Source organism: Malus sylvestris, chromosome 8 (genome assembly GCF_916048215.2).
Source record: "Malus sylvestris chromosome 8, drMalSylv7.2, whole genome shotgun sequence".
NCBI lineage: Eukaryota > Viridiplantae > Streptophyta > Magnoliopsida > Rosales > Rosaceae > Malus > Malus sylvestris.
This window is the reverse complement of record NC_062267.1, coordinates 27383173-27523474: the sequence shown is the minus strand read 5'-3', so window position 1 is coordinate 27523474 and position 140302 is coordinate 27383173. Positions and strand designations below refer to the sequence as shown.

At 37.6% G+C, this 140302-nt stretch overlaps 13 protein-coding genes, 2 long non-coding RNA genes and 1 pseudogene across 26 annotated transcripts in view; 6 read left to right on the top strand and 10 right to left on the bottom strand.

Moving 5' to 3' along the window:
- LOC126631018 (phosphatidylserine decarboxylase proenzyme 3-like) overlaps positions 1–11829 on the bottom strand; it is a 13872-nt gene extending 2043 nt beyond the window's left edge. The window contains exons 1-19 of one of the 2 annotated variants that reach the window (XM_050301176.1): positions 11547–11829; positions 11051–11130; positions 10410–10434; positions 9441–9500; positions 8862–8930; positions 8630–8722; positions 8481–8531; positions 6662–6745; positions 6144–6235; positions 5083–5238; positions 4887–4971; positions 4093–4204; positions 3449–3549; positions 3129–3176; positions 2285–2431; positions 1192–1287; positions 1020–1094; positions 818–910; positions 393–493 (exon numbers count right to left, since the gene is read on the bottom strand). In XM_050301176.1, coding sequence (XP_050157133.1) covers positions 431–493; positions 818–910; positions 1020–1094; positions 1192–1287; positions 2285–2431; positions 3129–3176; positions 3449–3549; positions 4093–4204; positions 4887–4971; positions 5083–5238; positions 6144–6235; positions 6662–6745; positions 8481–8531; positions 8630–8722; positions 8862–8930; positions 9441–9500; positions 10410–10434; positions 11051–11130; positions 11547–11738 — 1722 coding nt within the window. In that variant the 5' untranslated portion in view covers positions 11739–11829 and the 3' untranslated portion in view covers positions 393–430. Of the gene's footprint in view, positions 1–392; positions 494–817; positions 911–1019; positions 1095–1191; positions 1288–2284; positions 2432–3128; positions 3177–3448; positions 3550–4092; positions 4205–4886; positions 4972–5082; positions 5239–6143; positions 6236–6661; positions 6746–8480; positions 8532–8629; positions 8723–8861; positions 8931–9440; positions 9501–10409; positions 10435–11050; positions 11131–11546 lie in introns of those variants that run through there. The other variant, XM_050301175.1, reaches the window with a different exon arrangement.
- Positions 11830–22758: 10929 nt separating this feature from the next.
- On the bottom strand, positions 22759–24756 carry LOC126632831 (peroxidase 43). Its single transcript, XM_050303327.1, has 4 exons — positions 24510–24756; positions 24197–24379; positions 23911–24073; positions 22759–23339 (listed from the first exon to the last, which is right to left on the bottom strand). Exons 1-4 carry the CDS (start codon positions 24714–24716, stop codon positions 22921–22923), a joined length of 972 nt encoding a protein of 323 aa, XP_050159284.1. The 5' UTR covers positions 24717–24756; the 3' UTR covers positions 22759–22920.
- A 4024-nt stretch (positions 24757–28780) lies between these two features.
- Positions 28781–50262, top strand: LOC126632090 (probable manganese-transporting ATPase PDR2). Of its 3 annotated transcripts, none has more exons than XM_050302318.1 (22): positions 28781–29048; positions 29221–29481; positions 29989–30081; positions 30267–30466; positions 31190–31262; positions 31355–31527; positions 31611–31782; positions 32965–33069; positions 33197–33307; positions 33398–33484; positions 33570–33752; positions 41410–41460; positions 41548–41673; positions 42628–42707; positions 43599–43707; positions 44539–44667; positions 46145–46210; positions 46298–46369; positions 47286–47437; positions 47668–47779; positions 47861–47977; positions 48792–50262. In XM_050302318.1, the coding sequence occupies exons 2-22, from the start codon at positions 29233–29235 to the stop codon at positions 49899–49901; spliced, it is 3570 nt and encodes a 1189-aa protein (XP_050158275.1). In that variant the 5' UTR covers positions 28781–29048; positions 29221–29232; the 3' UTR covers positions 49902–50262. The 3 variants fall into 3 exon arrangements, with proteins under 3 accessions (XP_050158275.1, XP_050158273.1, XP_050158274.1); XM_050302316.1 differs by having other exon boundaries at positions 29218–29481; XM_050302317.1 differs by having other exon boundaries at positions 29218–29481; positions 44539–44672; positions 46150–46210.
- A 653-nt stretch (positions 50263–50915) lies between these two features.
- On the bottom strand, positions 50916–53575 carry LOC126632092 (putative clathrin assembly protein At1g03050). The gene is made up of 2 exons (XM_050302319.1): positions 52694–53575; positions 50916–52227 (listed from the first exon to the last, which is right to left on the bottom strand). Exons 1-2 carry the CDS (start codon positions 53358–53360, stop codon positions 51089–51091), a joined length of 1806 nt encoding a protein of 601 aa, XP_050158276.1. The 5' UTR covers positions 53361–53575; the 3' UTR covers positions 50916–51088.
- Positions 53576–58260: 4685 nt separating this feature from the next.
- On the bottom strand, positions 58261–59704 carry LOC126632692 (NAC domain-containing protein 104-like). 3 transcript variants are annotated; one of them, XM_050303141.1, is made up of 3 exons: positions 59390–59704; positions 58781–59124; positions 58261–58677 (listed from the first exon to the last, which is right to left on the bottom strand). In XM_050303141.1, the coding sequence occupies exons 1-3, from the start codon at positions 59550–59552 to the stop codon at positions 58531–58533; spliced, it is 654 nt and encodes a 217-aa protein (XP_050159098.1). In that variant the 5' UTR covers positions 59553–59704; the 3' UTR covers positions 58261–58530. The 3 variants fall into 3 exon arrangements, with proteins under 3 accessions (XP_050159098.1, XP_050159100.1, XP_050159099.1); XM_050303143.1 differs by having other exon boundaries at positions 58804–59124; positions 59390–59702; XM_050303142.1 differs by having other exon boundaries at positions 58808–59124; positions 59390–59698.
- Positions 59705–64494: 4790 nt separating this feature from the next.
- LOC126631926 (dynamin-like protein ARC5) lies at positions 64495–71506 on the bottom strand. The gene is given in 17 exon segments (XM_050302133.1): positions 64495–64731; positions 64733–64804; positions 64921–65085; positions 65294–65638; positions 66220–66277; positions 67455–67555; positions 67665–67727; positions 67925–67985; positions 68129–68286; positions 68641–68723; positions 68892–68940; positions 69387–69450; positions 69663–69755; positions 69848–69981; positions 70271–70492; positions 70579–70701; positions 70820–71506. Coding segments are annotated over 17 exon segments (2379 nt in total). The 5' UTR covers positions 71348–71506; the 3' UTR covers positions 64495–64671.
- A 2325-nt stretch (positions 71507–73831) lies between these two features.
- On the bottom strand, positions 73832–79906 carry LOC126631940 (uncharacterized). 2 transcript variants are annotated; one of them, XR_007626506.1, is made up of 4 exons: positions 79573–79906; positions 76883–76931; positions 74930–75079; positions 73832–74623 (listed from the first exon to the last, which is right to left on the bottom strand). XR_007626506.1 is itself a non-coding variant. In XM_050302153.1 (4 exons), exons 3-4 carry the CDS (start codon positions 75075–75077, stop codon positions 74087–74089), a joined length of 894 nt encoding a protein of 297 aa, XP_050158110.1. In that variant the 5' UTR covers positions 75078–75079; positions 76883–76931; positions 79573–79906; the 3' UTR covers positions 73859–74086. The 2 variants fall into 2 exon arrangements, 1 of the variants encoding a protein (XP_050158110.1); XM_050302153.1 differs by having other exon boundaries at positions 73859–74623; positions 74721–75079.
- Positions 75128–76659, bottom strand: LOC126631937 (protein ANTAGONIST OF LIKE HETEROCHROMATIN PROTEIN 1-like). The gene is made up of 3 exons (XM_050302150.1): positions 76150–76659; positions 75830–76055; positions 75128–75735 (listed from the first exon to the last, which is right to left on the bottom strand). Exons 1-3 carry the CDS (start codon positions 76657–76659, stop codon positions 75278–75280), a joined length of 1194 nt encoding a protein of 397 aa, XP_050158107.1. The 3' UTR covers positions 75128–75277.
- Positions 79907–81476: 1570 nt separating the features above from the next.
- Positions 81477–84492, bottom strand: LOC126631941 (uncharacterized). Its single transcript, XM_050302154.1, has 4 exons — positions 84233–84492; positions 83586–84074; positions 82184–82243; positions 81477–82090 (listed from the first exon to the last, which is right to left on the bottom strand). Exons 2-4 carry the CDS (start codon positions 84060–84062, stop codon positions 81743–81745), a joined length of 885 nt encoding a protein of 294 aa, XP_050158111.1. The 5' UTR covers positions 84063–84074; positions 84233–84492; the 3' UTR covers positions 81477–81742.
- A 524-nt stretch (positions 84493–85016) lies between these two features.
- LOC126631947 (uncharacterized) lies at positions 85017–87022 on the top strand. The gene is made up of 2 exons (XR_007626510.1): positions 85017–85710; positions 86433–87022. It is a non-coding gene; the product is annotated as an uncharacterized LOC126631947 (long non-coding RNA).
- Positions 87023–96638: 9616 nt separating this feature from the next.
- On the top strand, positions 96639–103814 carry LOC126631932 (uncharacterized protein At5g08430-like). Of its 4 annotated transcripts, none has more exons than XM_050302142.1 (10): positions 96639–96900; positions 97122–97308; positions 98539–98618; positions 99501–99688; positions 100924–101740; positions 102019–102125; positions 102484–102543; positions 102802–102852; positions 103040–103110; positions 103510–103814. In XM_050302142.1, exons 2-10 carry the CDS (start codon positions 97154–97156, stop codon positions 103652–103654), a joined length of 1674 nt encoding a protein of 557 aa, XP_050158099.1. In that variant the 5' UTR covers positions 96639–96900; positions 97122–97153; the 3' UTR covers positions 103655–103814. The 4 variants fall into 4 exon arrangements, with proteins under 4 accessions (XP_050158099.1, XP_050158098.1, XP_050158100.1 ...); XM_050302141.1 differs by having other exon boundaries at positions 96639–96906; XM_050302143.1 differs by lacking the exon at positions 97122–97308 and having other exon boundaries at positions 96640–96906.
- Positions 103815–111799: 7985 nt separating this feature from the next.
- Positions 111800–112700, top strand: LOC126631948 (uncharacterized). The gene is made up of 3 exons (XR_007626511.1): positions 111800–111977; positions 112062–112159; positions 112335–112700. It is a non-coding gene; the product is annotated as an uncharacterized LOC126631948 (long non-coding RNA).
- An 850-nt stretch (positions 112701–113550) lies between these two features.
- Positions 113551–116040, top strand: LOC126631928 (uncharacterized). Its single transcript, XM_050302135.1, has 3 exons — positions 113551–114484; positions 114571–115046; positions 115127–116040. Exons 1-3 carry the CDS (start codon positions 113560–113562, stop codon positions 115778–115780), a joined length of 2055 nt encoding a protein of 684 aa, XP_050158092.1. The 5' UTR covers positions 113551–113559; the 3' UTR covers positions 115781–116040.
- Positions 116041–124167: 8127 nt separating this feature from the next.
- LOC126631499 (uncharacterized protein At5g08430-like) lies at positions 124168–125155 on the top strand (annotated as a pseudogene).
- A 710-nt stretch (positions 125156–125865) lies between these two features.
- On the bottom strand, positions 125866–130063 carry LOC126631929 (uncharacterized). 3 transcript variants are annotated; one of them, XM_050302136.1, is made up of 3 exons: positions 129921–130063; positions 128694–128920; positions 125866–128190 (listed from the first exon to the last, which is right to left on the bottom strand). In XM_050302136.1, the coding sequence occupies exon 3, from the start codon at positions 127928–127930 to the stop codon at positions 126008–126010; it is 1923 nt and encodes a 640-aa protein (XP_050158093.1). In that variant the 5' UTR covers positions 127931–128190; positions 128694–128920; positions 129921–130063; the 3' UTR covers positions 125866–126007. The 3 variants fall into 3 exon arrangements, with proteins under 3 accessions (XP_050158093.1, XP_050158094.1, XP_050158095.1); XM_050302137.1 differs by having other exon boundaries at positions 128810–128920; XM_050302138.1 differs by lacking the exon at positions 128694–128920.
- A 3920-nt stretch (positions 130064–133983) lies between these two features.
- LOC126631927 (beta-xylosidase/alpha-L-arabinofuranosidase 1-like) lies at positions 133984–139099 on the bottom strand. Its single transcript, XM_050302134.1, has 6 exons — positions 138497–139099; positions 136252–136539; positions 135969–136138; positions 135411–135859; positions 134889–135299; positions 133984–134759 (listed from the first exon to the last, which is right to left on the bottom strand). The coding sequence occupies exons 1-6, from the start codon at positions 138926–138928 to the stop codon at positions 134188–134190; spliced, it is 2322 nt and encodes a 773-aa protein (XP_050158091.1). The 5' UTR covers positions 138929–139099; the 3' UTR covers positions 133984–134187.
- Between the last annotated feature and the right edge of the window lie 1203 nt (positions 139100–140302).

The window sequence follows — 140302 nt, the reverse complement described above, 5'->3', positions numbered from 1 at the left end:
TTTAGAAAATGCTAAACCAATTCATAATCCATCAATTAAAAATGTAAAAATCTTAAAAATGGAATCCCAAGGATACAATATGGCATTGAATCTTAACTATCATTGTGCAAGCAATTTTTGGAATTAAATGCTATCTTTGATAATACTTATTTAAGCTTAACCTACTTTAAGTAATATTTGTAAGCTAACAATTTGATGGACTCACATCTTCATTAAGGCCAACTCTTTTGTGGATCCACATTTTAATTAAGCTATATATAGTCCAACCCAAGCCACGTTTTATGGGCGAATTTTTGCCGAGTAAATTGAAAATTGTCTCCTGGATCTGTAGTCCAAAAATTGCTCTCTCCAGCTGGTTCACATGAAAGCGGTTGCTTTTGTATCGTCCCTTGTTTTACTTTTCTTTTTTTCTTTTTTTTTTTTCTGTAAACTACTTTCTAAACATGGCGTGCACCAACCACACACCCACATGATGAATCCGGCATAACGCACCCTGCACATTTAAACAGCTCAAAAATCTTCCTAGATACAATACATTCCATCATGTGGAAAAATTGGAATTTTCAGATTTCCACCAAGACTGGCAACAGGATGCAATGGTCCACCTTCCATCTATGTTTGTGTCATCACTGCCGAAAAACATTGACTGATATTTCAAAGTTTCGGTCGAAGTTTTTCATCCTAAGGCACCAATATAACTCATTTTTATAAGCAGAATAGACTGAGCATGTATCACTACTTAATGTCCAAGAGAACACTTTATGTGAACAGAAATGAAATTGACAGTTTGGAAATATAAATGATTGTAGAAACAAACCTTTCCAAATTCTGCAGTTGATATAATTGATACTACTCGCTTATTCTCGGTGAATACATTACAATACTTGCTATTGACAGCTATGGGGTTAACCTGAAAAAGGAGAAAGGAAAAACTTTAAGGGAAAATAAAAAAGGAAATCTGTAGAAAAGACAAATCAAGGATTTCCAACATGTCATATCTATCATCTACAATCACATACTGTATATAAGCATCCAGGTATATTTACAATCTTCTGAATAGTTCCAGAAACAGGAAAATGGAAGCGATGATAATCCTGAAACCATAAGAGACGATTAATATCAAATATAAATCAGATAATGCAAAGTTCAACTTCATAGTACAAGATAATCAAAGCACAGTATAACAAATACCTGCGGTGCCAAACGAAATATTACCAACGATCCATCAATAAAACCACTGGAACATTGATCCTTCCCCAAAAGCCCATGAATTGAAAACTTTCGACCCTAAAAATATTTAAAGAAAAAAAACCAAGAAAATAGAATCAGAAATACATAAAGAACAAAATTAAGAAGCATAATAAGTAAATTACAGCTCCAAATATAAAAGAAATATTACCCAACAGACCTATTAATTTTAACACATTTGCTATGCTCCTTGTAGTTCTATTATTTGTTAGCAATAAAGTTGACTCATCCCCAAATAAAACAAAATAATATCTACAAATCTTGACAAACAATTCGACTTCCATTAGCATTTCCTTCCTAAAGGATTCCAATCTTCTGGAATACTCTAAGGGGAATATAATTATCGTTTTCACATAACGTAAAGGCATGCAATCGTAATTCGAAAGACCTAGCCTCTCAAACTTTCTTGCTTTCTGAAGAGATGTCAATACAGAGGCTACACCAGAATCGTTGTAACCTTCAAGATTAGTTAATGTAAGTTATTTTCAGAAGTTAGATCAGAATTCTAACCTATGTAAGATTTGTGCTCCCACAAATTGATGTTTTCATTAAGTGATGTGTTCAATACTTGGGTACTCAACCACTCAATGACCAGACTGGACAAAACACATGAATCAATTTGAACAACTTGAGGTGGTTTCACTGCATGATACAGTAACATCTTGGGTACTCAAACACTCAATACTTGGGTACTCTAACAGTATGAATACATGAATAATCATTATTTTAACCAATTGAAGGCGAAGTGGCAGAACAAAGATATATGATTAGAATCTATATCTTTATTGCATAATTTGCATTGGTATATTAATATTTCTAGACAAGCTCCTTATAATCTTAGGTCTCTGAGAAGGTAGTGAATAAGGGTTGAGTTGAATAAGGGTTCACATTTATCATTTAAATTCCATCTTTCGTGCTTTCAAATTAAATAATTATGTAATTCAATTCCCGGAACTAAGAAGAGACAAGCACCAAAAAATCTTGAGAAAATAATGAAGTCATCAACAAGAATTCAAGTAAAAATGATAAAAATAACCTTAATCCAAAATCTCAGGCTTTCATCAACAGATTTAAATGCCATAAGACGGCTATCCGCAGCACATACGGCAACGTCATCTCTATCCATACAGGCAATTGGTCTTGCTCCAGGCTTTAACTCTCTCACAAAAAATTCATTAAATGTCTACATGCAAAAATTCAGAAATTAGAGATGTTTATCATCTTGACAATGTAAAGGAATACGTCAAATGTCAAACGTTCCAGCAAAAGTAAGAATATTTCACAAGCAAAAAGAAACTAAACTAGATCCAACAGCCAATCTGTTAAAGAGAAAAGAAAATACATAAAAATTACAAAATACAAAAACTTCAGCTTTTGAGTCCAGGATTTATAAAAACAATAGAGGACACCCAACAGACCAGCATTCACCTGCATGCCAACTGGAAAAAACTAGCGGGGGTGAAGAAAGGCCATTCATGGGGAACTGGGAACACTAAAGTAGACTCAAAAAAGGGTACGTTATTTTTTTCACTGACTCGGCACATATAAAGGTAGGAAAGCACATGCATGTGGGGAACTGAATATGCAGAAATAAAACATAAGGTAATTTATAAAGTATGAAATAGTAATGAAAAAGAGGTTGCAAATCAACTAATATGTAAGAGTTATTCATATAGGCATCCTGTTGCCTTGTGTTAGGGCTGCTAACGCATCTTTATGCAACTTCAGCTTAGCGGAAAAACATGAACACCCCCTTGATACATTTGGTCAAACATATTAAACCAAAGTGAAGAATGCATCAATTAGCCAAACAAGAATGAACTGTTTTAATACATAGGTAAACATGATGAATTTCATCCGATTCCAAAGCCCCAGCCTACCTTAAAATGTTCCAGAGGGTGCTTAACATCAGCCAAATTGATTTGATCCTACAAAATAGTTAAACTTCATCAAATGGATGTCGCTTCAGCTTAGCATGAACGTACAATAACATTATTCGAACTTGAGCATTACTGATAAAAAACAGTTCAAAAGGAAAGAACATCTGATCAAATAGAGAGCTTAATTTTGGGTTTCCAGTGATGAGAATGTTGTAGCTACTGCATCGCACACACAACCCAGTCTTTTCCATGTATTGCCGCATATTCAAAAAAGTTCATAACAGATTAATAAGAATGTTATTCTAACAAAAGTGTCATGCCTTAAAAAATTCGACAAATTTTGGTATATCTTTAGCAGATTCAACTGAGTTCATTTTCCTCCCTTGCTTTTCAGAGATGCTCTGCAGGAGCTCCTTTGCCCCTGCATTAAATTGGTGAACCATATTAATAAAAATAAGGTTAATAAAAACTAAAAAGAGACCAAAGAATTCAGAGAAACTAAAACCTGCTGCTAGCTAGCAAAAGAACTCTAAAAGTTAGGAACTATTATTATTATTATTATTTGGATAGGCAATTGACGGTCAGTTCAAAGCCACAAGTCTCCTGTGAAAGTAGATTTAGCGTGGGTAGATATAATGATAGTGTTCGTAGCTACAAGTTACAACCAACCTGTCCCCACGGCCATGGGTAAAGACCATGAGCAAACTGAAACTATAGTTGTTAATATCAGATTATTGAACTTAAATCAAAAGCAATTAAAAACAAATTGCACTTATTAGAGGATAAGGAAGCTGACATTGTTGATAGAAAAGATGGAAGGTAAATAAGGTCAATGGTCCTAAGGAATTTATTGAGTAATACAAGATGTCAATTGAGATAAGAGGAAGGTGCTCGTGAGTCACAACACATCCTCTGCATCTTCATTAGATACAACACGTATTTACATTTTCAAATTAATACAGACCTGTATCCAAAAGGCCAAGCCCTAGTTTTGACTGGTAAATAGCTCTCATAGACAAAACAATCTTTTCATCTATCAGTTCTTCCACAAGTCTCTTTGTCCTCCGATCAAATACCTGAAGCAATAAACTGTTAATGGAAAAATAAAGTAAAAAAGAATTACATTTTGGAACATAGCAGATTGAATCACATCTACAATGCTTCAATGGCACACTAGAGGAGAAAAATGAACAAATTTACCAGGTTAACAACCACTATGATGCATACCAGTTAAGCTCTCTGGTAATATGATCAATTTTTTATTATATCATGCAACTGGTTTTGGGTTGGATGCTCTAATTATTTGAACTTGCCAACACGGAAAGTGATCCATATAATTAAAAAACAATAGCAAACACATCATTAACATTCAACACCTCAACACTAGAGGTTCCATTCTTGTGGTACTGTTAAGATCTTATGAAAACATTTCATAATCGAACAAACAAGACTTGAGTTCATTCAACTCATGCAAAATATAAGGTTTGAACATGTCCGTCTCTCGTCACTTGTGCATCATTTTAAACTTTCAATTTGTCGTTTCGGCTAAAACATAGTCTACAAAACATACAACATCAAGGGAAGGGCAGGGCAAGGCAGATATACAATGCAAGGGAGAAAGTCTGAACGGTGTCGCAACTAAAAACCTCAAGCATGAATACCATTATGGAAAGGGATTCATATTTAAAACGAAAAAAACAATAAATATCTATCTAACCTTTAGCAGATCTAAAAGTAAGCTAAACCAAGAAAGTATACCACAATATGAGCAGCACTCGATCCAGAGTTTAAACCAATGTCATAAGATGAAACATGGGCCCATTCACTGAGTTTAAACATCCACCTACAGATACGTATGACCTTAGTATACCAAGTATAGCACAGACTGATATATCCACTCAACTGAAATGAATCACCAACAATAAGAAGCCTGTTAATATGACAAGATTATTACCCATAAGAAGCCTGTTTATCGGTCAAAAATCCTCCAGTCATGACCTGTTTTCCAGTCCCCTCATCGAAACAAAGGGTCAAATGGATCATGTAGTTCAGCTTATCAGAGACTTCAAGAGTCTCACCACAAACAGGACAGCAATTCATTAGTGGTTCCCTGAAAAGCAAAATAGTTTTATTCATCTTCTCAAGAATGAGAACTAAAGGGAAATTCTACATTCAAACAAGTTGCATTTAAATTAAACTGAAAATCATGGTATAAAATAAATAAAATGAAAACTTAGGTCTGGCATAAAAAAGGGTAATAGTAAGAAAGAACCTAAATTGTAAGAATTATAAAACTGTTTCCAAAGTACATAATCGATGGGCCAAACTAATTTAGGAGCAGTTAGCCATAATTTTTCTCACAAGCCCAACAAGAATGTGCTGACCAATGGTCTCAAGTCGTATTCGTGTTAAACATAATAGCAATTGAAGTTGGCAACAAAACAAGTAAGGCCCATTTTCTTTGAATGGACAATAGTTTCCTAAGCTGGAAATTCTTTCATTCTTTTAATTAGTCTAAGTTTGTTTCAATAGAAATTACCCTTATGAGCTAACCTTTTCCACGACATGAGCATAGCCTCTAGTTTTGTCAAATAATTCTTCTTCCTAGATCTAATGTTGAGTTGAAGCCATTCCAAACAGAAGTACGCATAATTTTTTTTAAATGTAAGGAAAACTAAGAAGTATTTTTCTAAAACCTATCAAACAACAATTCAATAAACTTTTCTAAGGGAATTTTCTCCAAAACTTAAAAACAGTATAAAACCTACAGATTTTTTATTCTCGTCTGATAAACATACAACAACTATAAGTATGACATATAACCCCAAATGGACATATGTTGACAGCCATGGAAGCTGAAAAATAATAAAATTCACATTTTCAACACTGCATAGGCTTAGAGATATTTTTTTGTCTTGTTTTGAGGTGTGATGATATGCAAAGAGATCAAAATAGTAACATATACAGTAGCAATTCATGGTTCAAAACTCTTCTAACTTCTACTTGTATCATTACTTTTCTTGTTGAATGGCAAGAAGGGCAGCCAATTCATCCATGCTAACAACACCATCCCCGTTCTTGTCAGCAGCTTTAAAAATCTCCTCTTTCTAGTAAGGAAGGAAGACATTTCTGAGACAATTGAACCAAAGGAAAAGAAAAGGACAGACAGGCCTAAAAATGTATCACAAAAGTAACAAAGACATCTGAAATTGGAGGCCAAATGTAGAGTTGTGGATGTTAGTTTCATGTACTGAGAACCAATTTTTAAGCACACACCAAAAGGCACTTAGACTTAGGAGCTAGGCTCAGATGAGCCATGACCCGTGAACAAATTAAAAATGTGTATTGAGTGTGTTACAGTGAGCTTGAAATGAACTCAATTGGATTAAAAATGGTTATATACGTGTTCGTTTAGCTGAATGCAAATTACAGCATCCATGCAAACTCCATAAGGTCCACGAGTAGAGATCTCAAACAAATTTTGAAAATAGCAATATAGATACAAAGATATAAATAAATACGTAAGTCCAAACCTTGTTCGCTGCCACTTGATTCCCGAAAGCATTAATTAAGTCAGAAAATTCAGAGAAAGAAAGATTTCCATCTTCGTTATAGTCCTGTGAACAGTACAATATCTCAGAATCTTCAGCTTTACGCCATAAGAATACAAGGCATCAATATGACATATGACAAGATCATATTTCAATTACTACGGGCGATAAAAGCTTAAAAATGGAAAGAGAAAAAACATGGATTCATTATAAAAAGAAACAACAGAAATTAGACTGCCCAACAACAGAAACACAGACTAAACATCCTAACATTTCATGAATGAAATCCAAACTACAGCAGCCCTTATATCATATATACCCACATAAATTGGTTCGTTTGATGACGTTTCTGTTTTATTGCCTTTTATGTTTTTATATTCCAATTAAAGAGTTGAGAAGGATTATCAAAATTGGGGAAAAAATCAGAGAAAATAGATGTTGAGAATATAAAGTTTTGCATCTGAAATTCCAAGCGTTGCTTGATAATATATAAGATCCTGGGTCACTCCACCCATTACAAGTTTTAGGGTGGATAGCAGGCACTTATACGAGTGTGAGGCCTAGTTCGACAAATGTACTCCGTATGGACTGAATCACACATTTGGCTCAGTTTGGCCATGCCTCTGTCTCACTTGATGGTCTAAATTTATAGAAATATATTACAGATAATGGTAAAGTATACAACAAAAACTAAAACCCATCTAAAATCTCTCTACCTCACCTCTCTCATCTTTAGTATTTATCTCCTCTACCTCTCTGAGTCATTAATTGAAAAAACAAATAATACATATTATCAAACAGGCCCAATATATTATCCTCTTGAACTTCCAAAAGAAAGATGAACGTCATTCATGTGGCCATATGCATGGGTTGTAAACAATAGATGTTTGAAAAGAATTGGAAAAACATGATATTCTTTGGCCAAAACTGAGAATAATATGAGGATCCTAAAGGACTTTCCATGAGAAACTATTGAAGCCAAAATTGAACGTTGCGAGAAATTTGGCCTTTTAAATGATGGATCAGCTTGATATGCAAACATTATGATCCTCAATTAATATAGTGAAAACAGACATGCAAGAAAATAGACTCAAGAAACCAAATATTTCCATTCAGGCTAGGAAATAATATCAAACAATGTAACAAACTTGAAATGCATGATCCTTCAAACAAAAAGAGAACCAAAAACAGCAACACATAAGCTAATTCTACTGACTCTCACCCAACATTCAACAAGAAAGGCCAGTCTCTAAAATCATTAGAAATAAAGCCCCACAAAAATGATAATCCTGTCCCATTAGAAGTCCACTGCTTCTCCATTAGTAACCCCGAATTAAATATCTGTTATTCCTTTCTATTTTTTCTTTTACATGTTATTCCTTTCCTTTCAATAACAAAAGCACTACTTTCTCATGAGCAATAAACCAAGCTTGTCATTGCACCTTTGAGCTTCTTTTAACTTTTTGAACTATGGGTCGTTAATGAGGTGGTTGAAGTAATATTTACACAAAATTACCACTGAATCAAGTTTATCTTCCATGTAACCTTAGAGTGCACTTTTCCAATCAAGGAAAGACTTTAATGTCACTAAAGTTTCTGCATAATTAGAACTTCAGCCCAAGGTGATGCAGTGCAGTAGAAACTATATCTTAACTACATGCAATGTTATAGTGGACAAGAAGTAGAATATAGCAGAACTGTTAAGATCAACATAGATGTGTCAATGTGAAGATCAAATGATGTTAATAAAATATTTAAGAACATTTTCTAATATATGAGTACATATGCAATTGGAACATACCACTATAGATAAGATACGCCTTGCAAAACTCTTTTCTGTTTCAATAGGGTCCTGTCAAATTTTCCAGCAAAGTGTTATTACTCCTAAATAGACTGACTAATCAAAGAAACTAGATTTATACAAAGAAACTAGATTTATACATGGCACACCTCAACAGAGCATGAAACACAAATTTTTCCGACAATCTTGTCTGATGTTGATGGATTTAACAAGTCCAATGTCTCAGAATTGGAATCTGAATCCTGCAACAACAACAACATTTTATGCTCAGCGGAGGGAGGGAGAGAGAGAGAGGTAGTCTGGTACAGACAAGAGAAAGAGAGAGACAGAGAGAGAGAGAGAGAGAGAGAGAGAGTTATTGCAACATAGAAGGTAGCTCACCCTGGTTAGAAATTCAAGTAGATCAATCTCACAATATCCTACCAGATTGTTTCTGGACATTTTATTCGTCTGCATTGCATAATAACTTGAATAAGTGAAAAATATACACAAATTGTAATAGAGCAAGAAAAAACACCATGGCATTCTGCAGGAAATAATCATGGCATGCCATAAGTAAACACAGACATGTACACAAGGCAAATTCTCAAAATGGTATTAGCAGCGGAAATGCTCCTCCTTTGTGACCGAAAGGTCACGGCTTCATCGTGGAAACAGCCTCTTTGCAAAGCAAGGGTAAGGCTGTGTTCCCCTACTTGTAAAGTAGTCCTACTTGAGAGTTCTTAGCTAGTTTTGCTAGTTGGTGGATTTCTTATCCACTTGTTGTAATTCCTTCTGTTGTTTTAATAAAATTCTATCGTTTCTTCTTAAAAAAAAGTGAAAAAGCATTCCAAATTCTATGACACAGTGCAGTCCCAGACACCACAGCCATATCTGTCCTTGCCATATGATACCATACTTACCAAGGAAGAAATTGTGTGTTCCAGGACACTACGGTAAATAAATAAACTTACTGCATACCTCGAAAATGGAGATCCTTGCAACATGAGGCCCATTTTTTTCCAAAAGAAGTTTCTTTTCCTGAAAATCAAAGGAGTTGCAGAGGGTCATTTTCAGCTCAAGAGCTCATACCAAGAAACAAAGACTACTTAATAATAACAAGGGTGTCAGGCCTATCATAAAAAATATCATTCAAAAATCAATCTGAACATCTTGTACATCACAAATTAAACAATAGAAAATATATGGAGATCTGAGAACCAAGGAGACAAAATGCAGGGAGAATCTAAAACCGTATGTAGTTTTTTTTTTTTAAATCGGAAACAGGACATATATATGATTTTCCCTATTAAGAATAATTGGAAACTGTACAAAAATAGAAAGGAGAACCAGCAAAAGAAGACAAAAATAAAAATACGAAATAATTCTCAAGCATGCAGGCAAAACATACCATGGGTGCCAAAAGAACTGTTGTTCCAAGTTTAGAATTAACAGGAAGAAAGGGAGCGCAATAGACACCATGTTTCAATTCAACTGTTGCTATAGTAATTAACAGCAATGACATTTGTTCCTAAACCATGAATGAGGCTCTATAAAATCCTACAAAAGATATATAAACTGTCCTGGAGGGAGCAATGTTAGTGTAAAAAACAACTATATAAGACAAAGGCTGCTGTGTGTAGCTGTATTTGTAGCAAGACTTTTAGTTTAAATCTCGTAAGTGTAAAGATGTCCCAATAGCTTTACTAGAGTAAAGATAAACAGCCTTCAGTGAACACCAATCAAACACACAATCATCTGATATCCATAAGCACTCCATTGAAAAGGAAAGTTAGACAAAACCGGTATAACAACCATCACCTAAGCAATGAGCATGCCTTTTTTGCACAGATACTAAGTCAATACATTAAGAATTTAAGATTAAGAAAACAGATCAAAGCACGCGTGTTTTTCCGTAATAAGATACTGTATTGGGTTTCAGGTACTTACAGAGTTCCAGACGGGCTTGTCTGTTCTGCAACACCAACACCAGTAAAACAAATTAATACACGAAGTTCAGAATTAAGCCGAAATGTTATTGAAGAACAATATAACATTATATCATAGGAAAGAATTTGTGTAGCATATAGAGAATTGAATGCTCTGCAACCAGAAGCTGTCTTGTACTTGTTTGTTTCCTTCCTTTTTTAAATGACTTTCCATGTTGGTGTTTTTATCTATGTACTGCGACGATGCATGTACACAATGGTATCCCCTCGTATATGTCCTGTTGTATCCCTGTGTCGTATCGTATTCCCTAGTGGTCATACAGCAATTTTTTTTCCTGTTAATTTGACGCATCCCCGTATCGTGTCGTATCCTTGTATCCGTGTCCGTGACCATACATCTGCTACTGCTGTTTTTATACCTATGTACTGCTGTTTTGGTTGTTTTATGAAAATAAAATATATGCGGGCACTAAACTCGTGTTCAAATTTCCCTCTCCGTAGTTTAGATTAATCTAGTTCAATACTCCTACCGCTAATTAAAAAACAAAAATTATATATATATATATATATAAAGTAATTTGAAATACACAAGTACATAAAATAAAAGAAAAAAAACAGAGAAGTTGGAGATGGGATTATTACTGAGGGGAGATGTTGGTACGGAAGGTTTGCTCCCCAAAAGCGAGACAGGCAAGCCACTTGTCCTTGAACTTCATTTCAGCCTGCGCAAGAAACACAGATAATTAAGCAGCCCAGATCAATGTTAATCCAATTTTAATCAATGTTAATAGAAGAAAAAGAAGAGAAGGAGGAGGAAACATCAAATATTTCCATGGAAATATCCAAAAAAAAAAATCAGAGAAAAATATGGAAATGGATTGAAGTCTAAACTTCACGGAAACTTTTAAGTTTAAGCTAAAATCGAACAAGTATCGTCAATATTTCTGTCACATCTGTTAATTCGTTCAAACTAATGTTTGACAATGGCTAAAGTTTCATTTTAATTTTCCTTCATTTTCATGAAAAGCAACCGATATCAATATCCGTCGATATTTTTACAAATTTGCATATCCATATTTCAACAAATACCGATATTTTATACACTGCATATATATTATAGATATACATATGCATATACCTGAACGAGGGTTAGCAGAGCAATTCCAGCGAAATCGCCGGCATCATCAAGGCGTTTGTGATGAGACACCGACTTTGCACGACTGTGAAGGTGAAGTCGCTGCTTCAGCCGAGACCGACGCGATCCCCTCGCAGACTTCTCCGACCCGGCAAGGCTGCTCTCACTCTCTTCTTTCGAGCTTCCATGCCCCATTCTCTCTCTCCCCCTCTTTCTCTCTCTAAATTTTGGGTTGCTGGTATAATAAGTGACCGACGTAAAGAAGGTCAAATTGCGATAATGGGATGCGACCCGCGAGCAAAACTTTCTTTTGTAATTGGAATATCTTCTGCTTAGGAATACAGTTTTTGCTCATTATCATTTAATGTAGTACTTACTATTTTATTTATCATTTTTAAATGAGTTTGAATTTTGATATTACATGAATTTCGAAATTTAAACTTATCTAACAATAATAAATAAGATGTTAAGCATTAATTACATTAAATGATGGTGAGTAAAAATACTTACATCTAACAGTAATAAATAAAATGTTAAGCATTAATTATAATGGTGGACAAAAATATTTCCGGTCTTTTCTTTTGCACTTTTCCCAGTGGGCCCCATCTCCACTCAAGGTTATAAGCCACTTGCCCACTTTGAATCAGTGCTAAATCCAGCCACTTTGCCTGCGAGCAAAAGTTTCTTTTGTAATTGGAATATCCTTATGCTTAGGCTTTTCCACTTTTGTAAATGGGCCCAATCGATTCTCCACTCAATGTTATAAGCCACTTGCCCACATTGAATCAATGCTAAATTTAGCCACGAGTAAACTGCATATTGAAAGCCTTCAGGCCTTTCGGTCTCTCGCTTAGAGATTTTTTGGTGTGTTTAAAATACAGGCACATAAGACATGTATCATTATACAAACGGATAAACACTTTAAAAAAATCTTTACTCTACTTGTATAACAACGTATGGCATCCACCACGTATTCCAAGCACATTGAAAAATGTCCTCCTCTTTCAGGCTCCAACATATGCATTAGCAGGGGCACGGGCCAGGCCGGGCCCAATTTTGGAGAAACTGGACCTTATCCGTTTTAAACAGTAAAGAAGCGGGATGGGCCGGATAGAAGGATTTTGAGTTTTTGAACCAGACCTAACCTCAGTCCGTTTGAAACGAGCCGATTCAGGACAGGTCCACGGGTCCAACTCTTTTTTTTCTGTAATTTATAAACTACATTACGCGACAGCAGTGCAGCAACACATACATGTTTTAGAAAATTACAAGACCTGTTTCACACGCTTCTACACATAAGAGCTGTTTTTTAAAATTGAGGGTGCACTGCACATCAATTCTTATATATTCTTATACACACACACATATTCTTCTGTGTGCTATATATATATATATATATATATATATATATATATATATATATATATATATATATATACGCATACATGAAACATCTTATATAAAGCTTTGAATGTAAACTCATCTCTGAAAAACATCATATAGAAATTCAATTTACAAACTCATCGATTACATAAATCTAAAAATAAAATAGTATTAAAAAAATCCATGTACATATCAAATTTCCCATTAAGTTTAATGCGATCAAGCTTTATTAAATGGAGAAAATCAACTAACTATTAAAACTGAGCAACACAAAATATATAAGAAAGCAAAGATAATTAATTAAAATAAAATAAAAAAATTGAAGAAAGAACATTCACGCAAACAGAATTCTACCAGATTCCTCCTCAAGGAGCACCGCTCCAATTTGGTCTCAACAGCCAACTCAATAGGAGAAGCACTATTAGGCAATACTTAACCTAGAAATTTAAAAGAATAAATTGTAAACCCCAAATTGAGAACCCAGGACAAAATCTACAAATCCTAAAAAAAAACCCTAAATCCCTAAACCAAAAATTCACATAAATAAAAAACCCTAATTCATAATTTCCTAAATGTTAGTAGGAAGATGGTTGCTAGCAGTGTTCTCGATGGCGGTGATTTGTTGTTGGTGGTCACAACGACAGTGATGTCGTTGAGGAGGAAAAATGGGTGGTGTCGTCGTGGTTTTAGGACCTAGGTTCTCTGGGATGTCGTCCAAGATGAGAGATACATGGTGCCATCGTGATGGTCGAGACGGCGGTGAGAAGAGCGAGTATGGAGTCACAAAGGTTGATGTCGTCAATGAGGATATGACAAGAGTGGATGGTCTAGAGACTCTGGATTCTGAGATAGAGAAAGCAGCAGACGAGTCCATCCATTATATTTAGAACGGGCTGGTCCGAGGCCCCATTATTCTAAATAATAGGACTCGGCCTGCCCCTAAAATACACACGCCCCACCCCACCCTGCTTATCCTCTTAAAAAATTGGACCCGCCCTATACCCGCTCCGAACCTTGTCTACCCGCCCTGACCCACGGCTCCTTTATGACACGCCTGACCCCGATATCCTCCAAACACCAGAGTAGGCACGTGTTGGCGACACCCGAAGGTGACGAAGTCATACTAACATGCATGAGAACTATGAAGAAAGAACGAACATAAATAAAACTCGTAAATTTAACTATAATGAATATGTAATTGTGGAACGTGTTCAGAGTATACAACTAATTCAGAACGTTGTAAAAGGAATATTATAAAACTGTACGAACAAAGGAATGGGTTCTATGACGAGAAAGCTCGAAGATACTAATGCAGGAATGCCTTGACGTCAGGATTGTACGCCTTAATTCTAAGTCATGAGGGGGCGTAAAACAAAACATGAGTGGACCAAGTTTATATATATGTAATACTAAAACAATTAATCTTCAACGTACTAACCCCCAATTTTAGAAAACTCATATAGCATAATAAGTAATAGGTTTTCCGAAAACCCTAGCATGCCATAACACCTTCATAAAACATATATCGTATATAGTGTGCTTAGTAGTAGTATCACAATCGCCCGTAGGCACTACATATCTCAATTGAAGCCATATATAAATATCTTCCGCCCGTAGGCACTACATCTCCCGACCGAAGTCACATATAAATATCTTACGCCCGTAGGCACTACATCTCCTGGCCGAAGCCATATATAAATATCATTTGCTCGTAGGCACATAGTATGAATAATCACTAAGTAAGCAAAAAAATCATGAACATAATATTTCCAAAATATATCTCATTATAGCTCAAACATCATATCATAAATCATATTCATAAATATCTTAGTAAACATAAATTCGATAAAGCATGATAATTCATAAAACGTAAATCCGATTTACTCATAAACGTAGTCATAAAATCATGATTTTCATGTATGCATTTCTAGTAATTAAATCATGCATTTTGGAAAGGGTCCACTCATAGATATTCCGTCGCTGAATAGCCGTTCGAACTAGGTAGGACGGAAATGCCACTAACAAATGCACCTAAGCACATAAAGGGACTAATTAATAAAACTCTACTAAAACAATTGAATTTGGGAAAACGAAGCGCGGATTTGGAATCAGGACGTCGAAATTAGTTTAGGAGGGGTCCCGGCCGAAACCCGAAAAGTCAACCCAAAAGTCAACGTTGACCGGAAAGTCAACGGCTAACTCATCTGAGCTGAGCTGCGGGAGCTCACCGGAAATTGGGGTTTTTGGATGGAAGTTTGGGTAATTTTCAAAGCTTCGTAACTTCTTCGTTTCTTAACCAAATTCAATCCATACTATATCAAAACAAAGTTAGGAAAGTATAGAACAGGATTATACCTATTTGGAAGCCCAATGGTTACCAGAGATGGTCGGAAAAATGTCTTGAAAGGTGACTAGTCTACTGGAAAACTAGGGAACTAGCGGAAACTAGGTAAACTTTAAACATTCATAACTTCTTCAATACTTAATTGTTGGAGTAGTTATGTTTTTATTTAAATATTCATATATATATATATATATATTTATGCTTTGTTTTATTAAAAATATTAAGTATATAATTGCTAATTGCTATTAACGTTATCAATTAATAAGGAGTAATTAGCACCACATAAATTTGTTTTGAGATTCCTTCTCTGTATAGAGAAGAAGAACAAGTCTTTATCCATAATCCTTCCATAATCATTTCGTGTTGATTCTTTTTCTATTTTGATCTGTTTTGTTTTGTTTTTTCCTTTTGATTTCTTACGGTTTTCAAGTCCCAAATAACTCAACCCTTAACGTCTCTTTCTTTGTAATATATATATTAGTCCCGAGAGTCAGAAAAAAAACGAACTACAAGTTTTACATATATTGAGTTAATAGTAACTTATCAAAAGGGTGTGAGTTCGAAGGTTCTTCCGTTGTGCAAGGAAGAACCTTATCAGAAGAAGAAGGTTCTGGGCTATTTTATCTTGGGGATGACGTGGTATTTGTGAACTGCTTGCACACATTGGACAGAGCCGCGAAACGTCTTAAAGAGAGCGACTTAGTATGCGACCCATCCTAAGAATCATTCATCACTCAAGGCTTCTACATTTGTTCGGGTAACTTTGTTCCTTTCTATTTTAGTTTACAACAATTTTAAGACGTATTCAATCTGACATGGATTTTGAAAACAACACTACACCAGACCTTAACAAGCCTTCCAAGTTTGAGGGTCTCCACTTTAAGCGTTGGAGACAGAAGATGTTATTTTTTCTCACCACAAAAAAAATTGGCTTCCTTTTGCACCACTGACAAACCAACTATCCCTGAAGAGCCCACTATTGCACAAACCAAAGCTTCACAAACTTGGATTGGAAATGATTTTCTTGCTAAGAATTATATTCTTAATGGATTGTCTAATGACCTTTATGACTACTACTCTGATTATGGCATTACTAAAGATTTATGGGATGCACTTCAGAAAAAAAATATGAGACTGAGGAAGTTGGGGCTAAGAAATTTAATGTTAGTCGTTATTTGAAATATCAGATGGTTAATGATAAATCTGTTGAAGCACAATCTCATGAATTACAGAAAATTGCTCATGAAATTATTTCTAAAGGCATGGTTTTAGATTATCAATTTTAGGTTGCCATCATCATTGATAAGTTGCCACCAACCTGGAAAAATTTCAAGAACTCACTGTGCCACAAAACAAAGGAGTTTTCTCCAGAAAGCTTGATCACTTGACTTCGTATTGAGGAAGAGGCCATGAAACAAGAATTGAAGATGGAAATTCTAGTCGTGTCAAACAACAAGAAGACTACCAACTTCAACCAGAACCGAACTCTAGCTGTGCTGAAGCCAAATGGGAAGAACATGAAGATTATAACAAGAATCACAACAAGCGCCTCAACAACAACACCAACAAGGTTCAAAATTGAAATCCCTCTCATCCTCAGAATAGGTACCATCCCTCTCAAGTGCTGCTTCTAATTCGAGATAGTTTAAATGCTATAACTGTCACAAGTTGGGCCATCTTGCCCAAAATTGCATAAATAAGAAAAGCCTGTTCTACAAGCAAATCTTGTTGAAGAGCAATTGATTGCAATGATATCAGAAATCAACCTAGTTGATGGGGAGTGGTGGGTGGACACTGATGTTTCTCATTATATTTGCTATGATCGTTCTCTTTTCAAGATCTATTATGTGGTTGAGGGAAGGAATGTGTTGTTGGGTGATTCGCACTCAACTGATGTTGCTGGTATTGGAGAAATGGAGTTGAAGTTCACCTCTGTAAAAACCATGATACTGAAAGATGTGATGCATGCTCCAACGATAAGGAAGAATCTGGTCTCGGGCTTTATTCTTAACAAGGCTGGATTCACTCAAACCATTGGAGCATATACGTATACTCTTACTAAAAATGAGATCTTTGTGGGAAAGGAACATGCTACTGATGGAATGTTTAAATTGAATGTTGATGCTAATAAAATGTCTGCTTCTACTTACATGTTGTCTTCTTTTAATATTTGGCATGCTAGACTTTGTCATGTTAACAAACACTTGGTTAAGAACATAAGTAACTTAGGCTTTTTACCCAACTTATCATTGAATGATTTTGAAAAATGTGAATATTGTAGTCAAGCTAAAATCACTAGAACTTTGCATAAATTTGTCAATAGAGAATCTGAACCACTTGACTTAATTCATTCCGATATATGCAAATTTGATAGAGTGTTAACTAGAAATGGAAAATGTTATTTTATTACCTTTATTGATGATTGTTCAAATTATTGTTTTGTCTATCTTATGAAAAATAAAAGTGAAGCTATTGACATGTTCAAAATTTTCTTGACTGAAGTTGAAAATCAATTTAATCGTAAGATTAAAAGATTTCGTAGTGATAGAGGACAAGAATATGAATCCACTGAATTCGTTAATTTGTTTAAGTCTCATGAAATTATTCATGAAACTACTGCTCCTTATTCTCCTGAAATGAATGGTAAAGCGAAAAGAAAAAATCGAACGGTTTGTGAATTGAATGTTGCTACTTTACTTAGTTATGGAGCTGCTTTTTATTGGCGAGTGAAATTGTGTTGACTGTATGTTATGTGTTAAATAAAATTTCTAACTCAAAAATGAATATTACTTATGAAATTTGGAAAAATAAGAAATCAAATGTGTTGTATTTCAGAACTTGGGGTTGTTTAGCTTATGTTCGTAAACTTGATCCAAAAAGATCGAAATTGGCTAGTAGAGCATATGAATGTGTTTTTATTGGTTATGCATATAGTAGCAAAGCATATAGATTTTATGATTTGAGAAACCATGTCATAATTGAGTCACTTGATGCTCATTTTTATGAGAATAAATTTCCTTTTAATCTTCAAAATAGTGGGGGGTTCTAATTCTTCTAGAATTGATCAACCTACTGTTGTAGAACATAGTGAATATGCATTAGAACCTAGGAAAAGTAAAAGAGTTCAAATAGCTAAATATTTTAGGCCTGATTTTCATGTATATAACTTACAAGATGATCCTAATACAATTCAAGAAGCTTTAACTTCTTTAGATGCAGATTTGTGGCAAGAAGCTATAAATGATGAAATGGACTCTCTGGAGTCAAATCAAATTTGGCACTTGGTGGATCTTCCACCTGGTTGCAAAACAATAGGTTGCAAATGGATTCTTAAAAGAAAATTAAAACCTGACGGTTCTGTAGAAAAATTTAAAGCCCGGCTTGTTGCCAAAGGCTATAGGCAAAGAGAAAATATTGATTTCTTTGATACTTATTCACTTGTGACTAGAATAACATCTATTCGTGTATTGTTTGCTTTAGCTTTTATTCATGATCTTGTTGTGCACCAAATGGATGTTAAAACAACTTTCTTAAATGGTGAATTAAAGGAAGGAATATATATATATATATATATATATGGATCAACCAGAAGGTTTTATTATTCCAGGACAAAAATAAAGTTTGCAAGTTAGATAAGTCTCTTTATGGATTAAAACAGGCTCCTAAACAATGGCATGCAAAATTTGATAGTTCGGTTACTTTGAATGGTTTTTAAATAAATGAAAGTGACAAATGCATCTATTATAAGTCTGAAAATGATATGTGCACTATAATATGCCTATATGAGGATGATTTGCTTATTTTTTGCTCGAACATTCATGTTGTGAATAACGTCAAAACTTTGTTATGTGCTAATTTTGATATGAAAGACTTGGGTGAAGTACTTGGTTTGAAAATAACTAGGTCCAAAAATTGGTTTTCTTTAGATCAATCCCACTGCATCAAAAAAGTTTTAAGAAAGTATAATTATTTCGATTGTAAACCAGCATGTACTCCTTATGACCTAGTGTAAAACTGTTCAAGAACACTGGTGACAGTGTTAAACAATCTAAGTATGCAAGTATTATTGGTAGCTTTCATTATGTTACTGATTGCACTAGACTTGATATATCTTATGCTATAGGAGTTTTATGCAGATTTACTAGCAGACATATTTTGGAGCATTGGCATGCTATAGAGAAGCTTATGAGATACCTTAAAATGACAATGAATTTTAGTTTACAACTCAATGAAATCGAGTGATTCAAAAACGAAAATCACACTTCTCAACGAGACAAAGAGAATGATACCTTTCTCGACAGCTAACTCGTCATGGTTTGGCCGAAAAATGGCCTGAAAGGTCGCAGCCCGACTTGAGTTTCGATCCTGACGATCCAGAAGGAAGTTCGAGTTGAGGTTAGGTGTTTCAGGCTCGTGAGGACGAGACGAAGCTCGTGTTGCTCTTGGTTTAGGCGATGGTGAGAGTGTTGTCGTTGTTGTGTTTGTGTATGTTGAGCTCAGAGAGAGCAGAGGTGAGAGGGAGAGAGAGAGAGAGAGAGAGAGAGAGAGAGAGAGAGAGAGAGAGAGAGAGAGAGATATATGAGATCCACGGGAAGAAGAATGAGGGAAAAGAGAAAAAAAGGTGGGTGAGAGACCAAAACAAAGGGGTGGGCCCCACTGACACACCAAACAAGACCAAAAAGCAAACATTTAAAATAAGTATCCCAACCAAAATGAAATTACAAAATTGCCCTCAACGTTTCTTAAAATCCTGGACGGGTTGTTACACTCTACCCACACCCCTAATATGCATCCCAAGTTAAGGGAAAAATTTAGCCATGCATGGCTAGAGATGAAAAATATTTTAGCCTTATAGTACACTTTAAAAATAATTTAGCCCTAGAGTATACTTTAAAATATTAATTTTTAATGACTTAAACAAAGTCAAAGGCTCCATGACTAGACATGACCTAATTTGGTAAGGTTTTGAGAGGAATCAGTTTTGAGAAAAATCAAATAAGAGAGAAATCTGCTTGGGACAGAGTTCGAACAATGTTTTGTAAACTAGTTTTGAAATTGGGGAGATAGTGCTTTGTGGCAGTGCAAAAAATCAATCATATTTATGCATTCTAGTGCAAGTTTGATCTCCTCCAGTTTTTATTATCTCCAACAACTAACTATTTAACTCATAATGTTAATTCTCTACTAAAAGAAATTAAAATCAACTTTTGGACAAAATTGCTTGTAATTGTTTGTAAAACTGTTTATTATAAGTGATTTTGATAGTTTTAATAATTGTTTGACAATTAAGGGAAAGTTATTGGGAAATTTGGAAAAATAACCAAAATTTAGACTCTATATAGAATTATAGTCACCCTTTTAAGTTTATGATAATTATAATCAAAAGTTGATATGAAAGTACTGATATACCCTTAAAATGAGTTTTCCTATAACAACCAAAAAACAAAATCCTACAAAAACACTCAAACGTTGATAGTTTTCATTCTTAGGATTCAAAATACATGTAAGAACGCAAAATTCAACTGTCCATATATGTGTGTTTTAGATTCCCAGAGTTTCTCAGCAACCAAACAGAGTATAACAAGGACCCAAAAGTCATATTAGTTGATATCTCTTCTATCAATTTGTGTTACGTAGATTTCTTTATCTGATAGTTTTCCTACTTTTACTTGTTTGTTCACATGTAAGTCCCTAATGCACTGCGTCAAGGGATGATAAGCCTTTCTCAAGCTTCTACAAATGCAGCAATTCTACTTTTCTGGTGCAAATAAGAAGAGAGAAAAAAACACACATGCATAAAGATATGTATGCAATAGAGAGAGAGAGAGAGAGAGAGAGAGTTACAAAGATGGTGGTGGGCTGGGCGCTAGCTTCGGTGGAGATGACAGCGGCTGCAGAGTTGATTGTGTCAACGCTGTTATCCATGATTGCTTGTGTGATCCAATAAAGCTCGTTGCTTTGCTTTTGGAGCTAAATTCTTGTTCTTCTTTTTCTCAAATAAACGACTCTAGCAAAGATTGACTAAATGAGTTTCGAATTCCTTGATATGTGGTCGGAGAATGACAGTTTTCTGGCTAGATTCTACCGACATGGCAAATTTGATCTGAATGAACATTTCTCGAACCTGAATTTTAAAAAAATTCTTTTTGGTTTTATGAGAAAACGCATTCTAAGGGTATGTTAGTAATTTCATGTAAAATTTCGGTTATAATTATTATTAACTTAAAATGGTGGCTATAATTCAATATAAGGTCCAAAATTTGGTTAATTATGCAAATTTCCCAAAGTTATCTTTTGGTGTAAGTCATTTAGCACTATTAGGGGCAGGCGACTCGTCATGGGTATCAAAAAATATTTCAAACTTCTTGCTCCAAGCAACATAGTTGGTTCCACCCAAGGAAGAAAATATCGGTAATATCGGAAATATCGGTAGTCCGAAAACACGGAAATATCGATGGAAATATCGGGATAATATCGATATCGATAAAAATTACATGGAAACCACGGAAATTGTAAGAAAAACTTGGAAATTTTTATTGAAACTTTGCAGGATGTTTATTTAGTCAATTATCTATTAGTTTATCACAAAAAATTGGAAGGAAATGCATTGCATGATGGATTTAACATTATCAAGTTGATTATATAGCGAGCTGACAAACATTGTGAGTGTAGAAAATATGTAGAAATTAATGAAAGAAGTCTAAACACACCATAATCATTTATATATAATGAATTAGTACAATATTTTACACTTTATACATTGCATGGTAAGATACATGAGTGACTTAGTACCACATAGAGTTCCTATGAGGTTCAAAATTTTCACTATCTTCATCATCTCTATGTGTAGAGTGAGTGTATTTTGAAGAGTAGTTAGCAACCATGGCAATGGTTTTCAAGAACCAAAACCCAAAAGTCAATAAGAAACCGAATACTTCGGTATTTTTCGGGATTACCAAACAAATGGGATTTGGAAACCAATCCCATATCGAAAATTTTGGTATTTTTCGGGATGGGATTCTCGAACTTCAGGATGGTTTTGGTTTGGGATTTTTCGGTTTGGGTTTGGGACTTTTTCGGTTTGGTTTGGGATTTTTCGGAATTTTTTCCAGCCCTACCATGTAAGTGACCAAATAAAAAATAGAAAAATTAAAAACCACATGCCATTGACTAAGTAATTAATTGACACAATTTAAAATATAATACCACAAAAAATTTGGAAAATGTGCAAATTTGTTTCTTGTAAAAAGAATTCAAAACAAAAGCATATATATAAATATTGTAGCATATTATCACAACAACATAAGTGGTATGGTGGTTAAGGCGCTAAGGACTTTGCCCGTGAAAAAAATGATGCAGGACGGGATTGGGTGTATCAAAAGAATGGGATATAGATGACTTGAGATTCACTCAGTTTAGGGCAATAGAGCTTGCTCGACATTTGTTAATCATGAATTCACTCAGAATCAACACAACCAAACCTAATACTTGTTTTGAAGGAGAAAATCACTCTTAGATTAATTTTTCATTCACTAATTATATGACTTACATATAGAGCCCTTTTGAATAAGGACATTAGCTACATTGATAAAAGCATCACAAAAGCATATGGTTAAATCTTTCTATATATTATACAAGAATATCCTTGTACTAAAGCCTACCACAATTTCTCCTAATTACACCTTGGAATCCTGTCTTGACACTAATCTGACCCATTTTTAGAATTGATTCGATGAAATCAGCCTCAAAAGATGGTCCAAAGGGAATATTGAACAAAGGAAAGTAGGAGTCCATTATGCTCCTGGTCATTGCGTCCTCGTTAAGCTTGGCATCAGATTCTAACACAGCGAACCCATTTCTTATGTTCTGCAAAATATGAAGGTCGAATGTTTGCTCGCTTCCTTCGTCGATCGGCAGCCGGATGTTGACGTCGCCGTTTTGAGGGCACCTTTGTTTCAGTTGAGGGAGGAGGTTAGGATTGATGCTTGGATCAGATCCCCCTCCTGGGAAGAAGTTGTACAGCCTTCTTGTTAAAAAGAAGCATGCTGTCGTCCCAATTGTATGAGCAGCTGAAATGAGTAACATTAGTAGTAAGACTTCTCAGCGAAAAGGTATGTAACATCATTAGACTGTATTACTGAATGGCAAAAAAACATGATTAATATGTCTTATATATTGAACCTTTTATTTTGTTAATATGACACATTTACAAATAACTCATACTATGAGGGATATGTCTATATATTATAATAACCTGTTTGGTGGACTGAATGAGATTGGATTTTAGAGATATGATTAGACTGCAGATATTAGTAAAGCTATGAAAAATAAGACTTGTAATGTGAATTCGTAACACATCATGTTTAGTATTGACCATCTCACATTTTAACAAAATAAACAAACAGACTGAAAGTAAATATATTTTACTTGGTCACAACCTGTCCTTGAGTCTAATTAATTAGATGTAGGATTATACTATTTACTTGCAGTGATGACTGTTCACTTGGTCGAACTGGTCATGCATGTCAAGTTAACCACACGTTAACTTGGTTTTTCACCAACCTTGGCTATCATCCAACTTTCATGAGAGAGAGAGAGAGAGAGAGAGAGAGAGAGAGAGAGAGAGAGAGAGAGTAGTACCAGTGAGAAGGACAAGGTCTTTTTCTGTGAGACCCCTTCGCATAAACTTAGCCTTGAGTTGTTGGATTGAATCACTGACATCCGGCATATCGTCAGCCAGAGACATATTTGATACCACACCATCTCTTCGACCTGTACCCACTTCATATGCAGGGCCACCAGCCTACATGTATATTAATTGTACAAAAAAAATTAAAAAACAAGAGTTAATTTTGGGGGCTAAGTGTGTAGCACACTGATCTAACCAACGAATTAAACTCAAGTCCGCGAAAGTGAAACTACCTACCAAGGCTATAGCATCTCTAGCTGCCAAGGCCACAATGTCTGCACAAGAAACGGCGCCTTGGCATGCAGCCTCCAACTGTGACTTGGCTTTCTCTATCACTTCGAATCCCCCAACGCCTTGGTGACCAAATGCATGTCTCTCCGCGTTTGCACCATCCTCAATAAGAATTGAACCATCACACCCCTGATCTCATCATGGTATATCATATAAATATATATATATATATATATATATATAAAACACAAGTACACAACTTAATTAACAATATGTTAACTTAATTATCATAAGAGATGGTGAGAGATGGATGAATCACCTGGACGAAGCAGTCGTGAAAATGGAGTCGGAGCAAGACTGCTGCAGTATTGGCATCGGAGAGAACGGCATCTCTAACAACGGTACGAACAATGGACTCGGCTTCGGGGCATGTTTCACCGTAGAAACCCACCATAAGCTGCCCATCAGCCTGAGATAAACCAACCAGAAAGACAAAAGCCAAAGCCAAAGCCAAAACCAATGCCATAACTTAATTAACGGGGTTGACGAATCGAGCAGGTGCTGTGGGAAATGCTACTGACTGAGGCAGAACAGAAAGAAAGGTAATTTTTTATTTTTTATTTTTGGACAAAGAGAAAGGTAATTTATATAAGTCAAAAACGCATGCACCAAGCTAAAGCCTAACATGCATATTCTGCTTGACAAGTTTTTTGAGGATAGGACCGCATGCAATGTGTCAAATAGAATGCATGAGCATTTGTCACCTTGCTAATCAATTTTTCGTTTTTTGTTTCTTATTTATAATGAATAGTCATAAATTTATATAATTACAATTCAGCCTTGGTTATTTTTTTAACTCACTGCGTTTTAGGTTCAAATTTTTTTTTTTTTTTTTAATTTTACTTCAGTGGGAGGATATAAATTTGGGATCTTTTTTTTTTTTCTTTCTCTTTGACTGGCCACGCTCAATTTCAATTTGTTTACATTTTCCGGCCAAGATAGTTTTTACATCCTGTCTACTAAAAAACATTTCGACCAACCAAAAAGGTAATTGTCAATTGAGCGTCCATGCTCTGTCCGACTCAATCAACTTACCTAGGAAAAAAGTTTCCGTTGATCAACCTCATCAGCACAAACTAAAATCCATAAGGAAATCAACACAGTTTAATGCCCATATTATTTAGGTTTGGCTGAAGGCACAAATTAAGATAAGTGTGGAATGTGGGTAAATAACTTTCATTCGTGTCACTCAGTACTACTGGTGGTATTCATCTTCACTTGAAAGTAAGAGGTCTTAGATTCGAATATCGTGATTGGTGAATTCGATATCAATTTAGGTTATCTATTGTGTGGCTTAACCGAACTCCCCCTCCATTTAGTGTAAAAATATATTGACAACTCGAATTCGATATCAAATTAGGTTGTTCATTCTTGGTGGCCTATTAATTAACAGGTTAGTTTAGTGTAACTCATTCTTACCCATTTTAATTCGCCTTGTCAACTGGGATTGGACTAGCTTGGACTACTTACTTATGTAATCCCATGTTTTGTCCGTGCTGATACTAAGTTAAATGAGACTCGCGTGGATAAGGATAGGCAAATACCCATTGGTTATGGGTAACCGTGGTTATCCGCCCATTTAAATTTGACGGTTACGGTTATGAGTAACCGTTTAGATAAATAAACGGTTATGGGTATAACCGTTTACCTGTGAAATTTAAATGAGAGGTTATGGGTATTACCCGCAGTTATAAACAGGTACCCATTTAACCATTAAAATATGTAAAACTAAAAAAAAAAAATTAGTATATATATATGCCTCACTTGAGAGAAAAATATAGTTGATAGAACGAGCCAATGTTTAATATATGTGATTGAATGTGCTAAAGCGTTAAAGTGTTCGATAATTTTGTTTTGGAGTCTTTTGGAGCTTTGGCAAATTCAAGACAATGATTACTTTGAGCTTTTAGAAATATGTTATTGTCGGCTGATGCGTACATATGTATATATATTTAATTGGCCTCGAGTTTTCAATAAGTATTTGACCCAAAAATTAGAAATCAATTAAATAGCTTGGATCAATGAACATATGTTTCTAAATAAAAATCCAAATATTTATCAAATTAGTTTATTAGTAGACTAATGCGTACTTACATACATACATATATATGTATGTATGTATGTATGTATGTATGTATGTATACAAGAATACTAATTAACCTACAACCATGCATGATTCTTGTAATAGATTGACCGTCAAATAATTGGGAGACATCGCATATATTCATAAATAATATTGCCGTTAATACAAAAATTCATGTTAAATGTATTTAAAACGGTATTTAATTGTTAGAAAAAGAAAATTATGACAAATTTCTTTTTAATTTTCAAGTTGTTAAAAAAATAGGTAAACAGGTGAAAAAAAAGAGTAAACGGGTACGCGGTTATGGTTAAATGGGTATGTGGTTATGGGTAAATGGGTATGCGGTTATGAGTATGGTTAATCGTTTATAAACGGTTATGGGTATGGGTATACCCGTTTATGTAAATACCCAACGAGTAAACGGTTATACGGGTAAAAGCTTAAACGGTTATGGGTAAATAACCACGGTTACCTGCCTGCCATAACCGTTGTCCATCCCTACGCATGGACTAGATGCCTCGCTAGAAGTTCTTAGCTAGACCCTCCCTAAACCATGGGACTTACTATGACCCTCTGATTCTCTACTCTGCTTCGCCCCTTCTGCTTCGCTATTTACGCCTCGATTTTAGCCCCTCCCATCTTGGATTTCTCACCGTTCAGAAAAACTCCAAAACCAGCTTCTTGTCGTTTTCAAAACCAGCTTCTTAAGGGAAAGAGAGTCGATGTGTGGTTGTGTGGTGTGGTGTGGGTGAGGTCAAAGTCGAGACTCAATAGACGAAGAATTAGCCATTAGGGAAGGGGAAGAGGTCGTGTTGGGCGGAGCGGAGGAGATAACGGAGGTCGAGAGAGTCGAGACTGAAGTGAAGCTGAAGAGGTGTCGAATGAGATAGGGCCGATATCAAATCGATGGTTGAGATTATTTGGCGACTTTAATAATTTTTAATTTTATATATTATTTATAATTAAATATACACACACACACACACATATACATATATTAATATTTATACCAGTTCGGTACAATATTACCGAACAAACACGGATTCTATACCGATTTCCGTACCAAAAGTTTCGTTATTGGTTTGTTTTTGGATTCCCTCTTCACCCAATTTCAAATGACTACCAGCTTTTTCATCCTTGAAAGCATATATAGCTTTTTAACTTGTCCACGTTTGGGACTACATCCTTATTCCACGAATTGCAAGATCACACCGGTCTTTTGAGCTGCAATTTGCTAGTTTTTTATTTATTTTTTAATTGGTTAATTAAGTTTTAAGGAAACTACAAAAAATGTGTGGAGGTTTTAGATTCGAAACCCGTTGGTGTGGAAGTCAGACTTGTGATCATGGGCTGAAATGTCTTTGTGAGTCTTCCTGATCCCCAGAAGGAGTAAGTAACCGTGGCTTTCCACTTATTGTCCCTCCTTTTAAAATTCAAAAAAAAAGTTTTAAGGAAATAGTAGTGGACCAAAATCTAGCTCCATAGAGATGAGCACGAAGAATTGAACAATGACGAGATAATAGAGTAGGTCGGCGATGGCAATTTATGTAATGACAATCGGAATCAAGTCCGATTACTGCCATAGTAGATGGTTGGGTGTGTTAACGTGTTTTTGTTCCTTTTTTTTTCTATTAACATCCCACAAACTTATGAAGACACCCCCACACTTCAAATTTGTCACGTGAACTTCCTCTTTTACCCCTATTTGAATTAAGATAAGAAAAAGAAAATCCAACCATCCAATTATTTACCAGCCAACTACCTCACACCCATCCACTTACCATGGCAGCACATTATCAAAAGTTCATCTTCTTATTCGTATGATTCTCTGTAATTAATATCTGGCATCAATTGTCAAGAAACTAGTGCTTGTTGATTTTATTTTTATTTTTTTTAACGATAAAACAAATATAAATCAAGAGATCAAAATTAACCCAAGATCCATCAAAATATTAATATAAATTGCAGCACTTCAACTCCGATACAATTGCAAATGACGTTAACTGAATTACAAAAATTCAAGCTCCTGATTGTACTTGCGAGCCAAAGCCATCAGAGAAGGCTCAATAATGCCTCCATGGAGCCTCAGCACCAGTTGAAGAATCGACTCTTTCTGGATGTTGTAGTTAGCTAGGGTTCGACCATCTTCGAGCTGCTTGTCGGTGAAAAGATCAGGCGCTGTTGGTTCGGCGGAATGCCCTCCTTGTCCTGGATATTTTTGGAGTGGAATGGCTTCAGAAATTTGAGAGACAAAGTTGGAATTTTTGAGGAATTTTTTTGGATGTGGGTGGATTCATAACATTGTGGGGTATGTATAAAACAACTTTTTTTTTTTTTTTTTTTTTTAAGTTTTTTAATTTTGTAATTGAGGGTAAAAAGGTAAGTTTGAGGCACAAAATTTTCAAAGTTGGGTGTGAAAGGAGAATTATTGGGTGTAAATAAAATGAGAAAGGAGAAAAAGGAAAAGGAAGAAAAAAGAAAAGGCGATATGAGGAAGAACAAGTGTAATATTTGGGCCGGTAGTCGGGTTAAACAAGGTTTCACTCAGAAACTGAAGTGAATTAGGGCTAAATGACTTAAGAATCCGTTTTCAATCGTACACCACCTCACCTGCTTTGATACGTATCACCCTCATCCTCCTCGACACCTTTAAATCCCAGAGCGTACAGGAACTTGTTGCTTGCGATCGCCATTGAAATCCAAAGGACTCATCAGGTAATCATAATTGCGATTTGGGGTCTCAGAAAGATTTGATTTTTCCCCAAACCGATGGAAACAATCAAAGAAATTTATTTCGGATATAATTTTCGTAATTTGTTAATTTAATTTGTCAATTTTTAGTTTTGTTGAAGAGGGTTTGATTTGAATTGAATGGTTAATGTAGTAGTGGTAGGGAGGAATGTCGAGGCTCCATGTGGGAGGGAAGGTGGTGGACAAAGTTGATTTGTTGAGGACTAAGAGCTTGCTGTGGCGATTCGATGTCTGGCCTTTCGCTATCCTTTACGCTCTCTGGCTTACTACAATTGTGCCCAGCATTGACCTTGTGGATTCCGGGATTGTTTTCGGTGCCCTCGTAGCGCTTCACATTCTCGTTAGGCTTTTTACTGTTTGGTCCGTCGATTTCAAATGCTTTGTACATTATAGCAAGGTATGTATATACTTTTCATGTACGCATCTCAATCTGTGTATGTATACTACTCATATATGTGTGTGCGCTTTACCGTACAACTATGTAGTTGCTCCATTGCATAGTGTAGGTTGTTGGTTTGGCAAGAAACAACCACTCTGTCGTGTGTATACGAAAATTGCCACTCTCCTTAGAGTGGGGGTCTCATGCTGCCGCTTCTAACGTGTGTTTAAAATATGTCGTTTATATATGTATTTATATACAAGTATATAGCGACGCTCTATTCTGAGTGAGGATTTGGCATGTCAGTGAGGACGGTATACATAATCATCAACAATTTTGATGGCAATAGGAGAGAGTCTGGAAAGAAAGCATTTTTCTGGGCCTCAATAATAGAGACTAGCAAAATAGCATTACTCTTTAATATATATGTATATCCTAACTGGTATGGGAAGACATGAATTGGAACCTAACTTGATGGAATTCTTTTGATGATTTGTTGTAATTGGTGATTCTTTTGGTCTTCAGGTAAATGATATTCACCAGGCAGGTGCATGCAAAATAACGCCAGCAAAATTTTCTGGTTCTAAAGAAATAGTATCACTTCATTTCCGTAAGCTTGTAAGTCAATTATACAGTTTGAATACTTCAACTACGCATTCTTTTAATTTCATCACAGATATTCAATAGATAATATTGTTCTACAGTTCCTGGTTACTAAGAACTATCTCTATTATTAATTACTTTTCCCCACTATGGGAGCTAGCCCTTGGTTTGTCTGGTGATGTAATGCATGAAATTTTCAGGGAGGCTCCTCATCCTCAGTGGATGTTGAAGAGATTTACTTTGACTTCAGAAAGCAACGTTATATCTTTTCAAAAGAGAACGATAACTTTTGCAAGCTTCCTTACCCTACCAAGGAATCATTCGGTTACTATTTAAAAAGTACTGGCCATGGCTCTGAAGCTAAAGTTGTTGCTGCTACTGAAAAATGGGGACGGAATGCGTTAGTTACCTTTCTTATTTCCCCTTTTCCTTCTTGAAAACGTATTTGTTGAATCATCATCTTTGTTTTGATTTTTCTTGCTTATACTTTGGAATGCAGTAATGTTAGTCTTGACCATCCCTTATCCAATTTTTATAACATTAGCAAAAATGCTGATTCAGTGCTGGGAAACATTGTTGTCTGTTTCACTCTAACCTGTCAATGTGCATGCTTGCAAACATAAGGAAACCTCATTTGGTTCCCTGTAAATTGAACTAAGTTAATATATTCAAGAACTCAAATTCCATGGCTGCTTCAAATACTTTAAATGTTTTGACAAAAATTATGAGATGAGCGGATGATAAAGCATGGTCCGTTGAGATGATTCTTCCTGCCCATGATAAGTTAGATGGAATGGTCTCAGCAATTTTCAGAAAAAAACTTAAATGTTCAGTATTTGAATTCTAAGTCTAGATCTAGAATGATAAAATTTGACATAAGGGTAAGGGTCTTTGAAGCTTTACAGTTGAGGAGGAGGTGGTGCTGCGGGATAGGCTCCTTCCTGGATATATTCTTTGGCCCACTTTTAGATAGAATAGCTGCTATGGTTTAGGAATGATTCTGTCATTTTTTCCCATTTTTTTCCCATTTTTTCCGTAGTGGAGCATGCTGTACATTGAGCATGATCCAGTTAATTTATCATTTTTAAATGGTCCTTGTTGCACACTTTTCTTGGTTTTGCAGATTTGAATATCCACAACCTACATTCCAGAAATTAATGAAAGAAAATTGCATGGAGCCCTTCTTTGTCTTCCAGGTTCTCTCTCTCTCTCTCTCTCCAATGTGAGAGTTCCTTTTCGTGCATGCTCCCTTTCCTTAACTACATTCTTTTGTGCTCCCTGCATGTAGGTTTTCTGTGTGGGTCTCTGGTGTTTGGATGAATATTGGTATTATAGTTTGTTCACTCTTTTTATGCTGTTTATGTTCGAGTCAACAATGGCTAAAAGTCAGTTAAAGACTCTTACTGAGCTAAGACGTGTCAGAGTGAATAACCAGACCCTCATGGTGCATCGTTGTGGAAAGTACGTTGTCGATGCGGCAATTATTTATTTGTCATAATATTTAAGCTGTTTATGCTTCATGCATTGACTGCTGTAAATTTTAGGTGGATAAAGCTTGCTGGAACTGATCTTTTGCCCGGAGATGTTGTTTCTATCGGGCGAGCTACTGGTCCAAATGGAGAAGATAGGGCTGTGCCAGCAGATATGCTTCTATTAGCTGGAAATGCTATTGTCAACGAAGCTATTCTCACAGGCGAGTCTACTCCCCAGTGGAAGGTGGTCACCTCTTGTCAACTTATAAAGTGTTAAATGTCTGTCTTTGCAGCACTTTGGTTTCTTAATTTATGCATGTGCACACACGCATAGATTCATGCATCTCAATGTGTATAAATTCTTCCTGGCAGTGATTGCTTGGCTAAATTGCTTTGGTATAGTTTTCTCGTTTTATTTAATATTACTCTTAGTCTTATCTTTGTCTACACTTTCTCCTTTTTCCTTTTTCCTTGAGGCTTGATGCAGTTACAAAAGCTTAATGTTCTTGTATAAATTTGAAGATGTAGGGTTGATTCAAAGTTTGTGAGGATAATTAGGGTGTGGGTTGATGAATCATTCTTGGCATGAGTTGGACAAGGAAATTAGAGCTAAGAGCCTAAGACTGCAAATAGAAGTGAAGGTAGGTGAATTGAGAGGCAGAGGAAGAAAGAAGAAGAGGGACAATATTAGGAAGCCACGACTCATAGTAAACTGGTCCTGAACTGAATGAAACTTCATTCACTGTCTGAAAATAATGAGTTTTAAGTTCACTGTGATCTTAAACCCTATATTTGAGGAAATTTGGTATAGGAAAGTTTGGAGATTCTGTGGGCTGGAACGGGATACAGTTTTGGAAGAAAAAGGTAGTAATCAGGAATTTTTGTCTGTAAAATCTGGTTGTAGGATTAATGGGTAGCAGCAAAGTTTCTGATTTTTATGATTGCTTTGGTGGTCATTGTGAGGTTGTGACGAATCGTCCCACATAGGAAAGTTAAGAAACATTGCAAGGGTTTATAAGGAGTTGGGGTACTTCCCCATTGCCAATTGGTTTTGGGGTGGAACCTCAACTCTTTTTGCAGCATTTATTGATCTATGTCCTTTTTTACCCAATCCTTCTCGGATAATATGGAAAGCTGCAGTACCTTGTAAGGTACAAGGTCTTGCTTGGATAATTGCTCATATGTAGGGATGAGTACTATCCAACCCAAGGAAACCTAATACATGTCTGATATCCTCTCGTGTATTTTATCCACAAAAGGTAGCATAAAATATTGATAATTTATATCCATTTCCCTGTTGCACTTAGAAAATGGGGCTATTCTTCAAAGCAAGCGTGCATAGGCACTTATGGCTTATTGTGGAGACTGTTATTTGATGAAACGTTGTAGCTTTGCTGGAGTAAATTAAGTATAGGATTATTTTCAGGTATCAATCATGGCCCGAGGAACTGAGGAGAAATTATCAGCTAAGCGAGATAAAGGTCATGTCTTATTTGGTGGGACTAAGATGTTGCAGCATACTCCGGATAAGGTAGTTTATGTTAAAAATATGTTTAAGCCAACAAACTTTATCATTAATGTTTTCTTATCGAATATCATTAATGTTTCATAATCTCATGGGTTCTGTATTTATGCTTTCCTTATTTCAATGGAGTCAGGGCTTTCCTTTAAAAACCCCCGATGGTGGCTGTGTGGCTGTTGTTCTGAGAACTGGGTTTGAAACAAGTCAGGGGAAACTTATGCGTACAATTTTGTTTTCTACAGAGAGGGTATTTTTGCAATGACTACTCAACTCTATATACATTACTGTTTACTTCGCTTTTACTTTATATAGTGTATTTACATACGATTTACTGTAGGTGACAGCTAACAGCTGGGAAAGTGGGCTGTTCATTTTGTTCTTGGTCATATTTGCAGTGATAGCTGCTGGTTATGTACTAATGAAGGTAAAAGTGGTCCCTTGATAGGTAGATGTGAGGCTTGATGCTTGTGTAGTGTTATTTTCTGACAACCAGTACGTCTATGATGTAGGGGCTTGAGGATCCCACTAGGAGCAAGTACAAGCTTTTCCTTAGTTGTTCACTCATTATTACTTCTGTGATTCCTCCTGAGCTGCCAATGGAATTATCTATAGCTGTTAATACATCTCTGATTGCTCTCGCACGCTGTGGAATATTTTGTACCGAACCTTTCCGAATTCCTTTTGCTGGAAAGGTATGTTGCGACTACATAATTATGTCTTCATTTTTTTTAATTTCTCTTCACTTGTTTAAAGGATGCTCTTTTGACGATGCCGCTGTAATCTTTTTCTCGGTTTGTAACTGATGTATCTAGTTATAAAGATGAAAAGCACAACAAAAAATACCATCCACGAAGCTATCTAGCTATCTGATCTACAACTAATAAAGATGATCTTATATTACAATGAAACTTTATAAAGTAATAGCTTATAACACAGAACTCTCCAGTCATTGAAAGTATTGCAAAATGAACTATCCATCAGCTCTGAAGAGAATACTGAAGCCCAAAGTGAGCAACCTCCTCATCCCATTCATTTCCAACTACACCACCCTGAAAATTGTGAGACAGCACCGTGTTGTACTTTTATGCGCAAACGGAAGTGACTTCTAACAAAGTACCAATATCAACGTTGTAGGTGAAAGCTAAAACAAACAATCTCAAACTAACACAAGAGATTTACGTGGTTCGGCATAAAGCCTACGTTCATGAGCGAAGCACGGCAAAGAATTTCACTAAACAAACGGAGATTACAAAAGAGTGTTTAACTCTCACAACCCAAATCCCACAAATTACAAACCCTAAACCAAATGAGTAGAGAACTCAACAAACGGAGAAGATTCTCCCAAATTGCTCTCTAACTCACAAACTCACAAATTGACTCTCACCAAATTACCACACGAATGAGCCAAAAATTTGCCACACACTCATGACTCCAAACGGTGACCTCCACCCAAAACCAAAATAGAGAAAAGCTCTCTAAACCATGATGAGGCACACCAAATACACTAACCCTAAGGTCCTATTTATAGTACATAAGACTTAGGTTACAATAAGAATCCTAATAGGAAATAAATCCAAATCCTAATCAAATAGGTAATTAACAAAATCTCTCCACCAAGGAAACTAACTAAGAAGTCAAAACCAAACCCAAATAGGACACCAAAACCAAACAGGTAACACAAACCTAATTTATTGCATCATCCTAATTTTGAGCCAAAAACCCAACACACCGGGCCCCACTTTATCCCTCCAATGAATTTGTAACTCTCATTCAATAAACGCATGATATGAGATACTCTTGCTTTCTACCCTGGTGATATGAGATACTTTTGCTTTGGAGTCATTGGCTTGCAGAGGTACCCCAAGGAATAAGGAACACTGAGTGACCCGAGAGGCTTCGTTGGGAAGGCATTCTCGGAGATGAAGAAAGGTCCTGTATGTCTGCCTTGCTATGAAGGGTGAAGGTGGACATTTATATGGATTAATAACCGGTACTGTTCTTTCACTCTTGTCGGCAACCGTTGGATGATTGAATAGTAAACTTCACGTGTTTTCTCCTTCACCGAAAATCTTCGACAAATTGCCCGTGATTTGCGCAAAGTTGAGTGTGCATATGACAGGTGTTGACGCGGCTGAAAAAGACTGGCGCCTCTTCGATATCTGGGATCGGCGCTTCGACAAATTGCCCGTGATTTCTGCAAAGCTGAGTTTGTGTGTGACGGGTGCTGACGTGTCTGGAAAAGCAAGATGCCTCTCCGATTTCTGAGCTTGCCTCTTCGATTTTTGAGCCCCGTCGAGTGCAGAGGTTGCATATGACAAGTGCGGACAAGTCTGGAAAGGAAGATTGGCCTGTGGTTTTCGAGCAAGCCCAGCTTTTGAGAAAGCTAGCACCTCTTCGATTTTTGAATTGGCCTCTTCGAATTCTGAGCTCGCCTCTTCGATCTCTGAAATCCCGTCGAGTGCTGATTTTTATAGAGGCACGCAGTTCGTTTCAAAGCACACTTGAATTTTCGCTTGTAGAAACTCCCTTCTTGCACTTATAAGATTTTGATTCGTCCAACCTCTTCTTTCTTCAACATCTTTGAAAATGTATGGACCCTCCGACTGTCGTTTTGATTTGAACCTTGGTGAAGAGGCAGTCCCGCCTTCTCCAGATAACATATGGCGCTCATCTTTCATATCCCCTACTGGTCCTCTTACCGTTGGGGATTCGGTGATGAAGAATGATATGACCGCTACGGTGGTGGCCCGGAACCTTGTCACTCCCAAAGATAACAGACTACTTTCCAAGTGGTCTGATGAGTTGGCTGTTAAGGATTCTCTGGCTCTTAGTGTGCAGTGTGCAAGTTCTGTGTCTAATATGGCCCAACGCCTATTTTCTCGAACCCGTCAAGTTGAATCATTGGCGGCTGAGGTGATGAGTCTCAAACAGGAGATTAGAGGGCTTAAGCATGAGAATAAACAGTTGCACAAGCTCGCACATAACCATGCTACAACCATGAAGAGGAAGATTAGCCAGATGCAAGAATCTGATGGTCAGATTTTACTTGATCATTAGAGGTTTGTGGGTTTGTTCCAACAGCATTTGCCTTTGTCTTCTAGGGCTGTACCGCGTAATGAAGCTCCGGATGATCAACCTCCGGCTCCTCTTCTTCCTGGAGTTCTGCCGAGTGATAAGGCGCCACCTGATCATCCTTGAAGATCCCCTCCTGTAAATTTGATTTGACTTATTTTATTTTTTTTATTTATTTATTTTATAGGTATGTATAATGCAAATTTATGTAAAATTTCCAGAAAAAATAAATAAAATGGACTTTTATTTCTCTTAATGCTTTTTTTTTTTTTTGCACATGGTGCCAGATGCACCATTCATTTTTTTATATTTTCCTTTCTTTTCCCTTTTGTTTTTTGCACATGGTGCCAGAGCACCAAACATCAAACATTTTTTTTCTTTAATCATGGTGCCAGACGCACCAGAGATAAAACATTTTTTATTTTAAATTTTAAATTTTTTTTTTTTAAATTTTTTTTAAATTTTATATATATATATATTTAGTGCCAAAAGTATAAAGATTTTTTTTTTTTTTTTTTTTTCAATGGTGAATACCTACAATCCATTATATATATATATATATATTTTTTTTTTTTTTTCATGATGCCCATGCCGACACCACCATTCTCCTCTTTTTTTATTTATTATATATATACTTTTTCTTTTCTTTTGACTGGCACTACCACTATCACTCAATTTTTTTTTCTTTCTTTTTTGGCTGGCACATGGTGCCAGATGCACCATCCATTTATATATGTATATATATTATTATATATATATATTTTTCCTTTGCACATGGTGCCTGATGCACCATCCGTTTATATATACTTTTTTTTTTATTTTTTTTTTAGTGGTGCCTGCCACTTTCATCCATTATCTTTTTTTTTATTATATATATTTTTATATAAATTCTGGTGATGGGATGAAGAACTTGCAGGGATGGACGAGGGGGCAGCATGGAGGAGGAGGATGCGGAGCTAGAAGAAGAGAGCGAGGAGACAGCGGAAGAAGCTCCACCACTACCACCATTAAGCACAGGCACTGAACACAGTCACCGAGCACAGCCACCAGACTTTGCTTTGTCAATTCTCGAGCTCTTCGACTTCGGCTGGCCTCTTCACCTTCACAACAATGGTAGCCATCACCGCAGTATGCATCCATCTCCTAATTTTCAAGTACTTCCGTTGCGGCAGAGACAACAAGGATGAACTCGAGGGGAATTTCTCAGGACACCCTACTCTACCTGCACAGGAAAGTCATGGCAAACAGAGACGGTGGTCAGATTGAAGCAGAGAGCAGAGATGCCGAGATTGCGGCGTCGGGTGAGGAGTTTGTTTGGTATGCTCCTGACTTTCCATGGGGAGGTTCGAGTCATCGCCTAGTTGACATCGGCCTTCTGGGATCTGCTGCATGCGCTGAGAAGGAAGTTCCTGGAGTAACATGTGACGAAAGACGCGGGAATCGTGAAGCTTGGACGAAGAGCATGACGATGGCCGCTGTAGAAGACGAGCATGGACGGAGAGATCCTGGTTTCACCGGATCCGCAGCAATCTCGGCATCTCTACTCTCTGCTTCAATCTGACCACCGTCTCTGTTCGCCATGACTTTCCTGTGCAGGTAGAGTAGGATGTCCTGAAAAATTCCCCTCGAGTTCATCCTTGTTGTCTCTGCCGCAACGGAAGTACTTGAAAATTAGGAGATGGATGCATACTGCGGTGATGGCTACCATTGTTGTGAAGGTGAAGAGGCCAGCCGAAGTCGAAGAGCTCGAGAATTGACAAAGCAAAGTCTGGTGGCTGTGCTCGGTGACTGTGTTCAGTGCTTGTGCTTAATGGTGGTAGTGGTGGAGCTTCTTCCGCTGTCTCCTCGCTCTCTTCTTCTAGCTCCGCATCCTCCTCCTCCATGCTGCCCCCTCGTCCATCCCTGCAAGTTCTTCATCCCATCACCAGAATTTATATAAAAATATATATAATAAAAAAAAAGATAATGGATGAAAGTGGCAGGCACCACTAAAAAAAAAAAAAAAGTATATATAAACGGATGGTGCATCAGGCACCATGTGCAAAGGAAATATATATATATAATAATAATATATATACATATATAAATGGATGGTACATCTGGCACCATGTGCCAGCCAAAAAAAAAAAAGAAAAAAAATTGAGTGATAGTGGTAGTGCCAGTCAAAAGAAAAGAAAAAGTATATATATAACAAATAAAAAAAGAGGAGAATGGTGGTGTCGGCATGGGTATCATGAAATATATATATATATATATATATATAATGGATTGTAGGTCTTAACCATTGAAAAAAAAAAAAATCTTTATGCTTTTGGCACTAAATATATATATATATATATATATATAATTAAAAATAAAAAATGTTTTATCTCTGGTGCGTCGGGCACCATGATTAAAGAAAAAAAATGTTTGATGTTTGGTGCTCTGTCACCATGTGCAAAAAAAAAAAAAGGGAAAAGAAAGGAAAATATAAAAAAATGGATGGTGCATCTGGCACCATGTGCAAAAAAAAAAAAAACATTAAGAGAAATAAAAGTCCATTTTATTTATTTTTTTTGGAAATTTTACATAAATTTGCATTATACATACCTATAAAAAAATAAATAAATAAATAAAAAAAAATAAAAACGTCAAATCAAATTTACAGGAGGGGATCTTCAAGGATGATCAGGTGGCGCCTTATCACTCGGCAGAACTCCAGGAAGAAGAGGAACCGGAGGTTGATCATCTGGAGCTTCATTACGCAGTACAGCCCCAGAAGACGAAGGCAAATGTTGTTGGAACAAACCCACAAACCTCTGATGATCAAGTAAAATCTGACCATCAGATCATCTGGCTAATCTTCCTCTTCATGGTTGTAGCATAGTTATGTGCGAGCTTATGCAACTGTTTATTCTCATGCTTAAGCCCTCTAATCTCCTGTTTGAGACTCATCACCTCAGCTGCCAATGATTCAACTTGACGGGTTCGAGCAAATAGGCGTTGGGCCATATTAGACACAGAACTTGCACACTGCATACTGAGAGCCAGAGAATCCTTAACAACCAACTCATCAGACCGTTTGGAAAGTAGTCTGTTATCTTTGGGAGTGACAAGGTTCTGGGCCACCACCGCAGCGGTCATATCATTCTTCATCATCGAATCCCCAACGGTAAGAGGACCAGTAGGGGATATGAAGGATGGGCGCCATATGTTATCTGGAGAAGGCGGGACTGCCTCTTCACCAAGGTTCAAATCAAAACGACGGTCGGAGGGTCCAGACATTTTCAAAGGTGTTGAAGAAAGAAGAGGTTGGACGAATCAAGATCTTAGAAGTGCACGAAGGGAGTTTTCTACAAGCAAAAAAATTCAAGTATGCTTTGAAACAAACTGCTTGCCTCTATAAAAATCAACACTCGACGGGATTTCAGAAATTGAAGAAGCGAGCTCAGAATTCGAAGAGGCCAATTCAAAAATCGAGGAGGCAAGCTCAGAAATCGGAGAAGCATCTTGCTTTTCCAGACGCGTTAGCACCCGTCACGCGAAAACTCAACTTTGCGGAAATCACGAGCAATTTGTTAAAGCGCCAATCCCAGATATCGAAGAGGCGCCAGTCTTTTTCAGCCTCGTCAGCACCCGTCACGCGCAAACTCAGCTTTGCGGAAATCACGAGCAATTTGTCGAAGCGTCGATCCCAGATATCGAAGGGGCGCCAGTCTTTTTCAGCCTCGTCAACACCTGTCACATGCACACTCAGCTTGACGAAAATTACGGACAATTTGTCGAAGATTTCTGATAAAGAAGAAAGCACGTGAAGCCATACTGATCAATCACGCATTGGTTGCCGATACGAGTAAAAGAATAGAACCTCTACAGGTACTAAAGAATTTCCTATAACTGTCCACCTTCACCCTCCATAGCAAGGCAGACGTACATAACCTTTCTTCATCTCCGAGAACCTTTCTTCATCTCCGAGAATGCCTTCCCAACGAAGCCTCTCGAGTCACTCAGTGTTTCTTATTCCTTGGGGTACCTCTGCAAACAAATGACACCAAAGCAAAAGTATCTCATATCACCAGGGTAGAAAGCAAGAGTATCTCATATCATGTGTTCTCCCTGTCCTTTCCTTTGTCCTTGTTATTACCTACAAAGACAAGGATAAAGAAAACAATATGCCGGAACCTCCACTCAAACTCGGGTAAGGAACCGACTACTTGGAACCCTTCCCTGATTGCCTACTTAGCACTGCTCTCGAGTACTCGTCTCCCACTGCTGCTGTACTTCCAAAGAAGCTGCCACATCTGCCTGAAGAACAGATAAGGCAAGTGAAAATGATACCTTGCAGCATGTGGAGACAACGTGCAGAAGAAACAAGCAGAGAAGAATGCAGCCTGCACAGTCAGCTCAACAGAAGGAGTCCGAGCTGAGGAACTCAAGAAGCTACCACATCTGCCTGAAGAAACAAGCAGAGAAGAATGCAGCCTGCACAGTCAGCTCAGCAAAAGGAGTTTGAGCTGAAGAACTCGAGAAGATGCTATATTCTGCCAGAAGAATAGATAAGACAAGGGAAAATGATACATTGAAGCATGTGGAGATGCGTTTTGAAGTCCACGGCCCCTTGAAGAAACTTCCAACAGTTCATCCAAGATCAAGCCTCGACGGCCCTTGGATCAACGAAACATCCACAAATCAATACCTTACGGAGATCGAATCAGAGGATCAAATTAGAGAGAGATTGTAACCCAAAATCATCAAATACAAATATTTGTTTGTGCACATTGTTCTTGTCTCTTTCGTTTCAGGAAATTTTCGTGTTCACAAAGGCATTGCATGAAACCGGAATTTCCGAGCTCACATTGTACTCTCCCTGAACAGTTTGCCCCAAGGTCAAAACAATGGGACAATGAAGCAGCAGTTCTTACACATCTAACACCATAAAACTGGATAGAGTTTCTTTATTCATGATGAATTCATTTCTCTAGTGTGCTAGACGACAAATACAAGTTTTGACTGCTTAGCCTGCATCATTCTGACATCTTCCTCCTTTTCAAGCAGAAAATGTGTTCTAGAGATTTACATAATGTGATAGTATCTTTAAAATTAGTAGAGTCATCAACCATACTTTACCCTTCGGTTACACATCAACCATGCTTATTCGATACTTGACCTCACTTTTACTACCTTATTTTAACGGTTTGTTTGTACTGACCAGGCTGTTGCCCAATATGACATACCGTACAGTCTCATTGTGCTGTACAAAGTATATTTTGATACATTTGTTTACTGTTTTCCGTGCAGGTTGATATCTGCTGTTTTGACAAAACTGGAACACTTACATCAGATGACATGGTAGTCCATCTTAATTTAGTATATGCTGCTCATTAAATTGCCTTGGATTTATACAAAATTTATTGCTTTTCTCTTGCTCTTCTCCAGGAGTTTTGCGGAGTTGTTGGGTCGACTAGCAGTACAGATTTAGAAGCTGACACGAGTAACTTGCCTGTGCGCACAGCAGAGATTTTGGCTTCTTGCCATGCCTTGGTGTTTGTGGATAATAAGCTGGTATGCTATTGTTATCATCTAAACAAGCAGTCTGTTTTAGGTTGTATTCTGTTTTATGTAGCATGTCGGATGCAGTATGATTGTTGATGATGCGAGCTCTTTAGTATTCGATTGCTTATATTGTTAAAGGCATGCTAATCACAAAGGTAAAATTACAAAAAAAAAAAAAACTCTACCTATCTATAACCGCTAGATATCTTCTCCCTTGCAATCATAATGAAATGTTTGCTCCTGGGATTGCAAAAAATAAAGAAGCTTCAGAAATCGAGCTTTTTTGCAGTTTGTTAATGAATGGTCAGAAAAGTATCTGTCTTATGTTTTTTCTCTTGTTCAGGATTCTTGGTCTGTTATGGATATCCTGCATCCATTTCCCTAATTCTGTTTATTTATTTTAATTGAAGTCTGTTTCTTATAATAAAATAGATTTTTTATTTTTTTATATTTTATTTTAGCTATAATGCTTTTCCTAGATTTTCTTCTCTGCTGAATCAGTTAGTTTTTTATGTGAACAAAAAGGAAGGATAAAAGGGATCTAGGCTCTTCCTTTTTTGTTTTGGGTTTGTGTTTCTGGAGTTATCCAAAAAATCTAGTGAACATATTTCTTTTTGGAATTTTGTCTATTTTTGTTTTGCTAACTGCATCATCCAGTCTCCCTTTTGAGTCGGTTTTCCAATCCCGTGTATGAATTTAATTTCTTGAAAATGCCTTCTTTATTTAACTGGATTTTGTAACTTTCAAGTCAGTCAAGATCAATTTATCATGCTTGTTAGAAAATTAATGGCTGCATTTACTGAAAGATGAAACAAGAGATATTTCAGTGAAGAGAAATTTTATCCATAATATTGAATTGGTTCAGGATGGTGTTATGTTTTCTATCAGGATCTAGTGACAGGTGGTATTGTTTTCTCAATTTTGTTTGGAAAATTTTGAGTGATACTGCACAACTCCCTGTAGGTTGGTGATCCTCTTGAAAAGGCTGCACTTAAAGGAATAGATTGGACCTTCAAATCTGATGAGAAGGCCATGCCAAAAAAGTAAGCTGAAGCTGCAATCTTTTGTTTTTTTGTCTATATCTATATGTCAGCAGTTATATTTGGACTCCTGGATTAATCCAGAATATCCTGTGATTCATTTAATGTATATTTCTCTTATTTTTCCCTTAGGCTGGTTGTTAAATGGTCATCCTGACTCCGTTGATTGAATAGTTGAATTCAATGGGAATGATAATGTTTTAAATAGACTGAAAGTGAGCTAATCCTTTAGAAATTTGTTTAACCAAAGAAAACCTTCAGCAGGACATTGATTAAAGTACAATCCAGGATCCATCTTGATATGAATTTGCCATTTGTATGGTATTTTTAGTAGAATGTCCAACCCAATCGTTAATCCTTAAGCCAGTTAGTTTCTTAGGGAAACTTTGTTATCGTCGTTTGCCCAAATTTTTTTAGTCAATTTTTTTTTTTACACAAAAGAACATCAAACTATGTTTATCCTTAAGCCAGGTACAGTATGACAGGTTGTGGAGAAATTAGATTTACCAGGTTGGTCTAGTGAAAACTCAGTCTGTGATGTGCTAATATATACAACAACAACAACAAAGCCTTATCCCACTAAGTGGGGTCGGCTGTATGAATCCTAGAACACCACTACGCTCGGTTTTGCGCCTAGTCATCCATTAGCTCAGCTGTATGAATCCTGGAATGCCACTGCGCTCGGCTGTAAGATATAAATTTGATACTTCAAAAAATGAAAAATGGGCCGGCATATTAGTTTCTTATTAATAGATGATCAATAATTTGTTAATCTAAAGTTCGATTATGTCACTGTTCATTCTTCTTTTCTGAGGCAGTCATTCCTGTGCTGTCAATATGTATGAGTGATAATTCTTTTTACATCGTACTTATTGTACTCTTCACTAAACTCAGGGGAAGTGGTCAGGCTGTGCTGATTGTTCAGAGACATCACTTTGCTTCCTACTTGAAAAGAATGGCAGTTGTAGTGCGCATTGAAGATAATTTTTTTGCTTTTGTGAAGGTTTGTCAGTCATTCATCAGTACTGCAGTGCAATTTATGATACCTGACTACCATAAGCATCAATCTTGTAACTTCCACAATCAATTGTATGAAGAAATTGTATCATTTTTATTCTTGTCATATCTTGTTATGTCTACTCTTAAAGTCAGATGTGATTTGGATTTCTGCACTTGTAGAGCTCAATACTTGTTATTTGACACAGAAGAGGAGACAAATATGTTGGTGTTAAAGTGTAGGGAATAGGGGGAAAGTAGTAACTGATATTTATTGTCTTCTAGCTTTAAGTTTGTGACTGAAACTATTTTGGGAAGCAATTTCAATCTGGGTAATCCCAAATGTTTTGATTATCAAGTGAAATAATACAGGCTTTGAGTGTGGGAAGAAGGCTAAGGTTCTTTTGGGGTTGAGGTTGTTGTCTGCAATATAAGTTGTTTTGATGCAGAGTAACATGGAAACTTTTGAAGATTATGGAGGGGTGTGGGTGGAAGATCTGCTAGGTAAATCTGGGAGCCTCAGTTTAAAATGAGTTTGGTGACTGTTCTTGTTGAATGTGAACTTGGAAAGTAATTTCTTAGGCTCCTTTGGTGATTTTAGCCTGTCCTTGGTGTTGCTATATGTCTGTTTGATATATATTTTACAGTCTTGTTTCTTTGAGCCTCCTTCTGGTTCACCATTTTGTACTATTTCCATTTTTTTCCAATTTCAGCGGCTATTTCCTATGTAATACTAATAGGACACAATCAAATTACTCCCTTTGCTGTATCTTTGCAGTAGGAAAGATGTTCACTCCAGTATTAATAGCTGTAAACAATGATTTTGTCTTCTTTTCAGGGTGCCCCTGAAACTATTCAGGGTAGACTCACTGAGGTGCCATCATTTTATGTTGAAACTTACAAGAAATTTACTCGACAAGGGTCTCGCGTTCTGTCCCTTGCCTATAAATCTCTTCCTGACATGACAGTAAGGTTTCTGGATTTGTTATTTCTCAATTACTTTGGATAGCATTTTCTTAATGCATAATGTTTATGTAGCGAGCTTACTCATTTTTGTTTAGTGTTGAAGGTATCATAGTTTTGAGATCTCTTAGGGAGGTCATGTGTGAGGGAGTATCTTTGCATTGAGGACACAAGTTAGTGTCGATGATACTCCCTTTTTGTTTTTGTTATTATAGGTCCTGGTGGTTTATGTTAAAAGAAAATAACTTATGTATGCTCGTCATACCATGTGGTATGATTAAGCGTTGAAAGGTAGCCACACAACATGGTATTAAACTGGGTTGGATAAGGAAGAGTGTTTTGAGCCATTAAGTACAGTACTTAAACTGTAAAAAATTGTTGCCCATCTTATGGTCCTTTTTCACATGTCTTACTTTTGAGTTTATGTCTTGACTCTTGAAGCTATTAATCATAACTAGAGAGTTTTTAGGACACTCTTTTTCTTCCTTAGCCAAAATCCAACTTTTGGATTTGATGCTTTGATCTTCTACAAAATGCATGTTAAATTTCAAGCAAACCTTATTTGGCATATGATCAAGTCAAGAACGGACTAGAATCCGGGGATGAAAGCGCCAACCATGTTTTCCTCCATTGTCCGTATAGCATTCAACTTTGGTGGAAATTGCTCAAGGAAGCTGGAGCAAGATGGGTCACCCCAAAGGGCTGTTTTGAGCTCCTAAGCACCAAGTTCGAAGGCCTAGGGAAAGGGAGGAAAGCCAAAACTTTGTGGGGATCTCTGTTGATGGCCTCTTCTGGAACATTTGGTTGGAGCGTAATAAAAGAGTCTTTGAGGATTACAAGGGAGTGGGGTTGAGGAGCTTTGGGATAGAGTAAAACACTGGGCAGCCCTTTGGGCTTCGGTTTCAGTGGAGTTTAGAGATTACAATTTCTCTTCTATTTTTAGGGATTTGTTAGCAGCCGTTAATTGATTTGGTCTAGCTTTTCCTCTGTTCAATTAGTTTTCTTTAGGGGTCCTTGCTAGTTTTCTTCTAGCTCCAGGTGGATATCTTTTCCATGTGGTTTTCTTTTTCTCTTTTGTAATTCTTTCGTTTTATAAAATTCTTTTGTTTCTTTTCAAAAAAAAAGAAAAGAACAGACTAGAATCAGTATTTTCCTTTAACATTTTCCTTACTTTAGAAATTTAACCTTAATGATGAAATGGTTTAAAATATAGAATTAGTTTTCTAATTTGACATGCATAATGATCTCAAGTAAAAACATGAATTAACCAAACCTTGTCTATACTTTTCTACATTATTGTTACGTACATATGTATAATATCTGAGTAACTGAAATTAAATTCAATGACACTTCTTATACTTGAAGGGTTTTGGTCCGAGAAGCACATAGTGTGTTCCTTCTCTCTCTCTCTGAAGAAGTTTTATAGGCTTTGTTTTCTATATTGTATTTGAGGTGTTTTATTATCTTTTTATTGCTTGAAGGTTAGTGAAGCCAGAAGCTTGGATAGGGATGTGGTGGAGAGTGGCCTTACCTTTGCTGGTTTTGCGGTAAATTAATCGTTTCTATTAGTGTCTCGTGTAGGTTTTGGTTTCTTCCTGCTTCACGTCACTAAATTCTCGCCGTTTGAATTTCAGGTTTTTAACTGTCCTATTAGAGCAGATTCAGCCACTATTTTATCTGAGCTAAAAGGATCCTCACATGACTTGGTATGTGGTTTTCCTGACTAAAATAGTATGTGGTCTATCTGTATAAAGGAATAATAACTTGTAACTTGGCCTTAACTACCATCACTTAAGAAGTATATGCTAGACAAAAAGAAACTATGTTTGTAAGCCATTCATTGAGGTGTAGAAATCATTTTCTTAATTTAATAGTTATATTTGGCCATAAACAATTAGAAGCGAGTCTATAGGAATATCATGGATCATGTTGCATTTCATGGAACTATTCCAATGAAGAAATATTGCAGACTGTAAGAGCCTTTGTATGGTGATAGCTGCAGAATTCAGCACTATGAACTTCTAGGTTCTGTGTAGCTATTCTTGAATACTCTCATTTGCTTTAATTCAAACCACGTTTTACTGTACAAGGATCATTGTGACCCTTTTACAGAAAGCCATTCTGCATATCTTCTTAAGGATTTTTGACCAACTGCTTGCTTTTGGGGTGTTGATTCTTTTGTGATGTCTGTATAAGCACTTTGGACTTCTAGATTGGAGTTTGGTGTAGCCATTCTTAAATATTTTCGTTTGATAAATTGAAATCATGTTTACGATTGAACACTCACGCATATCTTATTTTATTAGATAAACTCAAACCATGTTTTTGCTGTATAAGGGCCATTATTACCCTTTTATAGAGAACCATTCTTGCATATCTTCGTCAGGATATTTGACGAGCTGCATGCTTTTGGATTGTCCCGATTGTTTACAGAATTAGTGTAGTTTGTTTGTTTTGTCTTTGCCCGCGGATCTGTGGTTTGGTGTTCCTTTCCCCTGTATTTTATTGTCTTCCTTTGTATGGTACAATCAGTCTCATTCAATTTTGTAGTGAACAGAGCCGCTGTGTGGGCAGATTTAAAATTTAAGTGTATATATTTATTTGGAGTTTTTCTTTTGTTAGGTGATGATTACTGGTGATCAGGCCCTAACAGCTTGCCATGTTGCTAGCCAAGTTCATATTATATCAAAACCAGCATTAATTCTTGGTCCAAAGAGGGGCAGGGAAGGATATGAGTGGATATCCCCTGATGAGACTGAGATGATTCCTTACAAGTAAAGCTTTTCTTGTTAATGGATTCATGTAGTTTGGAACTCTCTATGTTTTGCTTGGCTTTAAAACCTACTAAACTTGTTCAAGATTTGGAGGTTGCTCTCCATTTCGGTTTTTATTTTTGTTTTTGCAAAAAAAATTCCTGTCTGCACTCTTTTTTGTTTTTGCTGATTCACCTGCGTATTTCTTTTTCCTTCTTTTCTCTGACTGGAATTATTGAAATTTATTTTAGTGAAAACGAGGTGGAAGCTTTGTCCAAGACTCATGATCTCTGTATTGGTGGTGACTGCTTTGAAATGTTGCAACAAACCTCTGCTGTTATACAAGTCATTCCATACGTCAAGGTGCTTGTTAATAACCAATTGTGAAGCTTATCTTTGAGTAGTGGCTTTATCTTGACGTTGCTGACCAGAGTATCTTATTAGGTTTATGCCAGAGTTGCTCCTGAGCAGAAGGAGCTGATTTTGACTACTTTCAAAACAGTGGGGAGAATAACATTGATGTGTGGAGATGGAACCAATGACGTTGGAGCATTGAAGCAGGTAATATATTTTATGGATGGTCAACTATTAATTGTGTTGTTTTTTCTTGGCAAGACAACTGACTTATTTGAAATAATAAATCCTTAAGCGTAAGTATTAAAAGTCAGTTATGGACATAACGGCAATTAGTAAAGGATAGTAGACTTGGATTAGTTTATTTCAGTCCTATGTTTTGTACTCAAAAGTAATAGGGATTGGATAGAAACCAAACTCATCAGTTTCGTTCTTGTTCATAATTATTCCCACCAATCCTGAACCCAAGACCAGAGACCTGGGTCCAGGAACTCGGGTGTTACTAAAACTATCCTATTCTTATGCTCAAACGTTGCATGTAAATTATCCTATCCTTACAAGAAAAATTAAAGTTATCCTATCCAATCTAGTCTATTCCCTTGACAACAATCCACTTAAAGCCTGGGCACCAGACAAGGCTTCAGGATGTTTTCCTCTGTATTCACTCCAGAACTATGGGGTTTCCATCAAACTTTGAAGTTAGTTATCATGGCTTCAAGCTACAAAAGACTAATTAAAGTTCTGGGGGTAGCAATATGTTTCACTCTTCATAGCGTACTCGCTTACACATGTTGACACTTGCACACAGCGTACTCGCTTACACTCTACAAAATGCAGATTAAAGATGAGTTGTCTCACTTTTTCCCTTAATAGCTTTTCAGATATTTGTTAGTACTCTTTTTTGTTATTTTAATATATGGATTTAATATAAGAAAGTCAAGTTATGGCTGGAATAGTGTATTTCTTTTTCATAATTAAGCTGTGAAATAATAAAGTATGTGTTTTGTGTCTCTCCTGTCAGGCCCATGTGGGAGTTGCTCTATTGAATGCGGTGCCTCCAACTCAGAGTGGAAAGTCGCCCAGTGAAACATCTAAAGAGCCAAAGAAGTCCAAGTCTGCATTAGATGTTGCAGGTAAATCTACTAGTGTAAATGGAGAAGTCTCTTCAAAGGGAAAAGCCACTGCAAAATTGGATCCCACTAGCAACCCAGCTGGTAACCGGAATCTGTCGGCTGCCGAGTTGAAACGACAGAAGCTAGTTTCATTGCAAAAGAGACTAATGGATGAGATGAATGAGGAGGGAGATGGTCGCTCAGCTCCAATTGTAAAGCTTGGAGACGCTTCCATGGCATCACCATTCACGGCGAAGCATGCATCCATTGCTCCAACCACTGACATAATTCGTCAAGGTCGCAGTACTCTGGTGACTACCCTCCAGATGTTTAAAATACTAGGCCTTAATTGCCTTGCGACAGCTTATGTGTTGAGTGTTATGTATTTGGATGGTGTCAAGCTTGGTGATGTGCAGGCTACAATCAGCGGTGTGTTTACAGCAGCCTTTTTTCTGTTCATCTCACATGCGCGTCCTCTTCCAACTCTTTCAGCTGAACGGCCTCATCCGAATGTCTTTTGCTCCTATGTCTTGCTTTCTCTGTTAGGACAGTTTGCAATCCACATATTTTTCTTGATATCTTCTGTGAACGAAGCTGAGAGATACATGCCGGACGAATGCATTGAACCAGACTCTGCTTTTCATCCCAACCTTGTAAATACAGTCTCGTACATGGTAAGCATGATGCTTCAGGTGGCCACCTTTGCTGTGAACTACATGGGTCATCCGTTCAATCAGAGCGTCACAGAGAACAAGCCATTCTTGTATGCCATCGTGGCTGCTGCCGGTTTCTTCACAGTTATCACTTCTGACCTATTTAGGGACTTGAATGACTGGCTTAGGCTGGTGCCCTTGCCAGTGGGATTGAGAAACAAGTTACTGTTATGGGCGCTTCTCATGTTTGTGAGCTGCTACTCATGGGAGAAATTTTTACGGTGGGCTTTCCCGGGCAAGATTCCAGCATGGAAGAAGCGACAACGCATTGCTGCTTCCAGTCTTGAAAAGAAGAAACAACTGTGAGCGAGTACAAGTTTGATGCTGGGAAAAACGACGTTGACATTTTTGGCGAATGGGCTGTGCAGAGTTATATACAGCAGAATGGAATTCAATCATGCCACAGCTCACATGACAGCATGAGCCTGGAGGTTCCATCCCCCTCTTTGATAGGAAATTTTGATCAAGATCAAATTCTAGGAGGATTATTTTTGGGACCTGTGATCTTTAAACGACCCGTATTCCTAATTAGTTGCTTTTACACATTGTTTAACCCTTCATCTCCTCTGTATTTGAAATTACATGTCAAAAACTATAAATCATTTAGCCCGAATTCGATATGGGATTTCAAAAGCTAGTTTTAATTTATGATTGCATTTGATGTCAACTTCAAATAATACTAGGTTTTCATGCTAAAAATGTGAGGTTTGTAGGGACTATTTTTGACCTCAATGGAACAAAATCATGCATTTAGGCTTGCATTTTAAAGTTGTTGGAATGTTGTGGGAGCTAAATTGTTGCTCAGTTTGGTTGATTGTGTTCTGGGCAGGGCACCCTTTTATCTCAAAGTCAGTATCTTGTTACTTCTACTTTTAATTATGAGGTATTTTTATTTGGTGCTTTCAAGGTGATTTGCTACCCACTTGTTGGGCGTGGGCGTATTAGATAATATCCTTTCCATCGGCATAGTTACCACCTTAGGATTGGAACGCCACAGTAGCAATGAATCTATGTCATGTAAGTCATTCTATCAATTTAAAGGACTCGGAAGAAACAGTGTGGGAATTCTTGGGTCCCAAGCAACAGCAATGATTGTTGATGGCTTTAGGTCCCAAGCAACAACAATGATTCTAGTTTGATTCAAGACAATGGTTGCCGAGGAGGTTAGCTACATGCGTATCTGTGTTGAGAGTTATCCCACATTGGTGAGGAACAAGGTTTGCTATATATGCTTATATGATCTTAGGTTACTCCTCATATTGCCAATTGGTTTTATGGTGGAACCTCAATTTCATCATAAATACATTGAGGATACATCGATTAAGTGAAAATGCGTGCATTTATATCTACCAGATAAATGCTACTAAACGAACCTCACCTATACAATTAAAAGGGAAAAAAAATTAAACAATATGTTCAAATTAATACACATGCAACCCCTAATGATCTTTAACAACTGAAACTGCACAAGTCTGTTTATAATTAAGTGATGATTAGTAGGTGTGCGTGTAACCTCCCATGTTTATGTTATGATGAGGGTTATGTTGTAGTTTTGTCAATCCCATCTGCCCTTGCATCCCATCCCTTGCATACTGATGCCACATCAACTGCTCGTCCATCAACAGCTTCTGCTTCCTCTCCAGGTCTGACATTTGCACGTATGATGGCGGCGGCACTACTAACGATGCAGCAAACGGGTCCGCGTGTACACTTGACTTGCTTGGATGATCTAACGACGATGATGATGGTGGTGGTGCAGGCAATGCTAGCATTGCAGGCCGTCCTGCAGACCCTAATGCAACACTGCTCGCACTCCCACTCACTCCATACCCTGGCCCTGCCATTGCGGCTGATACCTCCGCTTGCTGGTACAATCCGTCCAGCAACAACAAGTCAAAACCTCCCCCGAGGGACGCCTTTTGATTTGACAAGTGGCTTGCCGACTGGACTAACGCGGCTTCCCAATCAGCTTCGTTAGCAAACGCTTCCCATGCCGGCGGACCCGCTGGTGCTTGTTCAGTGGCGCCGTTGAACAAAGCCAACGCCAATTTGTCAGCGTGTTCGTTGCTCGACACAGCGTCTTCTCCCAAGTTCAACAGATCGCCTTCTTCTTGTTGCGGTTTCTTAATTTGCTCTTCCTTTACTGGTTCTTTCTCTTTGTTATTGTTTTCCTCAACGAAACCCTCGGGCGGTGGCAGCGCCTTCATTGCATTCATGTCTTCTTCTTCGTCTTCCCCATGATTTGATTCTTCATCGTTGTTGGCCTCATCAATCTTCTGTTGGTCTAGTAGCTCCTTTACCGATCTCTTGCCTTGAGCCAAAGCCGACTTGTCCCGTATGTACTCGTCCATCACCTCCAGCTTCTTGGGGGTAATCCTCTCAACCTCCGGGTACTCTGAGGAGCACGCAATCCCGATTTGTTTGCACCATCCATAGAGCATGTCCAGTTCATCGAATTGCTTTCCGATGCGGCAGAAGATCTCGTACACCTTGGCACAGTCCGGGATCTCGAGCTCCATGAAGCGGTCTATTAAGATGCCCATTATTTCTGTTATGTCGTAGTATACCTGGAAACTCTCTTTTACTATCGGATACAAGGCCACTATTACAACCCTATTGTTCTTTGCTACGCCTGTGATTAAAATCCATGCACATAACAAAAACAAAAATGTTAGAAATGCTTAATTAATATATTAATTTATCTTCAAGAAATGTGTAGTTCTCTGTGAAAAAAGAAGAAAAAGACAACAAAAGTACAAAAGACTAAGTGTCACTCTAGAGTAGAGAGTGATTGATTGGTATCGAATGACAATCTACAGTGTATTCGAAAAGTATCAATAAAAATCGATCATATATCAATAATACAGAATATAACGTTGTTTATAAAATAAGATACAAAAATAAGCTTTCCTCTTCTAAAATAACCGTGCATGTATTTAACAAGTCGTTCATATAATGGGCGATGATTTTCTTGTAGAAATTATACAATAGAATGAAAGAATTGAATATATCATGTGTACGTGGCCATGCATGCAGGGATGAAATATTTGCACGCACGTCTGTTAGAGTTGGGTGAGGAAAAATAAAATTGATCGAACCTGTTGGGCGACATGCTAAGAAGCGCTCAAGGAGCTGCTGCAAATGCTGCATCCTAGAAAACAACTTGTCGGCTTTCATTTCATGCACCGGCGTCGCTTTCGGACATGACTGCTGGTTGGTAAAATTATTGGCCGCCTCCTGAGGATCTTCGAATTCATCTTCATCAAACCCGAATGCACTGCGTTTCCCACGCCGGCTTTGCATTCGGAACTCAAGCCGTTCGTCCAGATACAATGCATACGTGCGCACAAACGCAGAATAGTCCCAGGAATTGGAGCGTGAGGTGTCGCGAAAATCAGACATGTTGAGAAAGCGAGTGCCGCGCCTTGTGGAGAAAAATATTTCTTGTTCGTAAGCAGGGTCGCCCTCGGACAGCAGCCGTTGGACTAACATGAGGGTCTTGAGGGCGACGATCCAGTTTTTGGTCTTGTTTAGGCGCCGGGAGATGGTGTTGATGCAAGCGCTGATGAATTCGCGTGAGTAGCATGTTAAGCTGAGAATTTCTCGTACGTATTTCTCCTCGGTCGGGTATTCTTCGTGTCTTGTTGCTTTCACAATGGCTACGTCTAGGTCCGCTAAAGAGGCGCTGCTACCAACTTTGGCGAGGCCTATGCTGGTTTGGTCCTTCACGGCCCCCAAAGCTCTTCTAAATTTGCTTGAAGCCATGAATATTCTATATATTTTTCTATGTATACACACCTAGCAGCAGGTGTCACAAATCAAAATGACCTTATTTGCAGTATTAAAAAGATTAAGGAAAAGCAAGATTATTTGATAAAAATTAAGAAAAGAAGAGAAGATTGCCCTCTCTTCTCCTCTTTTGTTGTTTGTTGTTTGTTTTTTGTTTTTTGTTTTCTTTGTTTTCTCCTTTCTCGGTCCCTATTTCCTCCCTTATTGCATAAAACCCAAGTTTTTACGCCTTTCAATGTAACCATGCATTCTTGTGCGATATTGTAGCATCAAAATGTGGAAATTCAATGGCAGTGAAAGAGCCACGTGTCACATGATGATTGCCAGTTTATCGTTACTACTACTGCTTGCGTTTATAAACATAGTTTTTATTTACCTGTCTTTTGTTGGGGGTCAAAGGACATTCTTAGCCTGTCATGGCAATTTTACCATTTAAACGGTCTTGGGACCAAGAAAATGATTGGTGCGTCAAAGGTGGTGTTGAAAAAGCAGCTGGATCTTCTAAATTTTCTTCCCTATTTTTCTCTCAATTTCCACAAATATTCTCGATTTAGATTCAAAAAATCCCTGGGAAAAAAAATAATCTCAGTAACGGAAACGATAGGGCCGAGAGATCCAACGATGAACAGCTACCTAAAAGAAAAATTGCATGAAAGTTTGAGGACAAGGATTGAGATCTACTTCAGATCTGTGTCTGGAGTTGCGAACTGAAAGATCTAGACCATTCAATTTCCTATTAGCGTATCTCACTGGTCCACTTTACAAAAACTCAAAAATTTAAATGGCCCAGATCTTTTTTTTTTTTTTTAACAGTCTGAATCTCTCGATTCGCAGGCTTCGAACACTAAAATTCAGAGGAGATCTCATTCCGACCTATAGTACCATACCCTACCCAATTAAACAGATTCAACGGTTGATTTTTGCTGGTTGAGTTTTGTCAACTAGGGACTGAAATTGTGAAACTCGAAGGTTTTAGTGGATAAGAGTTTCTTGGCTTTTATAAGAAGTATTGATAAACATAAATATTGAGTAGATCTATTTATTCAATCATACACCAACAGTATGATGGGGATCGGCCGGGGGGGGGGGGTCTTTGGCAAAATTTTCCTTTTTCAAATTGATCTACTATGTCCGGAATTTTTCAACTTAAAACGTGGATGAACACAAACTACGACGAGAGACGAAACTGTTGAGAAATTAATTAATACCTTTAGACCAATTTCAATCTTACGAGGATTACATGGTTATTTATTTAACAAGTTAAAGCCCTACTAAATGGGAAAAATTCGCGGAATCTAGCTCAAGGCTCCCTTGATGCCTTCTTGTAACTTGTGAAGGAGCTTGATAAACTTGGTATAAGCTCTCTCAACTGTGTTCGAATAAAGTGAAAATCCTAGAATGAGTACTAATTTAACCTAGAGGTGTAGATAGGTTTCAATTTAAAACTAATTCAAATTATGATTTAAATTAACTAGTTATGCAAACTAAATCCTACACAAATATTCAGCATAAATATAAAGAGTGCGCATATGAAGTAGGATTTAACGAGAAAAAACTCATCACTAGGAAAATCCTCAGGCTACCAAGTCAGGAAGCACTAAGAAAGAAAGAATACATAAAGACTTACAAAAACTCATCAACTAGACACCCATACTAGTTGGCAGCTTCGTCTTCGTGCCTTGCTACTTGATTTTTCTTCAGCCTTCGAGTTGAAGTGGCACGACACTAACACGGTCATCAATCACATTTCTCTCGAACTTTGCAAGATACTAACTCGATCATGCATAATGTATATATGATGAAGTGTTTGTTGAAAAACAATCAATTACGAAAATCACTATGAAAAATAATATTTTCTCTTAAAAACACATGTTGTCAAACACACAAGATAGCAGCAATATAAAAATTATTTTTCTTGCTCAAAACACAAAGCTGCTACCTTTCGATTCTTTTGTCAAAAAACCAATGCACCCTTTCTCCAAAGACCTGACTTCTCATTTATAGACAAAAATCACTGCACACAAATAAGAACGGCAAAACCTTTTCAACATCCAGAAAAACAATAAGTTTATTTTGAAGCATGCAATCAGATAAATCCCACCAACAAAAGATGTGTTTTAATAATAAATGTAGAAAGGATAACTCATCTTAAAGAGATAAAACACATGATGGGTAAGAGTCCTATCCCAAATACAATAACATGGGATATCTGATGAATGTATAGTTGGATGCGTGCGTGCAAACGTACCTGAATAAGTATCTCGTTTATGTAACATCCTTGCAATTGAAAGTGTGAGAGACATCCTTAAACTTAAACAATTACAATTGAAAATATATAACAAATCTAAGCTATTACAGACTCAGGCATTTTGTCAAGAATTGCCAATTTTGCACTAACATACAGTGGTGGAGCCACATGAGGACCTGATAGGCCTGGACCTTTCTTGCATTTTTTTTTTTTTTGGGTATGCTTTTGCTTGTATTTGTTAAATTTAACTTCAGTTTGTGTGCTTTTGGTTGAGTACTCGATAGTTAATTCACTATTTTGTATGTATAGAGTGTTGTTAAAAGAATTTATCTTCAAAGAAAACTCTCACAGTTGCAATTTTAAGCCATAATAATTATTGTTTTTTTGTAGCAAAACTGGTAAAAATGTCGGTGCTTATGAAATAATTATCTTTACATTTTGTATCTCTGTTCCTCTCCTTTAATTAAAAAATTTCATTCCTGTACAGAACTTTTCGTGTTCTTCCCCACCCCCCACCCCACAACCCCAATCTTTTTCTCGCTTAATTGATTAACTTATTATTAATTCATGTGATGTTAAATCTCTTGATCCCAGGTTACATCCTCAGTTATTACTTTGTTCATTTTTTGTTTCCTTCCAAAACTCAAGTTAATCAGTGTACAATTATGACGTATTCATAAGATAAATATGGTGCCATAAGTCTAAAAACTACATTATTACAACTTTTGAGTTTCTTATTCGACAAGTAAAACATGAATATAAGAAAATTTTGTCTGATAGAGTTTACTGGACTTACTTTATTAAAAATGGAGGATTCTCTTCCCCTGCTATTCTCATCTCATTCCATCCTCTCCTCTCACACATTGCTTTTTGTCTTATTGGCTCTATATATATATAAAAAAAAAAATCAATATAAGATGTTAACATGGCTTAACCATAACTGTTCAAGTAGGAGAGGAGAGGAGGGGAGGGGAGAGAGATTAGGAGGGGAGAGAATCCTCCTCCAGTAAAAATAACATACTTATCTTAGCTAATTTACACCAATTTAACTCAAGACTAATCATTCTCTAAAATATGAAGGCATAATATGTACTGATTTTCGAAGATTGTTGATTCTTATTGAAGATAATCCTACGATCAAGAATATTTTAGGATATGAAAGTAAAAGAGAAAAAGCCTTTTCAATCTAACTTCTTCATTATCATATACATATATATTACTATAAAATTCATTTGTACTAATATATGTTAATCAATTTAGTTTACGAGTATATTTAATTTCCTTGAAATCTTTACTTACAGTTGATACTTAGTTAATTTGACACACAAAACTAATACGTTTGCTAATAATTTTTAATACAAGTAGATCATACTATTATATGTGAACCTCACTTTTATTAGAGAATACATCAATTAGTGTATCAATTTTGTGTGTCCTATTAGATCGAAATTATTTACCAACTAAGTGTGCATCACTCCTAAGCATGGAATATTTGCATCATGCATGTGTCATGCTCCCCTAAGCTGCCACCCGAAAACTCAATTGTTGCTTGGGATTGTGCAAAATATTACCCAAATGCTATAAAGCAGAAAAAGATAAAGGAAAGTTTTGAGGTATGCTCAATGGCCCTTTAGCTGCAAACTTACACATTACATTACAGTGCTCCCTGGGCTCCACTTCCCTCCCTCACGTCTCTCCTCCTCACAATTTCTACAAGTGAGCATTCCAAGTCCCAGTAAAGGACGATCGATCGAGGACCAAGACTACCCAAAAATCTCGATGCAGCGTGTAATTAAGCTCAAGTCAACTCCTCTTGATAGTCGTTATATCGGGTTTGTCTTCGAGAGTTCAGCCTACTAAGTAGTCCGATCTTTTAAACAATTTTTATAGTTTAATTTTTTTAGAGTTAATCTCTACCGTTCATTTTCCAAACTACTCAGTAGTCGTGGACTATTGCAAAATAACTTAATAATACACAACAACTTATTACGCCAAATTTTGGTTACAAACAAATGTATATGTTATGTATTTGCCTTGAGTAAACAAGGTTGAGAAGGTCCAGACACAAAACAAAGACAAACACTGCTACATGAGGCTTTCACTGTGAGATTCATATCTAAAGACACAAAACAAAGACAAACACTGATACGAAGACAAAACAAAGACACAAAACATATGTATCTGTTCTGTATTTGCCTTGAAAATTTCTGACCATGAGTGAATGTGGTCTTCATTGTGAGATTCACATATATTCATGATCAAATAATGCTTAAGCGGCTGCATGCCACTTCTCATCGAGAAGAATATGGTCACTTTAAGAGAATAGATCAAAATATGTAAAACGTGTAGGATTGCTTACTCCTCTCTATGTGACTGCCAGTGTTGGAAAAATAGTAAAACAGATCGGTCTCATTGTTGACATACTTTCTAATATCTTTGAGTTCTACACACAATAATATGGTCCATTTCTATTAAAAATATGTTAGATATGAAATTTGTTGTGTGCAAAGTTTTAAAAGATGTTAGGCGCTAGTCGGCCGGCGAACTGAGGCCTAGCGCCTAGGCGGCGTTAGGAGGGGATATTTAGAACAATCGTTGTGTCTTTAATTAGCATTGTTTAAGAATGTATGAAGGTAAATTCAATTTATTGAACAGTGAGGGGGCGAAACTTTAAACTTCCGTACAATTTTTTTGCTTCAGTTTGCAACACGACATATAAGTCTACCCACTCGGAGTGTAACTTATGGAGATTGTTTACAACGTTAATCTAGCTACAACTTGAAGTAATGAAATTATACAATTGGATAAAGCTCATCAGTAATAATGGAGCACTAGTTAGGTCCCTCTCTCTTCTCTAATTTCTCTCTTGATGAGTTCTCTTAATTACTCTAATTATGATTAATTTGGCAAACTTATTTCATCAAGATCGTCCAAAGATAAGAACACTTCGTCCAAGCATGAAAGCTCTGTCCCATCATCATCATCATCATCATCCTCCTCTTCATCACGCTCGTAGACTCGACACAAAACATATCCACTGTATTCCTGAAAAGGAAAATATATATAGAAATAAGAATAACCGAAAATATTTTTTTGCATATGTACGGAAAACGATATAATTATTTTGCTTCTTGACGTAATATAGTACGTGAGTTGCCACGCATGCATTACTAACTGTTTTGGGTTGCCCTCTTCTTTTGGAAGATCTGGTGGTGGTGGTGGTGGTGGTGGAAGAAGAAGCACAATCTGAGGCTAACGAAGAGAGACGATACTCATGCATTATCCAATTAGTTTTGATCCCTGAATTTGGAGCTTCTCCAACATAAAACGTCAAATATCTTTTCATCCCAACTTTGCTGGTAGAATTAGAAGATGAGCTTGAAAAGATAGGTTCTTCAATGCCTAATGTTTTCCAGTACCCATTACTCGTGACCCGATTCTGTGCCTTCCTGCTGTAGAAGTACCACTGCTTGCCCTCGCTCAAAGCCTTACCTATATATGCATATATACAGTGAAAAAACTCATTAATTAATATACGAAAATTGTTCTCTTACCAGAAAATTTGACAATATTAACTAATTATACTGCTAGTCTGAATATATATGTGAATCAATCAGATACTTGCGTAGCAACGTATGTATATAAGTTTGGCAAGAGAGTCATGTAATATGTGCTAGTTGTATGTATATCAACTAGCCATTGTCACCTATATATATTCAACTATTCATTAATATGCATGGTACAAAAACAAGCATACCATTTAGTTCCCACGGATCATATGGGTAGAGATGGAGATCGGGAATGACATCAGGATGGAAAGGTAAGAGAGTTGCCTTACGTTGAAGGAAATGGACTACAAGTTCTTCGTCCGTCGGGTCAAATCGAAAACCAGGAGGGAGCTTAAACTGGTTATCTCCCATTAGGATCAAATATCAAACAATAACAAGAAGAGAGAAGAAGAAGAAGAAGAAGACGACGAAGTTATGTGATACAACAGCTAAGCTTTGGATATATAATTCGTGTAAACGAAGTCTTAGCTGAAGGTGATACTTATAGCTAGCTATAAAGAAAGCAATAGATCGAGATGAAGAGAGAAAAAAGATAAAAAATAAATATAAAAGAAAAGTGAGTGAGTGAGTGACGTGACGTGAAAAAGAAGGTGGGTTTTCATCAGAAATGGGAGTTGAGTTGATGGTTTGATTTATGATAAAGGTGCTTTGATATGCAAGGCGGCGGCCAACGAATGGATTGGGGGTTTGGAGGGACATGTCTGCGTGCAACACCCCCCACACAAAAAAAAAATGAAAAAACCAAAAATACTTGATTGTAAGAGTAAGTGGATATACACTTCTTTTGGACACTAACTTATGTAGGAGTCATTCTTCTTCCAATGACAATGTAACATTATTGTATCAAACAAATATTATAATTGAAATCATTCATTCTCTAGGAGAAAATATTCGCTTGGAGAATTTTTAGTCATTCATAAGAATCAAAATAAAATTACGTTTCAGTATGAAGATGTTACTTGTACGTTACGCCAATTTGTTGGACATATAAAAGATTCAGAGATATAGGAATTAAACGAATTTTCTTGAAATGATTTTAAATGGTAAATAATTCTGATTATAACGTTTGTACAGTAAAATAATGTCACACGGTCATTGAAAAAAATCATCCTCACAAATAAAGAGCAAAATCCAATATTTTTATTTGTTTATATATTCAATCATGTTTGTATATTTGGAATTTGATAAAATCGGAAAATTTGGAAAATATATTGTGGGTCTTCATCACCCCACTTCATGCTGATATCATGCCCCTCATTCTCAAATCTCATCCACGTGGCACACACGAATATGGGTTTGGTCGTGGACCAATTTGAGGTTCGAATTCGATGGGCCATCTTCCTTTTGGAGTGTGCCGAAACACCAATAATTATCATTAATAATTATTAAAAAGTGTTTTAACTAACTCGTGGCTTTTGCTTTCCCTTGCTTCTCTTAAAGAACACTAGTCATCAATGTCCCCCACCCTAAATTCACAAATCAGAGTCTTCAGAGTCAACGCAAAACTTTTTCTTTACTTTGGGAGTTTTTATTTTCCAAGTTTATCTTATACATTCTCTATAATTTCTATCACATAACATTATTATTTTTTATATAGTTAAGAATGATAGTTTTCGGCTCTTTATCTCTAACTTACTTTTACGTATAACCCTAAGAGCAACTCTTGCGGGGTAGGTTGCTCAGGGGCCAGACATTCAAACAGGACCAAATTGCTGGGGGGATAGGGTCCAGCGTTGGGTAGCCCGAGTGACAGGCGAGGCCCGAGGAGTAGGCCCGGCGTCAATTGCCAGCCCGAGGGCTACATCAGGCGCATGCGTTTCACGCGTGCGTGGGCGCGCGTCTTCCGACCAAAAAATAGGGTTGGGGCCCAGGCGCCTGTTTTGAAATGTTACCGTTGGGGAAGCCATGGCTTCCTCATGTCCGTTCGATTGCAACGACCTTATTTTATGGACCGTAGGATTTCCCACGGTAAAAAACATTTAAAAATCTCATTTAATTTCATCCGTTTGATCTAAGATCAACGGTCCACGTTATTAGGCTTTGTAAATTAAAAAAAAATAGTTAAAAATTCTAAAATGTTACCATTGTGCCACGTGGCACAATATGGAGTGTTGGAATTCAATTTTTTTAAATCCAACGGCAGAGATTAATTAGGTGAATGAAAAATTTTTTAAAAATTGTAAAAAATTATGAAAAATTATAAAAAATTTTGATTTTACTTTTCTATAAATACCTTCTCATTATTTTCTACCTTACACCACAATTTCATATTTTCTCAACTACTTTCAACCACATTCCTATCTTTCTCTCAAAGTTTGAATCCAATTTTTTTCCAACAAAATGACTACTCAAGCAGGTACGAATTGGACGCTTCTTGAAGATGTTGCATTGTGTACTAGTTGGGTTCAAGTTACTCATGATTCGCTTACGGGTAATGAGATGCAGTTGCGAGAAATGTGGAGTCTTATTCATACCAATTATCTTGAGAAAATGGGTGGGCAAAGAACTAAAGAATCCATGTCCAGTCGTTGAAAATTACTTAGCCAAGCGTTTAGTACGTGGAGAGACACCTTGGCACAAGCTAGTGGTAATCTTCGAAGTGGAGAAAATTTAGCGGATCAGGTAACAATATATTATTTATTTGTTTGTATTATTTAATTGTTAGCTACTTTCATTATAATTATTTGTTAGCTACTTTCATTATAATTATTTGTTTGTATTATTTATTTGTTACCTATTTTCATTATAATTATTTGTTTGTATTATTTATTTGTTACCTACTTTCATTATAATTATTTGTTTGTATTATTTATTTGTTAACTATTCTCATTATAATTATTTATTCTCCCGCATTGTGTAGGAACTTCAAGCACAAGCTTGGTATGGAAGCAGAAACTATGAATAATGATAGGGATTTTGGTGAAGAAAGAAGCATAAACTATGAATAATGATAAAGATCTTGAGAAAATTGGTGTGAGATTTCTGAGGATGGATGGTGGATTATATAGAGGATTCAGAAAGGATTAGGTTGTAGATAATGTCACGTGGCATGCCGTCATTCGTTAAAAATCTGATGGAAATCTAGCCTCAAAGATTGTAATCGGATTATGACACGTGGCACGATGTGATTGGTTAAAAATCTTATTAGAAATCCATCACCAATAATTGTCTTTTCAGATAATGACACGTGGCGCAATGACAACGATTAAAAATCTTATTGGAAATCCATCACCAATAATTATCTTTGCCGATAATGACATGTGGCGCAACGAGAACGATTAAAAATCTTATCCGAAATTACAAATGAAATTATTTTGAATTATTTTATAAATAAAAAAATACAAATATTTTATTGCTATTGGCTTTTCGGATAATGACACGTGGCGTAACGAGAATGATTAAAACTCTTATCCGAAATTACAAATAAAATTATTATGTATTATTTTATAAGTTAAAAAATAATATTTTATTGCCAATTGCTAGGGCTATTCAGTGTAGGGGTAGAGATGCAAAAGGCAATTGCCAGGGCAATTACTGTTCATTAAGGGCAGTTACTGTTCACTGGGTAGATTAAATAGTGAATAGCCTGGGGAGAGCTCCTACACTGGAGTTGCTCTAATGGATTCTTCCTCCTTTTATTTTATACATTTTCTCCTCTCTCTCTCTCTCTCTCATCTAGAGTAGACTCGAATGGAATTGGAACAAACCCTCGGATCCTCCTGACTCACTAACACGGATCGTTGAATTTTAATCCAATGACTACAAACAGGGAGGTCCCTCTAAAAGTTATAATAATTGTAATCGTTGGATCAAAATCTAACGGCCCGTGTTATTGGATCAGGAGGATCCTGAGGGTTTGCCTCGGAGGGGATCCAATTCCAACTCGAACTAGTAAATTTTCAGATGCACTAAAACTAGCTCATCGAAAAATATTATGTCTAAACATACTTGAAATGGTGATTGAAGTTGTTCTTAAAAGATGTGTAGTAATTTGGAAGCTCAGATTTATTATTGAGGATATTTGGATGCCAGCTTCTAATAGGGTGGTGCAGCTTTGAGATCATCTTATTCCTGTTGGAAACGCCATGACTTAACTACTTGCCTTGTGGTATGTGACCCAAACGGCTACATAACGAAAGAGCCACATCTTGTCAAGATTTAATTTTTACTGTAATGTTAGGGAGATCAAAATTTTAAACCAAATTTTACAAACCAAATGATGTATTACCAATAAATAAAAAAGGAAGTATTAACGAAACACTTCTAGTACTGTTCATTTTAATGAAAAATGACATTTTTACTCCAAATAATCACTTCTGGTACTATTCACTTACAACTCATTTTTGTCCTTTTGATTAAAACTCAAAGTTTTCAAACCATTTTCATTAGTTTTCTTTTAAAAAAAAGCACGTTGATTAACGCTTAAGTAATCATTCAATCATCAACAACATATCATTTAGTTTGCAAATTTGATTTAAAAAATTTGATCTCTTTAGAATTACCCTAATTTTTAGTTCCTACGTAGTTACAAGAAGTGAGTTTATAAAAATTTAATATTGAAAAAAACAAGGGAGCAGATCTTAAAATCTAGAGTAAATTGTAGCAATAATCTCTTAACTTTTAACTCAATTGAAGTAATGGTCCCTCAACTAAAAATTCATTATTATTGGTCCCTCAACTCATCAAAACTTTCAACTATGATCCCTTAACTAAAAATGCATTACCATTGGTCCCTCAACTGTAATCCAACTGGAAAAATGGTCCCTCAACTTTAACTCAATTGGAGCAATAATCCCTCAACTTTCACCGAATTATAGCAATGGTCCTTCCAACATAACTCATTTTGACAAAATTCTGACGAAGTTAACAAAAATGACCATAGCTACATATTTTGATGAATTGAGGAACAAATGATATTGGATTTTAGTTGAGGAATCATTGCTCCATTTTGATTAAAATTGAGGGATTATTGCTACAATTTACTCTAAAATCTAATAAGAAATAGGAAATTAATCATAATCCTTCTCATATACTAGAAAAACATATGATTATGCCATTGCCAATTCAAAATTCTGAAGCATGTTCAAGTACAAAATTCAAATGCAATGACAAGGTAAAATTTCGATGTCTGTAATTAGAAAGAAAAAAAAAAATCGATGTCAATATCAATGCGAACTTCCGAAAAAAAAAACAATCGAAAAAACTATAGATGTCAACTTAAACTAACAAACTGATGTGAATTGAAGATGACGCAAGTCGACATCAATCCTAGACCAAGCAAATACGGAGATGAGTGTCCAAACCAATCCTAGATAGCAACGAAAGCATGACTCATGTGTAAACGAGAAATTATAGTTTACAAAACATGGTCCACGCAATGAAATAGAATCCTCTTGTCCAGATAAACATGTAAGATTGTTCCAATAAACTTCTCTAAGCCACCACACATGTCATTATCATAAGCAAACTATCAAAAAGAAAAGAACTTATCCAACGAATTTGACCTCCGATACCAATGGTAGTCAGGAAAAGGCAGTAGCAATCGTTTGATTCGAACTAAGCTGCTTATTTAGTGATCTGAACTTATCCTTGAGCCTCTTGATCTGCAAATTCAAAAGTATGTCAGACAAATGTGTGCAAGCACGCGTGAAGTGGGTAAGAAAGAGAGCAATTTGAGAGGTTATAAGTGAAATAGAAACACAAGGCATAATTGAAATACCCTTTTAATCTCAATTTCTGCATCTCGCTTTCGCTGGCCTAATAAGTGTCTCAGATTGGTGATATCAAAAATATTATCCAAGTCATCCTCAAAAGCAGATTTTAAGTCTTCTCTAAGCAGTGCAGGCAACTTATCTACAACAGGCATCAGAAGAAAGCAGTTGAACTGCAAAACAATGGCACAAGTTATTATACAAAACAAAACGTCCCATTAGAGGGTTGATAGTGTTTATATGTGTGTGTGTGTGTGTCTGATTTAAAACTATCGAAACAAGTCATTATTCACTTTGCCTGAAATATCGACCAAATAGCATGCTAGTTACCACTTCCACTTACTCAGTTACATTTGGAAAGAAGCAGTTTATATTACAAACCTTCAACTCTGCAGAGGCTAAGAAATATTCCTTTATGCCATGAAATATCTGCTGCACCAAAGCATAAACGATCCTTTCAGATGAAGGAGCCAGCCTCCTATTCCAAAGTGTACTATCTAAAAGATCAGCCAGCCTTGTTTCTGTTGAATGAATAGAAGATGTCAAATCAGTGCCAGATGCCACATGACTGAGCTTCACATCTCCCCGTGACTTTGTATCCTTCTCACTGGTGACTGACCCAAAGGATGAATCTTGAGAAAGACCAGCAGATGCACCACTACCACCTGTCGTGGCATGTTCTGTTCCAGCGAAAGAGTCTAAAAATTGACGTAACCCAGCTCGATTCTACTAATTAGGCATCAAATGACATCAAATAATTAGAGCAAGTAAATGTGATAGGGAAAATCATGCAATATAATGAATCCTGTAGAAATAATAAGGTTTGAATGCTCCCTTTTCAGGTTCCACAATATAAAAAATATATATACATAAAGCATTCGTATGTGGGTTATTAGCTATATACTAACAGCATATTAATTGGAATATTATGTCCTTTTCCTTCTGATAAGTTATTTTAGGGGGTTGAAATCAAACTTAGTGTTTATATGGCATAAAAGACAATTCTTTTAAAGCCCCTAACGGACTTTTAGTATTTCAGATGTTAATCTATTTATCCTAGTAGGTCTACAACAGTAATCTTTTTTTTTTATCTTTTTCTCAGCCAGAAAGTGAGAAAGAAGTTATCTCCTCGTTTCCAGGTGGTTCAACTAGAAAAGAGCATTCGTTAACTGTTTTCACTGCTATATCTTCCTTCTAAATCTATTTCATCACTGCACAATCAAACTCATTCAAATTTTTGTAAATACACCAATTTGAAATTACAGCATAAGACATGTAAGAATGCCTTCGTAGTCAACTATAATTACCTTGTTGTGAAGAGACCAGGTCACGTAACGGGTGGTGCTTACTAAATCCTCCATGCATCTGCAGCAAAAACATATTTAACAGAAAATGGTTCAGGTGAAGAAAAGCGGGATATACAAGACATACACATTCTTGGGGATTGCATCAATTCTTAATTTCACTTGAAGTATAATCAATCAATAAACTGGACATTAATGTTTTCCTGCTGCATTTAATGAAAGAATATCATATTTAATTACCTGAACAATGTTTTTATGTGTCTAGTTTGAAAGATTGACTGAAAATAACCTTAGCGGATAGCATTAGCCATGTACGAGAATTCTAGCTCATCAGTTCCAAAAATTTATGTAATTTACCAAATGCAGCATCTAGGGAATCGATCTAGGTTAGATGTGGTTCATTGCATCCATGCAGCCACGCAACCAGTAATTGGGTATTCCTCCTAAATTTCCACATTTGTTTCTTGTCTTCCTCGTGCAGGTTTGATGAATGCAAGACATTTCCTTCATGAACTGAGTTTAGATCTTTAGGTGAAGCTGGTTTTTGGTAGATTTTAATGGGAGTCAAGATGTTTGCTTTTGGGCACTTTTTCCTCTTAAAATTTCCGTAGTTCCATAGTGACTAAAGGTTTTTCTTAAGAGAGGCAGTATGCATTTCTTGGATCAATGAGTGGCATTCCATTTGGAAACCTCTCAAAAGGCCCTACATTGCCCGAATAAATTTTGATGAATCAGTAAAACATATTACCGAAAATTTTATAGGTTTTATCATTTGTGATTCTAAATAACAGGAAGTTTGGTGTAACATACTGTTCTAATGACTAAATGGAGACCTCTGAAAGATGGTTTGGATGAACAGTTAGAGATTGCTATAAAAAGATTAGGTAAAGTAATATTTATTAGTAGCTGATTTAACTGGTTAATCTACCATGTTGGATGCCTTGCAACTATAATTTGAGACATTTAATTCTTTCAGCACACATTGATCATGTGGTGGCTAACACAAATTTAGAGAAGTCAGCGCTTCAATAGATGCCCCCATAACTATTGACGCAAACTAGAGGAAGATTGACATAAAATCTTCTGTCTATGGTTGTAAACTGTATTAAATTTTGATTCCTTTGATTTAGTTATGACATGCTTGTTTTAATGTATCGAAAATGAAAATAAATAAATAATAAACACAGCGGGTACTCACTTACTAAATAGTAATATATATAAGTAACAAAGTGGCTTACTTTTCACGACAAGCCCTTTCGGTAGATTCTGCAAAATCATTGAAAGCAGAAGCAACACGCCTCAGAAACACCTCATGGCCACTTAAATACTCACCATCTTTCTGTAGAAAGCAAGATAGAAATTGCAAGAATTAACTGCATAGAACTTGAGGAGTTTATATGCACACAAGATTTGGAAACCGCTAACCAACACAACAGTGTAGTCCATACCTGAAGAAGATAGACTGATATAGGAAGTAATCTCTTCAGAATGTGCAAGAGCCTACAACCTAACTGCATGAGTAGAAAATATTAATTTTCTCACAGATGGCTAAGAACATGATGGTCATAACAAGATATTTACTTGCGAAATAATATGTAGTCTGATTCACCACAAAAAAGTATAATTTGAAGCAGCACATCGCACACGCACCCTCGTGTATATGGAAGGAATGAAAAATGGGAAATTATTGAGAGAAATTATTCCTCACCTGATGAAGGAAAGGCTCAAACGTATCACGTGCCTTTGCAACAGCTATTACACAAGCTGTCCTGATTTATCGAAAGTAAATTTGAAATGGAATAGGGATTAGTAATAGAAAGGAAAAAAAAACTTCAAGAAAAAATTTGGACCACAAATATTGCAGCTTAAAAATCAGAATCACAAGTATGACATATAATAAAATCATAGATACCTTGAGTAGTTTGTTCCATCATGTAAATCTTCCACTCCACATGCATTTACAATTTCTTCCCTCGTAATTGGAGGGCATTTTATACCTCCAACTACAAAACGGAACTCAGCCATGGCACGATGGTATTGTGCACCCCCATATAGACGCATTCCTGCATTCTGCACAAACGGGTAAACAGTGCTTACATGCATGTATATGAAACTCTAAAAAATAAAGTCAGTTTGGGTCCAGAAGACAAGAAACAAGTCTACATATTTCAGCCTAGTAGAAACTTTAACCTAGATGTTTACGAGAGAAACAGAAAAGGCAGCATCGCACAGTTTGGTGTTCATATTGGAAAGGACAGCAAGAAGCCAGGCTGACTCCTACATTTAGAAAGAAAAACAAAACAAGCCACAAAAGAGGGGGGGGGGAGAGAGAGAGAGAGAGAGAGATTTCAGTGTGGCAATGTTTCTCCCACAAGCCATGCAAACGCAAAAGAAAATTTACTCTCTGAGAATTCTATAACTTACAGGTATAAGCTTGTGAGGGAACTGATGGCCATCACTGCTAACAAATGCCCCTCCATTAGTCCTCTCGTCCTGTAGCGTTTCACCTTGAGAAAGAAAGGGTATATAAATGAAACTAAAATAGCAAAGACTCCAGCAACACAACATGAAATAAATTCCCATCACTAGTCCTCTCATCCTGTACTGTTTCACCTTTAGTAACCATATGCTTAAATAGTTTGTGATTAACCGATAAACAACTTAAGATTATTTACCAAATTTATCTGGAGGTGCAACAACTGTTCCTTTTAGTAGCAATGATAACTGAGGAACAAAGCAAACTTTTGTCAGTAAAAACACACATAAAACCAAACAATAGTTTTTAGAACATTAAATTTCAAATGAAAAACTAAAATCTAAAACATCCAAACTAATGAAAAAAAATAAACGATAACATAAAAGGTTTCATAAAATCATGAGACTTCTATTGTAAGCACAAATCAAACACAGCTGAGCATTATGAATAGTCACATGAATTTTTCCACCCCAACAATTTGAAGGGAAACAAAAGGAAGACCCTAATCTACTTTTGACCGATGTCCTTAGAGGGAGGTCTCAATGTGGTCCTAACCTTTAGCACTATTGCGTGAGGCCATTCTACTGCCCACAGATAAAGTACAATACACCAGCCACGGAAGATTCAGATACTAAGATATGAATAACAATAACAAATGACTACTCGAAAACGACAACATCTAAACTACAGAAACCTTTGTCAAGAACAGATCATGAAATATTCTTCCTTTCTCCTTTAGTTTCAGTTCATCCAAAGTGCTGCATAAAAAAAATAACGCAATATAACCAACCAATATAAAAGAAATCAATGAGAAAAATGAGAAAACGTTTATAATATCAGAGAAAACAAAATTTGCTTAACCTTCCTGGTCAATGGTCTGATCAAAGTTTAAGCAAATAAAGTGCCATAAATTTCATCCAGTCTGTATATTGCCCTAAAGGGATGTGCTTTGTAAGTTAAAACTGTGGACCTGAGTTCTTGATTTATTTCATTCATCTTTCTTGTTGCGCTGCGGAACTCCTTCTCAAGAAGTGGAATGATTAGTGGCACATTATCCATATACCTTGCAAAATTTGATTTCCAAACTTTTAGCCATGGACCTTAGCATGTTGTCACTATTATTATCAGAATAGGAAGGACCGAAGTATTAATAACCTTTTCTGTAGCAATTCTTCCAAAAACGACCTAAGTTTGCTTACACCTATTCGACTTCTTTCTTGCATTGACAGTGACCGGCCCATTTTCTCCTCCAAGCTTGCAACATCTTCCATCTCTCTTAATGATATTGCCTGTATAAGAAAATGGTGCAAACCGGCCATCATTTAGAGCCATAAAGAAGCAAACTCTGACTTCAAAAGTTGCCACTGAGGGTCAGTGGATTAAATTATCACACTCAATGAAATATAGTTACTAAATAATACTGATATACTTTAAAGCTTAATGTTTATATCATTAAATGATAAAAACAATAATCTGCAGCGGAATATTGGCAACCATCAATTAGGTTGCCGAATTAACATCACAACCCTTCCTCTTTTTTTTACTCTCCGAAAATGAATAGAGGGTGAGCATGAATACCTTTTTGAACTCATCATTAGATCTGTAAACCGAATCTTGGCCTACACCAACTCTTCCAGAGGGCACAGAAGTGAAAAAGGGAGAGTCTCCCAAGATACTCCCATCGAGCATACAAGTGGGAGGTAAGAGAAATACTTCCACATCCGAGGCACGAGAAAACTGGGGTATTTTGGTATCAAGTTTTGTTGAGACAATCACAGTCCTTGAGAGCTCGGGATCAATCTGCACACAATGACCAAGGTAAAGCTTGACCGGAAAGAGTAAAATCAATACAACACAATGCATAAACAGAACAAAAGAAGCAATACCTGCATTACAACCCTTCTTGTAGTTGCATTACTCCAGTCACTGCAATCTTCAAGACACAAAATTATAAACTCCTTATGCTGCATTTTCGCTCGTACAAGTGCTTCAACAGCACGAGCTTGGCCCTGTCATCATAATCAATTACAAATTTACGATGCAACACTATCGAAATTTGGAATACGGTCACCAATGAAACCATCATGTTTTCGACTCGAAATTCAAACATTATTGACAATGGGAAACCTGTAAAGCTCGATTCTTTGGACCAGGAGCAGGAGCGATTAGTCCAGGAGTGTCGATAATGGTAAGATTTGGGCAATACTTGTACTCCACTCGAATTATGATCTCCTTGGAGGAGAAGAGACAAGGCTCCTTCTCCAACCTCATGTTCTCAGCTTCAATGTAGGCTTGAATTTCTTGGAGCGAGAGAGGCTTTTCGTAATCGGAATTGGAATCCGAGGGCAGGAGGAGGCGGCAGACGGGGGAATGGGCGTGGGGATCGTACTTCATGTGAAGGGTGATGGGACGGCGGGTTTTGGTGCCGCCGCCGACGTGGTTAAACTGGAACCCCATGAGTGCTTCCACCAAGGCGCTCTTGCCGTCGGTCTGGTGGCCCACCACAAGCACCGCTGGCGCGTCGAATGGAGTGTCGAAGGCCTGCGCAAGGCCGTGGAGTTCGTTGTAGGCTTCGTACAGACGGCACTGCTCCTCCTCCTCCTCCGCCGCCCAATTATTTTCATTTTCCGCCGTTTCCGCCTCGTCCCTCGACATTGCTGCGCCGCTGCTTCTGTTACTGGTAGAGTGAAGTGGCGTAGGCCAGTTGATAGTGTACGTACGATTATTCAGATGGAAACTCGGAGTCGGACGTTTCAAACGTTATCTCTTTCTACTGGAAATGATTTGTTTTTGTCTTTTTTCTGTCTCTCAAGTCTCGACTAAAAACATTATAAAATATTGAGTATAAAAAATAGGATGAATGTGGATTTAGTTTCTGATCTATCACTTCATTGAAAATTAGGTCTTGATTTATTTTTTTCGGTAAAATAAATCCTTAAATTCATTAGAAATTGTTAATTTCATCCTTACTATTATATTCAAAGCTATTTTATCCAATTTTTGTCAACTTAAGTCACTTGACACACTTTAGAGTAATACCATCATTTTCTCGTCTATAAGTGTTTAACATTTCATATAGGTTGCGAATTTAATGTCTAATTTACCCTCAAAAGTTAATTTACACTATTTCTTTATAAAAAAAAACTACTAATTTCTCCTCCAAAGTTAACTTCATACACTATTTCTTTATGAAAAACTACTAATCTACCCTCCAATGTGCATCACATGCAAGTAACGTAACTTAAATTGACGGAAAATTGAATATAGTAGCTTCAAATATAACATTAGGGATGTAATTTGCAGATTTTTATAATTCAAGGACTAATTTTTTTGAAAAAAAAAATAGTTTAGGGACCTAATTTTTACTAAGATGATAATTTAGAGACTAAATTGGCAGTTTACCCTAAAAAAAATATAAGATATCAAAAAGTCTGTAGAGAGTTCCATTTTGAAAGAGTCTCTTTAGTATTTTTTGAAGAAATAATATCATTAAATTGTAGTGTTCAAACTAGTATTTTTATTACCGATTATGTATAGTTTTTCATCCTTAAATAGTAGTTTATTTGTGATTTTCTTATTTTGTAGGACTATATGCAAACAAAGGATTTTCAAGGGGAAATTTGGAGCTCATATAGAATTATAACAAACTTTTAAAGTTTATAATAATTATAATAAAAAATTGATGTGAAAGTACTAATATACCTTTAATGCATCAAATTTTATTCCTTGAAGTCATGTCTCATCCTTTCCCCCTCCTTTTATTTATTTTCTTTGAACCACAGGTGTAGTGCGGTATTGTTGATTGTGTCTGCTGAGCACCTTGGCCATCTATTTCCTTTTAATTTTGGAATTGATGTGCTATTTGATTTGTTGGTTACCCATTTTATTTTAGGAAAACTAATGAAAATGGTTTGAAAACTTTGAGTTTTAACAAAAATGACAAAATAAAGGGTAAAGTGAATAGTACCAGGATTGACTTTTTAGTGTAAAAATATGATTTTTCGTTAAAATGAACCGTACCAGGAGCTTTTCGTTAAAGTTCCCTTTTATTTTTTATAAGTTGCATAGCGCCTCCAGCAATGGAGAGGAGGTCATGAAGGCACCTAGTTGAAAAGTTTAAAATATAAGTTATATAACATTTATTTATTATATGGTACGGTTTTGGTTTCGGTTTCGGTTTTGGTGCGGTTTTGAAAACCCAAAATCGAAACCAAACCGTTTTGTGTGTCGCGGTTCGGTTTTGAAACCGAAACCGTTTAAAAACCGCAAAACCAAACCGTTTGGTGCGGTTTGATTCGATTCGTGTTTCGGTTTCGGTTTTCGGTTCCAAGTGCCCACCCCTAGGCAGAAGCTGCTGCTAAGGTTCAAAAGTTTACGGAATGGCCTCGGAAATGTATAAGCTTTTATTCTCATTCCCTAGGCAATAAGGATAGAGTTAACAACAGCTCATCGGTTGAGATCCAACTCTAGTTATCAGCATTTAAGGCGTTCATTGATTTTGCTAGTAACCAACTTTTTGGGAAGGGGCGAGCTAGTGCAAAGAGCTATTGGCTGTTCTAGTTTTTTCACAGTTAAGAACATGAGGAAGTTTATAACTTTTCACTCATTAGGATATATTAGTACTTTCATATCAAATTTTGGTCATAATTATCATAAACTTCAAAATGTGATTATAATTCTATACAATATTTTGGTTATTTTTCCAAATTTCCCATTTTCAAGCCTAAATGGAGTTTTGAGATCTTAATGACGGTCCGTGTACATTCAGGGTGCGTTTGTTGCGCCGGACTGTCTCGGACTGGACTAGCTGCCGGGACTAAGCTGGACTGGCTTAGACTGGACTAAGCTGGACTAACTTAGTGAAGCGTTTGGTGCAGTCTCGGACTAAGAAGCAGGATAAGAAAAACAGTACTGTTCACCAGATTTGTGTTTGCTTAGACTAGGACTACAAATTTTTGTCATTGTGTAATAGAGTAATGCTACAAATCTCATGATATGGGTTAATTGGAGCATATTTTTGCCATGTATATTATGAATCTTAAAAAAAATTGACAATTGTTTTGTTTCTATTACCTGCTAATAGAATTGGGTTTAATTTGCAAATGTAGCTTGATTTAAACTCTATCACCCAACAGAAGAAAAATAATAGTGGCCAATACATGCAACTTCAACAAATACAAGTACATAAGATCTCCATAATTTAGAAAATCCTAGTTAACATTAGTTAACATTAGCCAAAATAGATCTCCATAATTTACAAAATGGCTAGTAAACATAAGCCAAAATACTAGTGCAAAGCTAAGTTATAAGTCATAACATAAGACTGTATGATTAATAAAATACATCCATGTTAACGTTAATAAAATACATCCATGTTAACATTAGCCAAAATCCTCATCCGCTTGCGTTGTCTCTTAAAAGTCTTTGGACGAACACTTTCTTGAGTTCCGGTTTGATTGCCCTGAACACTCCCACATTTTTTGGTTTATCCAAAATAAGAGACAATGCATCAATTTGATCCATAGGAGAGAGACCCATTGCTTCAAGTTCATTAGCTATGTCAGTATGATCTGCAGTACCTTGAACTAAAGCTTCAGTTACCATTTGCATCCTCTTCCCACTTTCAACATAAAAATCTTTCAGTCCACTGATAATTGCCTCGGTTCCATCACTTGAACTTCCCACAGCTCTTTTCCTCTTTCTTTGGCTATTTTCAGATGGGGTGCTTTGTTGGCTTTGTTGGTTCATTGAAGAAACAAAATTATCACCTCCAATATCACTTTCACCAACATGATCATGACTTTGTTCCTCCACCATTTGAGCAGGGGTTTCGGCTACATTACCCGTAGCCCGATCTTTTCCAAATATATATGCAAATCTATCAAACAGTGGAAAAGGTTTGCTTCTCCATCCATCGGCTTCTTTATTTCTCTAAGATTATATCAACATAGCAAAACTAAAATTTAGCATGCGTAACAAATATAGGAGCAAGAATATAACTAATGCATAAATAAAATAGGATATGAACCTGCACATAAGTTTGCCATGCGTCATCACTGTCAACTTCAACGCACTTTTTGACATCATTCCATGCAAATCCACTTGTGTTTATCATGTCAACGACCATACTATATGTTTTTTTCCATTTCTTCAACTTGGACTCAATATGTGGATTTGCCTTTATATTTGAATGAGGACATAAAACATTGACAGCTTTTGCTATTTCAACCAAAGTACCTTGTTTGAAAGCACCGGTGTCACACCGTTGCTTCCGAGCAACAAAATCCTCAAGAACTCCTAGTAATACTTCTTCCTCAAATGCTTCCCATTTACGCCTTCTTCCTTTTGGCTCTTGAGTAGCATTCAAAATATTTTCGTTATCCATACCTAAACAAAAAATATTTTAATGAAGGAAAATACCATACAAATAATCAATTTGCATAATATCCAATCAACTTGCATAATATCCAATCAACTTGCATAATATCCAATTAATTTGCATACCATCCAATCATTGTGCTAATATCTAACAAATGCATGATAAAAAGGAATACTAAAATAAAATGTTATCATTAAAACATATAGCTAGTTCGGTTGCTGGTTCCTAATTGCTCTCCACTCATTATACATTTCCTCAGCCATATCATTCCTCATTGCAGTCCACTGGTCCGATGATTGAACACTACCAACATATTCACCTTCTTCTGTATTTTGTCCATCTTCTATTATTGGCAAATTCTCCATTGGATCTACTAACATCTCTTGCCTAATAAGATTGTGTAGTAGGCAACAAGCGGTAATTATTCGACCTTGTGTCCTTATCGGATAGAAAGATGGACTCCTTAGTATCGACCACCTTCCTTTTAGCAAGCCAAAACAGCGTTCAATTACATTCCTTGCCTTAGAATGCTTCATGTTAAAATATTCTTCCTTATTAGAAGGTGTTCGTCCCTCCCATTCAGATAAATGATAAGGTATTCCTCTATAGGGTGCAAGGAATCCTTCACCATTTGTATAACCACCATCTACAAGGTAATAACAACCTAATGAAAAAAAAAACAGACCTTATTAGTGTTTTGTAGTTGACAAACAGAACTAAACCTAACTTAGAAAGTTGAGACTAAGTAATAATCTTACCCGCTGGTACCTTAAAACCATTAGGCCTACTAATTGCATCATGTAGCACTCTAGAGTCTGATGCGGAACCCTCCCACCCCGGAAACACATATATGAACTGCATATCTCCTGAACACACACCTAACACATTAGTTGCGACTCGACCCTTTCTTGTTCGGTATCTTGGTTTGTCAATTTCAGGTACATGCACATCAATGTGTGTTCCATCCAATGCTCCCAAGCAATTCTTAAAAATAAAAAATAAAAAACTTTTTGTTAATTTATACAAAGGGAATGAAGAGTTAAAGCTTAAGGAAAATGAAAAATATTTCTCATCATACCTTAAAACATCGCCACCTAGCATCTGTAGAATCAATAGGCACAGGCTGTGGGACTTTTAGTAGGAAACCTTGTAATCGCAAAATTCCTTGCAATACGCTATTGAAATACCTACTTATAGTCTCTCCCGACCTATAAAATCTACCGCCAACACTACGATTCTTAGTATGATGTGCTAATATTTGTAAAGTCATACACACCTGTTCCTCTACAGACACCAAACCATCAGTTTTTACCCTCCCATCTTGACGAAGTAAGTCGCATAATATGCCAAAAGTCCTTCTATCCATTCTCAATTCGTTAACACATTCAGTATCAGTATTCCCTATTATACCATTCAGATAACACAAACTAATCTCTCGTCTAATAAGTGAACGGTTAGTCAATGTGGGTCGTTCAACATGTCTCTGTTTGCCACGTAGCATCATCACCACAAGAATCGTACAAATACAAATTGTTTCCAAATAAGACATCTCTAACAATAAGATCAATAAAAGCTTCCTTCGATCCATATCTATCCAAACAAAAAAAAAACAAAAAACAAATTAACTAAATCATTAACCCGAGGCAACAAATATACATATGGCGTTGAAAAAAAAAAGTTTTCATTAACCCGAGGCATCATATTCAAAATGTTCTACTCTTATACATCTATAAACATGTGTCTAAGAACACTAGTATGAGGATTGCTATCATTGCTAGGCATTGCATGTGAAAAGGGAAATTAAAGGACACCTGTAATGCAGTAGCCTTAGCCTTAGCCTTCCGTTTATGCTCCTCTTCTCTGCAACCAACAACCACAACAAATTGCAATTCAGCATCAACCCCACACAATACAAAACATTCACATTGTATACACAGTACATACATACACACTGCAAACACAGTACATACATACACACACTACATACACTGCATACACTACACACACTACATACACTACACACATACACTGCATACACTACACACACACCCTGCAAGTACACACACAGTGCATACATACATACACACACTGCATACACCCTGCATACACCCTGCATACATACACACTGCATACACAGTACACAAACACACACACACACTACATACACTACACTTACACACACACTGCATACACTACACACACACCCTGCATACACACTGCACACACACACACTCACACTCACACACTGCACACACACACACACACTGCATACATACTGCATACACACACACACACTGCATATATACACACACACTGCATACATACACACACACTCACACTTACACACACTGCATACATACTGCATACATACACATACACTGCATACATACTACATACATACACACACACACACTGCATACATACACACACACTCACACTTACACACACACTGCACACACACACACTCACACTCACACACTGCATATATACACACACACACACTGCGCACACACACACACACTGCACACACTGCATAGACACACACACACTGCACACACTGCATAGACACACACACTGCATACACACTCACACACAAACTGCACACACACACACAAACTGCATACACACTCACACACACACTGCACACACACACACACTGCATACACACACACACACTCACACTCACACACTAAACACAGTCACACACACACACACTGGACACACACATACACACACTGCATATATACACACACACACAAACTGCACACACACACTGCATACACACACAAATTGCACACACACACAAACTGCACACACACACACTGCATACACACACAAACTGCACACACACACAAACTGCACACACACACACACTACATACACACACACACACTGCACACACACTCACACTCACACACACTCACACTCACACACTGAACACAGTGACACACACACACACACGGGGACAGAGTGCAACAAACTCTTACCCTCACACACACACTCTGTTTTTATACTCACACACACACACTGCATACATACTTGCATACACACACACTGCACACACACACACACACTGCACACACACACACACGCACACACACACACACACTGCATACATACTGCATACATACACACACACACACACTGCGCACACACACACACTGCACACACTGCATAGACACACACACACTGCACACACTGCATACACACTCACACACACACTGCACACACACACAAACTGCATACACACTCACACACACACTGCACACACACACACACACTGCATACACACACACACTGCACACACACTCACACTCACACACACTCACACTCACACTTACACTCACACTCACACACAAACACACACACACACTGCACACTTACACTCACACTCACACTCACACTCACACTCACATTTACACACACACTGCATACATACTGCATACATACACACACACACTGCATACATACTACATACATACACACACACACACAAACTGCACACACACACTGCATACACACTGAACACAGTCACACACACACACACACTGGACACACACATACACACACACACATACACACACACACAAACTGCACATACACACTGCATACACACACAAATTGCACACACACACAAACTGCACACACACACACTGCATACACACACAAACTGCACACACACACAAACTGCACACACACACACACTACATACACACACACACTGCACACACACTCACACTCACACACACTCACACTCACACACTGCATACACACTCACACACACACTGCACACACACACACACAAACTGCATACACACTCACACACACACTGCACACACACACACACACTGCACACACACTCACACTCACACACACTCACACTCACACTTACACTCACACTCACACACAAACACACACACACACACAAACACTTACACTCACACTCACACTCACACACACATTTTACACACACAACTCACACACACATTTTACACACACAACTCACACACATACACACAAAAACAGATTACACACACACACACGGACATATTACACACACATTTTACACACACAACTCACACACACACTGCAAATAACACAGGTTACACACACACACACGGATAGATTACACACACATTTTACACACACAACTCACACACACACAGATATTACACAGGTTACACAGATTACATACACACACACACACACACACAAACACACTCACACACACACAAACACACAGACAAATTTTTTTTCAGTACACACAAACACACACACAGAGAGCACACACCTGAGACTAATCTCAATTTCATCTTATGAAAACCCCAAATTCTAATCTCAATTTCACCTAAATAACAAAACCCTAATTTGTTCAATTGCAAATCCACTTGTATATTATGAATTTCTCAAACCCAAAACAACAAAATCAAATAAACCTCAGTTAATATCACAAACAAATCCACACAAATCGACGAAAAAAAATCCAAGATTCGAAGCTTACCGACTAGAGGCAGATGACAGCGACCAGATGCAAGGACGACGATGAGCGTGAGGACGATGTGGGAGCACGGCAAGGACGACGACGAGGGCAGACGCAGAGATGAGGACGATGTGGGATGTGAGATGTGGGAAGACGCGGTTTCTCTGGCTTACGAGTCCGCCCGAATTTGGGATCCCTCGTGAAGAACGGCTAAGCCCCCCCTTAGTCCTAGCGAATCCCACCTAAGCTCATTAAAGCTAATCCCGGTACCCACCAAACACTGGACTATAGTCTAGTCCAGTCCAGTCCCAGCGAATCCTGTCAAACAAACGTGCCCTAAAGCTAATCCCGGTACCCACCAAACACTGGACTATAGTCTAGTCCAGTCCAGTCCCAGCGAATCCTGTCAAACAAACGTGCCCTCAAAGTAAGATCCCGAGATATCACAGTGATGCCTAAAACCTGGCGATTTGGATACTCTAAAATGTGAGAGTTTATGATTACTAGTGGGCTGCCATTTATTCATCCAGAGTAGTTGGGTTCAAAAAACCAAAAACCGAAAAAAATCGAAAATAGAACCGAACCGAAATCAAAAAAACCGAACCAAATTCTTTTGGTTTGGTTTCGGTTTTAGTGATCTAGAAACCGAAGCGAATTAATTAAATTAATTTTTTTATTTAATTATTTGTTTTGGGTATTATTTTCTAAACCCAATTTGTAAGTTAAAATGTGCTAAACCCAATGTGTTGCCAAACTTTAAGCTCAAAATATTAAAAAAAATGCCTATAAAAACTCTAAACCCTAACCTATTATTTCTCCCCCATATAAGGTTCCAGAATCAAACCTCCTCCTGAAGTACCTACATCCATCTCCATAGCACTGTCTACTTCTGCCCCAGCTTTCTTTTCCAAATCTACTCTCATATAACATGTAACAGAATCCATAAACATTTATTTCGAGTAGATTACTTGCGTAATTTGTGATGGAAAAGAATCCAACACACACTAAATAAATCCACCCACGCATTACTTTTACTAATCAAGTTGTCAACATGCAGTTACAAGCAAACAACCCTGATCTTTGAACAACATCATACAATTTAACTTTTCTAAGTCATTTGTACGATTTTTGTGTTGTGAGGTTGTTAGTTTGGACTTTGGAAGACTTGATTGATGATTTTAGTTCAACTTTAAATGTTTATTTTTATTGTCTTTGATTCTAGTTAGAGTGTTTATGTTATGATTGTGTTGGAGATGTTAAAATTTAAAATTTCAATGTTTTTCATTTTTTGAAAAAAAAATAAAAACAAAAAACGTAAACCAAACCAAAATTTCGGTTTGGTATCGATTTTGGCAAAAAACCGAACCAATTTGAACCGAACCCACCCCTAATCCAGAGGAACCAGATCGAACACCATATATGGCTGGAAAGCTAAAGAAGCCTTTTTTTCAACGGCGTTGGAATCATGTCAATCTAATATTCCTACAATAAAATATGATCGTTTTAGTGATGTTGTTCGAATTTCTAGACACGGTTAATTTTGGTGATTTGAGCCAAAGTTGTGGAGTCCATTTAGTTGGACTGCACAATATTATACTTCGTATTCCTCATCAAATTGGCAAGTAGACGGTAGAGATTTGACTCGCCATCGGAGTATGGTGGTGAGCATGACCACCGCACTGATTGCGATTAGATGAGTGTCAATTAATTTATCTGCTGTATAAAATCTCAAATTTAATTCCATCCAATGGCAACCAATGTCGCGGTTATGCTCACCAGTCACCATATCTCAAACCGCGGTGAGCAGAAATATTTTCCTACCACCAGTGCCAAAAAATAAGGCAAGAGTCACGAAGAAGATACAGGCAGAAGACCTCATTTAACAAATATGGCCTAGAAAACCAATTAGTTTTCACAAAGTGTAATTACACTGGGAATTTGAAGTTTTTATAGCTAATATCATCCAATGTTATACAGTGTACTGTGTTAACAGCATTGATAATGCCCCGTCAACAAGTATTTCGTTGACAAGTATTCGTGCTCAACTAATCCTGTTCCGTACTACAATATGAGCAGCGAGTTGACAAAAAGTTGAGACTGAAAGGAACCGAGTTTGTTTGAGGAAGAAATCGGAGGAATGTACATTATTATACCTTTGGTCTCAGGTGGAAGCTTCTCCGTACCAATCAGTTCACTGCACTGCATACATCTCAGCAAACACTCGTAATCTCCTTCCTTTAGTGGGACCACAAAGAACGTCGCTGATGTAGGAATCTATATCTTCCCTTGATGGAGGTGTTCCAGTTGATGAATGCGGCAATACAACCTCAATGCCATCATCTTGGGGTGACCAGTCCAGGCAGATGGTGGTGGTAGCAGGGATTGATATGGCGTTTTTGGGTGTAGTCGATGAGGCTGCTTGTGTTCTGGCTCCTGCTGCTTCTGTAACTGAAGATGGCATGACGGGATGGATAAATCGGGACTTGGGGCTGGGTGGGCATGGATAACTTGTGGCAGTGTATGACTTGCATATATGTGCCTGGACAAACCAACACACAAGAAACAATGGCATTTTCAGTAGGTGAGCTATATCAACAGCTAACAGCTAAAAATGCACTGCACAGCTGTTCACCTCAGGTTTGTTCTTGACAGGGCAACGAGTTGGACGCTGCTTTTCTTTTCCATGAGCACACTGAAAGATAAAAATGGTAATTTATCAATACAAATCTGCAGCAAATTATATTCGGGTTACATACCATCAGGAAGGAAATTTCTGCACAAATCACCTTGAAACACCAAATACCATTATCATAAAACATACAAGCAGCAGGAGCCAACATATTAAAACACACAAATCACCAAACGTACCGCAACACAAACCCAATTTGTAACATTAACTCAAAGTACAAAAAACCAACATCTCAAATAAAGCACCAGCCAACAAATCAAAACGAAACCCAGAAGAAATTAACAGCTTTCATTTTTCTGCCAAAGATACCAGCTTCCTTTCACTATCGAAAAACTTGTTCGATTAGTTAATTCCAAGACTGTATGATGAAAAAAGGTAGTCATGTCGACAGCAACCGACATAGCTCTACTTAATGAAATATAATTTTACTGCAACATTCATATGAGTACAAGGAAAATACTCGAACACTAGAATTGACTATGGCCTATGAGAAAGAACCAAGAATGCAAAACTTACAGTACTTCCTCATTTAACAAGACTACTCAACCCCGACTGAACCTTTGTTCATTTGCATAATCCAACGAGAAAGACGTAAACCTTAGAGTTTAAATTCACCCAAACAGTCAATGTGGAACAGTAGACCAACTAAGTTTGACAAGTACAAATCTTCAAACAAGTCCCAGACTATAACCTCCACTTTGGAACTATCTGCTACTTCAATATTTATAACAGATAGTAAAATTTAAGTTCTTTTTTGTACACACCCTTCAACGTCAACGGAAGTTCTTAATGCATGGACCATCATTTTGATTAACCATAGCATTATCTGAAATCTCAAAGCATTGTTAATGTTGGAAGATATTTTTCTGTGTATGTTTACCTATTTCGAGGAAGCAAGTAACAACATTTTCTGCTTTAGTCCTACCATTTTAATCAAGCGAATATCGCTTTTGTAAGAATTTAGAGTTTCTCAATCTAATCCAATCCTTAAGACCAAATGAGGCCTTAGATTTATTCTGCCAGTCAATAAGCACACGCACAAAAACGGAGGCGAGAGTTTGAGGAAACTACCGAATCAATACGCGAAGAAGAAAGAGGTGTGGCATGGATACAGTACCAGCATACAAGATTTGTCGAATTTCAATTCCAAAAACAGAAATCTTTTACTCGAAACAAAGAAAAAACAACAAAAAAGAAAGTAATAATTTCACACCAATCTTTTAAAGAATCAATCATAATGCTGCTAAAACAATAATCCAGGCATTAAACATTCCTCATTAGTAAATAAGCAATTAAATATTAAGAAAGAATCGATGAACAAGAAGAGAGAGAGAGAGAGAAAGACCTGGTAAGCGTAACTTCGAGAATCCTCCCAGGACCTGTAAAGATCAGTCTTGCACGGAGTCTTCCCCAAATAATCCGAAGATGATGCGGACCTCGAACTCCTCCCTCCTCCTCCGGTGACCAAAACACCGTCCATCACCAAAACCTCCTCCCTCTCCACCGCTCCTATCGGCGTTCTGTAAACTGTAGGAGGCGGCGGCCTCTGCATCAGATTCTGCAGAGGCGAGTGCGGCGACCTTTGCATCAGATTCTCCAGAGGCGAGAACGGCGACCTCTGCATCAGATTCTCCAGAGGCGACAGCGGCGAGTGGTGGCGGCGACGTTGCTTCAAGGTGTCCGTCGGAGAAAGTGACGGAGAGTGAGACTGAGCGCACAAGTACCTGAACAACGGCGTGTTGACGTCCACATTCTCCAAGTTCCCTCTGAGCAATCGTGTGTCCAATTTCCCCATTTTCGAGTTGCTGTGAAGGTTTTCCATCGAATTCACACTCTGCGCAAAAACAATCACACACTCAACACATTAGATTCAACGCAGTTCATACGAATTCCCATTCCCGCCAAATCACCGATTATCTTGAAAAAAAGACGGAAGATAAATTGAAGGAAAATAAAGGTAATAAAAATCGCTAAATCGTTTCCGATTCGTACAAATTGCAATCGGAAAATTAGGGTTGTGGACGTAAAATCGCAGAGGAAGAAGACGGAGAAGAGATGTGGCAATGGCGGAGAAGAGAAGAGGCTGAACAAGGCTAGGGTTTTTCGTTCGTTCGATTCTTAGGGTTAGGGTTTGAGCTGGAAACGCATCGCCGTCGTTCTCAATTGGCTCGTCTTCTCCGGCGAACAAGTGGTCGTACTAAAGTTCTCATCTTTTTTATTTCTTGGTATATAATATATAGGCCTCGTGGTGAGAGTGAGACTCTTACCCGCCCTTTATATGTTCGTTCAAAAAAATGGACCGGGATGCAATTTCTGGACAATTAAAACGGTTCTGAAGGTCTTTTTTGGACCTTAAAAGGCGATTTTACCCTTCATTTGTAAATGATCGTAAAATCTAGAGCGTTTTAACGAAAAATCCACAGGACTATTTATTTTAACGAAAAATCATATTTTTACACTAAAAAGTTAATCCTGGTAACTTTACCTTTTATTTTGTCTTTATCGTTAAAATTAAAAGTTTTTAAACTCCTTTTATTTGTTTTCCTTAAAATCTATAAAGTGTTGGCTACGTACCATATTAATTAGATATTGACTACATATAAATCGATACGATTATCAAATAATTAAAGATCTGTTGTAAATATTACGTGGATGGTCCACATGAATAGTTTGTTACTATTTATGCACAGTATTTTCACTATTCATTTGTGGAAAATTTGTAAAGTGAATAGTGCTTTCTTTTGTTTATATAAAGAAAGAAGAGGGGATGAATGAAGAGAGGTTCGCGGGAGAGAAAGGAAGGAAAAGAAGAGAGAAGAGAGAGAGAGAGGAAAGAAGAGGAAGAGAGGAAGAAGAGAAAATGAGGGGGAGATTAAAGAGAGTTATCTTTGTACTCCTATTATTTCAGATTATAATGAAAGCACCACTGCTGCCCCGAGGACGTACTCCAGTCACACTGACTGTAGAGGAACCTCGTAAATTTTGTGTCTTGTTTCATTTATTCCGCTGCACCCACCGTCGATTTTACAACACGTTATCAGCACGAGAAGCTCTCATGTCGGTGGAAAGCACTACTTACCTCTCACCTCTATCGGCTGGAATCTCACAGATAAGAAAATCTTTTCATTTCATTCTCATATCTTTAAATAACTAATTTTCTTAAAGTAAATATACATGTGGTTATATAAGTATTGTCATTATTATTGGCAGAAAATCTCACAGTCATATGAGCTTTGCAACTCCAACTTCCTGACATCCGAGTGAAATACTTTCTTCTTGAAAGTTGTTTGTCCGCCTCGTACATAGAACATATCCAAATTTCAGAAATTGTCAACGGTGCGATCGTCGTAGATGACTGAAACTTCAACTCAGCTTCCATTTCCGCAGAAAACTGGACAGCCATCTTATGAGTACCAAACCTTCATTTTCAGAAGCTCAGCTCGAAACTGTTTCTTCACGAAAGTTGTTTGGTATCTTCTTATCCATGTCATACTAAATTTTGAGTTAAATCTAACGGTTTGATCTTCTTATAAGTGGCAGACAAAGAAAAGTGTGATTATTTTGGGTAGTTGGAAAGAAAGAAAAATATATATATAAATTGAAAAAGGGAGCAAATGGATGGTGTGTCGGTTGGACTATTTAAAGAAAACAAAAAGGTTTTGGAAGTGAGTTGCACCATTCTGAAAAAAAAAAAATAATAAAAACAAAAAAAATAAAAATAAAAAAATTGGAAAGGTGGATTGTTGGTGCATGATGTTGTCACAAAAGGAGAAAAGAACAAATATTATTGGATGGTACACGGCACCATGTGAATGAATAAGAAACGAAAATATATATTTATTTATGTGAATGGTGTTGGCTTAAAACACTTTCACAAGCTCTATTTATTTAAAGCAATTTATTTACAGTGGGTAGCATTATTACCCTTTGCTTTAAAGCTTTGATATTTATGTGCATGGTGTTGGTTTAAAGCCCATGTCACAAGTTCTATTTACTTTAAAGCAATTTATTTATCATGGACGGTTTTACCACCTACTGCTTTAAGTTTTGATTTCTGTGAATGGTGCTGAATTAAAGCCCTTGTCACAAGCTTTATTTACTTAAATGCAATTTATTTACTATGGTTGGAATTACCGCCTAGTGCTTTAATTTATTTATTGTACTTATCTTTTGTTACTATGAGTATATACAGGACCTGAAGTTCCTTGATCAGATCAGAACCTGCAGTTTCTTGATCCTCATCATATAAAATGATTGGACCCGAAGTTCCATCATACAAAAGGATCTGGCATGAAGTCCCTTGATCCTGAAGATCAGGACATGAAGTTCCTAGATGAGTACCGTAAGTTTGAAGTGCCGCAGTGCCTTAACTTAATTGTAATAAAAGCCATAAGAGTCTTAGTTTACAGACTATTAAATATGGACCAGAAGTTCCTTATGTCCATACTCAAAATGGTTTAGCAGAAGCCTTTATTAAGCGAATGAAATTGATTTCCCGCACTCTGCTCATGAAAACGAAATTGCCAATTTTCTACATGGGGACATGTAAACTTTACATGATGCATTATTAATTCGGTTGAGACATGTTACCGACCATCAATACTTCTCAGTACAACTCGGGTTTGGAACCAACCAAACATTATACATTTACAAGTTTTTGGTTGTGTTGTCTATGTGCCTGTAAGACTGCCACAACGTACTGAAATGAGGCATCATTGCAGATTAGGCATTGATGTTGAACACCATCTATCATTCAATATTTGGAATTCTTGATTGGGGATATGTTTACCGCATGGTTTGCGGACTGTCATTTTGATAAGACAATTTTCATGCCATTAGGGGGAGAAAATAATATCGTTCCAGAAGAACGATGAGAAAATATCATTCCAAAAGAATGATGAGAAAAGACCGTTCCAGAAGAACGAAGAGAATTTGTCTTATTTTGATTCACGAAGCAATCAATAAGAAAATGAAATATGAATAATTGAATGATGCAACGAAAGTGATGAAATCATATATACTTACTGCAAATGTGCCTACAAGAATTGATGTCTCTGTTGGATAAAATAATGAGACAGTAAATGATTTATCTGTTGCACGCCTGAAGCGTGGCAGATTTTTAGACTCAAAAGGTTCAGTTATTCGAAAGAAGAATAATATGGCACTACTGAACTATTGCATTCCCGAAGCATAACTGTTGCATGCCAGAAGCATGACAGTCGCCGCGTGGATACACGTCCCAGATAGGACAATCCACAGACATGGGAATATTGATGTCTCATGCATGAAGCATGATTGACGTATAGGTTCTAAATGACTCAACTCTTGGAAGTGGAGATTAAAATTCAAGCTCTATAACACTCAAGAAGAGGTTATGATCCGCATTCTCTAAACTATGACTATCCTGGAAGAGATAGTGTAATGCCCTTGAAGAGGCAATGGATATCCAAAGAAATGAAAAGCTTTTATGCATGCGCATGCACATGAGAATATGGGATCACGGATTGATGATAACCGATGGTAATTTTGGTTTTTACAAGTAGCTACTAAATTCATCAATGAGCTGTGTTAATATTGAGTCACGTTCTTTTGTTCGTCGACAAAAGAAAAATTATTGGCCAAAATGGAGAAAGGCAATTCCATTACAATTTTGTAAGAACGTGGGCAAATGAACCTATATATATTTGAATACAATACAAATAGCCAAAAGATGTTGAACCAAGGAGATTATATATGGCATTTGTAATACAGTGTAATACACTTACATGATATGACACAAGGTTGTAAACGAGTTCATATAAATGGAGAATTATATATGAAGGGTTGTGAGTCACCCACATCATATCTCCATAAGTAAATCCCTCAAATATACATGGGAGCAAATTGCTCTGTATAAATTCCAAAGGAAAATGTGTCATGAAGTGTAGAAAATCTCTGAATGATTCAAATTGCTTGAAGTAAGCCCCCGAAGGGTAAAGCATAAATTATGTACTCAATATCAATGGATGATATAAATTGCCTTAGTGAGTACTATCATTATGATATTGTTGCAACATACTAAAATCTCTTGCAAGAGTCAATGACAGTAAATTATAACTCTTGAAGAGTTGATAATATTAAATTGGGACTCCTGAAGAGTCTAGAAAAATTATAAAGTGTTAAAGGAATTATTGTCTCGAGCTGCAGATCGAACAATCTACCAACACGAATCTTATCCATGATATTTATGATATTAAAAGAACCATATGGATTGAAGATTATGAGTTGAATACTCATATGATGAAGACACTAAGAATAATCATTTATCTTCGTGAGGGTAAAGATAAATTAATATTTGGTCCAGAAGTACCACATCTTAGTGAAGTATATGCTTTATTGTATTTGGCACAATACATTGAATGAAATAAAGCTTATTTATTAATATCTCCAAGAAATTACAGATATATACATACACATGAGTTAAAACAAACAAACAGGATGAAGCCTTCACAAAGGTTGCTCATGTGAAGCCTCAGTACTCGGAAGTACCCCAGAAGGGGGAGGCACTGGAGATTGCTCATGTGGCACCCCAGTACTTAGCAAAACACCAGAAGGGGAAGGCATCAGTTGCTTTCGGAATCTAGCAACAAACCTCTGGTGATCACTTTGAATTCGACTTTCAGATTCCTGCAGTTGGTCGAGCTTTCTTTTCATGCTCGTAGAGTAACTATTTGCAAGCACGTGTAACACCCTATTCTCGTGCTTGAGCCCTCTGATCTCTTGTTTAAGACTTGCCACCTCCGCCATCAATGATTTAATTTGGCGAGTTTGAGCAAGTAGGCGTTGGCCCATATTGGAAACAGAGCCAGCACACTGAACACTGAGAGCCAAGGAGTCTTGAACAGCCGACTCTTCGGACCGTTCTGAAAGGATCTTGTTATCCCTTGGAGTGAGAAGATTCCTAGCTACCACAGTATCGGTTATGTTATTCTTCATCATAGAGTCCCCAACCGTAAGAGGACCATTAGAAGATAAGAAGGACGGGCGCCATATATTATCCTGACGCTGCTTGTCTGTATCACTCCTAAGACTCAAATCTAAGCAAATGTTAGATGGGCAAGTCATTTTTCAGAAATGATGAAGGAAAAACAGAGGTCAAATAAAATTTCAGAAATGCAAGAAGGGGAAATTTCTACAGGCAGCAACTTTCTGAGCATACCCTTGAACACAATTGATGTCTCTATAAAAGAAGAGGCAGCAGAGCCACTTGTTCAAAGATCGAAGAGGCACCGCTCTCCGAATTTCAAAAGCCAGATTTTCCTGAATAAAGTTCGTTGACATTTTTCAGACGTAATCCCAACTTTTTCAGATGTCGCGTGCAATTTTGTCAAAGATCTCTGACAAAGTTGAAAACGCGTAAATCTTACTGTTCTATTTACACCACAGTTGCTGACAAGAGTAAAAGCACAGCACCACCACTTGCTATTGGGAAATCTCTATATATGTCGACCTCTGTTCTCCATAACAAGGCAGACCTGCAACACTGCAAGAATACCTAACTCTTCCTCATCTCCGAGAATGCATCTTCAACATAGCATCTCGAAATACTTAGTTTTCTTCCTCTCCGAGAATACCTCTTCAAACATGTCACACCAGAGCAAGATTATCACATATCTTCAGGGACCAGAGCAAGATTATCTCATATCATGCAATCTCCCTGTCCTTTCCTTTGTCCATGTTCTTGCCTGCAAAGACAAGGATAAAGAAAGCAGTATGTCGGAACCTCCACTCAAACTCCAGGTAAGGAACCGACTGCCTGGAACCTTTCCTGATTGCTTACCTAGTATTGCTCTCGAGTAGTCATCTTCAACGGTTGGAGTTGGGTCCCCAGTCACCAAGAAGTGATGAACCATTCAAATGCAAGGGTTTGCATTCCACTCCTGCATCAGGGGACAAATCCTACAAGAGAAGATGCCACATATGCATGGGGGAAAACCAGGGAAAATACTACTGAAGCCAGGGGAGCAAGTAAGGAAAGTGAAAATGATACATTGAAGCATGTGGAGACAAGTGCAATGAACACGTGTTGATTCATCCACAACTAAACCGAAGAACCCTTGTCACGTGAAGCTCCTTATGGTCCAATTTCATTCAAGATCAAGCTTCGAAGGTCCTTAAAGAAATTACAAGTCCGATTCAAGATTAAGTGTCCACCACACTTGAATCAAATCTGCTCCAGATCAAAGGAGTAAATTCAGACCTTTGGATGCAAGTCTAGCAGAAAGTCCTACAACCCAGTTCAAGAAAAAGGCTGTGGAAAGTTAACAATAAGTAAAGCAACTCTTTTAGCAACTCTTCTTACTAAGAGACTAAAGCAGAACAATCAACGATCAACCTAAATGATTTGAAATCAGGGGGAGATACTCATCAAGGGGAGCATCCAAGACAGATCAAGATTTTAACGAGTCAATCGAAGACTTGTGGCCATCCAAGGGGGAGTGTTGTAAATATTACGTGGATGGTCCACATGAATAGTTTGTTACTATTTATGCACAGTATTTTCACTATTCATTTGTGGAAAATTTGTAAAGTGAATAGTGCTTTCTTTTGTTTATATAAAGAAAGAAGAGGGGATGAATGAAGAGAGGTTCGCGGGAGAGAAAGGAAGGAAAAGAAGAGAGAAGAGAGAGAGAGAGGAAAGAAGAGGAAGAGAGGAAGAAGAGAAAATGAGGGGGAGATTAAAGAGAGTTATCTTTGTACTCCTATTATTTCAGATTATAATGAAAGCACCACTGCTGCCCCGAGGACGTACTCCAGTCACACTGACTGTAGAGGAACCTCGTAAATTTTGTGTCTTGTTTCATTTATTCCGCTGCACCCACCGTCGATTTTACAACAAGATCAACTATATATGCTTCTCCACTCGGGCGCAAGCCCTTCAATAATTGGTTGGGCAACTTGCTGGCTGGGCATATTCCTTTCACAATTGCCCTCTCATTTTTCCACCGGTGGAGCAAGTTTATTTGGACAAGAAGGCAATTTCACTCAATTACAAGGGCAATTGAAAACTGCCAGAGATGCTCTAAAAACACCTAGCGTCAACATTTAGGAGACACTTTGACATTTGAGCACTAAATTTACCTACTAAAATATTTTTTTATTAAAAAAAATACTTAGCTGGTTCTCCTACTTGAATGTGGCCACAGGTAAGATGAAATTCTCCATAATCTCTCTTAACCTAAAGCGGATGGATAACTGTAGCTTTCTACCAGTTGTCTCCCTTTTTCAAAAAAAAAAAAATAATAATTTCTTTTATATTTTTCAAATTTTTATATATGTTCTAATATTTTAATTAACTATATTATTTAGGATTAAATACCTAAAACCTCTAACCTTTTTGTGTGATTTCAAATTAGTCCCAACCTTTTCAAGCATTCCTAAAGAGTATCCAACGTATAGGAAATATCACGTCTGTTAAATCCCAAGTCAGGAGAACCGTTAAGTGCTTATGTGACATTGTTGATCATATTTTTGTTATGATGTGACGTGGCATTCATGGTCAAATTAGTCTCAACATTCTAAAATTCCTCTCTCTCCTTCCCCTCTCTCCCAAAAATGCCACGTAAGCACCTAACGGTTCTCCTAACTTAAGACTTAACATAAGTGATATTTCCTATACGTTGAATACTCTTTTGGAATGTTTGAAAATGTTGGGACTAATTTGGAATCACACCAAAAATTAGAAGAGTTTAGGTACTTAATCCTATTCTTTATGTTTCGTTAAAAAATTCACTCACGTGGCCAATGCATGACATTATTGACAAAATTTGGTTGAAATATTAAATTTAAGTTCCCATTGAGCTATTTCAGAAAAATATGATCCCTAAAAATGCTGAAAAATAATTTCAACTCCACTTATTACTAATATGGGTACTTATTCTTAATATCTCCTTTTTGTAGTAAATTAGGCTTAATATATTAACCATAGTCCAGAGAACAAAGCCCATGGTGCCGCACTTTGCCAAGACACCTGTTCAATTGATCAAAACACCCATCACTCATTTAGCATCGCCTCAACGGTACATTGACAGCAAGACTTGAACAGCTGTGCATAGATAAGGATGAGCAAGAAGAATATTCTTTTAGGGTTTCAAATGTAGTCATGTATATAAATAAATACTATTGTTTTACTCTTTATGTTTCGAGCTTTAGGTCTGTCGTTTCTTTCTTCTTCAAAGATAGCAACATATCTTGTAATCAATTCAAAACCATATACAGAGATGATTATTTTCCTCTAACTTTGTTTTTCATTATGGTATCCAGAGCCATTAATACCCAACGGTTATTACATTGTTCTTTCTTCTTCTAACATATGGCCTCTTCAATGATTCAAGATATGACTAACCCTTTTTTTTATGCTTCCTCATCTGATATGCCTCATCAAACCCAGTCCTACACGCCTTCTATTGCTGCTCAACACATTGCCTCCCTCCTACCAACCAAACTTACGTGTGACAACTACCTTGTGTGGAGAGAACTTTTCGTCCCCATTTTCGAGAACTGTGATATGTTAGGCCTAATTGATGGAACTGAGCCTTGCCCCCCACAATTTCTTTCTGATGCCTCTGGTACTAAACCCACAATTCCAAACTCTGCTTATGCCCAATGGGTAAAGAAAGATCACACTTGTAAGATTTGGATAAATGCTAGCCTCTCTGAAGCTGTTCTCCCTTGCATGGTTCGCTCAACAACTACTTATACTCTATGGCTCAACCTGGAGAACCGTGTTGGTCGTATTTCAAGATCCCACTTGCTGCAGCTCAAAGCTAAGCTTCAAAATTTAAAGAAATGAACCCTCTCCATGTTTGACCATCTTCAGCTTGTCAAGCAGATTGCTGATTCCCTTGCTGCAGCTGGTTCACTGCTTCATGACCTTGATTTTGTAGCCTATACCCTCAATGGCCTTCCTAGTGACTACAATGCTTTTGCTACTTCGATTAGTGTTCGTTCAGATCCTGTAAACCCTAAAGAACTCCAAGGCTTCTTGCTCGTACCGCTCATCTCCAAGAACATTATTTTCAAGCCTTTCACACCTCTGCACCTTCCAAGCCTTTCAACAATAACTCTCAATCTCGTTTTTCCCACTCCAAGCCCAACAAAAACTCCACCTTTAACCAAAATCACTTCCATCGTCTCAACTTTTCCAATAATTCCCGCAACTTCTTCCGTCACAACACCACTAACAACACCAGACCTTTCTGTACATTCTGCAATACCCATGGCCATTTTACTGCTACATGTCGTAACCATATGAACCAGGGTTTCCAAGATTTCCTTCCACCATCAAAACTTACGACACCTTCCCCAAACTACTATCAGCTTCAATCGTCTTCTCCGTCTGCATCTTACTCCTCTATGGATCAAGCTTCTCCCTCCACATCTACCTGGTATGCTGATTGTGGGTCCACACATCACATTACCAATGACCTTTCCAATCTCTCATTTCGGTCAGACTACAAAAGACCAGACAAAGTAGTGTAGCAAATGGTCAATCTCTTGATATTGAGCACTCTGGTAAATCCTACTTCTACACTCCTTCCAAATTCTTATTTAAAAATATTCTTCACGCACCTCAGGCTACTCATAATTTGTTGTATGTTTATCAATTTACCAATGACAATAATTGTTGCTTGATACTTACCCCATTTTCTTGCATCATTAAGGACGTGGTTACATGGAAAACCCTTTTTCAAGGCCCTATTGAAGATTACCTCTACAAAATTTCTCGAAAATGCCATCATCTCCAGTACCAAGGCAAAACCCAATCTTTGGCACAAGCGCCTCGGGCGGACTTGGATTCTCTGCCCTCCCAATTTAGTGCCCTCCTCGTGTCCTTCTGTTTGTGTGGTCACGGTTAAGCCACGTCAATATTTTATATTACTATTTTTTTTTGTCTTATTATTTTTATAAAAAACAATATAAAATGGTAGCATGGATTAACCGTGACCACACAAAACAGGAGAGCGGGCACTGAAATGGGAGGGCAGAGAATCCAAGTCCGCCTCGGGCACCCTAACTTTCAAGTTTTTCAACGGATTGTCTCCTCCTCAAATGTTGCTCTTGACGGCAACATTAAAGATCTCTCCTTTTGTAATAGTTGTCCTTTAGGCAAACAGTCTAGGTTACCCTTTTCGAGAGCTCAATGTAATTCAACATCTCATCCACTCTGATATTTGAGGTTTGACTCCTCTCTCTTCCGTTTCTGGTTTCAAGTATTACGTTATTTTCATTGATGATTGGTCTCGATTTTGTTGGCTATATCCTTTAAAATTAAAATCTGATGCTTTTAAAGCCTTTTAGAATTTTAAAATTAAAATCTCTTTCCTTTTATGAATATTGTTTTAGAATGTATTCTGTGCACTCTAGACACTTCCTTATACTTTGTTTATTACTTATAGATTCTAATGTTTATTTATGAATATTTCCTCCTAATCATTACTCTTGTAATCAATAAATGACTTTCGTCACTCTCAGGTGTCGACCAACACGTGCTTATCCGGTCATTCAGATAATATCGGAGTCGGGACGTGTTAAATTAATCAAATCTTCCTCTCCAATATTAGGTAGAAGTGATACAAACTTCAGTGTATCTTATCAATAGAACACGATCTTCTACACTTAAATTTGTATCACCACTTCAAAAACTATTTCATTGCCCACCTGATTATTCATGTTTAAAGGTATATGGTTGCACTTGCTATCCATGGCTAAGACCCCACTCCAAACACAAGTTTTCTTTTCGAAGTAAAAAATGTGTATTTATTGGATATGGGCTTCAACACAAAGGATATGGATGTTTGGATCTTGTCACCGGTAATGTCTACATTTCACGGAATGTAACGTTCGATGAAGCAAAGCTTTCCCTTTCAACAGTTACATTCCAATTCACAACCTGTTCAAGAACCCCACATACAACAATTGCCCTCTTTTCTACCTGATCATCCCCTTTGAAACCAAAATTATTAATTATATACTTTTACCAAAAGAAAAATTATAACCTTTTAGACTTATAATTTAATGCTCTGGAAAAAGACAATTTAATTCGAAAACGACCTTGACAACTGGATTCCTAATACATGCATGCGTCATAACTATAGTATTTCCTTCTTAATGGAATTGGATTCCATCCGGTTTCACTTTATGGGGATCCTAGGAATCTTCACATCTTAACTATTCGTGTATCGATTAGAAATCATTTAACTATTTTTTATTTAAAATTAAAAATAAATAATATATGATGAAAACTGACTGCATTATATACGATGAACGGTTAGGATGTGAAAATCTTTAGGATCCCCACAAAGTAGATCCAGAGAGAATCTTCTTCCCTTCTTAATTTACTTCGTGTTCGATTTACAAAATTTTGTATTTTTAATAGGAATAGTGTATATATATATATTATAAATTACTTTGTAAGATTATCTTTATAAAAAAATTAATTAAAACAAAGATTGTTTAGTTAATCAACGATAGCAAACAAATTGACGGTTCATAATGCTTTTACCGATTCTGTCTATATGATTTTGTGTAGTTTGAAAGTTAAAGTTGATTTTTTTGCATAAATGATCATGATAAAGTGATTTATAATATCAACGATTCTAATTATAAACTCAAAGTTCCATAAATTATACAAAGTGAATTGAAGAGGAATTCCTTCTCATCTATTGAGGAGCAAGTTAATTCGGTTTCGTAGTTGTAATTGAGATACGGATTTCTGAAATATAATAATCAAAATATTTAAAACATAAAACATTCAGAATATCTCATAAAATCAAGGAACCTCCTGTGGGAATGCAGTGGGTGCATTGGAAAGGAAATATTGAATGGATAGGGGACTGGACAAGACAGACAATCCGAATAAGATTGGATTTAGAAAAAATTGGTTGAAGACTGAAGAGACATGCACTTTGGGAAGAGCAAAGAATGTCAAATCACAAACTTTTTAAAGTAGATATTCATTTTTACATTTTACATACTATTATGAATTTTTAATTATTAAATTGAATTGAAAAATATTAATAGATAAAAATTAAACTCCATATCCCAATCAATAGGAGAAATTTTTCGATTAATCTGATACAAGTTGGTACATCTCTACACTTATAACGTGTAAAGTATCAACTTCTACCTCAAGTATTTTGGAAAAATTTCTCCAACCAAAGACTAAAGGGGTACTTATTGGGGGAAATAGATCATTTCCAGATTTTTTCTACAAAGTCATCGAATTAAGTGATCAGGACTTTTGATATTTTATTCAATGATAAAAAATTATTATAATTTTTAAAAAATCAAAACAGATAGACCTTTAAATAAAATTTCAAAGATCCGGAAAGAATCTCTTTCCTTTTTGGGATTCTCAACAATTTCCGTTTCTTATTTTTTCGTTTTGTTGGAATATACAACCTCCGTTTCGTGTCCAGCAAGAGTGCACCAATTTTTTTCTTTTTTGCTTGTTTGTTTTATCGGTAAGAAGGGGATATAATAGGTAGTAAAAAAAAAAAAAAAACTAGTTTGAGTTGTACCCAGATTTTTTTCCAAAAAAACTCCAAGCAGCTCTGTGTTATTGTTGATTTCTTCCTTCCTTCACTGGGGATTCTGCAGGAACATAGATTCATTGCATGGTACTGGTATACAGTTACTCTCTCTCTCTCTCTCTATCCTCACCTTTGTGTTTCTGCATGTATCTATGTATCTCTCTCTATATGTATGTATGTATATGCCTTTTAATTTTTTGGTTTCAAACGTTGAAAGCAAAAGGTAGGATTGGATTTTATTCATGTGAGCTTGTTAAGCAGTAATTTATTTGGTTTTGATGGTGTTTTTGGGGGGATTTTGTGTGTAGAGACTAGATAATTAGAGAGATAGAAGGGAAGGATGAAGAGGCAGAAGAGCAAGGAGGAAGAAGAAGAGAAGATAACAAACAAGGAGGAGGAGGAGGAGGAGGAGGAGGAGGAGGAGGAGGAAGATGCGGAAGAAGATTGGTGCTTCGTTTGCAAAGATGGTGGAGACCTCATGTTATGCGACTACCCGTTAGTTCTTTACTCTCCCTTCCCTTTTACTTTTCCTCATTGAGTTTCAATGTATATATATATGTGTGTGTTTGCGCGCACGTTTGGTTAGGCCACCCAAATTTGAATTTCCCTCGCTTAAAAATCAGAGACATTTCAATTTCGATAAAGGTGCGTTCGTGCCCGCGTGTAGACGTACTTAGGCCACCCAAGTTTGAATTTCCCTCGCTTGAAAATCAGAGTAATTTCTATACATATATATAGGTGTGTGCACACGTGTGTAGACGTACTTAGGCCACCCAAGTTTGAATTTCCCTCACTTGAAAATCAGAGTAATTTCTATACATATATATAGGTGTGTGCACATGCGTGTAGACGTACTTAGGCCACCCAAGTTTGAATTTCCCTCGCTTGAAAATCAGAGTAATTTCTATACATATATATAGGTGTGTGCACATGCGTACAGATGTTGGTTAGGCCACCCAATTCGAATTCTCCCCGTTTGAGAATTAGAGTAGTTTAGAATATTGTTCCGTTAGACACAATAAATAAGTAAATAGATAAAAAAACCCAACAAAACATAGTGATGGCTTTGTGTTGTACCATCCTATTGACTTGAATATCACTTTCAACTTAACAGTACAACATTCCCTTTCAAGAAGATATTGAGAGAGGATCATCCAAACAACCTAATCAACAACCTCTTCATATGTAATGGAGTTCTTTACCAGGGAAAATAAACTTGTATTTTATATGGAAATGTTCTCTTTCTGGTCCCAAACTGTCAAATATGAAACATCGATAGGTGAAATCAAGTCCAAATGTGTGGTTCTGATTATTACGTGCCAAATATTTGGCAAACGATCATCACAGATAGATAAAGATACTATTTCCGTTGCATTTATTGTTGTTAGAATTTGAATTAAAAACTATATTCAAACATGCTTTAACTTAATCGATTGTCTTGCTGATTATTTGATAACGTGTTAATAATTGAGAAAGAAGAGAGCATTTGCTTGTGTGTGTGTGTGATTTCGATGCTAGAATGTTCTCATGACAAGTCAATTCACAAACTCCTTTCTCCATTTTTCTTGAGTTTTACGTTGATCTAAAGCAAAGACATTTCATCTTCTATCGATCCTCAACCTGTACATTTTGGTTCCTTCTCGCATTTCTTCAATGATTTATTTCTTTGCCTAGACGTAGGATGTCTCTATACTTCTATATTATTAACAACCTGACTCATTTCAGGGGCTGCTTAAAAGTATATCATGCTCGATGCGTGGGCAAAAAGAAATCCTTCGCTGGGGCTGGAAAGCGCTGGATTTGTAGTAAGAAACTTCACATTTATCAATGAGGATACATAAGTGTTTCAATTGAAATCATTGCATTATGCATGCATCATGTTAAAAAATGCTCGTGTGATGCTTCTGACTGTTTTGTCTTTCATTTTGTTTCGTTCCAAACCAACTCGTAAAATTCATGAGTCCCTTTCTTTGTCTTTATCAGTTTTGGGGTGCAGAGTGGGATGTGGGTAAAAGACAGATTTTGATGTAACATGTATGGATAGAACTAAAGGAATTCGATTGCACACTCAATTCTTTAGGATGCTCTTCATTAGCAGAACCATGAAGCTTTTCTGTTCAAGTGTTGAACCACATAAAGGGCTTCAGCAGCCAAACTTTTGTTGTTCCTACCCAAATCCGTAGAATCGAAGAGAAGCTTCTTGAAGCAGAGTAAATGGCACTGACCCCAACTTCAAACTAGTGTTCAGAGTTGAAATTTCAGGCCCTCTGTGTGGCCTTTAATTAACATACAATAGCATAATTAGCTAGCCAAACGGCCACCATACACTCATTAGTGCTTGTTTTCCGAAGTCCCCCATAAGAAGGCTTCTGTATGCAAGAAATTCTTGTCCGTCTTTTAATTTGAATGTCCTAGCTGTTCATCTACTTCACAAGTGTACATATCCATAGTATTTACGATCTTTTCATTTGGATATCTGATCATGATCGGTATACATGGTACTATATCTTTGAAAGAGTTCTTAACATTTAGAATGGTATAAATGTATTTTTTATTTCTGAAAATTTACGGTCACAGAAATGCACATGATTAAGCACTTCCATAAAAATATTTTTATCTTCATATTTGCAATACTTGGGAGAATTTGTGTCTTGAAGTTTGAAAGATGATGCAATTTTATTTTTCAGGGATGCATTCTTGTGCATTGTGCCTTGGTACCCCAAAGTTTTACTGCTTCTGTTGTCCAAATTCAGCATGTCGACATTGCTTAAGCGGTTCTAAGTTTACACAAGTTAGAGGGAAGAAAGGGTTTTGCAAGGAGTGTTTGGAGCTTATTCTACTGGCAGAGCAAAACTCAGAATATGGTTTAAATGGAGTAAGATAATTAATCTCACTTTGTTAATTAACTAGTTCAAAAATCTCCAAGTTTATGTTTCCATCTGTTATTAATTATTCTGTTTGCCGGAAATTCTAGTATGTAGTTCTATAATGTTGTATCTTTGTTTGGGTTATGTCAAGATTTATGTGGAAGGTTATATTGTTTTAGAAATTACATTATTGTCATTTACCACCGAGATAGATGCTTTCTTGAAATTGCAGACAAGCCAATACTGTCCTCTAGCTCTCTGGGAACACCTCTGATGGGAAAAAATTTACAGCAGTTTCAGATTGCACAAGAAAATGATAGAGGTTTTTGGTCTTTCTCTAAGGTTTACTTTCAGTATCGTAATTTGTAACGCATGGACATCATGTTTATTGTCTGAATTCATTCCACATGTATTACTTGCTGTATAATTCACATTCTGATTAATAGCTTTCACTTTTCCTGTTTCTTGTTTTATTATTTACCAAGTATACATCATGTATCCTTGTGAGCTTCAGATGAGAACAGCTAAACTAAAAGGGGAAGAAACAGAATAGGAATTGATTTTATTTTCGCTGTTCTTATCTGAAGCTCTGATACACGGTTTACACTTGGTAAATATTTAAAAAAGGAAAAGGGAAAGCAGTATAGAGTTAATCACATTTTGGCGTGTATCTATACGGCATGTAATACATGTGGCATGAAGTCAGACAATAAATGTGATGTTCATGCGTTACAATAAAGAAGGTAAATTCTCTGACTACAAAAACCTGTCCTTTTCTTGTGGAATCTGAAAGGATGGTATATTTTTTTCTCTCATCGTAGTTCACAGAGTGAAAGGGGAGAACGCTTCTCTGCAATTCATCTGGAAGGCTCATCGAGTTTTTACTTCTTTGTAAACCAAGGTACAATTTCGCCTGATCGGAACTTCTTGTTTCACATCAAAGGTATAGATTTTGTCTGATCTGAACTTTTCTTTCACATCATTAGAATTTTTTCTTCCGATGTTAGGATCTGTGACTGTTCTGTAGTTAATTCAAATGGTAGATCCTTATGATTTGTTGTACTTGAACATGATATACGTTATGTATGAAGTAATGGCAGGCATTGAGCTAAAAGCCTAAAAACCGCAGAAAACATATATTCATCTCCCTTATTTAAGTTTCAGTCTCTTGATTATATGTCCATCTATCATATAGTTAATTATCTATGCTTCCGTTTTTGGTTGTATGGTTGTTGAATTTCAGGAAAAAATAGACTTGAAGGATCGAGATACATTTGAGTGCCTATTTAAAGAATATTGGGAAATCATAAGGGAAAACGAAGGTTTGACTTTAGATGATGTCTATTCCGCAGATTTACTGTTAAAGAGGGGAGTAAATAAAACATGCAGGTTTGGTTCTGTAAAAGCTGGTGAGACTGAAGAAGCTATTGACCTGATATCTGATAGTGACACTTCGGAAACGGAATTTCAGAGACCGATGGGAAAAAGGAAGGCGCGAGAGTATATCGGATGGGCATCCAAAGCTCTTATTGAGTTCCTGCGATCTATTGGTATAGATACAACCAACAAGTTATCGCAGTATGATGTGGATTCAATCATCTATGATTATATCAAAGAGAGAAACCTTTTTGATCCAATAAAGAAGAAAAAGGTTATATGTGATGAGAAGCTTTATTCTATTTTCCGAAAGAAGTCCCTGGATAGGATAAAAATATATGGTCTTTTGGAGGAACATATGACCGAGAACTTGGTTATATCAGATGAAGATGATAGTGAGCTGGAAGACAAGAAGAAATATACAGTGATAGCAAGCAAGAAGCGAAGAGAGAGCTCAGGTGTAGCATCTATTGAAAAGGAAGCGAGTCCTAGCATCCAGAAAAGTTGTTTTGCATCCATAGTTCCTGAAAATATCAAGCTTGTCTACTTAAGGAGGAGTTTAGTGGAGGAGTTCTTGAAGCAGCCTGAAAACTCTGAAAGCAAGCTACTGGGAACTTTTGTGAGAGTTAAAAATGATGCCAGGCTTCGTCTGACAAATTCTCACCAACTTTTACAAGTTGAAGGTATTGTTTGTTGGAAATGTATAATCTGTTATTGTGTTAATAATGTCAGATTGGCAAAAATGTTAGCCTTGTAGTCTGATTTGTTTCGATTCAATATATATGTAACATGCTGATGCATCAATGATTGGATATGTCCCTCATCGGCATACAATGTAAGATTGATCTTCAAACGTTACGGTGGTGCTATGTTGATGGGAATGCTCTTATTTTCTCCACGGGCTTTTAAGGTGCTGAAATTCCTTGATTTATTCAAGTTTTTTTCTTTTATATCCTCGCAGGCATAAAGAAAGGCTCAACAGCTGATGGAATGGGTGGTGAAATTCTCCTGCAAGTTTCCAATAGAGATATTCCCATTTCTAAGCTGGCAGATTCAGACTTCACTGAGGTAATTGACCAAGAACTAATCAGTTTTCTGTATACGTAACATAATTTCCTCAGAAGGTTTAGTAATTGGAGAGCTCTCCACTCCTATTAATCAAACCCTCAACCTTACATGTTTTGAGGGGGAGGAGTACGACTTGGATGCAGAGACCAATTTCTATCAATCCCTTTTAGTTATATAGAGATCTAAGATTTCAAGCATCAATGTATTGAACATTTGGTACTTCATATGCACATTTGATAACTGAGAAACTTAACTTTTTGTCTTGTCCAACATTTAAGCTATAAATATTTTGTTATTCACAATTCTGGAAATACACAGATCGGTTTGTTGCTTTGATAATAATATGTGCTACTTGCAGGACGAATGTAAGGAGTTGCAGGAAAATGTGGCAAATGGCCTGCTAAGGAAACCTACAGTTGTAAGTTTAAGTTCCCTTCTTGAATCTGTCTAGTTAGGATAACAAGTTTTCTTTGTTTTTCAGTTTAATTATCTTCTTTCTGGTTTGTGGCAATAGGTTTGTGTGGCTCAGCATGAAGATCTGTATTCATATGGACCACTATGTATATTTAAAAATCGAATGTCATGAAAGTTCGTTTAGTGCATTATATACATATGTATATCTATCTTTTGTGAACGATGGTTTTTCAACCTTTAACCATAATTTATTGTTCGACAGGCCGAGCTTGAACAGAAGGCAAGGCTTCTGCATGAGGATATAACTAAGCATGTAAGTAGTTCTACTTTATGGCATTAATTTCTTAAATCTGTTTCCTATTCCCCCTATGCCCCCACTCTATAACAAAATGTGAAAGCTTTTGTCATATCGAGTTTATCTGAATAGGACTAGTACACTGCCATGGAGGCAAATTGCTTGCTCTTCATTTTTCTGATTTAAATTGACGTATTGTTATCAGTGGATTGAGAGAGAGTTGGTCAGATTACAAAACTGCATTGATCGAGCAAACGAGAAAGGACGGAGAAGAGAATATCCTTCCATAGTCTATACAAAACTTCCGTAGTTAAATTTTCATAGCTTTGAGTGCATTAATCCAAGTTTGTTTTTTAATAGGTGAAAGTCCTTCCATTGGTTTGCAGTTTTTTGTTTTTAACTTTTTACTCTCAAGGAAAGTTACACCTCAGAGCCCAGTTTTCAACCATGAATGGCATCTAGTCAAAAGCAGTGGTCGAACGAGATGCCAAATTTTCTAGTATATTGATAATATTTTCTTGGAAATATCTGGTTTTGGTTCTTCATGCATCACTTTTACTCCATGCGCACACAAACACAAACACGCACAAGTGCTTGAGCCTCTGTCAACCTACATTTGTGTTATGCCACTGTCTCATTGAACGACAGAGGACCTTAACCAGCTTTATGTTCAACGCTGTGGGAACTTATGGAGAAGAGAGAGATGCTAAAGCAACCCTCTGTTCAAGTTGGTCTACTAAAGGAGGTGCCAAAGGTCACTGCAGAGGTTTTAGAGGCTGAATCCGGTCTTGTGGATGCCGTAAAAGCTGATAATCAATGAAGTGTTTCCTCACTAGTCTCGACCAGCATATTGAAATGCGACTGCTGTGTTAAAAGGGCTGCAATGTGGCGTTGTTAGTTTTCTAGTCTGTATGTCGTTTGTCCTTTTAAGCTTAGAATAAAACCGCTTTCATTGCAGTTTAAGACATGGCCAGCAAATCGACTATGTTTGCAGTTTAAGACATGTGTTAAAAGGTACTGTATTGATATGTTTGTATTTTATGTTTCTCATTTTCTTGTCAAGAAGCTAAAACAAAGATCAAATCTGTGGTTCCTCTTTGCCAAAGGCGATTGTGTGAAGTGTTAAGTATTATTTCTCAGTTAGAAAACAATCCACTATGTATTAGTCGAACAAATGCAAAAGAGGGATCGATGCAGCGTCAACTTACTAGACTCACACTAGAAGGTAGTCGCCTTGTAACACCCCAACCTAACGTGGTAACTAGAAGAGTTTAAGAAGGAACAAGAATGTTAGGTAATCAACTGTAGAATGGAAGTAAGAAAAGGGGGAGGGAATTAGAGAAGCGTGATCGCACGAAAACCCTAAAATCGAGTGTGAGTCTACACTAAAGAAGAGGGGGTGTGCTTAGCTTCACAATTAGCTAGCAATAATATGATTCAAATTCGTTTTTGGCAAGAATCGAACCTAAGACCTCTTACTTACAAGTGAAGAGGAATACCATTAGACCGTAATATTAAGTAGCAACAACTATTTTATTTGAATGTTAAAAGTGATTAGGTAAATCTTATATTACAAGTGTATATGCATTGGTGTTATCTAAGCTGAAAAATGATAACAATATAAGAGTTTTGTGATGTTATCAGATCCAATATTGCTTCAATGAAATCATCATAGAGCTACAATGATATGCCCTGGGGGTGTGCTGGTGCCACCGCATAGAGAGTGTGAATGTAACTGCAGCCTCGAATTGGCAAACCAAACGGCCGGATGTATATCTGGATTCCCAAGGTATGCATGCGTTACAAATTACTGACTCACTAAGCAGGTTCTTTCTTCTTTGTTATTTTATTCAATATATTTAATGCTCACCATCTCATTCATTTATTATTGTTAGATAAGTTTAAATTTGAGAAATTTTATTTGAACCCATATAAATTATTTCTACACTCAACTTATACTTTAAATATGAAATATCTTTACTATCCTATTGCATAATTACCATTAAGTCCAAGATGAAATTAACAATAAAAATAAAATTTATCAATAAGCCCTAACCATCACATAATCTTTCTCTTACGTTCTTTCCTGGCAAAAATCCTAAGACGCTCTCATAGACCTTTATCATCGTCATGATCACTACCACCACCACCATCCACCAACCCCACCACCACCATCACCATCTCCAACGCTACTCATCACCTGCTTTTACTTCTGCTACTACTACTGCCAAAACAACAAGCAGCAGATGATCAAGATCAACACCTAGTTCTAAATCAAGTATTTTTCTTCAATTTTAACTATCCATTTTAATTAAATAATTAAAGTTCTTTTAATTCTTTAATTAACATGTTCAGATGTTACTCATGTTTAATTAGTAGGCTTGCTATGTAGGTGCACTGCAAACATGTGAGAACATGATAATCATTGCACTTTGTTTCATTTTGTTTGTGCACTATTGAGTGTTTATAATTAGTCCTTTGATCTTATTATTATTTTATTTTATATATTCTAAACAAGTTTCCATTTCTCAGTTTCTAATTTCCGTGCATGCTTGCTAGCTGTTATTCCCAGTACTGCAAGTGAGCTTGCAAAATATGCATGCATTTGTTAAACTAACTAGGGTTTGATTAATTTGGTTTGACTCTCATAGTCTCATCTCATGACAACTGTGTTTAATTAGATTAATGGATTTAATTAACATGGATCTTCATGAGACTGATCCGGATAGCTTCTAATGTGAAAACATGGGTGTATAAAGTTGCATATTGAATTGAGTCTATGAGGGTAGTATTAGTTGTAAATTTAGGTTTAAAGAGAGATTAATAGTTTGATAAAAAATAATATCGGTGTAAAAAGTAAGCTGGGTGTAGAGATATGTTATATGGGTTCAAATAAAAATTCCCTTTAAATTTTGAAATTTGTGTTTATACACTACATAAATTTTGAAATTTAAACGCATTTAACAATGATAAATAGGGTATTGGGCAAAATATTCCCCAAATTTTCCCAGTGGGGTGCATTGGAAAGGAAATATCGATTGGATAGGACTGGACAAGGCAATCCGAATAAGCAGGAGAGACATTAGGTAATAAAATTAAATAAAATAAAAAACTAGGCTGTAATTCTTTTCAAAAACAAAATCCCAAGCTGTGTTATTATTTGTTGATTCCTTCCTTCCTTCACTGGGGATTCTGGAACATGCATGGTAGTAAAGTTACAATTCTACAATTTGGTATTTACTACCTCTCTCTCACTACTCACTTTTTTGTTTCTGCAAATATCTATCTATCTATATATATATGTGTGTGTGAGCTTTTTGTTTATGTTAAAGTAAAAGGAAGGATTGGATTTTGTATATGTGAGCTTTTATAAGCAGTAATTTGTTTATTTATTTGGTGTTGATGGTGTTTTTTGGGGGATTTTGTGTGTAGAGACTAGAGATCTAGAGAGATAGAAGGGCAAGGATGAGGAGGCAGAAGATCAAGGACGAAGAAGAAGAAGAAGAAGAGAAGATAATAAACAAGGAGGAAGATGCAGAAGAGGATTGGTGCTGCGCCTGCAAAGATGGTGGATACCTCATGTTATGCGATTACATGTCAGTTCCTCACTTCCCTTCCCTTTTACTTTTCCTGATTGCGTTTCAGTATGTGTGTATTTGTGCGCATTTGGTTAGACCACCCAAGTTTGAATTTCTCTCGCTTAAAAATCAGAAACGTTTTAGTGTCGTTAAGGTGTGCGCACGTGTGTACATGGGCTTAGGTCACTCAAGTTTGAATTTCCCTCGCTTGAAAATCAGAGTAGTTTCAATACATATATACATATGTATATGTGTTCGCGCGCGTTTAAATGTTGATTAGGCTATCCAAATTTAAATTCTCTTGATTTGAGAATTAGAATAATTTAAAATTGTTCCATTAGACACAAAAGTAAATAAATAAATAAAAATTCTAACAAAACATGATGATGGTTTTGTGTTGTACCATCCAATTGACTTGAATGTCACTATCAAGTAATATGCCTTAAAAGAAAGTATAACAGTCATAGATAGTCAATCATCCATCCACATCTCCCAACATTTCTTTCTCCTTGTTTTGCATTACCAACAGAGCAGTCACACAACTTAATACGATAAGAAAAATTTCAAATGATGTGAAGAAAAAAAAGTTCAGATTAGGCGAAAATTTATACTTCGGTTTATAAAGAGTTAAAAACTACAATGAGAGAAATCCTTTCTGATGAACTGTAGAAAAGCCTATACTCCCCTCTCATTGTCCATAAACAAATGAGAGAAAATATACAAAGCTTTCAGATTGCACAAGAAAATGACAGAGGTTTTTGTAGTTATGAGAAGGTTTACTTTCTGTATCGTAATGCATGAACATCACATTTATTGTTTGACTTCATTCCACGTGTATTACATGCTGTAAAATTTGCAATCTGATGAATAGATACATGTTAAAATGTGATTAACATTATATATACTGCTTTCACATTTCATTTTTCGTGTTTTATTATTTACCAAGTTTAAATCGTGTACCTTTTTAGGAGAAGAAACAGAGTAGGAATTGATAATAAGCTCATAAGGATACACGATTTATATTTGGTATATATTAAAACAAAAGAAAAAGGATAAGGGAAAGCAATACAAAGTTAAACACATTTTGGTGTGTATCTATTAATCAGAACATGATTTATACAACTTGTAATACATGTGGAATGAAAGACAATAAATGTGATGTGCATGCATTACAATACGGAAATGATAATGTTAGAGAGACCATATATTTAAATCATATTTTATAAATCATATAATGTGGTTGTTGATGATTGAATTATTACTTAAGTGTTGATTAAAATATTTATTTTTTATTGGTAACACATCACATGATTTTGGTTTAAAAATTTGGTCTACCTAACATTAACCTTCTTGAAACTCCAAAAACCTGTCATTTTCTTATGCAATTTGAATGCATTGTATGTTTTCTTTTGTTGATGCACAAAATCAGCGAAGACTTTGGTACAACAGAAAGTGTCAGGTTTTGTGACCTTCGCTTGGTTGCTTCGGTCACTAGTGAGGATAAGTACGTAAATGAATAGAGACAGAGAAGCAAACACAGGATGTACGTGGTTCACCCAGATTGGCTACGTCCACGGAGTAGAGGAGTTCTTATTAGTAGTGAAGGGCTTACACAAGTACAAAGGATCAAGCTCTCAATTTAGTGAGTTCTTGTGAATGATTTAACACAAATGGCATTAGGCCATATTGTGGGGGAATGACCCCTATTTATAGAAAAACTTGTAGCTTTGTCACATTGACATGTGTCATGTTATGATTGGTTCTTGATGTCGACACGTGCTGCGCTCTGATTGACTTCTAATCTTGACACGTGTCGAGTAGTGATTGGCCTTCTGGTCGGAGGGGAACTCTTCTGGGTCCTTGACAGTATAACGTTGGCCGGTGCTCGGTAGTTTCGGGATTGGTCAAGTATGGTACAAACAGTGCTCCCCTAAGTTCCCGAGTGAGGGAAACTCCTCGGTTGGGGACTTGCAAGATCCAATCCCTTGAGTAATCACGAAACTTCTAAGTACCGAAGTGTGGTCTGATCTTCATCTGCCCTTCTCTGGAAGTACCTTTCCTCCATCCGGGAATGGTGTATTTAGCTGATGAAGATGCACAAGGTAATGTATCAATTTCACTTTGAAGCTTACTTGTAGTTTCGGGCTTGGTCAAGTGCGATACAAACCCTATAGTAGGAGTCCCCCAAGTCGCCGAGCTAGGAGATCTGCCGAAAGAGGTGACAGACAAGGTAAGCAGTCAAACTTCCAAGTAAGCAACCCAGGATCAGAGGTTTGACTTCGGCTTCCGGTTGATTGTTCTCCTTCTCCTTGTCTCTCATTCAACTGCCAGGATAAGGAGAAGCAAATGGATAAGAGATGATATGAGATACTTTTGCTTTTGAAGAAGTAACTTTCCACAGGCTTATTCTTGAACTGTGCTGGAGGGTTTTCTGGTGCCCTTCAGAGTATAAGGCCGACTCAAAAATTTGAGGGTCAAAACAAGTCCATCAAATCTAGAGTACGTTCGACCTTGATGATATGGGATACTTTTGCTGTTGACGGAATAATGAATGTGGTATGGAAAGGTGTCGTGCTGTAGTGATCTGTTTCAGCTCACCGTTGAACCTTCTGCTTCAATCTTTTGCATGGCAGAAGTGGTGTGCAACCTTTGCATTTAAATGGTCCTTCAGAACATTCCTTCATAGTGACTCATCCACGCTTGGCAGCTTCAGTGTAAAGAGCCAATATCTGATCAACTGTCATGAGGTATTTGCCGGTGGAATTCGTGACCTTGACAGCAGTTGAGGATGAGTACTCGAGAGCAATGCTAAGTAAGCAACCAGGCAAAGGCTCCAGGCAGTCAGTTCCAAATTGGAGGTTTGATTTCAGGTTCCGACTGACTGCTCTCTTTCTCCTTGTCCTGCAGGTGTGGACAAGGACAAAGACAAAGACAGGGAGAAAGCATGATATGGGATACTCTTGCTTTCGACCCTGATGATATGAGATACTCTTGTTCTTGGTGTGGCTTATTTGCTGAGGTATTATCGGGGGGAAATAAAGCTGAGTATTTCGAGAGGTTATGTTGAGGGTGCCTTTTCGAATGCGAGAAAGGGTTGAGCATTTTTGCAGGTTTGCCTGTCCGTTGAGGAGGGAGGTCAATGTATATAGGGATTTCCCAATAACAAGTAGTAATGCTATTCCTTTACCCTTCTTGGTCACAGCAATGTAGTGGGAGCTGCCAGCTTCACGTGTTTTAATTTTGTCAGAGCACTTTGAAAAAGTGGTATGTGGTATCTGGAAAGCTGATATTACGTGTGAAGATTACAGACAAGCTTTATCTAAGGAAATCTGGCTCTCGAAGTTCTGAAAGTTGTGCCTCTTCGGTTTTCGAACAAGCAATCCCGTCGAGGATCTGACTCTCGAGATTCGGAAAGCGGTGCTACTCCGGTTTTTGAGAAAGTAATTATGTTGGGAGTCTTTTCTCGAATGTGAGTAAAGGTTGGACGTTCTTGCCAACCTGTCTTGCCGTAAAACACGGAGGTCGACACACATAGGGACTTTCCAGTTGTCAAGCAGTGGTGCTGTTCCTTTACCCTTATGGGTAATAGTAGGGTAGCTGGAACTTCGAAATTCTCGTGCCTAAACTTTGTCAGAGATCTTTGACAAAGTTATATGTGGTACCCGAGGAGTTGATGGTGCATATGGAGAGCGGTGATTGAACAGTAAGATTCACGTGCTTTCTACTTCACCAGAAATCTTCGACAGATTGCCCGTAATTTCCGCAAAGCTGAGTGTGCATGTGACAGGTGCTGACGAGGCTGAAAAAGCAGGTGTTTCTTTGATTTCTGAGATCGGCCCTCGTGGTCTCTGAGCAGCCCAGCTTTTGAGAAAGCAAACGCCTCTTCGATTTCTGAAGCTCCGTCGAGTGCAGATTTTTATAGAGGCTGGCATTAAGTTCCACAGCACACTTGAATCTCTACCAGTAGAAGCTCATTTCTTGCACTTCTAAGATCTTGATTTGTCTGACCTCTTCCCTCTTCAACACATTTGAAAATGTCTGGACCCTCCGACCGTCGTTTTGACTTGAACCTTGGAGAAGAGACAGCCACGCCTTCTCCAGACAACATATGGCGCCCATCCTTCATATCCCCTACTGGTCCTCTTACCGTTGGGGATTCTGTGATGAAGAATGATATGACCGCTGCAGTGGTGGCCAGGAACCTTCTCACTCCCAAAGATAACAGACTACTTTCCAAACGGTCTGATGAGTTGGCTGTTAAGGACTCTCTGGCTCTTAGTGTTCAGTGTGCAGGTTCTGTGTCTAATATGGCCCAACGCCTATTTGCTAGAACCCGCCAAGTTGAATCATTGGCTGCTGAAGTGATGAGTCTCAAACAGGAGATTAGAGGGCTCAAGCATGAGAATAAGCAGTTGCACCGGCTCGCCCATGACTATGCTACAAACATGAAGAGGAAGCTTGACCAGATGAAGGAATCTGATGGTAAGGTTTTACTTGATCATCAGCGGTTTGTGGGTTTGTTCCAAAGGCATTTATTGCCTTCGTCCTCTGGGGCTGTACCTGGTAATGAAGCTTCAAATGATGAACCTCCAATGCCTCCTCCTTCTGGGGTTTTGTCAAGTACTGAGGCTCCGGATAACCACCCTCCGGTGCTTTCTCTTTCTGGGGCTCTACCGACTGCTGAGACTTCCCCTAAGCAACCTTTGTGAAGGCTCCCTTTTGTTTGTTTATTTTGACTCATGTATATGTACATATTTGTGGCTTATCGAAAATATTAATAAATAAGCTTTGCTTCATTTCAACATATTGTGTTAAATACACCAAAGCCTTCTTCATAAAGTTCTTTGAATTTTTGCTTTTGTTGAAACCTGTATTGTTGAAGCTTTGTGAGTGAAGCATGTAGTTTGAGGTAGTGTTCCCTTAATTTCCCGAGTGAGGAAAACTTCTCGGTTGGAGACTTGAAAAATCCAAGTCACTGAGTGGTTGTGAGACTGCCGAGTATCAAGGTGCAGTAGCATATGGTGGGAGTCCCCCAAGTCTTCAGGCGAAGAGAGTTGCCGAATGAGGTGTCTAGCTAGTAGTCAATGTCATGAGTAGGAAAACTTCACATGTTTCTTTTCGAAGTGGTAACCCAGGGCTCTTTCTTCATATATTGTTTTTTTGTTATGAAGATGTGTTAGGCCCAAAGAAGTGGAGGCCTAGGCCCTTTTTTTTTTTTTTTTTTTTTTTTTTTTTTACTCCCTCCCTTTTTCTTTGGAATGTTTGTACAGATATCTATAATGTGGCCTTTGTCATGATTTTGGAGGATGGGTGTATTCGAATCCAATGAGGGGTAGGGTATGACTCATTATCATGTGCCATGATTTTGTCTTCCTTTAGCTTTTCTTTTGCTTTGCTTTACCATTTTTGCTTTCCTTTAGTCTGCCTTTAGCTTTTCTTCAATATAACACCATTTTCTGTGGCTCAGATCGCAAAACCATCTTCATGAAAGTTGTTCCTTAGCTCGTGAACTACAACATATCCGAATTGGAGATCCATCGGAGCAGTACAACTCCAGAAATTCAGGTATGATGAGTGATTGTTCGTCATTTGTATATCAACGCGTCAGACTTGTTGTGAGCTTCAAAAACTCCATTTTCTCTTGCTCAGATCAACATACTTTCTTCATCGAAGTTGTTCCTTAACTTGTGAACTACAACATATCCAAAATTGAGATCCCTCGGAGCTGTATAACTCAAGAAATTCAGGTATGATGAATGACTGGTTATTATTTTTCTGTCAACCCGTCAGATTTGTTGTGAGCTTCGAAACTCCATTTTCTATTGTTCAGATCAGCATGCTTTCTTCATTGAAGTTGTTCCTCATCGTCTCTTTCATAACATATCAAAAATTCAGAATGAACTAATGGTTAAATATTTCCAGATCTTCGAAACATCACAGCAGCTTCGAAATCTGCAAGAATCCGACTGTCATGTTTGGAGCTTCAACACTTTAATTTCCGTCGCTCAAACAGAAATGGTTCCTTCTTGAAAGTTGTTCATATGCTCAAAAACTATAGGGTGTCCAAAATTCAGCTCCATTGGAGAAGAGCAGAGGTTGCAGAAATTTGATAGATGAAAGGAGGCGGAAGAGGGAGAGAGAGAAAAAGTCTCTTGGGTTGGATTTCTATTTTGGGGCAGATTCCAATTTTTGTAGCACCTTCATTATTGATGAATTGCTTGTACTTTTTTCCATTAAGAAACCTGGGACTTTGGCTTGTTGTTGGATCTATTATAATATGTTTGGGAACATATATAAGTGAATAAATAAGAATGAAGATTTTGGGCCCTTGTGGGTGTAAAACAAAAAATGTTTATGTTTACCCAAGTGTTTTTGTACAAGTTCAGGGGCATCTTGGGTTTTGTGAACAAAATTTGTTTATTTGGAGCAAGGTTTTGTGTTGAAGCTTTGTAGGTGAAGCTTTGGTGTTGAAGCTTTCTAGGTGAAGCTTTGATGGTGAAGCTTTGTAGATGAAGCTTTGTAGATGAAGCTTTCTAGGTGAAGCTTTGATGGTGAAGCTTTGATGGTGAAAGTATGTAGAGGGAGCTTTCTAGGTGAAGCTTTTTTAGGTGAAGCTTTGTAGGTGAAGCTTTTTTAAGTGAAGCTTTTCGGGTGAAGTTTTTTTGGGTGAAGCTTTGTGGGTGAAGCTTTTTAGGTGAAGCTTTGTGGGTGAAGCTTTTTTAGGTGAAGCTTTTTGGGTGAAGCTTTTTGGAGGTGAAGTTTTTTTTTTTTTTTGGATGAAGCTTTTTTAGGTGAAGCTTTTTGGGTGAAACTTTTTGGATGAAGCTTTTTGGGTGAAGTTTTGGAGGTGAAGCTTTTCGGGTGAAGCTTTTTGGATGAAGCTGTTTTTTTTTTTTTTTTTTTTTTTGGCGCTTGACACGGTCTTCATTTGCTTGTTTTGTAGTGACTGTGGAAGACGGATTGCTTTCTGATTGAGAAGGGTTCCGGCATCGCTTTGCACCATCTTCATGTGGGTAATATAGGAACTTCCTTATGTTTTGATCATGCATGTAGTGATAGAATTTGTTTCTTCTTATTGTAGATGTCAGAGCCTGGAAGTTCTAGTGATGAGGGCTCTTCTAGCTTTAGCTCTAAGTCTGAGTCTGCAATGTCGGAGTCTTCAGGGTATTTGTTAGAGTCCTGTACTAGAGAAACATTGGATGATCTTCCCAACCGTCAAACTTTAGCTATTGCTAGTTCTTCCTCCATGGCGTTGGGTGAGGGGGTTGTTTTTGATGCCATACCCATAGTTCGCTCTGAGTTCACAGCAGACCATCTAAAGAATAACTTGTTAGATAATGAGAAGCAGGTTGAGGCGCTAAGGCAGTCATGTAATATCCCTCGTAGTGTAGGGATACGTTTGGTACATGATGAAGAATGGCCTTCTGAGCCTCCCCAGGGTCATGTTCTGTTCTACACCCAGATATTACTGACTTTAGGGGTGAGACTACCTTTACATCCGTGGTTGCAAAAGATGTTATCTTTGATCGGATATGCACCTGGGCAACTCAATCCTGGTTTCTGGGATACTTTGATTGGATTTTATATCATTTGGATGGAGTGTGGGTTGTGTGAGCCTTCATTCCATCAGTGGCGTTACTGTTACAAGATGCGCCCAGCAAAATCATGCACTGGTTATGCCGAGTGTGCATGTCGGAGTGAGAGAGAGCGTATTGTGTATGGTAAGAAAAAGGCATACTACACATGGAAAAACCGTTGGTGCTTTCTGTATAATGATTGGGAGTATGATAAGGGTGTCACGCCTGAGCGACTTGTGCTTACTCACTTCCAGACTGTAGGTTGTAACGTATCAACCGTTCGTACTATTTGCTATTTGTTGTGGTCTTTTCTTGCTTCTAACACTTTGCTTCATGTAGTGACGCGAGGCACCATCAAACTGTTTGGGCAGGAGCTATCTGACATAGAGAAGGTGTTGAGGGTGCCCAAAGAGGATAGACACTTAAGTAAGCTACGACCCTTATTTCGTCGGTACGGTTTCCAACCCTTAGTTTCCGAGAGCCAGGGACGATCGAGTAAGTTGTATCCTTCATGTAAACTTTGCTCTTTTCCTTACTTTATTTGGAAAGTTGTATTTCTTATTTTGATTTTCCTTATGCAGTGGAGAAGGTAAGCAAGAAAACAGGGACTAGCACCAATAAAAGGAAAGCACCAGTGTTAGTTCCTTCGGAAGACATCCTACCGCATAAGAAAATTCATAAGTTCCGAGGGGAACCATCCGTTAGACCTAAGTCCCAATATGGGGTCCTTAAGGGGCCTGCCTTTAGGAAGACTGGAGTCGAGGCCGTTGAAAATGCTGCTGCCGTAGTTGCAGGAGAAGGGAGCCGACTGTTGCCTCCTCCTCTTACTATGGAGCACACTGTCCAGGAAAGTGATCCTGGTTCCCGCCATGAGAGGAAAGGCAAGGAAAGAGCTGGCAGTGTCCCGTGGAAGGACTTGAGGGTTGCCACGCGGCCAAAGGATTTTGGGGATATCAACAATTGCTTGGCAGGGCGTCGATTCGCCTTCGATGAGCTCGGAGAGCCCTTAGCTAAGGATGAATCGGATTGCGACCGGATGTTGAAGCTGTCTTCATATGTGAGTGTTACTTTGTCATTTCCTTACTTTTTCCTCTTTATTATCATTATTTAGGTAGTGATGATCGTCTTGCCATGCAGGTCATGGCCGAGTATCACGACAGACTGCAAGAGGTTGAGCGGTACAAGGCAAAACTGAAGGAGAATAAGCAGCTTGTGGACGAGGCCCGAAGGAATAAGGGACTTTTGACTCAGGCTCTCCAACTGAAGGACGAAACCATGGAGAGCTTGAAAAGGCGAAATGGTGAGAACCTAAGGCTTAAGAAATTGCTTGAGGCAACTAAAAAACAGTTGGAGGTGGCGACCTTGGAGGTATCCAAGGTTAGGGGAGAATTGGATGGTGCCTTAGTTGAGATTTCTGAACTGGAGAAGAGCATTCCAACTGAAAGGGAGGCTGCTGTGCAAGAATACTTAAGTTCTTCGACCTTTCATCTTGCTATTAAACCCTACTGTGCTCAAGAAGCTCGCTTTGAAAAAAGGAAATGGATGGCCGTCCTTGATCGTTATGATGATGGGAGCATTCTTCGAAAATACCACGAAGATATAGATGAGCATCATCGAAAGGGCGAGACATTTGTCCTTGTTGTTGATCCTAGCAGCGAAGATGAGTCTGATAATGAAGGTAGTGCTGATGCACAGACTCAGCATGGTGAAGAGGATCTTGGGGATGCAGAGGATGATGGTAGGACGCGGAGTGATACTGCCAGGGGTTCGGCTTCAGATGAGAATGAATAGCAGTGTCTTTACTATCTGCATGTATTCTGGATGTAGTAGTCTGATGTGTGTATAACATGTGCCCATGTTATAAGCTTGAGAGTTTTGGATTTTAGGTGTTTATGAGTGTTTGCACTATTATTAATGCATGTTTGGCTATGTATGAATAGATCTATTGTTTGGATATAAGCCATTGTTTGGTTGTTCCTTTCTTTGTATAGTCTTGTCGACACATACTTAGATTTTGTTTCGTGTTGGATATATCTGCTTTGAGGTTTCAACACTTGAGTGTTCCATTGCTAGGAATGTAAAAGAGTGAGGGCTGAGTTGGCTAAATTACCTCTTTATTGAATTCATTGCCAAATGGCCTTCATTACATAGGATGCCGAACGGCTATAGCTCAACACTTGTACATTGTGAGTCTATTTGTAGTAGTACTTCAAGTGATCAGCGTTCCATGGATGGCCAAGGGTCTTGCCATCGGAGCTTCTAAGTGTGTAAGAGCCAGGGCGACTGATGCCAATGACTTCATACGGTCCATCCCAGTTTGAACTAAGTGTGCCTTCACTCGGGACTCTGTCGCAGAGTAATCTTTTCTTTAAGACCCAGTCTCCTATTTTGAAAGAACGAGGCTTGACCCTAGAGTCATAATAGTTGGAGATGCGCTGCTTGTAGGCGACATTCCTCAAGTGAGCTTGGTTTCTGTGTTCCTCGACTAAATCCAAGTTGAGGGTGAGTTGTTTGTCATTTTCACTTTGAATGTAGTTCTGGACTCGGAATGTTGCTTGCTCGAGCTCAACAGGGACAACCGCCTCTGTGCCAAAGGCAAGTGAGAATGGAGTTTCTCCTGTTGAAGTCCGATATGAAGTGCGATATGACCAAAGAACTTGGGGTACAAATTCTGGCCAACAGCCTTTAGCTTTGTCCAAGCTGGTTTTCAAAGTGCGCTTGATTATTTTGTTGATGGCCTCAACTTGTCCATTAGACTGGGGATGAGCTGGAGAGGCAAAGCATAAGTTGATGTTGAACTTAGAGCAGAACAACCTGAACTTCTTGTTGTCAAACTGTCGCCCATTGTCAGTGACTATCGCATTGGGAATGCCGAATCTACAAAGGATGTTCTTCCACACAAAGTCTTCTATCTTTGCCTCAGTAATGGTTGCCAAGGGTTCTACTTCGGCCCACTTTGTAAAGTAGTCCACTGCAACGACTGCGTAACAGACTTTGCCCTTCCCTGCCGGCATTGGGCCGATCAAATCAAGTCCCCACTGGGCGAAGGGCCAAGGGCTGATCATAGGAGTAAGAGGCTCTGGAGGGGAATGAGGAATAGTTGCATATCGTTGACATTTGTCACATGAGCGGGATACTTTGATGGCATCCTGGTGGAGTGTTGGCCAGTAATATCCTTGGCGAAAAGTCTTGTTTGCTAGGGACCGAGATCCAGCATGATCTCCACAGACTCCCTCATGTATTTCCCGAAGGACGATTTCCGCCTCGGCAGGCGTAAGACACCTTAAGTATGGCAGGCTAAAACCTCGCTTATAGAGTTGATCATTGATGATCAGGTAGCGGGTAGACTTGTATCGAATTTGCTTAGCCTGGACTTTATCATTTGGGAGGGTGCCATGAGCAAGGAAATTATAGATCGGGGTGATCCAACTATCCCCCTGTTGTAAGTTGCATACTTCTACGGCCATGGTGCTTGGTGTTGCCAACAGTTCGACATGAATTTTTCTTCCAATCTTGTCTTCCACAGCTGAGGCGAGGCGAGCCAGGGCGTCTGCATGACTGTTTGCCGCTCGAGGAACTTGGGTGATCTGGTAGTGGAAGTGCTTGAGCAAAAGTTGTGTTTGCGCAAGATATGCTGCCATGGAGCTGTCCTTAGCATCAAAGTTGTTGGTAACCTGGTTGACCACTAATTGGGAGTCACTGAAAATATCAATTTGTTTAACCCCGAGGTGTTTGGCCAAACGTAATCCTGCTAGAAGGGCTTCATACTCGGCCTCATTGTTTGATGCCTTGAATTTGAAACGAAGAGCATACTCCATTGCTACTTTGTCGGGCGTAGTCAAGACTAGTCCCGCTCCACAGCCCTGTTGGTTGGATGAGCCATCAACATACAGACTCCATGCTGAGGTCGTTGATTCTACTTTCTGAGCTTCCGATGGTAATGAAGCTACTGCTTCAGGTGTAGAAGCAATGTCAACAGGATATGTGAAGTCGGCGATGAAATCTGCTACTGCTTGACCTTTTTCGGCTGGTTTTGGTTGGTAGGAGATGTCAAACTCACCCAATGCTATCGCCCATTTGATCATTCGTCCAGACGTGTCAGAACTCTGGAGTATCTGTCGAAGAGGGTGATTGGTAAGCACGATGATGGCGTGTGCTTGGAAATAAGGGCGAAGTTTCCGAGCAGACATGACCAATGCTAGAGCTAATTTCTCAATGTTGGAGTATCGTGTCTCCGCATCTTGTAGGGCCTTGCTAGCGTAGTAGACGGGCCGTTCGACACCACTGTCCATTCGAATAAGAACAGAACTGACTGCTGAAGCCGAAACCGATAGATAGATGATGAGAGTGTCACCAACTTCTGGTTTGGAGAGCAGAGGGGCTTTACTCATGTACTCTTTGAGGTTCCTGAATGCCTTGGCACATTCCTCCGTCCATGTAATGTACTTCTTATTTCCCTTGAGTGCTTTGAAGAAAGGAGCACATTTGTCTGTGGCCTTAGAGATGAATCTGGTTAAGGCTGCCACCTTGCCAGTAAGGCTTTGGATGTCTTTTGAAGTTATTGGCTCTTTCATGTCGAGGATTGCTTTGATCTTTTCAGGGTTAGCTTCAATGCCTCGTTGGCTAATCATGAAGCCTAAGAATTTGCCAGAGCCCACGCCGAAGGCACATTTGTTGGGGTTCAACCTCATTCGATACCTCTTTAGAATGGTGAAAGTTTCAGTAGGTTGGTGATGTGTTGGTCAGCATGTTTACTTTTGACTAGCATATCATCAACGTAAACTTCCATGTTCTTCCCAATTTGTTCGGCGAACATTGAATTGACCAGTCTCTGATAAGTTGCTCCTGCATTCTTTAGGCCGAAAGGCATGACTTTATAGCAATATAGTCCCATGTCAGTAGTGAAGGCCGTGTGTTCTTGGTCTGAGGGGTTCATGAGGATTTGGTTGTATCCTGAATAAGCGTCCATAAAGCTCAAGAGCTCACACCCTGCCGTAGAGTCTATAAGCCTGTCAATAAGAGGAAGAGGGAAACTATCCTTCGGACACCCTTTGTTTAGGTCGGTGTAGTCAACACACATCCTCCATAAGACCTTTTGAAGCGAAAGACTTTCTTTGGTCGGATTTTTCCTAACAAGGACCACATTTGCTACCCATGTCGGGTAATTGACTTCGCGGACAAAGCCTATGCCTTTGAGTTTTTCAACTTCTGCTTTCATTGCCTCGTATCGTTCAGCGTCATAAGATCTTCGCTTCTGTCTCACCGGCTTGATCTTGGGGTCAATACTCAAACGATGACAGATGACATCGGGAGAGATGCCTGGCATGTCCTCGTATGACCAGGCGAAGACTTCAGTGTTCTCTTTCAAAAAAGATATCAATGCTAACCGAAGGGGTGGTGACAATGTGGTGCCAATATTCACCATGCGGTCTGGATGATCTCTTGAGATAGGTACCTTCTCAAACTCTTCAGCAGGTTGGGCTTGCTGGGTGAAAGAGTCATCTCGAGGATCATCGGGTTGATTGTTGCTATCAGGAAGATCCAAGTTCGCTTCATCTAGGCTGGTCTTTGTGACTTGGTCATGTACAGACAGGGTTTCCTTGGGTCCGGGCAAGTGTTGTTGCTTAACTGAAGTGTTGTAACATGATCGTGCACTAAGCTGATCTCCTCTGATGTAGCCGTTGCCATGGGGGGTTGGAAATTTCATCAACAGCATATGCGTGGATACCATAGCCTTGAGATCATTGATGCCTGTGCGCCCAAAGATGACATTGTATGCCGTTGGGCAGTCAACCACTAGGAAGTTAGTGGTAATGGTAGCCGTGTAAGGGCATGTACCAATAGTAAAGGGTAAATGTATGCTCCCTAAGGGTTGCACGATATCACCGGAGAAGCTTATCAGAGGAGAAATCGAGCGATCGAGCAAGTGTTCAGCTACACTGAGTGCCCTGAAAGCTTCGGCAAACATGATATTGACCGAAGCCCCTGTGTCTACGAGGATTCGTCGAACATCAAAGTTGGCTATGTGAGCCTCCACGATCAATGGGTCGTTATGAGGGTAGATGATGCCTCTTTCTTCCTCAGGGTAGAAACATATCGGATCCCAGTTAGGCTTTTGATACTTCCCTCCCCTGATGTCTTCCACGTGAAACACTCGGTGACCAGGCCTCAGAATTCGTTCACTGTTTTTCATGGCCCTATTGGAAGATTCAGATATGGGTGTGCCGCCGCTTATGGAATATATGACATTCACCTGGCGTTGGTTACGGTTATCCCTTTGAGGGTGAAGAAGGAATTGATCAATTTTTCCTTCTCGTGCCAAAGCTTCAATACGATCACGGAGGATGATACATTTCTCGCTATCATGGCCGTTATGCTCATGGTAGCAGCAAAACATGCCCGCGTTATTCGGAGGCGTGTAATCTGGGTGCCTCGGCTTTGGCTTTGGTATCAGGTGAGCTATGCTGGGGTAAATGGCCGCGCATGTGGCATTCAAGAGCGTGTATGTCTCATACCTTGGGGTAGGGGGTATCTTGACGCGGGTTTGACCCACTGCATTGACTGCCTGGGGGCGAGCGTTATTGTGGCGATACCCTTGGTTATCGGGATAGTGTCCCTTACTCTTTTTATTGAAAGGAGAGTGGTGAGGATGGAAATCCTTCCTCTTGCCTTGAAATTGATATGTCTGTTGATTCGGTGAAGCATTATGCAAGGCATGGGGAGGTGCCACTGCTGTTTGGAAAGTCGAGGTCTTCTCATTTAGGTGAGTCTGGCTTCCACCTCCCACTTGTTGATAAAAGATGGTTGTAGGGGGTTTCTCCTGATATGTCTTTGCCTCGGCGGAGGCATGGTTATAAGCCTGCGCCATCACCTCAGAGTAAGTCTTCCAAGTATTGGCATTGATCATGTATTTAAAGAAACAATCACGTAGGCCTGCCGTGAAGGCTTTGAGGGCAGTCTTGTCGTCTGCCTCGGCACACCGGGAGTATTCATGGCTGAAGCGGCCAGCATACATACGTAATGACTCGTCTGGCTTCTGGCGGATAGTGTACAAGTCATCTGCAGAGTGCAAGCGATCGGTTTGGAAAATGTGTTGGGAAACAAATAGTTTCCTCAATTCCTCAAATGAGTCTACCGTCTCAGGTGTAAGACGACAATACCAATTTAGAGCTCCACCAGAGAGGGTGGAGGGGAAGAGAAGACATCGCTCTTCGTCGGTGTGCATCCGGTATGCCATGGTGGACTCAAAGAGGTTAAGGTGCTCAATCGGGTCCTCTTTTCCAGTATAAAGTTGCAAGCCAAGCTTTTGCTTTGTCTTTGCTTGAAGGGGGGTGTTGAGGATCCTCCTTGTAAGAGGGCCAGGCCTGGGTTGGTTCCAGTCAGGTATTTCAGCCGAATGTTGATGCACAAAATCAGCGAAGACTTTGGTACAACAGAAAGTGTCAGGTTTTGTGACCTTCGCTTGGTTGCTTCGGTCACTAGTGAGGATAAGTACGTAAATGAATAGAGACAGAGAAGCAAACACAGGATGTACGTGGTTCACCCAGATTGGCTACGTCCACGGAGTAGAGGAGTTCTTATTAGTAGTGAAGGGCTTACACAAGTACAAAGGATCAAGCTCTCAATTTAGTGAGTTCTTGTGAATGATTTAACACAAATGGCATTAGGCCATATTGTGGGGGAATGACCCCTATTTATAGAAAAACTTGTAGCTTTGTCACATTGACATGTGTCATGTTATGATTGGTTCTTGATGTCGACACGTGCTGCGCTCTGATTGGCTTCTAATCTTGACACGTGTCGAGTAGTGATTGGCCTCCTGGTCGGAGGGGAACTCTTCTGGGTCCTTGACAGTATAGCGTTGGCCGGTGCTCGGTAGTTTCGGGATTGGTCAAGTATGGTACAAACATCTTTCATCGGAGTTTTTCCAAAGAGTGAAAGGGGAGTATAGGCTTGCCTCCAATTCATCCGGAAGAATTTAGCTCATGTAGTTTTTAATAAACCAATGGTATAATTTTCGCCTGATCTGAAAATTTTATTTTCTTCTCATCATTTGAATATTTTCTTATGATTATGATCTGTGAGTGTTTCTGTTGTACTCATGCAAATAGGAAATCCTTACGATTAGTTGTACTTGATATATGTTCTGTATAAAATTAAGGGAACTTTAACGAAAAACTTTCGGTACTATTCATTTTAACGAAAAACCACATTTTTACACTACAAAGTCAATCCTGATATTATTCACTTTACCCTTTATTTTTTCCTTATTGTTAAAACTCAAAGTTTTCAAGTCATTTTCATTAGTTTTTCTTAATGACAGGCCTTGAGCTAAAAGCCACAGAAAACATAAAATTCATGTCGTTTATTTCGGCTTCAGTCTCTTGATTATACATGTTCATCATGGTTTAATATTGCCATAGCATGTTAACGTTGTAAGAATTTAATGTCCCAAATATAGATAGAACTAAGGAGGCTCATTGCCACCATTCGGAGCACTCATTAGTGCTTGTTGTTGAGGATATTAATCCACATCAAGGAAGGAAGAGACCTTACATGTGCTTAGAAGTAATTGAGCACTCTCTATATTAACAATTGGTTTTAGAGTGAAATTTCAACTTTCTTCATTCATCTTCCGAATCCCCTATAAGGAGGCTCCCGTATGGTAGAAATTATTGTAGCGTCTTTTAATTTGAATGTTCTAGCTGTTCATCTACTTCATTCGGATGTCTGATCATGATTGGTTGACATGGTCCTTTATCTTTGAAAGAGTTCTTAACGTTTAAAAAGGTATAAACTCATTTTTTTATGTCGGAAAATTTCCCGTCACAGAAATTCACATGATTAAGCACTTCCATAAAAAAGTTTTTTATCTGCATATTTGCAGTACACTGGAAAATTTATGTCTTGAAGTTTGAAAGATGGTGCAATTGTATGTTTCAGGGAAACATTCTTGTGCATTGTGCCTTGGTACCCCAAAGTTTTACTGCTTTTGTTTTCCGAATTCAGTATGTCGACATTGCGTAAACGGTTCTAATTTTACACGGGGTAGAGGAACAAAAGCTTTTCCAAGGAGTGTTTGAAGCTCCTTCTGGATAGATGCTTTCTTGAAATTCCTTTTTCATCTATCTGCATTAACAACAGAACTGTCACATATATCTAAATGTCATAAGAAAATTTTGCAAATGTGCGAAAGAATAAAAGTCCAAATCAGGCGAAAATTTATACCTTAGGTAAAAACTACAATGAGAGAAATTCTTCCAGATGAATTGCAGACAAGCCTATACTGCCCTCCCACTCTTTGGGAACAACTTAGATAAATATACAATGCTTTCAGTTTGCACAAGAAAACGACAGAGGTTTTTGGAGTTCTGAGAAGGTTTACTTTTAATATTGTAATACGTGCACATCACATTTATTGTCTGACTTCATCCCAAGTGTATTGTATGTTGTAAAATTTGCGTTTTGATTAATAGATACATGCCAAATGTGATTAACTCTATTTATACTGCTTTCACTTTTCCTTTTTCTTGTTTTATTATTTACCAAGTTTAAATCGTATACCATACATGATTTATACTTGGTTTTAAAAATAAAGAAACATGAAAAGGGAAAGCAGTATTGAGTTAATCACATTTTGATGTGTATCTATTGAGCAGAACACGAATTATACAACATATAATACATGTGGAATGAAGTCAGACAATAAAAGTGATGTGCATGCGTTATAATACAGAAAGTAAACCTTCTCAGAACTCCCAAAAACCTTTGTCATTTTCTTGTGCAATCTGAAAGCATTGTATATTTTCTTTCATCAGAATTGTTCCTAGAGAGTGAGAGGGGAGTGTAGGCTTGTGTACAATTCATCTGGAAGAATTTCTCGCATCAAAGTTTTTAATAACCAAAGGTATAAATTTTCGCCTGATCTGAACCTTTTTTTTTCTTCACATCATTTGGAAAATTTCTTATGATTAAGATCTGTGACTGTTTAGTTGTTAATGCAAATAAGAAATCCTTACGATTTGTTGTACTTGATGTATGTTCTGTATAAAATTAATGACGAAAGCCTTGAACTAAAAGCCACAGAAAACATAAAATTCATCTATTATTTCAGTTTCAGTCTCTTGATTATACATGTTCATCATGGTTTAATTATCTATGTTTCGTTTTTCGGTTGTATGGCTGTTGAATTTCAAGAAAAATAAACTTGGAGGATCGAGATACATTTGAATGCCTATTCAAAGAACATTGGGAAATCGTAAACGAAAATATAGACTTCAAAGATTCTGCAGATTTACTGTTAAAAGAGGGGAGGAAATAAAACATGCAGGTTTGATTCAGCAAGAGTAGGCGAAACTGAAGAAGCTAGTGACCTTATAACTAACACTGACACTTCGGACACAGAATTTAAGAGACCGATGGGAGAAAGAAAGGCACAAGAATATATCGGATGGGCATCCAAAGCTCTCATCGAGTTCCTCCAATCAATTGGTACAGATACAACGAAATAATTGTCGCAGTTTGATGTGGAGACGATCATATTTGATTAGGATACAAATCTATGGTCTTTCGGAGGTACATATGACCGAGAACTTGGTTATGTCGGATGGAAATGATAGTGAGCTGGAAGACAAGAAGAAAGATACGATGACAGCAAGCAAGAAGCGAGGAGTGAGCTCAGGTATCGCGTCTATTGAAAAGGAAGCGAGTCCTCGCGTCCAGAAAAGTTGTTTTGCATCCATAGTTCCCGAGAATATGAAGCTTGTCTACTTAAGGAGGAGTTTAGTGGAGGAGTTCTTGAAGCAGCCTGAAAACTCCGAAAGCAAGCTACCGGAGACTTTTGCGGGAGTGAAAAATGACGCCAGGCTTCGTCTGACAAATTCTCCGTAACTTTTACAAGTTGAAGGTAATTGTTTGTTAGCAACATCCAGGCTTGTTTGGATATTGCGAACTGTTAACTTTTCATCGTGACCAACATTTGAGCTATAAATATTTTGTCATTCGCAATTCTGGAAATACACAGATCGGTTTGTTGCTGTGGTAATAATAATTTTGATCAGAAATTTCTGTCCATAAGAGTATTGTGGAATTCAATTGTGCTACTTGCAGGAAGAATGCAAGGAGTTGCAGGGAAGTGCATGGAGTTACGGATTTCCATCGTTGTAAGGACTCTCATTGAACACTATAAATACGTCGCATTAGGGCTCAAAAGGGGGATCAGATATCTAATCCAACACAAATCTCATATCTCAAGATAACACACGTCATATTCAACGCATCTCTACATGCTCATACATGGAACTACACGTGATTTGATTCTTCCTCTTCGACGTGGAGATATCTAGGCAATCATTCCCGGGATCCAATCACACCACCCAAAATATCCCCCTATTCTCTGATGTTCATAGGATTCCAGCAATTGTTCGTATACCAACAGTTGTGCACGAATTTGGTTTCAACATTTTTCGTTTGGTGTCTAGAAATGGATTGGATTAGGTAACTCACTAGATTGACGTACAACTAGATGAAGATATTAATTTCAACTATCAAATTTTGTGAAGTTGAAATTAAAAGATGAATTAGTCATAAACAGAAAACTCCTCCTTCTCAATCCCCACAAAACAGGCAAAATTGGAACGCAAAAGCTTCCCTTGCAACTAATCCATACAAAATTGAAAGTTGCATCAACTTCTTTCCTTCAACATCAAATTGCATCTATTTCTTTCCTTCAATTTAATCCAATTCAATCTTCGCCACCAAACGAGACTTTCAGATATTGTATGCCAGCTAGGGATAAAGAAAGAAAAGAAACTGAGCTGAGTTTTAAACCTACAGGTTTAAAGCATGCAGCACACTAATCTAAACACTCATCAGAATAACAACAAACCAAAACAAATATCCATAGCATTACAGTAAAACACACAAATTATATACAAGTCTTTGAACAGGCGGCAAAACTACATACAATTCCACCAAAATATCCCAATAAATCTAGACATTAAGACACAAAATTACCAGTCAAACGCCATCGATAGCATTTTTCAGATCTCCACCAAATAGCGACATGAGAGGTCCTCCGTGGACTCTCCCTTCCGGGATTTTGAACTCCAAGCTCTTTATCCCACTACAACTGCCAACACCGACGCCATACCCATCTCTCCCCTCCTCAGGCTTCTCAGAACTCGAGAAATGTGAATAGGATGATGAAGACTTCATCGATAGAGGAACCAATACCTGCGAGGGTATGAGATGTGTTTTTTCAGGCTTTTCCAGCGAATCCATGCTGTCAGAAATGGCACTGGTTCCTGAAGAAGAATGATTGTTGTCAAAGCTGCTCCCTGCAGTTGAAGCCGCAGATACAAGCCCATGGAAAAGTCCTGGTCCAATGAGACCTGCCTTATCTATCCCCCGGTCCTGAACCATACTGCTATGAGCAGCACATAAACCACTCTTGCCCCTGGCGAATTTTTCACATTTACCCTCTCCCCAAGTGCATCGCTTTCCCCCACCATGGGCCTTGCAGAAGTCTGTGCTCCCTTGGGCACTTTTTCCACAGTTATCAAACTTACAACGCTTACCTCCACCATGCCTAACACAACAATCAGTGCGGCCACGGGCACTTCTTGTGCAGCCTGGCACAGAACACCTCTTTCCGCCACCATGAGCAACACAGAAATTAGTGCCTCCATGTACGCTCTTAGGGCAAATCCCACCACCATCAAAGAGACAGCGCTTCCCCCCACCATGTCCCTTGCAGAGTGGTGTGCTTCCTTCGGCACCCTTGGTGCACCCTTGAAATATGCAACGCTTTCCACCACCATGTGCCTTGCAGTACATAGTGCTCCCTTGTGCCCCCTTTGCACACGCCTCGTGCTGGCAACGGCGACCACCTCCATGCGAGATGCACAAACCAGCCTGTCCTTCAGCACTACGAGTGCAGCCATCCACCTTACACCTTTTCCCTCCCCCATGTCTGATACAAAGTCCTGATTTTCCTCGTGCAGCCTTGGTACATCCACCTGGATAACTACATCTTTTGCCACCACCATGAGCTATGCAGTACTCTGTTTTCCCCTCAGCACTTTTAGTGCACCCCAAGTGTTGACACCTCTTCCCTCCACCATGTGCCTTGCAGTACGCCGTTCGGCTCTCAGCACCCTTCTTGCACCCAGGTTTTTGGCATCTCTGTCCGCCCCCATGACCAATACAAAGACCTGATGCCCCTCGTGCTCCCTTTCTACAGCCAAAATATTTGCATTTTTTTAGACTGCTAATTCGGTTGTCTGAAGATGCCCCTGTAGTTGTCTGCTCAGATATTGATTCTGTTGAGTAATCTGTTGTAACAGAAGGTTCATGCCTTAGCTCAGTTAGCTGGCATTTGTCCCCGAGGTTTAAAAGTTCTTTACTGTGCAGAGAAAGATTGACACTGTCACTCCTAGGAGCAAAAAGAAGTGATGGCATATAACCACCTGATTTCCTGGAAGAAGTAGAACCCTCATCAACAAGTGGAATTGGGAGTTGATTATCTTCAGAAGATACACGAGTAATATTAACATCAGTCTCTCCCGAAATTGAAAAATCAAGCACGGTTGAAGCTTCAAGAGTCCCACCAGAAAGACCGAGTTGAAGGATTGAATCACCGTCAAAAGCAAATCCCTGAGATAATGCAGTGGTTGATCCTCTATTCTTTGTGGGTCCAAAATTGTAATAATCATCGCAGTATGCACTTGGTGTCGGGCCCAATCCAAGTACCAACTTACAGCCGTCATCGGGAGCACTGGAACAGTTGACCCTAAAATTGTTTTGTCTACACCTATACCTGGGTGTGTTGCTTCCACCGGAGCCAGGGCTATTCAAGCATAGAGCAGTATCACCAAAGTGGTCATTTTTTGTGAACTGACCATCATGAGAAAATAGTATACTCTTCTCGTTCAAATCCATTTTCTCAAAACTGTGCGCTAAGAGACACAAGTAACAGATCACTCTTTACCACGTACAATTACAAAGTCGACACAATGGAAATAAATGAAGTAGAAGCTAATGCGCAACCCCCAGCACCCCAATCAATAAAATCTTACTTCGAAAAAATCTGACTACGTTTCTTGGATAGAACCCCTTTATAAGAATAGTTAATATTGGCGTGCAGAGATCGTTGGAGCTTGTTGTGCTCCCTGCTGTAAAATCATTTAGCTTCATTAACCCTGAAGTAAGAGGAAACAGAAAACACAACTGAATTAATGAATAAACCCAACTGATGGAAATTATATAAACTGGAAAGATAAACCAATGTCATGCAAATCCACTGCAGGAATTTAGTTCTAAAAGAAACAAAAAACAAAGGAAAATATTCTAGGTTATGGTCAACGTCAATTCAAGAGGAAGAAACAAAGTTTTCAGAAAAGCCAATATGACACATTCCGATAATATGTGACAGGATAATAAGTAGAAGTAAGAGAGTCTGAATCTAACTCAAGTGCAGAGTCTGACAAACAGTATCTAGTTTTCCATGTATTAGCAAAAAGAATGAAAAATTTGGAGAAACTCGAAATTGGAAAATGCATTGAGCTTGGAAAGAATTTGAACGACAAAAGTTGTCTGCAAACCAGCAAACTAAGTATAAAAAATTTGGAAACATCCAATCTAAAATGCCAATACAAATAAATTTTCCAAAAAATAAGAAACTAAATTCCCGATATAAACTCACAACTTGTAACCATGAACCCATGATCCAAAGGTGCAGCAGCAACAGGAGATCGCACAACTCAATAACATAAATTTGACATTTATAACCCAGTACTTATAAAGCATAAATGAGTTAACTGTTGTTAAATTTTTCGCCATGATGCAACAGAGTTTGACAAGAACAAAGCACTTCCAAGTCCTGACAACTGTATCGGGTTTGTTTTGATTTGCCTAAGGAAAGACAGCAACCTTCAAAAAAGAACAGAAAAATAACTCAATGTCAATAATCTTAAACCCAAAACACCAAAGTTTAAACTAAACAAGTAGCAGATCAAGGTTTTTCTAGAGTTCCCTGGCAACCATAGGATTTCTACAAAATCAGAGCATCTTCTCATTATCTACTCGTTGTCACTCCCGAGACACAATCCCCATACTCAGTGGTTACGCAACCTCAAACAAATTAAATTTTCATACGGATTCAAGTTCTATTCAATTTATCTGTACTACTAATTCATCCTTTGGAACAACTAAACATTGACTTCAATTCAATTCTAATAACTCTTAACTGATACTTATTTGGTATCATATTAATGGTTGGTATTTCTCCAATTTCTCGTGTTAGCTAGTACCAATTCCAGCAACAGCAACAAACAACGATAACAACAACAAAGCCTTATCCCACTAAGTGAGGTCGGTTGTATGAATCTTAGAACGCTATTGCACTTGGTTTTGGGCCAAGTCATCCGTTAGCTCCAAATACTATGTCTAGCGAGTATCAATTCCAGATGCAATATATTTCTTTTAGTACATTTCATTCAAACTTTCCAGACTCTATTCCGATCGAGTTGAATTCTTTAAATTGAATTCCTGGCTCTAGTTGTTACTTGTTTGAGATCACTTCCATGCAATATCTTAAGTCAATATCCATAACATAATTTCAACATCCAAATATCTTACCTAATTCAGATTTATTACTCTCCTTCCTTCACAAAACTAGATGTACAAACTAGCAAATCCATAACAAAAATTACAAGATCAACAACAAAAATTAATTTAGAAAAATACCCAGTAAGTCAAACACACACAAATTAACTCCACAACCTCCCAAACCATCAAATAAACAAAATAGATGGTAACTATATGATCATCCACCAATTACTCAAAACCAAAACCCAAAAATCATAGAAAGAAACGCAGAGAGATGAAGAAATACATGAGCAATTCAGCAGTAGGAGGCAGATGTAATTACCTTGGGGGAAAATTCAAAGGAAATTCGGAGAGAAATGGCGCATCTGGGCAGCTGCGGGAGAATATGCATCCCAATTTTTCTTCCAACTAAAAAAATAGAATACGAAACAACCAGTGCCAATTGCAATTAGGTATTTTCAAATCATGTCGGCATTATTATATTATTTTTCTTCACTTCCCATATTTTAATTTATTTTGTAATTTTATTTACTTGGTGAAATACCAGAAATAGCCTTTAGGGTCACAACTGTCGGGAGCGTGTCCATACACTTTTCCTTGAAAACGACGGCTCCTGAAAAGTCAACATTGCCCTCGCCCCCACAACCAAGTAGCGTGTGGCTTTTCGCCAATAGATTTGTGCAAAACCATGTTGCTGTTCCTAAAGTTCGAGAGATTTTTTTCGTCTAGTCTATAATACTACAGTAAATATCATAATATAAGTGAAAAGAGCAAATTTTACAAAAATATAACGGATTATGGGAGCGTGTGGCTTAACGGTGAAGGTGACGGCTGGATCAATCGGAGGCAAGCTCAGGCAGCAGTCCAGGCCTGTGGAAGGAATGACGCGGCTTCATTTCGACTTAGGATTTGGACTGGAGCGACTTGGCTCCGAGGCTCTGCTTGACGGTGCGTCTCGTGGTAAATGTTTCATGCAATTAAGTCTGAAAACATATCGAAACTTGAATTCATGTCTTAGAAGTGACATAGATTGCAATGATGAAAATTGTGAACGAGTTTGTAACAAAATAACCTAATGAGAGAGCGGGGTGTTGTGGCATAGAGAGAGAAAAGAGAGCTACAGGGGAAATACTTTATCGTAAACATAATGAACTTACTTCTCATACAAGTAAGAAAGTCTAATATCTTATCGATTATATAAAAAAACTTAAATACAGTATATTTGGATTTACCTAATCACACAAATATTTTTTTTTAATACATCAATATTTTTACATTAATAGAAGAAGGAGTTCAGCAAAGTCACACAATAGACAGCCTAACTTAATATCGAATTCGTCATCCACGAGATTCGAACCTAAGATATTTCACTTATAAATAAAGAAGAATATCACTAGACCGTATTATTGAGTGGCTAATCACACAAATACTTTAATTCTAATCACAACAATCGTCCATAGGTTCCACGCTGTAAATGTATTTTGACAAAATTGTCCCTCGATTTGGTTAAACGAATGAGATTTAATTGAGCGTTTCCTGGTGGCTTCACTGCCAGTTTGCTGCAGACGTCACACACACGTCCTCAACTGCAATTCGTCGAATCTAACAACATTCACACGCGTCGTCATCCTATTGGCCAGCACTTCCCATAATAGTTCAGTTCCCTATGCCGATTCGATCCCAACTACGTTGGTTTCATTGGAAATGTGCAGCATTTAGTGCACGTGTCACACTGTGTGCCTTGTGTGGTTGTGCTTACGTTGTCATGGCCTATTATTAACGAAAACTTAAATGACACGAATGGACCGTCACGTGATTTCATGTGTTAGTAAAATAAGGTTATGTTGATAAAAATTTACGCATTTTTATTTTATTAGTATTAGGCGCCATATTAACAGTGTACTAGTGTTGTGTAAAAATAATTTGTATTGCTTGGGTACACCTCTATAATAACTTCACGTGCTAGTAATACAAGGACATGTATAAATTTCTCTTTTAATGTTTATGTATGGATAATACTTGAATTTTCCCTTGGGGGTATGGGTTCATTTTCCCACTTGAAAATAATGTAACTTCATCTTAGAAAATTTATAATTGGAAGCCGCTCAACTTTTTAATTTTCATTTAAAGATCGTCCTTACAAAAAATCTTTCTAAATCGAGATTGTTTAGTCATCCAAATGTATCAGATAAATCAACTGCTCATTATTAATAGCTACTTGGTACAAGTAACGTTGATTCAATTGATACATTTACATGACTAAATGATCTCATATTAGAATGAGTATTACTAGGGGTCTTTTCATTTTTTTTTTTTTTGAAAACTAAAATCTTATTTAGTAACAACAACTTTGGCACCGAGTTTTTAAAATTTGGCACTAATTTTTCACATTTTGGTTTTAGGTTTTTTTTTTAATTGAAAAATAAAAATAGTTACCAAACAATATTTCAATACTAAGTTTTCAAAAAAAGTAAAAAATGAAAATAGAATGGTTATCAAACGATCACTAAGTTCTTTAAGCAAACATGTGTCACATTATTAGAATTAGTATTATTTCTTCTTTTCTTTATCAAAAAAACAAGTTCATTGGTTGGTACGGATCTGTTGACTTTCGACATAAGACAACTTGATCATTTCATTCACCAGCTTGTTTTCTATGCTAATCATGATTAGCAACTTAACCTTACCTAGGTTGTTCAATAGGTTGGATGTTTCCTTGTCATTTTCTGTTCCCAACTAACACCTTTGATTAATCAGAAATGACCACAAAATCAGGTTTATTATATGTTAGCATGCATTCATAAGATAGAGAGACATCTCATTAGTACTAAGTATATTGACATATGGTAGATCTAAGTTTTATATTTCCTTGGGTAATCTTGTGTCACTTTAGGACACCGTAAATAGGCTAACTAAAATTTAAATTGAATAGCTTGTAACTGCATGAATCACATTATATTATAGTTTATGTAAGTACAGGTTGTTACTCCGGGGATTGATGTGACGTTACGGAAGATATAGATAAAAGAGAGTACGAATAGTTATCTTTGAATAGATTTTTCGAACACCATAGAATCGAGAAAAACTTTCGAATTTTGATTAATAATATGATAAGATGAACAAAATACAACTCTAAAAGTTGTTTAATAATCTTAACAAACCCTAGCGCCAGATAGAAAAAAAAAACAAATAACAAAATATCAAAAACGATGTTAAAATATTAAAATCTCGTTTTAGGCTAGTAAAAACTAAAATTCAGGCAAATTCTGACTAGGCTTGTTGTCTAACACAAGACTTGTAGATCTCGTCGTTTTCTTTGAATCCATATATAATGGTCCCAAAACTGACAAGCCAAAGAAAATGTACGTTAATCTGAACAACCTGAAAAGTCCAAAACATTTACTTCCGAATATGATAGCAGCGAATAACTTTTTAACCCATAACCCATAACCCATAAATTACCAATTCTCCAATCACTTTTCTTGATTAAAAGTTGCTTCATTCTTTTAATTTTCCTCATCTAAAACACCAATTTTATTCTACATCATGATGACAACTTAATACTAATCGATTAAAGACACAAAGATTAAAAAAAAAACGGAAGAAATTAATAACATGACAATAGACGGTAAGAATCATCAACATAGTCGAGTGACGAAAATGGAAAAGTTAGCAAATGAATTTTGAAAATTAACAAGGCAACAAGAACAAAATCGAAACTAAATAAACTAGGGTTTCATATGCCACCACCAATCTTCATACTCAAATCTTAGAGGCAAGTATTCTAGATTTAGTCACATATACAGACACTACGTACACAAGTTCAAGTACTTATAACATGCAACTAATCCCTGATCCAGAAAATTTAACAAAGTAGAAATTCATTAAGAGTGTAAAATGTAATTAGCCCAAAAATCTAATTGTAAGGATGGAATAAATGAATGACTCTTCACAACTTAAATTTAATATGTATCTCATTAAAATAGTTCCATATTCTACCATCCAGTTAGACATAATGTTTTGATTTCTCCACTCAACATATGTTTTAAGTTAGAGAAGTCTCATTCCCAATTCAATCCTCATACCAAAAGAGGCCTAAAACTATTGGTTATTTGACCTAAGCCTAATTAAGTGATGTGTGATGATCTTGTTAGATCCCCCTTATCCCCACACACCAACCAAACCACAATCTAAATTAAAATATCAAAAGCAAGATTCTAATTGAGTAGCAAGCCCAACATTAAGTGACAGGCCTTGTCACATTGGCTGGGGTTTAATATATCAACTGCTCTGTATTTAATAATACGTAGCATTGAAGTTGAACTCTAATTTTTTATGTGAATTTGTTCTTATCCAAAGAAATATTGCAAGGCAAAGAAAAAAAATTAAAGACAAACCCAATACTTGATTTCATTTTTCAAATTAGTAATTCTTTGATTTTGAACAAGATTTGAGAGAGTTTTGACAACTCTCCCAACTTATTCATTGCTCAAAATTTTCCATTCCGCTATCTCTATCTCTCCTCACGGAAAATGATTGAGAAGACACTGAAAAGAATTACAGCAGCAGAGAGGAGTTGAAAACTTGTATCAAATCCTAACGCTGAAAGAGTGTTTCAAGCTTCCCACATGAAGCACATGCTCTCCCAAAGCTACCTTTCTGTTTCCAAGCTCATCGACCACGCTCAGGTGCTTGCAAACATCCACGTTGAACTTAACCAATGCTACTCTCTGAGCACTCACGAACACCTTCTCAAAACCCAGCAAGTGCTTCTGCGGCGACTTGTGCACTGCCGGAGGACTCGAAAACAGCATCACCGTATGACTTCCACTCATACTTCCCATGTTCTTCACCCCCAAATGTATATCAAAAGCTAGGTTTTCGCATCTTTCTTCCACAACGTCAAGTGACTTGCAGCTCGATGAGTGACATACATGACCCTCTTCTAAGGGAATCGATACCAGTTTAGGCGCTCGAACTAGTTTGTGATTGAAGGTGGAGTAGCCTAGTCCATCTCCAAAGGAGTAAACGGTTTCACCAGTGTAAAATCTGTAAGTCCGGCCAGGGTAACCGTTCGAAGGATCCGGTCTCATGTTCATGTTTGTCATTGGAACCTTGTCTACATAAGATTGTGGATACCATGTCATAGGTAGTCTTCCGCCTGCAACAATTAATAACATATATGTCATTCAGCTAGTTACGATTAGGATGTATAATTATATAACTATATATGTGTGCAGTGAAAATTTTGAAAAATTAAGAAAATAAGGACTATATATAGCTAGCTTACTTGGATTATATTGACCAAAAACTACATCAGCTACCGCAGCTCCACCAGCCTCGCCGGGGTAACCAACCCAAAGTATGCTTGTAATTTTAGTATCGTTTTTGGCAAATGTAATGTCGAACCCTCCTCCAGACATTATGACAAGGATTACTGGGCCTTTTGCTGCCTTTGCAACTTCTGTTACGAGGAGTGTTTGCTGTCCCGGAAGAAGCAGGTCAATCCTGTCAAGACTCTCTCTCTCAATCGATTGATCTGCACCCACGACAAGTATAGTTGCATCTGCTGAGGCTGCTATCTTGGTAGCATCATCTACCTGTGCAGTACCACAAGCCACATTGGCGCAGCCGGCAACATAACTCGTTGCAACTGAGGCACTTAGGCCTTGCAGAATAGTTGTATACTTGCACGGCGTACCTGAAAAATTGTAATTCAGAACAATAACTTAAAGGCAATGGAGTTGTAGTTTCGTTTGATACAAACAAGAAAATTAGTTTAATTTATCATGTGTTGCGTACGTATTGGTACCTTCGTAGTTTCCGATCATTGTCTTTTGGACATTGGCATTGGGACCAATGACCGCCAAGGATTTGATGGCCGTGGGAGACAGAGGCAGTGATCCCGGACTGTTTTTTAGCAGTACTATCCCTTGCCTGGCGGTTTCACGGGCTAGCTCCTGGTTCTCTGAGGTACACACATCTTTTGGACCAAGCTTTCCATAGGGTTTGTCGCTGGGATCACCATCAAAGAAGCCTAGACGCATCAAAGTAGCAAAATTGTTGGAGATGGCCCTGTCAATGTCGGCCTCCGTCACAAGTCCTGCTTGGACTGCACCTGGCGTGTATTGTCCGAGGAAAGATCCGCAGTTGAGATCCAACCCTGCCAATATAGCCTTAGCTGCAGCTTCCTCTGGTGTTTTGGTGTAGTGTTGCTGCTTGTAGTACACATCTATTGAATCACAATCCGTAACAATGTATCTGCACCAATATCCAATCCAATCCAATGTTACTTATGTAACTTCAACGCCTATATATTCTCAACCATCCACAGTAACATTAACAATTATACAACCGAAAGAATATGTACCCATTTAGTTTCCATTCGCCTCGGATAACTCCAGCAAGAAGGTCGGGGTCTGCACAGGTTGGTATCCCGTTAACCTGGTTGTAAGAACACATGACACTTGCAACATTGCCATCGATAACACAACTTTTGAATGGCGGTTGAAATGTGTCGTCCAGATCTTGTTTCGTTACCTAACAATCACAAGCAACACAAGATAAATTAGTGAGACGAAAACTTTGTGCAAATTAAATCAAGTACATTAGAATCGACACTCAAAAAAGTCGAGAAAATTCTGTTTCTTTACCACTGCATTAAAATGGTATCTGTCAACCCCTTTCCAATTGTCTACATCGTAGGCTGTATAATGTTTGCAGCATGCAGCAACCTTAAGCTTATTCTTGTCACCATCGTCGGTTTGTTGAAGGCCTCGAACATATCCGGATCCGTATTTACTCGAGAGCAACGGATCTTCACCCGGAGTCTCCTGGCCTCTTCCCCATCTGGGGTCTCGAAATATGTTAATATTTGGTGACCAAAATGTCAGTCCTGCCAATCCCACATTGTACATTGCTCTGGCCTCCGTCGAAACCACCTGACCGTGCAGAAAACAGCTGTTTAGGCATGCCATTGTAATTGCACGAATACAAAATTAATCATATTAGCATATATCAAGTTTATCATTCTATGCATTGAAGTTCAAGTGACTTACCATGTACATATATATACGTATATCATCTTCTTAGCAGGGATCTCTTTTACGATAGTAAAAACAGAATAGGTATATGATCACTGTAGGAATAATGTATGTACTATGTAAGACCTCTTATACATTTCACCTTTTACCTTTTTTTTTCCTGTAATACGATGGTCAATATACAGTAAATATATAATCTCTACGATGGTATCGCCCTATTTTTGCGATATTTGAATGAGATCCTTACTAAGAAGGGTTGAAGGGTTTTAAGTACAGAATTTTCACTTTAGAGCTTAGGGTTAGCCATCTGGTTTATGGTTACCTTCATAGAACTCGATCCCATGGATGCTATCCCTCAATTTTTACAATACCAGTAAATGAGTTGATCATTTCATGCACCGACCAAACTCATGGATATTAGAAAAACATCTGTATAATGGAACCATATGCAACAAGACAATTCCTCGTGTAAAAAAGTAAAAAAGTGTGGCACGTTCAAACAAAATGGTCAGTGAGCCATTATTTCAATATATTATAAGATATATATATATATATATATATATATATATATATATATATATATATATATATATATATATATATATATATGCACACACACACACACATACTTTGCCCAAATTTGGATCTATGCATCCGAATAATCTACTTTATCATTATGTATTTTACAAAGTAATTAGTATACAAAAAAGTATGTGTATATTTATATTGTAACAAAAAAATGCGTATATATATAATATATATATTCTTAATGATTGAGCTTGTTTTTCATTGCATTATGTTCATCATTTGTCCGCACGTTTACTGTCCAAAACATGATATATATTTTTAATTTTGTTTTATTATTTTTGGGGGAACGCTTTCCCTTTAAAAGATGTGAAGTTATATATGCATTAAGTAATCCATGTTCACAGGCAGTCGACCAGTATCAGTATCATCCATTCACCCCCCTTGTTGTACGTTTTCTTCTTCTGCAAGCTGGAATCACCTAAAAAGTGTACTTACTTGGGGAACCTGTGACCCCAAAAATCAAACTTTCTCACCAACTACTACTATTTTCCAAGGACTAACTCCAAAAATCAAGGTCAAATCTCCCATGTTCATGAAGCAGTAAAAGCAGATGATATTTATTAAACTAACCTCCTCAATTTTTGTTCAATTTGGAACTAATCTCTAACAACTACGATCCAATCGCAGATTCTTCTTCAACAAAAAAATTTCGGTGCGATATTTGACTACTTGACTAGGACACCTCTTACGCCAAGATGGAGTACTTATGTTTGTGAAAGATACCTACGGATGCTGTTATCGGGCAGGCCCAGCACTAAGAATTTTTCTCCTATTTCCTTATCTAAAAGGAAAACGACTGACGGATGCTTCTCTGTTCAATAGCTGTAAAAGCATTTTTCGGATACAAAATATGTGTACAACATTATATACATATTTCTATTAGTGGGTTTAAGCAATTTGACATTTAGTTTAGATGCATCGACTCAACCATAACAAGAGACAAACTAATAATACACTAATCTAATTAGTAATGATTATTGATGATGGTGAGGGTGACAGTGACACAAGGGGCGGTGAAAGATTCAAGACGTAAAACAAAATCCATGATTAATCGATTGAACTTTGATCAAGTGCCGGAAAATTGATAATTAGTTATTTTTTATCCACCAATAACCGTGTCCATCAAATTTGAATGAAAATTATATTCAAAGCAAACAAAAAATGATGCAAATAATTAGTAATGTTTTGCATGGCACGAATATAATTTGGCAGAATGAAGGTGAAAGAGATGAAGTTAATTATTAAGTAGTGTCAGTTGCGTGCTTACCCTGCCAATGGCTTCAAAGAGAGAAGTATTGAAAGAAGCGGCAGTGAGGATGACCTGAGGAAAGCTGGTAGCTCCGGGAACGAGGCTCGAAAACTTGGTGCCGGGGCCGACGTATGAGACGCCGTGTAATGCTTCTGACCACCACTCGTATTTGGGAATTCCAAGCCTGCTCACACTCCCTGCACTGTTCACCAAAAACCCGATTTTCTCCGGCAATGTCAGCCGCTTCACCAAGTCCGCCACTCTCGCATCGACCCCCAAGGACGTATCGCAGAAGGCGAAGCTCGATAGGGTTGCGTTGCTAGCGACATCGCAAGCGAAAACCGGCGACGATTGGCCTAAAACGCCCTTAAAATTTGGCGAAAAGAATAACAAGTATTGAAACAAAAAGGAGCAGGGGAAAACAGAGAACCAAATGATAGAGGAAGCCATTGTTTGTAATTGTGAAAGGAGGGATGGGGTGGCTTCTTTAAACAAGTTCCCAAAGAAGCAAAACGGTTGTTATTGTTGCCTCAATGCATTTCCTCCATGCCTACGCCTTTTATGCCTCCTATGCCTTCAATGCCTCATGGGCTTATGGGTTGGTACTAGCAGGTTGTTACACACACACACACACGTGTATATATATATATACGTAGTTATATATAATGATATAATAAAAAGAATATATGGTGGGTTATTTTCAATAATTAGAATTTGAAAGTAGGTAAGCAATGGGAAGAAAAGGAACGTACAAGTAAATAAAACCACGTTGTTTTTTAGCAGCCCGTGAAGGGCAATTGGGAGGACTAATAGCAGCTTCCATTAAATGGAATGGTGCATGACATGCTGGCAGTGGCAGGAAGCACAATTTGCCATTTGAGAGAATCTAGTGCCATGTTTTGGTGCTAGCTAGGCTAGTACTTATTACTTGGGACTTGGTAGGACGGGTTTATACGAGTCCGTGAAGGATTTCCCCTTTTCTATCTGTTCGGGATTGGGTCTTCTGCTTCTCCATTTTGGGAGTGTGTACTGTATAACATATATGCCATGCATGCATGTGAATATGAGAGAGAGAGAGAGAGAGAGAGAGAGAGAGAGAGAGAGAGAGAGAGAGAGTCATAGGATAGGACTACTAGGAGGATAATAGGACATATGGTTGATGCTTACGTACGTTGTATGAAATAGTGCTGCAGGTTAATTTGAGCTCGTTGTTTGAGATTGAGAATTGGCCAATGGGGTCGGTTTTGGCATACTCGGTAACATACACTCACGTGAACCGGCCGGTGAGAGAGATTCTCCTGTTCATCATATTTCGGCTTTATACTAACCCAAGCCAACTCTAGGAAGGTAAGTCATGCACTTGATACAGCCCTACAAATCACATGTGCTGCCTCTCAATCTTTTCATCCATCGAATAGGACGTTTTAGGGTCTTTTTAAGAATGTTAGGATTACGGTGTAGTAATTATATTTTTCTTTACTTGTAAGTGATCTTATGAATGACGAGTTCAATACTAATTTATTCTCCATATATAGTGTAAACTTATTGCTATATCACAAAGCCTAACGAATATGTAAGAACTTGCAAAACACCAAATATAAACAAATAAATTATAAAACCACACGTAGAAAAGGTGAGACAGACTTGTAAGCTCAGAACCCACAAAAAGTTGACTGTAGAGGAGAGTAGCTCTAAATTGGCTAATTGGTCATCAACAACATTTCCTTCTAGAAACATATATATGTAAAAAAAAAAGAAGGTCGTACCCAGTGCACAAGGCTCCCGCTTTACGCAGGGTCTAAGAGAGGTGAATGTCGGCTAGTG

What these genes read in the sequence shown, in the direction of transcription:
- LOC126632831 (XM_050303327.1), bottom strand. Translation starts at nt 24,716, where the DNA reads ATGGCATTGGTTTTGGCTTTGGCTTTGGCTTTTGTCTTTCTGGTTGGT. An exon ending in TTCACGACTGCTTCGTCCAG is followed by an intron (nt 24,380 to 24,509) that starts GTGATTCATCCA and finishes TGATGAGATCAG; the next exon opens with GGGTGTGATGGTTCAATTCT. An exon ending in CTAGAGATGCTATAGCCTTG is followed by an intron (nt 24,074 to 24,196) that starts GTAGGTAGTTTC and finishes ATATACATGTAG; the next exon opens with GCTGGTGGCCCTGCATATGA.
- LOC126631941 (XM_050302154.1), bottom strand. Translation starts at nt 84,062, where the DNA reads ATGGAAAACCTTCACAGCAACTCGAAAATGGGGAAATTGGACACACGA. An exon ending in CTCGAAGTTACGCTTACCAG is followed by an intron (nt 82,244 to 83,585) that starts GTCTTTCTCTCT and finishes TTTATCTTTCAG; the next exon opens with TGTGCTCATGGAAAAGAAAA. An exon ending in CTGTCAAGAACAAACCTGAG is followed by an intron (nt 82,091 to 82,183) that starts GTGAACAGCTGT and finishes TGGTTTGTCCAG; the next exon opens with GCACATATATGCAAGTCATA.
- LOC126631937 (XM_050302150.1), bottom strand. Translation starts at nt 76,659, where the DNA reads ATGGATCGAAGGAAGCTTTTATTGATCTTATTGTTAGAGATGTCTTAT. An exon ending in CTAGGTGGCGATGTTTTAAG is followed by an intron (nt 76,056 to 76,149) that starts GTATGATGAGAA and finishes TTTATTTTTAAG; the next exon opens with AATTGCTTGGGAGCATTGGA. An exon ending in TGGTTTTAAGGTACCAGCGG is followed by an intron (nt 75,736 to 75,829) that starts GTAAGATTATTA and finishes TTTTTTCATTAG; the next exon opens with GTTGTTATTACCTTGTAGAT.
- LOC126631927 (XM_050302134.1), bottom strand. Translation starts at nt 138,928, where the DNA reads ATGGCTTCCTCTATCATTTGGTTCTCTGTTTTCCCCTGCTCCTTTTTG. An exon ending in TCTTTGAAGCCATTGGCAGG is followed by an intron (nt 136,540 to 138,496) that starts GTAAGCACGCAA and finishes CTGCACGGTCAG; the next exon opens with GTGGTTTCGACGGAGGCCAG. An exon ending in AATGATCGGAAACTACGAAG is followed by an intron (nt 135,300 to 135,410) that starts GTACCAATACGT and finishes ACAATTTTTCAG; the next exon opens with GTACGCCGTGCAAGTATACA.
- LOC126632092 (XM_050302319.1), bottom strand. Translation starts at nt 53,360, where the DNA reads ATGGCTTCAAGCAAATTTAGAAGAGCTTTGGGGGCCGTGAAGGACCAA. An exon ending in CTTAGCATGTCGCCCAACAG is followed by an intron (nt 52,228 to 52,693) that starts GTTCGATCAATT and finishes TTTTAATCACAG; the next exon opens with GCGTAGCAAAGAACAATAGG.
- LOC126631928 (XM_050302135.1), top strand. Translation starts at nt 113,560, where the DNA reads ATGTCGGAGTCTTCAGGGTATTTGTTAGAGTCCTGTACTAGAGAAACA. An exon ending in CGAGAGCCAGGGACGATCGA is followed by an intron (nt 114,485 to 114,570) that starts GTAAGTTGTATC and finishes TTCCTTATGCAG; the next exon opens with TGGAGAAGGTAAGCAAGAAA. An exon ending in TGTTGAAGCTGTCTTCATAT is followed by an intron (nt 115,047 to 115,126) that starts GTGAGTGTTACT and finishes CTTGCCATGCAG; the next exon opens with GTCATGGCCGAGTATCACGA.
- LOC126632692 (XM_050303141.1), bottom strand. Translation starts at nt 59,552, where the DNA reads ATGGGAGATAACCAGTTTAAGCTCCCTCCTGGTTTTCGATTTGACCCG. An exon ending in TGATCCGTGGGAACTAAATG is followed by an intron (nt 59,125 to 59,389) that starts GTATGCTTGTTT and finishes ATGCATATATAG; the next exon opens with GTAAGGCTTTGAGCGAGGGC. An exon ending in ATGCATGCGTGGCAACTCAC is followed by an intron (nt 58,678 to 58,780) that starts GTACTATATTAC and finishes TTTCCTTTTCAG; the next exon opens with GAATACAGTGGATATGTTTT.
- LOC126632090 (XM_050302318.1), top strand. Translation starts at nt 29,233, where the DNA reads ATGTCGAGGCTCCATGTGGGAGGGAAGGTGGTGGACAAAGTTGATTTG. An exon ending in TTTTGTTTTCTACAGAGAGG is followed by an intron (nt 33,308 to 33,397) that starts GTATTTTTGCAA and finishes GATTTACTGTAG; the next exon opens with GTGACAGCTAACAGCTGGGA. An exon ending in TGTTTGTGGATAATAAGCTG is followed by an intron (nt 41,674 to 42,627) that starts GTATGCTATTGT and finishes AACTCCCTGTAG; the next exon opens with GTTGGTGATCCTCTTGAAAA.
- LOC126631932 (XM_050302142.1), top strand. Translation starts at nt 97,154, where the DNA reads ATGAAGAGGCAGAAGAGCAAGGAGGAAGAAGAAGAGAAGATAACAAAC. An exon ending in TGCTAAGGAAACCTACAGTT is followed by an intron (nt 102,544 to 102,801) that starts GTAAGTTTAAGT and finishes ATTGTTCGACAG; the next exon opens with GCCGAGCTTGAACAGAAGGC. An exon ending in ATGAGGATATAACTAAGCAT is followed by an intron (nt 102,853 to 103,039) that starts GTAAGTAGTTCT and finishes TATTGTTATCAG; the next exon opens with TGGATTGAGAGAGAGTTGGT.
- LOC126631940 (XM_050302153.1), bottom strand. Translation starts at nt 75,077, where the DNA reads ATGGATAACGAAAATATTTTGAATGCTACTCAAGAGCCAAAAGGAAGA. An exon ending in CATGGCAAACTTATGTGCAG is followed by an intron (nt 74,624 to 74,720) that starts GTTCATATCCTA and finishes ATATAATCTTAG; the next exon opens with AGAAATAAAGAAGCCGATGG.
- LOC126631929 (XM_050302136.1), bottom strand. Translation starts at nt 127,930, where the DNA reads ATGGATTTGAACGAGAAGAGTATACTATTTTCTCATGATGGTCAGTTC.